Raw genomic sequence first — 144,179 nt, 5'->3', positions numbered from 1 at the left:
ATTTGTTGGGTTAGAGAGTTCCAGAGTAAGGGAGATGCACGGGACAAATCTTGTATGTGATTATGGGAAGAGCAAATAACAGGGGAGTAGAGAAGGAGATCTGGTGAGAATTGGAGGCTGCGTGCAGGTAAGTACCTGGAGGTTAGGTCACAGATGTATAGAGGAGACAGGTTTTGGATGGCTTTGTATGCCAAAGTTAGGGTTTTGATCTGGAGTCTCTGGGCAATGGGGAGCCAGTGCAGGGATTGACAGAGGGGAGAAGCCGTTGAATAGCGGGTTGACAGGTGGATTAGTCGGCCAGCACAGTTTAGGATAGATTGGAGGGGTGCGAGAGTGGTAGAAGGGAGGCCACAGAGCAGGAGGTTGCAGTAGTCAAGGCAGAAGATGATGAGGGCGTGCACTGGTGTTTTTGCAGATTCATGGTTGACGAATGTCCAGGAGATATTTTCGAGCTGGAGTTGGCAGGAAGGGGAAAGGGCTTGGATCTTAGGTTTGAAGGAGAGATCAGAGTCAAGTTTGCGGGACTGGAGAGAGTGGACAGCCATTGACTTTGATGGATAGGTCAGTTCAGGGGGTTGAATGAGATGGTGGAAAGATGATGAATTTGGTTTTATCCATGCTAAGTTTTAGAAATCTAGCAAAGAAGAAAGATGAAATCGCGGACAGACATTGTAGGATTCTGGTTTGTAAGGAGGTAATATCAGGTCCAGAAAGGTAGATCTGTGTGTCATCAGAGGTGATACTGAAAGCCATGAGACTCTATGAACTGTCCCAGGCCGAAGGTGTAGGTGGAGAAGAGAAGGGATCCTAGAAATGAACCTTGGGGGACACTGACATATAGGGGGCTAGATGAGGAGGGGGTGTGTGAGTAGGAGACACTGAATGTCCGGTCTGTTAGGTATGAGGATATCCAATATAGGGCCAGGTCTGTGATGCCAAGAGATGAGAGATTCTGTAGTAAGAGGGAATGGTCCACTGTGTCGTAGGCAGATGACAGGTCCTCCAGGAGGGGGACAAAGTAGTGTGGCTGCGATTTGGCGGTTAGTAGGTCATTTGTGACTTTATTTGGGGCAGTTTCAGTGGAATGGTGCGGAAGCCAGATTGTAAGTGGTCAAAGAGGGAACAGGAGGAGAGGTGGGAGGACAGTTCAAAATGGATGTGTTGTTCCAGTACTTTTGAGGCATAGGGGAGAAGTGATATGGGTCGATAGCTAGACACAAAGGATGGGTCAAGGAAGGGCTTTTTGAGGATGGGTGTGATCGAGATATATTTGAAACATGAGGGGAAGACACCAGTTATTAGTGACAGGTTGAAGAGGTGGGTTTGGGTTGGGAGGAAGACTGTGGTAAGGTTTGGAATGAGGTGGGATGGGATTGGGTCAAGTTCACATGTGGTGAGATGTGATTTGGAGAGTAAAGAGGAAAGTGGATGTTTTGTGATAGTGGAGAAGCCGGTTTTGGAGGAGGAGAGTTGAGTAGTAGTTATGAGAGAGCATGCTTGTCACTGCTCGGTACTCGCCCGAGCATCTCACTGTTCGAGATGCTCGGCACTCCTCAAGTATTTCCGGGATGCTCAAGTCCCCTCCCCGCATGTTTGCCTGCCACTCACTGTAATGCCGTAGCCATGTTGGTTGTGGCATTACAGTGATTGGCTGGCCGCACAGCGTCATCGGGTCTATATAAGACCTGGTGACCATATGCTCGTCACAGTCTACCCTGGAAACAGGCAGAGTAGGGAGAGCTGCTTTTGAATGAGGGAGAGATTTGCTTGTTTATTAGTTAGTATAGAGGGAATGTTTCTCCTTGTGGAGAGAGTGACATACCAGCACTGGCTTGTCAAGGTAAGGAGGCTTATTCGCCGTGCAATGCTGCTCTGGGAAATTTAATATGCAAATTGCCTCTTCAGAGTCCTCAGTCCAGAGCCGGCTGTCCCTTGGTACTCGGTCCCCAGCCACCACTATTTCTCCTGGTGTGCCGTCCCCGCATTACACAAGCATGTGTCCCAAAACATTAGCCATGCCCTCAACAACGCAGTTACTGGGAAGGTCCATGTAATCAGGGACATGTGGACAAGTGCTTGTGGGCAGGGATGGTAGATCTCGCTGACGGCACACTGGGTTAATATAGTGGAAGCCGAGACCCAGTCGGACCTTGGGACGGAACACGTCCTCCTGACGCCGAGGATTGCGGGCCCTGGGTCAATCAAGGTGGCCCCCACATTCTACAGCTCCTGCACCTCCTCCTCCTCAGCCTCCTCAGCCTCCATCTTCGAAATGACCACATCAGTCGCAAGCTGGAAGCACTGCAGCACTTCCTCGGCCAAGTGGCAACAGGCACTGCTGAAGCTAATATGCTTAGGAGACAAACCACACAATGCTGAAGAGTTGTTGACAGCTGTAACAGAGCAGGCTGATCTGTGGCTGTCACCGCTGAACCTACAACCAGGCATGGTCGTGTGTGACAATGGCCGGAACCTGGTGGCGGCTCTGAAGCTAGGCAACCTCACACACGTACCATGCCTGGCCCATGTGCTCAACCTAGTGGTTCAGCGGTTTCTCAAAACCTACCCGGATCTGCCTGATCTGCTTGTAAAAGTACGCCGTGTGTGTGTCCATTTTAGAAAGTCACCTACAGCTTCCACTGCCCTCGCCGTGCTTCAGCAGCGTTTGCATCTTCCAGCTCACCAACTGGTGTGCGATGTCACCACGCGTTAGAACTCAACCTTGCAGATGTTGGGAAGGATTTGTGAGCAGAAGAGGGCAGTTGTTGAGTACCAGCTTCAACACGCCCGTCGGCATTCAGGTCAGCCTCCACACATAAGAACTGAGGAGTGGGCATGGATGTCACCCATCTGTGTCATCCTCCAAAACTTTGAGGACTCCACCAAGATGGTGAGAGGCGATGACGCCATAATTAGCATCACCATCCCGCTTCTCTGTCTTCTGAAACACTCGCTGCTCACAATTAAAGAGGAGGCATTGCAGGTGCAGCACGATGAGATGGAGCAAGGAACCATACAGGGTGATGCCACACAGCCTAGCTTCATCTCATCCCAACGCAGATTGGGTGCTAATGGGGAGGAGGAGGAAGAGGATGAGGAGGAATAGGAGTTGGTTTCCTGCGCTACAGACTGTACTACCCACACCACATTCATACCGTCTGTTCAGCGTGAATGGCCTGAGAAAAGGGAGAATGAGGAGGAGGAGGAGGAGGAGGAGAGCATGGACAGTCGTCCTCTTGTTCAGGACAGGGAAGACTTGGCTTGTGGCAGTCTGGCCCACATGGCTGACTATGTTCCGTTGCCTTTCCCGTGATCCTCGCGCTGTGCACATTTTGGCCGACAGTTATTACTGGTTGCTCACACTTCAAGACTCACACTACAAAGAGAACTTTCTATCTCTCATTCCAGTGACAGGTGAGGGAGACACAAATACGACGCAGCAGATGCAGGGGAACACTGTCAAAGGTGTGGGACAGTTTTCCCAGACCCTCCCAGTGCCCAGGCCCTGATGCGTGGGGTATTCTGACAAAGAGGGAAAAGTTTAGGAAGATGCTGAAGGACTACCTTGCTGACCGTACCAACGTCCTCTGTGATTTCTCTGTACCTTATAATTATTGGGTATCAAAGCTGGACACGTAACAAGAACTGGCTCTCTACGCCTTGGAGGTCCTGGCCTGCCCTGCCGCTAGCGTTTTGTCAGAGCGGGTTTTTAGTGCCGCCGGTGGCATTATAACTGATAGGCACACCCGCCTGTCAACTGAAATTGCTGACAGGCTAACTCTGGCTGGATTGGGCCAGACTTCTCAACACCACTGGATAATAGCAGCGGAACATAAAGTCAAATCCAGTGGCTTTTTTGGGAGGTCTATTCCCATGCACCTCTTCAAACCCAGACATGGGTATACGCTTCCTGATTTTGGCTATTTTCTCTTGTCCTCCTTCTTCTCCTCATCCTCCACCTCCATATCACCAGGGTGACCGTGATGCAACACCCACATAATTTTTTTGTAATGGTGCTTATGACGCCCATAGGAAATTTTTTTTAGAGGCCTACCTCTAACATTCTGTATGTTATACAGTATGTTCTATTCAGGTATACCCACCAGGGGTAAATGTTTTTCAGCCCATGCTCTTAGTGCATGGCCATTACCAGTATAGGAGAACCATTCCTTAACAATGGTAACAATTTTTTTAATGTCGACCTCTTCTACGTCTCTTCACAGGGGTAATGGAGTGCGTCCAATTTTTTGGCAGGCCTTGCAGTCACTGCATACGCAATAACAGTATAGGAGACCCGCTCCTTAATAATGGGAACATTTTTTTTACTGAGGCCCTTCTCTGTGTCTCTTCAAAGGGGTATTGGAGTGCGTCCTAATTTTTGGCAGCCCTTGCAGTCACTGCATACGCAATAACTGTATAGCAAAATCTCTCCTTTATAATGGTAACATTTTTTTACTGAGGCCCTATTCTATGTGTCTTCAAATTGGTATTGGGATTTTTCCAAAATTTAAGCAGTCATTGCAGTAACTGAATACCCAATAACAATATAGCAGAACCGCTCCTTTATAATGGTAACATTTTTTAACTGAGGCTCTCCTTTATGTGTCTTCAAATTGGTAATGGAGTTGTTCCAAAATTTAGGCAGCCGTTGAAGTCACTGCATACGCAATAACTATACAGCAGAACCGCTCCTTTATAATGGGAACATTTTTTTAACTGAGGCCCTCCTCTCTGTGTCTTCAAATTGGTATTGGGGTTTTTCCAAAATTTGTGCAGCCCTTTCAGTCACTGCATATGCAATAACTGTATAGCAGAACCGCTCCTTAATAATGGGAAATTATTTTTTTAAATTAGACCCGCTATGTCTCCTCAAAGGGGTATTGGGATTTTTCCAAATTTTGGGCAGGCCTTTAAGTCACTGCATACGCTATAACAGTATAGGAGACCTGCTACTTAATAATGGGAACAACAAAGATCATGGCCCTCTAACAATAGTGAGGGCCGACTGCTGGCCCTTTAACAATAGTAAGGGCCGCCTGATGGCCCTATAAAAATAGTCTTTTTGACTTTCAGAGTCCCTCCTTCATAAATGAAACAGGATGTGTCTGATCATGTCTCACACACCACATGGCCAGTTAAGGCAGTAAAATGTTAAAATTACATTTACTGGTAAATGTATTTTTCACAGTTGAAAGCAATGCAAAAGTGCAAACACGCATCAAAAATGCTACATGTGAACATTGCCCAAGGTGTCAAGGAGCATTTTTGCTTCTGGTTTGCCTTATTTAGAAGTCATTACCCTTGAAACGATGTTCCTTAACATTTTTCCCAGGAAAATCCATTTTGGTTTAATTTTTGTATGTTTTATTGTGAGCCCGTAAAAGTGGCGTAATACTCTGACAGCATTGTTCACAGCAGTGACCTGGGAGTCAGAGATGCTTCCAGGGGTCTTCCCCATGCTGTTCCCATGTCATTTGAGCACCGTTCCCATCGATTTGGGCAATTTTTAGGCCCCCTGCAGACCTCCGGAGGGGACCGCTGGTAAAATGCTCGAGTTTCCCATAGACTTACATTGGGCTCATTGCTCGGATAGAGCACCCGACTATTGAGTAGTTATGAGGAGGGGTGCTCCAATGGATGGCAAGCGCTGCATCAAGTGGCCTCTCCTCCTCTTCCTCCACCTTAACATCAGTTAAGTCATCAGAGGTGGTACCCAAATTACCCTTGTTTCCCCCCACGCCACAACTGTCTAACCTCCCAACTGACTGTGGGGAACCACAGATGGGCAAGTCTGCAGATCTATTCACACATTCTATTCCATGGGCATCAGAGGTCTGCTCCAAAGATTCACAGACTCAAGAGGAGGAAAGCATCTGCATCGATGCCCAAAATTTTTTCCGTTTGATCCGGGGCCGGACGAAGTAGGGTCCCAGCAGAATCCAGACTTTAACCCCCGGGGGTGGAGGTCACACTGATGAGACTCAGATACCTGAGGCGAACCCAGACTGTTCTGTGTAGTCAGGGCAGGATGAGGAAGAGAGTGACTCTCAGGCCAGGAGTGGGAGAACAGAGAGGATGACGATGAGGTTGTAGATCCCACTTGGTGTGAACCCAGGTTTGCCTAGCCTGGGCCTTTTTTGAGACCGCAAAGGATGACACAACTCACATTATCTACCAAATTTATAAAAAATGACTCAGTAGAGGCAGAAAATGCAATAATTTGACTAGTACATGCATGAACTGGCACATGCGCGATCAACATGCGCTAGTCTGGGAATCTCACTGCACTAAAATGTGGCGTAGCGGGCCTCGCCAACCACCGGCCGCCCGATCAACTGCATCTGCTGCTTCTTCCTCCTCCGTCATTGTGGAAAGTGTTCTCACACAGGTCTCCGGCCGCAGAACCTCCACTTGTTTACCCACTACAGTCGGGGTGAGTGAGAGCCCGTCAGCTGTTACAGAAGTGGATATGCCTGCTGTTTTTGTCCAATCTCAGACACCGAGCACACCACATCTTTCTCAATCCACCATAACATCTCTCACAGTCCAGCAGTTTGTTGTGTTCACCCTACTCCACCCTCTCTCAGCACTGCAGCCAGCCCTCGGTCCCACAGTTGTGGTCACGTAAAAGAATGCTTCCTCCTATACATGCCAAAACTAAGCGGTTGAACTTCACCATCTCCAATCTGTTGGCCACGGAAATGCTGGTTTCTGAAAGCTGATGGCCGTTGCAGTCGCCCAGTACCAGTTGCCCAGTCACCATTACTTCTCTAAGAAAGATGTGCCTGTGCTACCCCAGCATGTTGCAGACAACATCACCCATTCCTTGAAAAAATCTATGTGTGACAGGTTGCATTTCACCACTGACACCTGGACGAGCAAGCATGGCCAGGGGCATTACATCTCTCTGACTTGGCACAGGGTGACTCTGGTAGCTGTGGGAGCAGGCGGGAAAGGGTGTGCTCAGCAAATCTGGAAATTGCTCGGGGATGGATAACTAAACCACTACACACCAGAAGATGGAGAACTAAACTACTAGACAACAGGGGTTGGAGAACTAAACTACTAAACATCTAGGGTTGCAGAATTAAACCACTACACACCAGAAGATGGAAAAATAAACTACTAAACAACAGGGGTTGGAGAACTAAACTACTAAACACCTGGGGTTGGAGAACTAAACTACCAAGAAAAATTGCAGTTAGCAGTCGCCATCTTGTTGAATCCGCACAGAAGCAAATTACAAAACTATGTATTTTGACAAAATCAGATTTTTGTAAAATTCAATTCCCGTTGAATTTTTTCGCTCATCTCTATTCGCCTGTACTATTGATTCTCCAGAATCTCTGAAAATATTGACAATATTATGTACTGCAGATGGTGGGATATTCAAAGTATTTGCAATTTTATATTGCGGAATATTTTTCTGAAATTATTCCACAACCTTTAGGCACAGTTGTTTACAGATGGGTGAACCCCTGACTAGCTCTGCTTCTGAGCAACTACATGCCTGGCAGTTCTTAGCCCCATGAGAAAAAAATAAAATACTCAGGCATAACTCCTTTAACTTTGCTCCAACTTTTTCGACGTGTGTTGCTGCCATCAGCTTCTAAATGAAATAATTTTTTCAAATGAAATGGGAAAATGCCTAACTTTCAACTACTGATCTGTTTTATGTTCTGCTGTGAATGAATTAAATATGACTTTAAGAGATTTCCAAATCATTGCATTCTTGTATTCTTTACATTTTACACAGCTTAAACTTTTTTGGAATTAGGGTTATATGTAATCAATAAATTCCTAAATGTTGTCATCTTTTTGCACGTATTTTATTATTAGTTAAATACATGTAACATAAAAAGCAGCAGCTTTGCAAATACCTGCCATTTTCATCGGCACGCGATGTTAGGATTCACAAGTCCGCAGTCACATAGAGTGACTGCAGACTTGTAGCCTAAGGTGGGACATCCCCTTTAATATTGTGAAGGAAGCTGTTCATCAATGGCTGAGACAGACTATAATGTGAACGATATGCTACCTTTATTATTTATAACTGCTAGTATTTTAGTCTTGTAATATATTCTAAGAACTTTATATCAAATGCAATCATGGACTTTGTTTTGAGGGTGTTTTTTCTTTTTTATAGCCATGGACTGTGCTGTATAAATAGTATGCAAACTACAGTTTATTCAATATGCTTATATGGATACAAAATGTATAATATTTTTTATGTTTAGTACTTTTGCAAAAATATGTTTTTGAAAAACTTATTTTGGGGGCATTGTCCCTCACACATTCACACACCTCCACCCTACCACCTCAGACCAGCAGAGGGAGCCCTGATAGGGATATACAGTATATAGGGAGGGTGGAGTTAGGCAGGTAGTTAGTTCAGTTCCTGCTCAGACACAGAGAGGGATAGAGCTCAGAGTGAGCTGAGAGCGTGCTGACGCTCAGAGAGCAGCAAAGAGCAGCACGCTGCTGCGGTGCTTAGGCGAGCCAAGGCCTACAGCACAAGGTGAAGCCTAGTGAGGGCCTTGAGTGAGCCGAAGGCGAGGGGAGAAGGAAGAAGTAGCAAGGGGGGCAGAGGAGCATACCAGGCAAACCCCGAGATACATACCAGACACCGGGTCCGCGCCTACAGGGACTCTTTACACCCAGTAGGGACTACCGGAACCCCTGGAGGACTACAGACAGGTCCCAGGTTTGCCAAACGCTGACTACAGTACCAGGGCTAGGAGTCACGGAGGCCCCAGCGTCCAGGGACAGTGATCTCCAAAGAGAAGGCCCTACCACCAGGTCAGCAGGTGCAAAGGAGAGAGAGACAGTAACCAAGCTAGGCCTAGTTCCAGGCAGGCCAGAAGCTTAGCGAGAAAAGCCACGGATGAGGAGGCCCTATACCCGCTCACTGGGGAGAGTCCAAAAGTGCACCCTTCGAACGGAGTACCCTGGACCGTGCCTGCACCATCACCAGTAAAGGTACTGAAGCTTACCCCCGTGTGAGTGTCCGTCTTTCCTCCGGGACCGTGCTGCAGTCTCTCCCCAGCATCCTCCATTACACCCAACGCTGCCCTGGAGCTAGCTCTACCTGTGGAGAGCCACACCATCCCTGCTGCCGTAACACCAGCTCCAGAGGACTGCTCCGCACCGCCGGCACCCCTTTTGCTGTATTCCACAGGTGGCGTCACGAACTTTCCAAATCCCCTATAAATTCCCCTTTTTACTGACCGCCCTGGGTCACGGACTGGGCCAGCCACCGTGATATCACCCACCGGCATACGCAGATGCCCGGCTGCCGAGTACTCCCACGGCCCAGGGGGCGCGTCAGCCTTGGCGTCACGAACAGGATTCCGTGCCCATTGCCACCGGGTACTGTGCGCCTTAAAAGACTGTGATACTCACTGTGGTGAAGGTTTCCCGCCATTCCCGAGATTTCCCACCATTGTCCGCCATTTTCCTGTTGCCGCGCGGGAAGAAGAGGGGCGTAACCGCGGGAATCGGAGAGGCGTAACCGCTGGAAGCACGCGAAGCCCAGCACACGCCCCGCCCCTGACGTCGAACCAGGAAGCGTCAGGTCCTGGAAGGAGCCCAGAGGACGCTCTGACGTCAGGCGCGAGCGAAGCAAGGTCCTGGAAGAAGGCCATCGCCCGCGGACTGCGGCCTACCGGATGAGAAGTGAAGAAGGTAGGCTCCGGTTCACTAGGGGGGGCGCAACCATGGCCGACAACCAGCAAGCCGCCGGAGCACCGGTTAATGCTCCTGTTGCCTAATTTGCGCCCGGCGCTGCATAGGCCGGAGTGGCCGCTTCACCAGCAGGGGTTGTGACCCCGTTGATACCCATGGCCCTGCCGTATATCCCTGGAGCGAAATGGCTCCCCCAGTATAACGGCAAACCAGACACCCTGTCCGGATTCAAGAGAAAAATATGCGGTGTGCTGGATATGTACTCTATGACTGGCAAACAGAGAGCCGCTGCTGTACTAGGACAATTGACTGGTGCCGCAGAGCGGGAAGTTGAAACCTGGCCAGCCGCAGACCAGGAATCAGTATCCATCATCTTTAAGAGACAGCAAACGGTGTTTGAAAACCGCACTAAGACAGATCTCCGGATGAGGTGCTACCACTGTGTCCAGAAACCTGAGGACAGTGTCCGGGACAATGCCTGGCGCGTACAGGAAGCCATGCGGGCCCTGAAACAGGTTTGTCCAGCCAGCATACAAAACGAAAATAAAATGCTGACGGAACAGTTCATCCGGGGGTTGAGGTTCCAGGAGGAGAGCAAGACTGTACGGTGGTGGCCCTTAGACCATACAGATGACACCTTTGACACCCTTAAGGACATGGCTATAAAGGGTCTGCAACCCCTGGAAACAACAGATACTGCTATCCAGCATTACCAGGGTGGGGCCACCCCAGTGCCCGCAGCACCCATTGCTCCTTCATTGACGGCTGAAACAAAGATGCAAGCAGTGCCCCCTAGTGAGCTGGACAGTCTGCGCTCTGAAGTGCGCCAGTTAAGTAAAACCCTGGCCACTGTCCTGAGCACCCTGCAGCTACAGACGGAGCCTGAGCCGGAAGGAAGGATCCTACTGGCCGACAGCCCTGAGGACGTCCCCTGGATGAGGACAACGCCACCCCGGAGGATGACAACGCCACCCCGTGGGAAGACCAACGACCAATGTCGCCCTCCAGGAGAATTCATCTGCTACCGCTGCCAGAAGGCAGGCCACACAGTGCGGAACTGTCCTTTAAACGAGCAAACCCTGGGGCCGAGGGCCGACACCCAGGAGTAGATCAAGCAGGCCCATCAGGCTGGTACCATCAGTTCGTGGGAGGAAGACCTTACCTGTCCATTGTGCTGGATGGCGTCACGAACTTTCCAAATCCCCTATAAATTCCCCCTTTTACTGACCGCCCTGGGTCACGGACCGGGCCAGCCACCGTGATATCCCCCACCGGCATACGCAGAGGCCCGGCTGCCGAGTACTCCCATGGCCCAAGGGGCGCATCAGCATCACTTTATGAGAACCATAACTTTTTAAAGGGTTGCGGAGAGTCCCCTCTCTCTGTCGAGCTCTTTGGATTCCGTGGCCACTATTAACCATGGCAGCTAAAAATATAACTGAGTTGACCATCTCCATCAGTCGTTCTCACTGAGTTGACTTCCAAGCAGAGTGAGCTGCAGAGAACAAAGGAAGTTAATCAAACAAAGGGAGCATCAATGGAAAGCAGGAAGTTCTCAACAACTGAGGACGATATCTTGCTATCCTTATTTAATACAGCTAGCATTTTAGACTGGAAATACCTCAAAGAACTTGGGGTCAGACGTAGGCATTGGCCGACTGAATAATTATTTTTGTCTGGGTGCGTGGATACGGCCCCCTCTGCAAATGTTTCACTGATTTTGATGATATCATCCCTGCGGCTTCTTTTCTTTATTCTTCACATCCATAGAAGCATGTTTGCAGAATAGTTTGGATCAAATAATATGGTGATAATTAACTTGATATTTATACTAATTAAATATATTAAGTAAAAGCAAAAAGAATTAAAATGCGGACTATGTGCTAATTGATCCCAGCTCATGTGGACCATAATTGTTAGGTCTTCCAAAGATCTAATTAATTTAGATACAACAATTCAGGTACATAGAATCTTAATGTCCTTGAGTTGGTAAATAAATTCTTTTAATTCTTTGTGGTCTAATTTAAGGTTTCTGTATTAATTAGGAAATAGGAGATATTGTAGTTGAATATGTCCTTGTCTGAGTTGGCTTTTTGTTCAAAAGCTATATATATCCAACAACTAGGATTCTCTAAATGAGCTGCACAACCAAGGAAAATGGGCAGGTTGTCATCCAGTAACATTATGCTCTTTTCTCTCTGTAGTTTTTCCATTCTCTTTGCTTTTTCTGTCTGTTCTGAAGAGACAACAGCATCAAATCTGGAAAGTCAAGAGAAATATGAGGACTTTTTTACGGTAAGCTTTTCATGTTCCACTATGATGTCTACTAGTTTATTTAGGACAGCTGACGAAGTTGGCAAAGCTAGTTCGGCTGGGTTCACATCTCCGTCAGGGAACAACTCTTTGTTCTGTTCTAACAGAAACCCAAGAAAAAAATCAAATTGAGCATATACCCTATAATAAGTGAATAAAAACAGATTAATGAGCTTAGTTAACTAAGTACCCTGTGTTATTTACACATACTATTACTGTTTTCTTATTTATTTACTATAAGGTGTATGCTGAATTTGTTTTTTTCTTGAGTTTGCGATGGTCACAGTGTGAATATGTTCTTACACATTCCACATATACCAACTTATGCTCCAGCTCATTTCTTTGTTTTTGCTGTATTTTTGTACAAACAGGGGCATAGCCCCACTTTCTGAGCTAGCCATTTATATATATAGCTTCCCATGGACAGGTGGCTGAATAGTTGGGGCTCTGCCTTTATTCACATTGAGGTCGGCTGACACAAGGTAATGTTTTAATACTAGAGAGGTGTTAGGACCGTTCCCGACTGGATACACCTGTTGTGGTGGGATGGATTTTATGACTTTTTATCAAAATAGCGTTAACTAAGTACCCTATGTTATTTACATGTATTCTTATTTAGTTACTATATGATATATGCTCAATTTATTTTTTCTTTGGTTTCTATCTATAAGATGGCCACAGTGTGAATGTGCTCTTACAGTGCGCATATACCAACTCATGCCCCAGTTCATTTCTTTGGTTTTGCTGTTTTAGGAACAGATAAAGTAATTCCTTACGAAATTGTATCACTTGCATAACTGATGCAAATAGAAGTGGAGGGGCCAAATTATCTATGATGGTTTTTCTGGGCTGTTTAAAGAGATATTCTTTTTAGACTGGGAAAAAAATAGCATGCTGTGTTTTTTGCTAGTGAAAAGCACTTTGGAAATAGAAACATTGCTGGTGTATATGAACAGATGAGAAATACATTATATATGCATCAATTTGTGCATTAAAAAGAGCATATGGACACATGAGAGTTTATGAGATTAGAAAAAAGGAGGTCTCCTTTCTCCAGTAAATAATAACACTTGTCCTCTGTGTGTTATTGAAGCTCAACCTATTCAAATAGATGAGACTTAATTGAAATACTGCACTCCGTCCACGTATGGGAGGACCGCTGTTTCTGAAAAAAAAAACATACATTTTCTAATCTTGAAGAACCTCCTTAAAACAAAAGAAAATATGAAATAATATACAGGTTATTTAGAGGTGCTATAATAAAATGTTTACAATATGAACTACTTTGTGAATTGAAATATATCATTATTTTAGGGCACCTGACAGTATAATATTCTCTATATTATTTTACACCTCCATCACAGGACACGCTCTTGTAGTTTGCAGCACTGTGACTCCACTATAGCAGAAGTGATAAGGACAAAGAAGAGGTCTTCAGTTATTGGATGCAAGCAAACATTCTGTAAAGCTTTCCATACACATTAGATTAGATGCTAGGGGAAGAAACAAAGATTGGGCATGTCGAAATTCAACATGCTCAGTCCTTGTCCTGCTAGGGAATAAGCTACTGGGTTGTCTTTCTCTCTCTATTGAAGTAAGAATGCTCAGGTAAAGAGAGCATGTGTTCTGTATGCTAATGAGGTATCTAAGAGTCCTACTGTACTCTTTCTTTGACCTTAGGAGTCCAGAGATTGCATTACAATGCAGAACATGAGCTGCTTGCGGGTTTAGTGTAAGGGAGCCATATTGATGGAATCCATGTTGGAATATCCATTATTTATAGTAGTGCAGGGCAGCTGATCATTAGGGGTCTTGGTCCAGAGACCTATTATCAATCAAACCACAGGGCAAAAGTGCTCAGCTCATGCAGTTTTTTGCCCCAAAGATTTTCCATAGAGCTTGCTCATGCATAAGCTGAGTGCTTCTGTCCCATAGTTTGAACAGTCAGTCAGAGTCTCAGGACAAGGACTCAAACTGATCAACAGGGGCTACAACATATCAAAAAAAGTTTAACTTTTCAAGTTCTTCTCCTCTATACACATTTACAGAACTCCTATAGCTCTGAACAAAACTTTTGTAAACTTTTTAAAATGTTTTCTTTTTGTGCACAGTCCAGACAAGATCTCCAAAACCGGAGAAATAAGAATTCTAATGAGTATCAATATTTGGGACCAAAAAGATTAAGTGAAATGACTCCTCCAGTCATGAGCAAGTATAGTAGCTTTCCAATACTGGAGAGGGAATTCCTTGAGGAGAGAGACCTGAAGCCTGCTGCAAACCTCCCACTCAGATTTGGAAGAGCATCTGATGACAAAGTTGGAAAGAGCATCCCAAACTTACCTCTTAGGTTTGGGCGATACATACCAGGAAAGATCCAGTCGGCAGCTAATTTGCCCCAGAGGTTTGGAAGATCACAATCTGGTGGCCATTTCGTGCAGTCGTTTGCTTCACTACCTCTTCGTTTTGGAAGAACACCTAATTTTCAAAGATTACAACATGATAAGAGCTACCACGTTCCAGAAGTTAAACATCCTGATGAAAACAATGAAGGGTATGATGAATGACTGTACAATACTAGTATGACACTGTGCTATGTATTATATAAGGGGAGGTATTGCTGCTGAAAGATAAAAAGTAATATCTAATGCAATGAAATTACTTATTTTTATTTTTAAGGGGTTGTAAAAAATTATTAAAAATGCTTCTGATTTTTAACCAGGACAAACAATTATCTATATCTTTAGTTTATGGTCCAGAGGTCATTTACTGCAGATGTCAAGCAAATGTATTTATTTTACTCGTTCATTTAGCTCCATTAAAGGGGTATTCCCATCGCCAAGATCCTATCCCAATATATAGTAGGTGTAATATTAATAATATTAGCAAATACCTCAAATTAGAACTTTAGTATAGTTCCTCAGATTCGCTATGTTACTTACCTCATATCCAGGCATTGCAGGACCTTAGGTATCCATGGTTATGACCACTAAGAGCTGTCTAACTAACTGTCACTATATGAGTGGTCATAACCATGGATACCTAATGTCCTGCAATGCCTGGATATGAGGTAAGTAACATAGCGAATCTGAAGAACTATACTAAAGTTCTAATTGAAGGTATTTGATAATATTATTAATATTACACCTACTATATATTGGGATAAGATCTTGGCGATGGGAATACCCCTTTAAGTCCATAGTGCTTTACAGACATTATCGGCACTGTCCCCATTGGGGCTCGCAATCTACATTCCCTATCAGTATGTCTTTGGAGTGTGGGAGGAAAACCACGCAAACACAGGGAGAACATACAAACTCCTTGCAGATGTTGTCCTTTTTGGAATTTGAACCCAGGACCCCAGTGCTGCACGGATGCAGTGCTAACCACTGAGCCACTGTGCTGCACCAATCATATTCTGACTTCCAATATTTGTATAACTGAAATTGTATCGTTAATATAAAGTTTGTCTTTTTTATGAGGATGCTGTTTTATCAGTTTATATGGTTTCCTAATTAAGTACTCTCTAATCAATGGCACTACAGCTGTTGTAAGGCTACAAACTCCAGCATGCCCTAAATACCCCACAATAAGGCAGCACGGTGGCTCAGTGGTTAGCACTGTAGCCCTGAGTTCAAATCCCACCAAGGACAACATCAGCAAGGAGTTTGTATGTTCTCCCCATGGGTTTCCTCCAGGTTCTCTGGTTTCCTCCCACACTCCAAAGACATCCTGATAGGGAATCTAGATTGTGAGCCCAATGGGGACAGTGATGATGATGTCTGTGCAGCGCTGTGGAATTAATGGCGCTATATTAGCAAGCATAATAAATTACTTAAGTTGTAGTGTCATGGAATGAACACCAATGTCCTATGCTGTCACTTAGTAAAAATCCTTTTTCTTATTTCAGGAGCCAGATAATGACGTATGACTATGAGCGCAGTCTTCAAATGTAGCACCGGGAAATTTGCAGTTCATTCATATCTCGGGGCTGTTGACGTTTTACTCCTTACCATTAAGTATTTGACGATCTTGAAGGGACTATGTGTTCGGATGACTTGAATCTCACTCTTTGTACACAGTTGTGAAATCGGGTTCTTGTTGGAGACAACTATCAATCCTGAATAACAGCAATGACTGCACAAAGTGTCGACAATGGCTAAGCATGTTTAATCTAGCAAAGTATGAAGCCAAATTGTATTATTACCACATCGTACCGTAAATTAAATGAATACTGAATATAAAATACCATTGTCTTTTCTTTTTCTCAGCTTCAGTCCTGAGCAATAAATTTCATGAATTACAGGTGACTCTACCTAGAAAGGAGCTTAGAAAGTGGCATGTATTAAATGCGAGTCTGCCAGCAAAAAATGACTGTTCAAACCAAGCACATGGGTTTGTGCCTTGTCGTAGCCTAACATTTCAATGCATCTTCCCATCTACTTGTCTTCCATCTATCTCTCAAATGTTCTGGCTCCTGTAAAGGCAGAGATGTCAATCAAGGAAGACATGGAAAACAAGCACTAAGAGGCACGCCAAGGGTGCACTGAGCGCATGAGTTTGCTTTGAACAATCATTTTGTGCTGACAGATTCTCTTTAAAGGGAACCTGTCATGTCAAAAACACTATTAACCTGCAGATATGGGGTCAATCTTCAGGTTAATAGCGTTCTAAAGCCATGTAGCCGCCACACTGAAAGCCCGGCAACCGAGAGGAAAAGAACTTTATTCCTTCCGGCAGCCACTGGCTTTCAGTCATAGAGTCACTGCTCAGTACATAGTGAGCGACAGCTATGACCGAGCCCTGGCACTGACTGACAGGAGGAAAAAAGTTCATTTCCTCCCGGTATCCGCACTTTCAGTGCTTAGAAAGCCATCACCCTGCAGATTTACTCCATATCTGCAGGTTAATAGCTTTCTTTACATGACTGGGTCCCTTTAAGATATTTGTCCATCTAAACATCTAGCTATTTTTCAGAAAATAATAGCACATGATGTATAAAATGACACTTTTCCTTTATAATGTGAGCTCTATTTGTGTTTGGCTAAAGTGGGGGAATATTGTTGTGGCCCTGAAAGGGTTAAGGAATCCACAACCAAGATAAATGTTACTCCTGCATATGGACATATGTGCACACACCACTGATTGCACAGAAAGCCTACAAGGGATGTCATCCCGAAGGGCGCTCGCTATGTTAGCTCACAGTGAAATGTCTTAAATCATAAAACACAATGCATCAAATAAGTCATACAGACTTAGGCTATGTTCACACGTTGAGTTTTTGCTGCTTTCTTTATGCAAATTAAAAGCTGTGTTTTACAGTACCAGAAAAAGTTATGAGATTTTTTCCTGACTAAATTGGAAAACTGCAGCATGTCACTTCTTTTAGCGTTTTTGCAGCGTTTTTTCACCAATGAGTAAGCACAAAAACGCAGGTATTGAGTTTTGCTGCTTTTTTTTGGTGCAGAAAGCTCAGGAACAACAAGCACTAAACTGTATCAGCATGCACAAGAGACAAATAAGAACAAAACGCAGCAAAAACGCAATGTGTGAACATAGCTTAATATGCCCTTTCACATCCTACAGCTCTGCACATTTAAATTGCTTCAAGTAACTTTTGGTTTAAAATATATGAAGATGTCACTTTATTTTCTATCCTCTCCTGTTATTTTTCTATATTTTCAATATGGCTCCAGGAGAACCCTTTCATTGCTGTAAGGGACCACAGTAATAGATAATATAAGGTCCACTAGAGGGCAGCCTACTCCTTATGACAGTTTAGGCTAAGCTCACATTTAATGTAAGGTCCACTAGAGGGCAGCGTACTCCCTACTACAGTTTAGGATAAGCTCACATTTGTATGTCTACTGACATATGATGAATGCTTTCGATGTATATGTTAAAAACAAACCGTACATCTGCATATATTTCGACATATACATTTAATGTATGTAATATGTCTATCAATGTCTGTACATGTTTTTGCGGGGGGGGGGGGGTACGAAAAAAAAATATTTCAGCTAGTTTTTACTTGTTTTTTAAAGCCCGTGCATTTGGATTTTGTGATATGTCTAGTAGAGTAAATCTTTTTCCCCACCAAAATTCATTAAAAACAACCTTCTAGACATTGAAAGGCAATGATCTACACTTTAATATGTCTTCCATCGAAAATAATGGAGAAAAACATGAGTACATTTTTTTCTCCCCCATCTTTTTTGGGGGAGAAAAAAAACCTGGGCTCTCCAAAAAATAGTATGTAATCCTACGTTGTGAATGCCACCATATACGTCTTTGTATAGCTGTTTGCAAGTCAGACATATCAGACATATTCAGACATCCAGTACAATGCACTGTGACTGCATTAATGTGAACCTCGCCTTAGTTTAATTAGTCAGTCAGGTATATTTGGCCCATTTACAAGAACAAACTTTTTTCTTTAGCTAAAAAAGGGTGAACAAGTCTTTCAACTTTCTTTATTGGTTAATAGAGGGAGATTCTTTCTATGTTCTATAAACCCAGGGGCGGACATGTTTGCGATCAGTGCATCTACATAGGCCCCAGTAGGTTAGGGGGTCAACGTCATCTTCAAAGTAGCTTCCTACATCTATTAGATTGGATGTGAGTAACTGAGCTAGAAGATTTTACGGGTCATAATTACATAAAGGGAAGCCCCGTAATGAGGAGTTGGAGCGCAAACTGTGTCTGTACCGGCATATCCCCTAAATCTATGATTCTTGGCTCCAGTCCTCATGTATAACAGGTGATGGGAATATCTTATGAAGAAGGCACTTGTGGTCATTTCTGAGGCACTGACCATAATTACGTCACCTATGCAATAAGTAATGAAATCTTGAAAATATGACCTGTTAAGGAACAAACTTAAATTAACTTACACGAATGCCCACTGAGAAGAAAGTGCAGGATTATTTCAAGGACCTTTTCTACCAGGGAAACAAAAGATCGGGCATATTAAAATTCAGCATGGCCGATATTCTTTTTCCTGACATCTGCCATGGGGTTGGTAGGGAAACATATGTAATCATTAGCCAACTGTGCGCCAATTAAATCACTTTTAAAACAAGCATGTTATCATCCTAAAACATGGGACCAGAATGGTAGTGCCAATTGCACTTACCAGGCACTGATGTCTGTTCTTCAAACTAGTCGGTATAACCAGACTTGGTTTCACTAGTCTATTTCTAAATCATTTGAAACCTACTGTCCTCAATATAGTTCCCTTTGTATTCACCCAATCTTCTCTGCACCTACTGTATATCTGTCCTCGGTATTTAATGGGATCAGTAGCTTAGCTAGCGGAGGGCAGAAGGATTGCTGCCCAAGGCCGACTGATATGGTTGGACCCAGCTGGATCCCTAAAAGATCTCCACTTTTTACTTTATCGGTGTGTACAGGACACCAATGCAATTAAAAACTGTGGCCCTACCGCTCTATATCTTGTAAATGGCAAACTGCTCTAGGGCCACACACAGGATACCAGTGTTCGGATGTAGGCGGCTCGATGACTCCAGTACATTGCACTGCCTGCTCTTAGCTGCTAATGCTGCATTAAAGGACTTTGCTGGTAGACTTCTTGGGGTTAGGTAAAGATAAAGAGGGCACTATTACTCAAAGGGGACACTATTACACATAGAGGATCACTATTATCCAGTGACACTCAGGGGCCATTATTAAAGGGATACTCAAGGGAAAGTTTTGCTGTATGGGGACAAAAAATGACACTTTCTACAGTACACAAAAGGGCATTATTACTTTATAAGGACTCATTATTACCGTTTTGGGGCACTCATAAGATCACTACTACTGTGTAGTGCACAAAAGAAGACACTTTTACTGTTTTCTGCACTATAGCCACCTGGAGCACAATATATGACACTGTGTGGCACTTTTACATTTTGGTGCACTATCTACCTGACACGCTTGCTTTTAGATGTTATCTGTTTCTCACAAAATTTTATATGTAATTATAGTAGTGACAGCATTATTCCTAAAGGACAGTATTTGGGGCACTGTGCCACATAGCAGATGCAGTAGTAGGGGCTAATGGGTTAGAACTGAGGTGTTACAGCAGGAAGAGTTATTTGTGTGTGTTGGTAATAGGTCAGGATTTTGCTTGATATATGAGAAGTGAAATGTCTTGCCATCATTGGAAGAAGCTTTCATGGCGATCTGGGCCAGATTGAAAAGACAGGAAAAGTGAACGACTCCAATCCACTAGTCACTATTTACTACTGAACTGAAATCTACCATTATATGGCTTCTGTATGGTGGTAACATTGGCCTTGACACAATATACCTATTCAGGGGGCACCTCAACAGTTGTAAAGATATGTTACCTGGATTGGGAGGCCACTCAGATGTGTTCTGCCCACACTGTGCTGAACCCCTAGCTAAGCCTCTGAATGGGATAAATGATGCACTCCTCTACTCCTCCACATCTCACCTCTTTTCTTACCCATCTTTCTCCTTTTCTCTAATTGTAGGCAACACTCAGTGTGGCCTTCACATGCAGCTTCGCCCAGGAGATCTGTTGGGCGTTCATATTTTATCCATTTGCTATTTACTAATATTTCTTATCTGGGCACAAGCTTATATGAATACTCCTCAATGATATCCACTGTGTCTGGACTGTCTTATATTTTTTTCCATTTGCTTGGCTCCGGTAGGCACTTCTATTCTATAAGAATAGAGGAAATATACCGTATTTTGCGGATTATAAGACGCACCGGACTATAAGACACACCCCAAATTTTGGGAAGAAAAATGGGAAAAAACTTGAATAAAATTGTGGTGCGTCTTATTGTCAGTGCGTCTTATTGCTTATCGGGGGTGCGGTGGAGCAAGGTCCCAGGGTGACTGCTGCAGGAAGCAGGGCATGGCAGGAGTGGGGACCTGCTGTGGGCCTCAAGCTAGGTGGAGGGGGTGTTCGGAGGTGCAAGGGGATTTTGCGAGTGTTTGGCGGTGTGGGGGCTCCGCCGAAATTTTGTGAAAGCCCGGAGCCTCCGCATTTACATGGTATACAATGTGGTGGTCTTCGGGAAAATAGCCTCTGTGGGCAGCGCAAATGCGCAGATTGAGATCTCAGCACCGAGATCTCGTCTCCAGAGGTCTCGGCACTGAAATCTCGTCTCCAGAGATCTCAATCTATGCATGCACCGCCCATGGCAGCTATTTTCCCGGAGTCCACCGCATTGTATACCATGTAAGTGCGGGGGCTGCAAGCTTTCTCAAAATGTCGGCGGAGCTGCAGCACTGAAGAACACCCACAGTGTTGCACATCCAAACACCCCCTCCTCCCAGTGTACGTTCCGCAGCAGCGCCCCACTCCTGCCGCCGCCCCCAGCAGTGAGCCTGGGACCCCGCTCCACCACAGCCAGTAAGGTATATTCACATTATAAGACGCACCCCTATTTTCCCCCAAATCTGAGGGGGGGAAAATGTGTCATATAAAGCGAAAAATACGGTAACTAACTTACTGGCCATGCTGCTGGGATCCAAAAGGAAACATATCTCTTTTTGGAGAGCACTAAACCAGAGTAAAGAGACGTATAGGCCTTGCAATGCTCCTCTCGGAGTTTAAATATGTAAATACCCTCTTCAGAGAGCAAGAGGACTGGAACTCTAGTGGCACCTATTGGGGGTGGCAATTCTAAAAGTCAGTATTGACTCTCTAAAGAGCATTGCAACGTGACTTAGGATAAAAAGAGACAAACCAGACACTCCATTTGCAGATTCCTGTTTATGGGTAGCTCATCATCAATATAAAGCAGGGGGTCTGATTTGGCTAGTCGATAGGCGTTGAGAAGGTCTAAGGAGGAACGTTTCTCCTTGTGGAGAGTGCCAAGCCGAAGTAAGGAGACTTATAGACCATGCAACGCTCTTCTGGAAATTTAAATATGCAAATGGCCTCATCATAGAGGATTAGTTTTTTTTATCCTAAGTCATTTCCTTTATCCCATTATTAAATCAGGTTTTTGTGCTTTGAATTGTTTTGTCCTCTGAATGTTATGATGTTGTTAGCCCATACGTGGTTTGGGCACAAACAGATGATGTTTGGAGATTGATTATAATATATTATCTTAAAACCTAATAGCACAGGTGTTATTTGATGGTTGCAGGGCGAAATAACTGATATATCATGGTTGCAGAGTGCCAACTTACCACACACTGAAATATTAAAATATAGGAATTTGCCCGTGTGGATTGGATGGGTGAGAATTTCATGTAAATAGCACCTTTAGAGATGTATTTACCGTACTGGGATGTATGCTTCTGGGATGTATTAACAGAAGCATACAGTCTAGATCACATGAAGTCATTATCGCACTTTACTCCTCTTTGGTCAGACCTCATCTGGAATACTGCGTCCAGTTTTGGGCACCACATTTTAAAAAAGACATCGACAAACTGGAGCAAGTTCAGAGAAGAGCTACCGGGATGGTGACCGGTCTGCAAACCATGTCCTATGAGGAATGGTTACAGGATTTGGGAATGTTTAGCTTGCAAAAAAGAAGACTGAGAGGAGACTTAATAGCTGTCTACAAATATCTCAAGGGCTGTCACATTGTAGAAGGATCATCTTTATTCTCATTTGCACAAGGAAAGACTAGAAGCAATGGGATGAAACTGAATGGGAGGAGACACAGATTAGATATTAGAAAAAACTTTTTGACAGTTAGGGTGATCAATGAGTGGAACAGGCGGCCACGAGAGGAGGTGAGTTCCCCTTCAATGGATGTCTTCAAACAGAGGCTGGACAGACATCTGTCTGTGATGGTTTAGTGAATCCTGCATTGAATCATAGAATCATAGAATGGTAGAGTTGGAAGGGACTTCCTGGGTCATCTGGTCCAACCCCCTGCTCAAAGCAGGATTCACTAGATCATCTCAGACAGATGTCTGTCCAGCCTCTGTTTGAAGACGTCCATTGAAGGGGAACTCACCACCTCTCGTGGCAGCCTGTTCCACTCATTAATCACCCTAACTGTCAAAAAGTTTTTTCTAATATCTAATCTGTGTCTCCTCCCATTTAGTTTCATCCCATTGCTTCTAGTCTTTCCTTGTGCAAATGAGAATAAAGATGATCCTTCTACAATGTGACAGCCCTTGACATATTTGTAGACAGCTATTAAGTCTCCTCTCAGTCTTCTTATTTGCAAGCTAAACATTCCCAAATCCTGCAACCGTTCCTCATAGGACATGGTTTGCAGACCAGTCACCATTCTGGTCGCTCTTCTCTGAACTTGCTCCAGTTTGTCTATGTCTTTTTTAAAATGTGGTGCCCAAAACTGTACACAGTATTCCAGATGAGGTCTGACCAAAGAGGAGTAAAGACCGATAATGACTTCACGTGATCTAGACTGTATGCTTCTGTTAATACATCCCAGAATTCTATTTGCCTTTTTTGCTGCTGCATCACACTGTTGACTCATGTTCAGTCTATGATCTATTAGTATACCTAAGTCTTTTTCACATGTACTGTTGCTTAGCTCTATTCCTCCCATTCTGTATATGCTTTTTTCATTTTTATTGCCCAGATGTAGTACTTTGCATTTTTCCCTGTTAAAAACCATTCTGTTGGTTGCTGCCCACTGCTCCAGTTTATTTAGGTCTTTTTGAATCCTCTCTCTCTCTTCTCTAGTATTAGCTATCCCTCCTAGCTTTGTGTCATCAGCAAATTTAATCAGTTTACCCTCAATTCCTTCATCTAAATCATTGATAAAGATGTTGAACAATACAGGTCCCAGGACGGAGCCCTGTGGTACCCCACTTGAGACATTCATCCAGCTGGATGTGAAGCCATTTACAACCACCCTTTGAGTCCGATCACTAAGCCAGTTATGAATCCACCTAACAGTTGCCTGGTCCATTGCATACTTGGTCATTTTTTCAATAAGGATGGTGTGAGATACTTTGTCAAATGCTTTGCTGAAGTCAAGATATACTATATCTACAGCATTTCCCTGATCCACCCAGTCAGTGATTCTGTCATAGAAGGAAATTAAGTTAGTCTGACATGACTTGTTAGTTACAAACCCATGCTGACTCTGGTTAATCACTTCATTCTTATCCATGTACTTACATACATGTTGTTTAATAATTTGTTCAAAGATCTTTCCTGGTATAGAAGTCAGACTCACCGGCCTATAGTTCCCTGGGTCCACCTTCTTCCCCTTTTTGAAGATAGGAACAACATTTGCTCTTCTCCAGTCTTCTGGGACTTCTCCTGTTCTCCAAGAATTTTCAAAGATTATGGAGAGTGGTTCTAAAATTTCTTCTACGATCTCCTTCAGTACTCTGGGGTGTAATTCATCTGGACCTGGAGACTTGAACTCATTTATGTTAGCTAAATATTCCCTCACAATCTTTCTGTTTACAGATAACTTGGATTCCTCTATTCCTTTAAAAGGACAGTGAAGATCAGTTGATGTTACATTTTCTTTCTGAGAGAAAACAGATGCAAAATAGGAATTAAAAAGTTCGGCCTTCTCAACATCCTCTCTTACCATTTCTCCATTTTCATCCTGTAAAAATCCTATAGCATCTTTGACTTTTCTTTTACTTTTGACATACCCCCAAAATCCTTTTTTATTGCTTTTGACATCTCTTGCAAGCCTTAATTCATTGTCAGCTTTAGCTAACCTGATACGTGCCCTACAGGATCTGCAGACTGCATTATAATCTTCTTTAGATATGCCTCCCTCTTTCCATTTAATAAACATTTCTTTCTTTCTTTTTAGCATGTGTTTAAGTTCTGTGTTCATCCATCCTGGTTTCCTTAAATGCTTCCCATTCTTCCTACTTTTCGGGATTGTTAACGATTGTGCTTTGAGAATCTAATTTTTAAAAATTTCCCATCCTTCCTGGACATTTTTGTCCTTAAGGACATCCAGCCATTGGATCCCTCCTATTCTCTTTCTGAGTCTCTTAAAATCTGCCTTTCTAAAATCTAACCTTGAAGTTTGAGTCTTCACATGTCTTCCTCCTCTAGTTATCCAAAATTCTATAATAGCATGATCGCTGCCTCCTAGGGTCCCAGCCACCTTTACCTCCTCAACCATTTCCTCCTTGTTTATAAGGATTAGATCCAAAGTAGCAGATCCCCTTGTTTTCTCCCCTACCTTTTGGAAGATAAAGTTGTCAGCAAGAGAGGATAAGAATTTGCTTGACCTGTTAGTTTTACTTGAGAGAGATTCCCAACAAATGTCTGGATAGTTGAAATCTCCCATGACCACTACGTCAGCAGGGGGTTGGACCAGATGACCCAGGAGGTCCCTTCCAACTCAACCATTCTATGATTCTATGATTCTACTTAGAAAATTGGTGACGTGCTCAATACTTATTTCAACTGCTATATGCTGTAAATGTACGTCTACCAAATGTTTATTTCTTTTACTTCAATGCTATTATAATGAATAAACTATGTTAAGTGTCTACTATTCAAATGTAGCAAATAACAAGTAAAACTTTCCAAGTCAAGGAACAATAAGTTCACACACAGTAAAAAAGCTTTATGAAATCTTAAAAGCAATTTGTTAATCCAACTACAGAACCTTATTGACTTGTGGTACCTTCATTCATATGACACAATGCAGGCTGCTCCTAGAGATCACTGAGCAGACACCATTATAATTGAAAAGTAATGTTAGGTTTGAACAGGCTTTGGTTATTTCTATGTCCTGGGAAACAGTATCTATGCCTATGTGTATCAGGTTACAGAACCCTAAGGAAACAGTTCCCTGGACTACACACTCATCATATCGGCACAGAAATGTCAGAGGGAGGGCATCTCATTCACTTGTATGTGAGAGTGAACATCATTATTGAGATTCTGCAGGACATTTAACCACTTCGCACCAGAGCCTGTTTTTGCCTTCGTGACCGGGCCAATTTTTTCAATTCTGACCACTGTCACTTTATGAAGCAATTACTCTGGAACGCTTCAACGGATTCCCCTGATTCTGAGATTGTTTTTTCGTGACATATTGTACTTCATGACAGTGGTAAAATTTCTTTGATATCACATGCGTTTATTTGTGAAAAAATCGGAAATTTGGCGAAAATTTTGAAAATTTAGCAATTTTCAAACTTTGAATTTTCATGCCCTTAAATCAGAGAGATATGTCACACAAAATAGTTAATAAATAACATTTCCCACATGTCTACTTTACATCAGCACAATTTTAGAACCAAAATTTTTTTTTGTTAGGGAGCTATAAGGGTTAAAAGTTGACCAGCGATTTCTCATTTTTCCAACAAAATTTACAAAAACATTTTTTTAGGGACCACATCATATTTGAAGTCACTTTGAGGGGTCTTTATGACAGAAAATACCCAAAAGGGACACCGTTCTAAAAACTGCACCCCTCAAGGTGCTCAAAACCACATTCAAGAACTTTATTAACCCTTCAGGTGCTTCACAGGAATTTTTGGAATGTGGAAGAAAAAAATTAACATTTAACTTTTTTCACAAAAATGTTACTTTAGACCCAATTTTTTTTATTTTCACAGGGGTAACAGGAAAAAATGGACCCCAAATTTTTTTGTGCAATTTCTCTTGAGCACGCTGATACCCCATATGTGAGGGAAAACCACTGTTTGGGTGCACTGCAGGGTTCGGAAGGGAAGGAGCGCCATTAGACTTTTTGAATGTAAAATTTGTCTGAATAATTAGCGAACGTCATGTTGCATTTGGGGAGCCCCTGATGTGCCTAAACAGTGGAAACCCCCCACAAGTGACACCATTTTGGAAACTAGACCCCTTAGGGAACTTATCTAGATGTGTGGTGAGCACCTTGCACCCCCAGCTGCTTCACAGAAGTTTATAATATTGAGCCATAAAAATAAAATTTTCACATTTTTCCCACAAAAAATGTTTTTCATTCCCTAATTTTGCATTATCATAAGGGTAACAGGAGAAATTGCACCGTGAAATTTGTTGTTCAATTTCTCCTGAACACGCCGATACCCCATATGTGGGGGAAAACCACTGCTTTGGTGTACGGCAGGGTTCGGAAGAGAAAGGAGCGCTATGTTGGCTGGGATAGGCAGCAGACACCATGTCACATTTGAAGAGTCGCTGACATGCCGAAACAGCAGAAACCCCCACAAGTGACCCCATTTTGTAAACTACACCTCTCAAGGAATTCATCTAGGGAAGTAGTGAGTATTTTTTAATTTTTAAATTTATACCATTGGGCAGTGAAAAAAGCATAATTATATTTTTACCACAAAAAAATGTTTTACCCTCAGATTTTACATTTTCACACAGGGCAATGGGTAAAAATGGTGCCGAAATGTGTCACACAATTTCTTCTAAAAGTGGCAATACCCCATATGTGGCTGTATCGTACCACTCAGCCATACGGCGAGATCTGGGGGGGACGGAGTGCTATTTGACAATTGGAGAACAAATTATTGTAGAATAGAATTTGGGAGCACAAAATTTTCTGAATTTCTTTTGAGGGGCAAGGGCCATTTCGCTTTTCCAGAGCCTTTCTGCTACCAGTAACTTGGAAGTCCCTTATATTTTTAACAGATGACGGACCTGAGTGGGGACTAGCTTTTTTTGAGGACTGAGTTGAAGCTTTTATTGGGAACATTTTACGTGACATTTATCCGGCGCTCTAGGCTGAGCACTTACATCGGGGTTTCCATCTAAATTTCCAAGTGATATAATTCAAATGAAACCCCTGCGGGATCCATTCACTGTAATGAGGCAGCAGAGTTACTCTGGATTCCGTCTGGCCTCTGTTTAGCGGTGTCCTTTTTTTCAGAAGTGCACAAAACTGTAGCCAACCGCACTTTTATGCACGCCTAAAACAAATGACACCGTGGGATCACAGGCTAGACGGCATCCACAGTGGCCTATATCTGCCTCATTACAGGGAATCTTCCGTCATGGGTTCCGGCTGAATCATGTATTTCAGAGATTTACACGGAAACTCTGGTGTAAGTGCTCAGCGCAGAGTGCAGGATAAATGTGTGCCGAGTCATACTGCGATCTTTGGGAGACATAATAAACAAATCAGTAGCAGGTGAAGAATTGGTTTTATTTATTTTTTTACGCCGTTCCTAGTGTGATATAACTGATTAGATTACTTTATTCTTCTGGTCGGTGCGATTACAGAGATACCAGATTTATATCGGGTTTTTATGACTGACAGCTCTCACACACTAAGAGACGCTTTATTTTTGCCATATCTAGTTTTTGCATCGCCATATTTTGAGAGCTATATTTTTTTCATATTTCAGCCGACAGAGTTATGTGATGGCTTGTTTTTTGCGGGACGAGTTGACATTTTTATTGGTACCATTTTTGGGTACATGACATTTTTTGATCGCTTTCTATTCCGTTTTTTGGGAGGTAAAATTAACAAAAACCAACAATTCAGGAATTGTTTTTTGAGGTTTTTTTTTATGCCGTTCTTCGTGTGGTAAAAGTGATCAGGCAGCGTTATTCTTCGGGTCAGTACGTTTACAGCGATACTACACTTACTGTATATTTTTTTTATGTTTTGGCACTTTTACACAATAAAACAATTTTATAGAAAAAATATTTATTTTGCATTGCTTTATTCTGAGCGCTATAACATTTTTATTTTTTGGCTGATGGAGCTGTATGGCGGCTTGTTTTTTGCGGAACAAGATGACGTTTTCAGCGGTACCATTTTTATTTCCATTTTGCTTTTTGATCGCATTTTTTTCCACTTTTTGTTTGGCGATATGAGGAAAAAGCATAGTTTTTTGCTCCGTTTTTTATTTATTTTTATTACGGTGTGCACAGAAGGAGTTAATTAGTGTGACAGTTTTATAGCTCGGGTTGTTTCGGACGCGGCAATACCAAATATGTGTACTTTTTTTATTTTTGCATAAATATATGGATTTATCGGTTTAATATTTTATTTATTCATTTTTATTTATTTTGTATTTTTTTTTTAACAGTTTCAAAACATTTCTTTTTACTTTTTTTTACATTTTTACTTAGTCCCTGTATGGGACATTAATTTTTATTTTTCTGATCCCTGATCTCATGTAATGTAATAGACATGTATTACATTATATGAGATCTTCACTGACTGTTTCACAGTCTCCTGCCTGGCATCAGCTTGCAGGCTGAGCCAGACCGGACACCATATATGGCAGAGCTGGAGGCGGTCATGTGACCTCCAGCTGCCATAGCAACGCCAGGTCCTGAAAACAATCAAGGGGTCGTCGGAGAGGTAAGTGGACGACCCCCTCTCCTCCTGCTGTCTTCTATATGCCGCGATCACTATAGATCGCGGTATATAGAAGACAGCAAAGGGTTAACATCACTGGGACCTGATCCAATCAGGTCCCTATGATGTTCCCTGTCAGAGCTATCGCTCTGCACAGCTCCCGCAGCGCTTGCAGGACTCTGGGGGTCCTGAGCGCTGCGGGACCACCCACCGTTTTTAAACGTCCGCGCTGCACAGAGCCCAGGCAGCGCGGACTTTTATCTACAGTGGGCGGTCGGGAAGCGGTTAAAGCGATCTTTAAATGGGGCTGTCCACTCTCAGGAAAGTGGGCCCCAAATCAAGTAGAGTACATAAAATAACAAACTCAGAATGTTCTCACCTTCCCTGGGTTCAGCACCATCTCCCCACCGTTGCTCATGTCCTTATGTTTTGACGTCACATCAACGGTGCACATCACCGCTCTAGCCAGGCACTAAGCTCAACGTTGTGTGTGAACAACCTCAGTGCATGAGGCCTGAGTGCACAGACTAGCTGGAGCGGTGATGCATGCTGTTGGGGTGACACCACCAGGACTGGGACAGCAAACGATATTAAAGTCCAAGCTTCTTCACCTTTTTTGGGCCACCATTCCAGACTTGTGTAAAGTGCATCACACAATGCTTGTATGGACATCTGTGATCTCACTATTACAAGCATGTGAGCCACCTCCACTGCTGTGTTTTTCGAGCCAGAACTGACAGACCTTGTGATGAGCCGACTTGTTGACTCCTATATTTTACCTAGGCGTTCATCTCTTGGCTTTTGAATAGATGGATGGACTTAATTTCATAGTCTTCCAACTGTCATGGCCCTCACATGATTCAGTTTGGCAATTTTCTTGGCCGAGAGATCGCTATGGATGAGCTGGATGATTCTGTTTCTCTTTTCTTGGGAAATCTTCTTCATGGCTGCTCCTCTATTCGAACAAGTGACCTTTCGCTTGGGAATCCTCCTAATAACACACTGAGCTATTAGGGAATGTGAGAACAGGTTGTAATTTGCAAAATACAGGAAGAAAAAGATTTTTCCAACACCAAGAGCAAAACAGTAACAATGCAGTGACATAACAATAAACTGCATAACTAATCCTATGCTAAATAGTTGGAAGTCACATTTATGTATGAGATAGCCAAGATGATTGTCTGTAAAATGATGGTAGGCTAACGTTCGAAGCAGTAGTGGATGGTGAGATATGGAGCCTGAAAGTCAAAAGTTCAGAACATTGTTACGCTTTACCTTGTCAGTGTATACTGTCCTAAATTGTATCTCCTCATGACCCTAATTTTATATAAGGGGGCAATTCTAATCACGTTTGCTTGACTTTTACGTTGCACAAAAATAAAGTTATGCATTTTGGCACATCCCATATTTATGCTTTAATGTGTGATTTTGCTCACCTGAGAAAAGTGGGCAGGTTAGTTGGGAGGCTATGAGGCCAACTTTATTCCAACCAATTTATTCATTTTAAGGCTGGATTCACCACACTATGGCCTACAAATCACGCAGCCCTGTGCTGTTTCCCTACAACGTTAAGTAACTGGGACTGGATCAGTGGAGAGACCGCAGCAGCGGAGGTGGAACCATAATTTCTTTTGCAACAGTGCAACGGCATCATGACCCAAAATACAATTATAGGCAATGTAAGGGCTATGTGACCAGGAAGGTGAGGGATATTGTGATCCTTCAGATGATATGGCCTCCACAATCACCCTACCGCAACTCAATTGAGATGGCTTGGGATGAGTTGGACCCCAGAGTGAAGGCAAAGAAGTCAATAAGTGCCCAGCACCTCTGGGAATTCGTTTAAGACTGTTGGAAGCCATTTCAGGTGATGACCTGATGAAGCTACTTGAGAGACATGCCAAGGGGTGAGGGTGTAAAGATGTGTGACTGGTAGACACTGTATAGATGTTCCTAAGCATCCAGCATCTAAAGGGGCTAACAGGTTGCAGATAGGGGGAGTGGTCAGGCCTACCCAAGTTAGACTGGGTAGAGTCAGTGCTGAGCTGGAGAGCAACCTTGAAGGATGCAGACCTCTTCACCAGGCTGATGAGGGTCCTGAACTTCTCTTACTGCGAGTTCCTGCTAGTTACTAGGATTAACTACACCGAAAGGAAGTTGAAGCGGGAGTTCACTGTTTTTAAGCAGAAGAAAAGGATTGAACACCACATCTAAAGACTGGACTCATCCTTCTGTTCTATCCCCCCATACCTCACTGCAAAGAAGGTAAAGTATGGCACTGTGGACAGGGACTGCTGGTGGGCCCTACGAACTGTGTTAAGAGACTGTTGCTGTTTAAGGAAAGCCTGTTGCACACTGTGCATCTGTGAAGAAACTGTTGCTGTTTATGGTAAGCCTGTTGCTTCAAAGAACTGATGTTATGTGCTGGCCATGCATCTGCATTAAATATTATTGTTGAACTGTTCCTAAAGACTCTGTCAGCGTGTCTCTGCCAGAAAGTCTATGTATCTTATGACTAAAAAAGCTACAATCATTGAGTAACCGTTCCCCAGGATTCCAAGAATTCATGGAACCTGTATAGTCCCTAGCTAAACCTAGCGGCGTATGTGTAACATTGGTGGCCCGTACGGGAAATCCTGTGTGGAAATTAGCATGTAGAGAAAGAAGAGGCAAAGTGATCGGAAAATACAGCAGCACAGCACCTCAATTAAACTCTGCTACACCAGTGAAAAGGGAGAAACAAGAATTAGGAAGAAAATCCCAGCAGAGCCACGCACCTGTAAAATGCAGTTTGACAAAGATTGTGAAGGCCAGATGGCGACTGTATTTATTAAGATGGCGTCCTACATCACAGTGGGGAAGAAGAAGGACATCTCATCCTGTGCTGAAAGCATGTGAAGCAGAGCCAAACCCCTTGTAGAGGAGCAGTCTGGAAAAGGCTGTCCTCCAGGAAGAGTAATTCCACTCACCCAAGTGCAGGACCAATGGCCAGTGGGATAACGTCCCAGAGGGGAAGGAGTAATGGGGAACAGGAGCTCTCCATGTGGGAAGAACGCTCCCTATCAGTGTTTATGATGGCGGATCACACAGCATGCATGATGGCCTATGAACCTCCTGCAAGGGGAGAAATATGGGAGGACGCAGGCTTGCGTCCTCTCTCCTTCAGGGGTAATGTACCAGGATCCTCCCAGCCGGTCCTGGATGTGGCCACCCGTTACCACCGGGATCCTGAGGCTTCCACGTTGCAGGTATCTGGACCCACAGATACAGCGCCTGCAGCTGTACCCCTCCCATCATCCTTCCACGGACTGGAGGAGTCGTCCCTGGCCACCGGAGCGCAGACCATCCCAGCACCACCCACCACAACCGGACCCCTCCCCCCAATATCGCACGTACCGCAGGAGCCCGCCGGTACACCGACCGGTGAGACATCATCCATCACAGCGTCGTGTCCGCTCCAGCGAGGACCTCGCACCAGAGTAGGGGCTTGTCCATGCCTTGGAGCAGTCATCTCGGCCGGAGCATCTGTCCCGGCCTCCGCTATCGCCAGAGGGGCAGGGCTTCCAACCCATGGAGTACTGCACAATCAAGATGGCGGCACCCAGCACCCAGGTTGGTGGATCGCTAGTCCCAGCCCTTGCAGCCTCACCCCAACTGCTGCATGTCTGAGGACCGCAGCATCACCACCACAAGGGTCATAGAAACCATCCGCTCTGCCACTACCGCCCATTTCAGCTGCCACCTGTTTTGGACCCACCGCAGGATCAGTGCTGGGCCATGAGGAGCCGGCCTGTTCGCCGCTGTCATCGCTCTCTGAGATGTGAGATGAAAATACAGGGGGGGGGGGGGCAGGGGATGGATAAGGGAGATCTACAATGCCAGCGTCCATTGGGTTCCCCCTATAGATAAAACCCCCGGAGCCACCCCAGGACCCGGAAGTGATGTCTAGCAAGTCGTCACCGGTTCTGCCCACTGCCCTACCTGCTGCTGTCGTTGCTCAGCCTGGCCAGGCTGCAGCTATACCCCAAATAAGTTTGGAACTGCCGGAAAAGGGGACAGGAGAGCCCCGGTCAGGAATGACTTATGAAGAAAGGTATGAACTGTGGCGAACTGGGATAATTCAACAGAAGATCGCTGACCGCTCACAGGCATCACGTGATCCCCTGCTGCAGCCTCCTCTGGCATCCGTTGATGTCACGTCAAGTTGGACGTGACCCAGTGACGCGCTCCCCGCTGATTGATGAGCGGACTTTCCCCGCATGTCACAGCCTAGCATCCACCATGCGCGTTTTCTCTCCTGCATTCATTGCGAAAGCACGCGGTGGATTCTGGGCTGTGATGTGCAGGGAAACCCTACCCACAGCCCATCAATCAGCGGGGAGCGTGTCACTGGGTCACGCCCGACTTGACGTGACATTAACGGATGCCAGAGGAGGCTGCAGCCGGGGGTCACGTGATACCTGTGAGCGGTCAGCAATAGCGCCGCTCACAGGCAATATTGACAGTGCAAGGTATTTGCTAAAAGTCTTATTTCCACCATTTACATCAATGGGGGACATGTTCTATAGTAGTGGACAACTTCTTTAAATATTGTTGTTGAACTGTCTGTGCCAGAAAGTCTGTGCATCTTATAACTGAGAAAGCTACAATCAATAGTCACCCTGAGTAACAGTTCCCCCAAGATTCCAAGAATTCATGGAACCTGTATAGTCCCTATCTAAACCTAGCGGCGTACGTGTACAATGCATGGACGTGTGTCCAAACTTTTGACTAACATAGGATACAACGAGTCTGCTGTATATATCACATTGGGATACATTGAGACATTGCTGTATGTATAACATAGGATACACTGAGAATGTGCTGTATACGTCACAAAGGCTACTCTGAGGCTCTGCTACAGTTAGGTCCATATATATTTGGACAGAGACAACATTTTTCTAATTTTGGTTCTAGACATTACCACAATGAATTTTAAACAAAACAATTCATATGCAGTTGAAGTTCAGACTTTCAGTTTTCATTTGAGGGTATCCAATTAAAATTGGATGAAGGGTTTAGGAGTTTCAGCTCCTTAACATGTGCCACCCTGTTTTTAAAGGGACTAAAAGTAATTGGACAGATTAAATAATTGTAAATAAAATGTTCATTTCTAGTACTTGGGCAGGAGGTCACGGCAAGTGACCGGGGCAGTCTCTGGATGAACGGGCAGGAGGTCACGGCAAGTGACCGGGGCAGTCTCTGGATGAACGGGCAGGAGGTCACGGCAAGTGACCGGGGCAGTCTCTGGGTAAAGGATTGGTACGACCTGTGGCGGCAGATGATAGACGTGAGCTCCCAGGTGAGCAGGCGAGAGTCTCTGGATAATCGGGTGGTCACAGCATGTGACGGCGGAGCCTCCAGGAAGACCAACAGACAGGTAGCAGATGAGCGCTCCCAGGTGAGCGGGCAGGAGTCTCTGGACAGGCGGGTGGTCACAGCACGTGACGGCAGAGCCTCCTGGTAGGCTAGCAGACAGGCAGCAGATGAGCGCTCCCAGCGCTCCCAGGTGAGCGGGCAAGCTGGTCCTTAGACAGACTGACAGGAGTTGGAAGGCAGACCGTCGGACCTCAGGCAAGCAGGCAGGTAGAAGATGTGCGCTCCCAGGTGAGCGGGCAAGCTGGTCCTTAGACAGACTGACAGAAGTTGGAAGGCAGACCGTCGGACCTCAGGCTAGCAGGCAGGTAGCAGGATATCAGGCAGGAATTAGACAGCAGACTGGCAGGAATCTGGCAGGTATCTGGCAGGTAACTGGCAACGGGACCTGAGGGCTGAAGCAGAGTAGTGAACAGTGCTACAACATTGCTCGGGCACCTCCATTTTGGAGGAGGTGCCTTTTATATGGGAGGTCCTCCGGCAATTGGCCGGGGACTCCTTAGGACGGCGCGCGCGGTCCCTTTAAGAGAGGGGGAGCGCGCGCGCGCGCGCCCTAAGCACACTGCCGGGGAAGGAGCGCGTGCCGGAAGCAGCGGGGAGAGCAGCGCTGGAGGACGCCGCGCCAGGAGCGGGGAGGTGAGAGGGACGGCGTCTCTGCCTAGAACGGGGCAGAGACGCCGATGCTACACGTTACTTATGGTATTGACTGAAACCAATGTCCCCACTGCCATGAGATCTTCCCGGAGCTCCTTCCTTGTTGTCCTTGGGTTAGCCTTGACTCTTCGGACAAGCCTGGCCTCGGCACGGGAGGACACTTTCAAAGGCTGTCCAGGCCGTGGAAGGCTAACAGTAGTTCCATAAGCCTTCCACTTACGAATGATGCTCCCAACAGTGGAGACAGGTAGGCCCAACTCCTTGGAAAGGGTTTTGTACCCCTTGCCAGCCTTGTGACCCTCCACGATCTTGTCTCTGATGGCCTTGGAAAGCTCCTTTGTCTTTCCCATGTTGACCATGTCTGAGTGCTGTTCACAAGTTTGGGGAGGGTCTTAAATAGTCAGAAAAGGCTGGCAAAAGAGATCTTTAATCCACACATGTGAAGCTCATTATTCTTGGTGCCTGAACTACTTCTTAATACTTTAGGGGGACCAAACAGAATTCTTGTGGTTTGAGGGGTTGAATAATAATTGACACGCTGAATTAACTTTTAACGTTTTAAAAAAAAAAAAAAAATTGCTGCAGTGCATTTCCCACTTCCAGGCTGATCTACAGTACAAATGTCACAATGCCAAGTTAATTCCGCATGTGTCAACCAGCTAAATCTGCAGGGGGTTGAATACTACTTGTAGGCACTGTATATAGGAGACATTGAAACTGCTGTATACATCTCAGAGATACACAGAGACAACTGGATATATCACATAGGATACACTAAGACTTAGCTGCATACATAACATAGGATATACAGACAGGCTTATAACAGGGAAAGATTTCATTTTCTAGTTTAAATACAGATTCAAATGCACAATATTTATTAAGGGATGTGTGACTATTGGTCTATATTAAGAACCTGCAAGAACTCCTGTACTGTTGATTAGAAAAAATACATAATGCTTGTACTAGAACGCCATTCTTTGTTCTGAGCGTGATGCACAAACAGGAGTAGTGGATTTCAATTGTGCTGATGATTCCAAGATTTGAAGAAAAAGTAATTAAAATGGAAAGTAGTTTATTGTCAATGCGCTTCAAAGTCAATAACGACTCCTTCCTGAGGACAACCACCTGTGAAATGACCCTATTACGCTTTTGCAGATTTTTTGTTTTCTTTGTTAAAAGAAATAGCTGCCACCTTTGGCATCCCAAGTGTAGATCCTTGTGGTTCAGACCATGCATCTAATATATATAATCGTCTTATCCCGTCTGTCGGTCTGTCCGTCTGTCCAGGAAATCCCGCGTCGCTGATTGGTCCGGCCGCGGCCAATCAGCGACGTGGGATTTCAGAAAAGATGGCGGGCGTTAGCAGCTCATCTGCCGAACGGAGGTCAGCGGCAATGCAGCCGGGAGATGAGCGGCGCTAGACGCTCATCTCCCGGCTGCTGGCAGCACAAGTACCCCGACAGGCGGCGCCGCTGACCTCCATGCGGCTACCGTCGGGAGATCAGCGGCTTGGCCCGCTGATCTCCCGACGGCAAGTGTGAAGGGAGGGACGGCGCCGCTACCCGGTACTCAGTAATAAGGTTCGCTGATTGGTCGCGGCCTGCGGCTGCGACCAATGGGCAAGATTGGCGCCAAGTTTAAACACCGCTCTGCTGATTGGTCGCGGCCGCGACCAATCAGCGAGATTGGCGCCAAGTGTACCGCTCCGCACAGAGGTCAGCGGCGATGTTCAGCTAGCACTGCTCCGGGGAGCTCCTTTACGGCCCCGCTGACCGTGAGAAATTCCCATGGTACAGCAGGGCCGTAAAGGAGGCTACCAGAGCTGCGCTAATGCACTCCGGTGACCTCATTCTGCGGCCATGCACAGCTGTCACATCTCCGGATGTGACAGCTGTGCACAGGAGATCAGCGCTGGAACGTGGACAGGTAATTATTTTTTTTTAGTAAATTAGGAATTAATTAAAATGGTGTGTTTTATTTCAAATAAATATTTTTTTTCTGGGTGTTTGTGTGTTTATGTATTTTTTTATTTTTTAACTCTTTGTAGATTAGTAATGGGGGTGTCCAGGCCACACGACAGACGGGATATCTTTTATATGTGGAGAGCCATGGTGTTGGAACACAACAGCCCTTCGCCTCAACTACCACCCTGTTCCCCTCACCGGTGCATGAAGAATAACATAATTTCTATTATATTACATGACATGATGACATGAATCTGAAATTTTTCACACGTATCCCTTCAAAGGCTTTATCCCTAATTTTCAATCCTCTTTCTTACTTGCGGGTGGAGATTTCATTCTATGATGTAGCACACAGACAGAAGCTACAGCAGAGAAGACAATACACAGTAGTATTGAGCTGTATAGCTGTGAATCCAGCACTATACTGAGGTAAAATATTAGCTTGAGCTGCAGCACAATTCTGTGTGTATCTCACTGTGCTGAGTGCTCCTGTAACCAGATATCTCACAGTGCTGGCAGTACATTTTGCTTTGACTAACATATATTTTAACTGTTTTTCCGAGTAGATGATGAGTTCAGGAGAATGCGGGTAGAGGAATAAATGGTGTATAAGTTGAGAATGAAGCAATTTTTTCTAATAAGGTATATTACAAAGTTTCTTTTATTTGCGGTAACCTCTGGTGGTGTATGGCAGAGGGAGGGTTTGTGCTCCTGGCGGTCTATAATCTGCGTCACCTTGGCCAAGCTTTCTGTAACAATGAGACTCTTCCCCTTTCTAATTACACACAAAGCTTCCCCAATAAGAATATTTTCTTAAAAATGTAACAATGGGAAATAGTTTGTCGCGATGCCACGTGGATATCGGACAGTTGGAGATGGGACTCAGGGCTAATTACGAATCCCAAATCTGTGCACAACAGCGAGGGCAATGAGGTGAATGATGATTTGCACTATAGCTTCCTCTTTAGAGTATGATAGTGGTGGTAACTGTTTGTGTAGCTAATCTCCAATCCTGGAAAGGCAGTCTTAAGGCCCTGTCACACTTAGCGATGCTGCAACGATCCCGACAACGATACGACCTGTCAGGGATCGTTGCTGCGTCGCTATGTGGTCGCTGGTGAGCTGTCAAACAGGCAGGCTCACCAACGATCAGGGGAGCAGCGACATCGTGGAAAGAATCTTTCCACGATGTCCTGCTCCTGGTTACCACTCTGCTATGGTGAGCGGGAGGTTATCGCTCACTTTAGCAGGCTCGTAACCATGATAAACAGCGGGTTACTAAGTGCGCGTGCGCCCCTAGTAACCCGCTGTTTATCATGGTTACCAGCCTGATCGCTGCTCCCGCTGGTCACACACAGCGATGTGTGCTGACCAGCGGGAGGGCAATGACCAAAAAAAGGTCCAGGACATTCTGCAGTGATCAGCGACCTCACAGCAGAGGCCTGATCGCTGCAAAGTGTCACACATAGCGACATCGCTGGTGAGGTCGCTGTTGCGTCACCAAAACCGTGACACAGCAGCGATCTCGCTAGCGATCTCGCTATGTGAGACGGGGGCTTTAACTTGAAAAGAACAGTCTCTTTACTAATGATAACTGGGTAAATAACTATATTCAAATTGTAGGTAATTGGTGGTCAGATTTACACTCACAGTTGAAGGTTTACTTATACATGCAGACAGGTAGATCTCTGTGGGATACTTGTCTTATTCTTGTCTTATCAATTCAATTCCCTTGTTCTCAAGGTTGTTCCTCTGATAATCCTCACTCAATATTCCTTACTTAGGGCTGAGCTGTGCTTCTACTCGGAGGCGTTTTTTTTCTCCGGGAGGTGCAATAGGCATCTTTCCACTCTGAAGACTGATAGCTCCCCTGGAGGTGCAATAGGCATCCTTCCACTCTGAAGACTGTTAGCTCCCCTCCTTTTTTTTCGGTCCCTTTCAGACCCAGCATCAGGGGCAGAGCAACATCTCCTCCTTGCAGTCTGCCTTCCTCTACTGACTTATGTCCCATCTGACTCTTTTCAGCTGCACTCATTGGCTGACTGCAAGAGGAGCCTGTTCCAGCTTTTTCCAAAAGCTTCTGAATACCAAGCAGAGCTGAGTCATGTAAACAAGCCCCTGAGACAGAACATTAACCCTTTGAGTGCAGCCTGTCTCACAATATGTTACAACATACAGTTTACACAGAAATCACAGTATATGCATGGAACACACTATACATCCAGTATCCAATGGACATGGCCACTTTGTGGGATACCACATATTCACTTGTACTATTTAATTATTTACCTTGATTCATGCAAGGTTGGTTGAAGCAACAGTGACTGTTTAACGACAAAAAAAGTTTTCACCAAACTTCGGATTGAAAAAAAGTCTCCTCCACGCCCGCCATTGATACATGGTCTCCCATTCACTCTGCAATTTATGGGATAAGACAGCAACACAGAGGTAAGCAAAGCAGGTGCTGTAGGGTTGGAGGGTTGTTTTTTTAACACAAGAATTTGAAAACTCCGTCTATTGAATGAGAGGACTAAATAAGTGAGTAAAATAAATAATAAATTAAATTAACTATTTAATTAATTAAACATAAATAAAGTACAACCTATAGAACCTATTTAACTTCTTCCCATTGTGGCTAAATTTTGTCTTTGTGCTTTCATTTCTCATCCCTTTCTTCCAAGAATCACAATTTATTTTTTGTTTTGCTGTTGATATAGCTGTATAAGGGCTCGTTTTTATGAGACAAGTTGAACTTTTGCATAACACAACTCATTTTACCATAAAAATTATAAAGCCCTGCTATGTGTAACACAGGCGATCAGATGATTGCAGCTTCTAGTCTCCCAGGGAGACTAGTGAAGCAAGTAAAAATTGAAAAAATAAATGTTTTTAAAAATATTAAAAAATTATATAAAAGGTAAAATCACCCCCCTTTTGCCCCATTCAAAAAAAAATCAAATCTACACAAATTTGGTATTTTACAGTACATGACATGGTAAAACCAATGGGGTTGTTCAAAAGTACAACTCGTCCCGCAAAAAACAAGCCCTCTCATGGCCATATTGACGGAAAATAAAAAAGTTATGGCTCTTGGAAGAAGAGGAGCAAAAAACGAAAATGCAAAATCGGAAAAACTCAAGGTGGTGAAGGGTTTAATGTCTGATTTGCATAGGAATGAAAATGCTAAGTTCTTGGGAGTGCAGCAACAGACAGAAAATATGAAGGTGTCAGTTTGAAGATCTGCATGCCCATATGTATTGAAGGATGATTTTACTGACATATTTTCTTTAAGGACAGAAATAGACAAAAAAATTCTATCTGGGCCTCTGTATGACACATTCAAGGCATGTGCAGACGATCCGGAGCCGACTGCGGCCCCGAGGCTGCGGAGAAGCCACCTCCCGCTTCCGCTCATTATGTAAATGAGCGGCGGACGTTTGTTTTTTTTTCTCACAGGTGGGCTTTCCCCATAGAGATTAGGTCTATGGGGAAAGCCCGCATGCGGACCCGCAGGAGGAAATAGACATGCTGCGGTCTGGAAAGACGCGCCGCATGTCAGTTTCCGCGGGTGATCCACAGAGACGCATAGTGGACATGGGATTTGTATAAATCCCATCCACTATGCTGTAACATCTGGCCGCTGCGGATTGCACACAGCGCAAGTGTGCTGCGTCCAATCCGCAGCGAACACTGATCGTTTGCATATACCCTTAGAGGTGCAGCATGAGCCTGTAGATTTCTATGGGTGCCATATTACAGCTCTGTACCACCACCGAGTCATATATGTAGCAGTAAAGGGAAAACTTTTTGATATCATAGAAACAAGAGCCAACTAAAAATTTTCATTGACAGATTTGAATTCAGGTCGAAATCATTAAGAAATGGCTGATTTCATAAATGAACCTGACAACTTTGGAAAATATGTAGAAGTGTGTGATAGTAGCATGCATGATCCCTGATGTATTTGCTGTAAATATTTTAACTCATTGCTTCCATTCATGCATTTTCCTGTCTTCTACCTCCTGAATGTACCTGCTCAGCAGCTCTCCATGCCGGTGGCTGGATGACATTGTAATGCTATAATTGTTAAAGTATCAGTAAGTGACAAATCAGAATAGTGTAGGCGGATCGTGCTGTAACCTGGAAGCCTCTGCTGCTCAGTTGGTGTATGTTGTAGAACTGTTCCCAGCCTGGAAACATATCTAATTACAATGTCCTTGTGATAGAGGATCAGGCTAAAACATGAAGGATGGCAGTGCAGTGCGACCTGTCCTACTACTACAGGCAAAATGAGGGAGCACAGGAGCTTTCTCCAACCCTACAATCATCTGAACTGCTGACCCCTCAACAGGTTCCCCAGCGCCCCACCACATCCCCAGGAAGGTAAGAATTTCAATATGGGATGTGGGAATTTTCTTCCATTAACTTGAAAACTTTTGGAACTTTTAGAACTTTTTACTGATGTTATATAATTAATCATCAAGAAATTATAATATCACATTTTGTATAGATTTTATGTCTTTTTTGATTCAATGGTATCTAAATCTCATAGCTAAAAAGTTCAATTTAGATTTTTTTTACGTAAACTTGTGACTGCATTTAGATTTAATATACAGTGTAGATTAGATGAGCCTCATGAGAGCACAGAAATTACATTTCATAAAGCGGTTCCTTCCAGCACAGTGAACAGAAGACAAGTGCCACTGACAACACATACAATCTGTCATAAGGGAAAGATATGAGAACAACGATCATAAAATCCCCTCCTCACTGACAGGTGCTTTAAATGGTGCTGATATTTTACTGTTCTATAAAGAAGAGCAGGTGCTTTGCTGCGCTACAATATCCACCTTGCTCATAACCATTCTGGGACACTGAGATTACTGTACTGTGCCTGTTGCAAAGAAAACACCTCCCAGAGTACCAAACATAAGAGAAAGAACTGTGCAGACTATGAAGAAGTATGGAAAGCCATACTGGCAAACTTTTGAAATGGTTGTGTAACAGATTATGTAATTTGACACCCACTTTTACAGAACAGACCCCTTCTATGACCCTGTTTCCCACCCCCTGAATATGTGTCTGGATGCTGAGGATCCGTCCGATGATGCGGCATCACAGTAAGCCTCTGGAAGCGCTGCTTTCTGTGAAGTTTACCAACATTTCTGGGGGTCAGTGAGGTCTCCTCTTCTGGGATTTTCTCATATATTCTAAAAAAGTTGTCAAGTTTGGTGGATGCAGCTCCGGATAACAATACACTGTAAGACATGTTGTAATTCAAGAAAAACAAAGTATTACTTTTCTTATGAATGCGTTGGCAATGTGGCAGTTTGTGGTGCTTCCGTAAGGCACCATATACTCCAGCAAAGCACTTCTATAAGAAAATATCCTTGTAATATGACTTGTAATAGAGCATGTCTTCCTATTACAAATTCTGAGTAAATTCTGGAATCCGCTGGCATTTTTGCTTAATACTTATGGATGGAAAATCCTCTGAACACCAGTGTGGTTGCAGCCTGGAATCTGCAATGTCTTTCTCCATTTGTTTGCTTTTTCCATATCTATTACTGTATGTTCACAATACAGTTTAAAGGGGTTGTCTAGTCCAAATCGATAAGTCTGCAGTCACTCTGTGTGACTGCAGACTTATGAATCCCCCCAGCGCACGCTGTCCACGCGGGGATTTGTCGCTTTCTTACCCAGGACCGGAGAGTATGTATGAGTTATACATACTCCTGGTCAGTGGCATTGCCTCATACACTTGTATGGAGCAAGGTCACACCCTTTAGTCGGCCACGCCCACTGCACTTCTATCACTAGATGCCACGCCCACTGGACGGACCCTGGCCTGGAGTATGCATAACGCATACATACCCTCTGGTCCTGTCTCAGAAACCAGTGAATCCTTGCATCGCACAGTGCGTGCGCTGGGGGGATTCATAAGTCTGCACACAGAGTGTGATCTGGACCGGACAACCCCTTTAAGCCTCACATGGAAATATCTAATCCAAGGATTGATATCAGAATATTTTGAGCAAATTAAAATAATGTAACCAAATGAATTATTATACGGCTGACTATTGTTATTATGGTGGCGTATTTGGGGGGATTAATCACCTTTGAACCTATGAGTTCTAAAACACTTGCTGTTACTGAGGGATTACTCAGGAGTTTAGCACAATGCTGGTGCCTGTCACTGTGAATGATTTATAAGTAAAGCCCGGAGGCTCAGTTGTCACCCAACAATCCTGTGATTTGATACCACAGGAAAATGTATTAGGCGTAGATGAAGCATAAAGGCCAGTAACCACACCACTATGTACAACAGACTTTCATACTGTGGTGTTCTGCAATGCAGAAGCTCCTGAATTCTTATTCACACATTGCATGTCCGCTGAGCTTTTAGTTTTATTCTCTTTGTGGTTGAATTCAATATAACAAAATATTTTAAAGGGGTTTACCTGGGCGCAGTTTGATTTAAAAAAAAACTGCTACTGTGCTTTACTCACCTTCCTTGGGTCCAGAGAAAAGTTTCTGCAGCTGCACTCGGTGTCTGTTATGGTGTGCCGTGCTGATATCACATCTACAGTGTTGCAGTCAATATACTGTATGAACCTCTGCCTGAGTACACAGCATAAGCCGCTCAGAGACGCTGAGTTAACTGATTGGCTGCAGAGCTGGCGACGTGACGTCAGCGCTGCAGACACCGGAAACAGCAGCGGAGTCTCAGCGCTGGAGCGGTGGAAGGTGAGTAAAGCACAGTTTGGGGTTTTATTACAAATATGCTGCAACAAATCTGTTGCATGTGAATATAACTGAAGACATTAGGGCGGATTCATGAAAGTGATCACACCAATACAGAACACTGGCATAAAACACTTTGAAAAGTGGCAAAATTTGGAGTTGGCGTTATTACTCCAGATTCAGGAAAATTAACAATGCTGCAGAGGATCCAGGGTGGGATCAGCCATGGGTATGCCCACTAGTGAAATTCATCTATAGTGTCAGCGTTTTTAAAGCCAGGAATGTTACTCCAGTCTTTGACTGGAGTAACATTTCCGGCACAACATACAGAGGCGCATGACACTGATAAGACGCACCAAATTCATTAAGTGGCGTTTATCTCTTAATGAATTCAGCCCATTTGTTCCTTATTAAGACTGGTGTACCAAATGTTAGTCTTAATGAATTAGGATCTTTGTATTTCCAGATTCCATTAGTGCAATCCCGACCTGAGAAATGGCTGAGATATTTTTTTTAATAAAGATACCAATAAAACTAATTTTAAGGACAAAAAGAGCCCCATTGAGAGTGTCAATGGCTCCAATCTACATTCTTGTATCTGAGTTATATTACTTCACACTTACAGGATGATTTTTAATAAAGGACCCATACTGTATGAGCTGGATAAATGAAACTGAGGGCAGAGCGTTGATTTACGACTCTGTGTTTTAATTACATGGTTGGTACTAAGTACATAGATTTCCAAAAGAAAATAAAAATCTTGTTCATTTGTGTTTGCAAATTACATTTGAATTTCTAATGTCAACGCTGGCTTCCCTAAGGAAATGTACAAAATAATTGCTTCCTTAGAGACTGCTCATCAAACCAATAATCCAGCAATTTAAAAAATATGATGATTCTCAGACTGATTGCCAATTATTAATCTGAATATCATATATCCATCTTTAGAGCATAACATAGAACATATTAACAATACTTAACAGCTTAAAGGGAGCCCATCAGCACATTTTTTCAAATGGAAGTAATGGTATGGCTCTGTAAGTGGTTCTCCTCCAATAAAAATTATACCATTATTGTAGAGGAGATACTTCTTTGTTATTTCTGCTATTAACTGCATCCCTGCTGGAAGATATCAGATTCCTGTTGATCAACGGTTCCCATGTGATCTAATATTCATGTGTGTCACACCTGCCCCTGCTTCATCTGGTGCTTCTTGATACACGCACGCCGCTAGGTTCAGATAGGACGAGACGAGTTTCATGAATTCTTTGGAATCCTGTGGGAACCGTTACTCAGGTCGACCATAGGCTGCAGCTTCTCTCAGGCACACGATAGATTCAATTGCTGACCAGACACATCTGACAAGAGTCTTTTTCAACAGTTTAACAGTGGCATTTAATCTGAAGCACGGCCAGTGCAATTCAGGGATATTACAGCAACAATCTTCATTACAGTACAGTCTGAGTTTCTTGAGCAACCGGCTCCAGTAACAATACAGTAGTTTCTTCACAAGGCACAGTATTACAGTCTCTTCAGTAACATAATTCAGCATAGATTAGATCTCTTAGCAGCACACTTCTATGCATACACAACCACAGGCTTTTCCTTCACAAGGACACAATAGTACACAGCATTCTTTATCCTGCATGGAGATGGAGAGGGGGGTTGATGAGCGAGATGATCCCTGTGACACAATTCTTTCCAGTCCTTATCTTCCTGCCTGATAATACTCTGCACTGTTAGGCCAGGGAGTTTATCTGACCTGTGTTTAGTTTCTCTCCTGATCTGAATCCTGTTCAGTTGCCTTCTGTCAGATCCAGATAACACACTACCTTTCTCTTCGGCTTCATCTAGATTACAATAACAAGTTCCCCACAATCCCCTTGGGGCCCTGCTAAAACACTCCCTGTCTCCTGTGACTGTGTTAACCCCTCTAGTTGCTGGATGCTTCTGAAGCACAACACGTCCTGTCTCCTGTGCTTGTGTTATTTGTAACAGATGCTGGATGCCTTTGAAGCAACAGCACTACTTCTGCATGTCACATTCTTACTCTGCCTTGTTTGTTTGCCATCATGCATATCCCACTGTCCTGATCCTCAATAAACCACATGCCATCTGCCAACACGTTCAGCTTCTCCATCGCCTCCAGTCCCTGCTGGTTACCCTGACCTACGGCTTGGAGACTCAATTTCACCAGGTGAGCCCATAAAAGAATACTCAAATAAAGGATTTCAAAGGTGCAGTGGCATCAACACCGTTATTGTTGGATATGGAGGACTTATCTTCACTGGTTTTGCAACATGCTGTAAGTTAAAGGGAGGTTGTACAGGATGCTTGTGACCTCTCAGCCCGCATGGAGCACTGGCTAAAATTCTTGGTGTTATACCTCCAGCTCCTCAACACGTGTCCCCAAAAGTGGCATATATTTGTCTTATATCTTTGTTATCTGGAGAAGCTTTGGCTTGGACCAAACCATTATAAGAATGTGACGATCCAATGATGCATTCTCTACCATCCTTCCTGATTGCCTTCCTTAGAGTATTTAGCATTGACTCTATATGCAGACATAGCCAAGGGAGTAACTCAACGGGACATTACGACATCCAGTTCTGGACTCTGCTTGCTAAATAGGACAGGAACAATGATGCCCTCCTTGCTATTATATACATCACCTATTCAGTTGGATCAAGGATGAAAGTACTTGTAGGGGTTTGCCATTTTCCCTTGACGATATAAATTTTTTTTGCCACCGAGTGGACTTACGATTGATAGAGGGATCAAGGAAGAGAGTTCAAGATTCCAGTGTCCCACATTCTTCAAAATCTCATCCCAGAGAGGCCGTACAAGAATCAAAGATAATTGGCAGGAAGAAATTGTCGTCATCTGACTATGTCTATATTGTGGTTAAAAGTATCACTCTCTCAAAGACTGTTCCAAACCGAAGGCCAAACAGTGAAACTTCAGACCCTATGTTAAAAGTAGGGGACCTTTTTTCTAAATAGGTCCATTTGGATATTTATAACATCATTCGGGGGCCGTACAAAACTATCAACTTAAAAATTAGAATGCTATATTTGGTCAAACTTAATTAGCTCACTTCTAATTTTTTGGCTGGAACTGCTTCTCTTTGGTGAGCTGGTATTAATGATGTTGTTACTCGCAACTGCTTTTTCAGGTTTTCATCAGTCAGTCAGGAGCACAGTCGACTCTTTTCGATGGTGGTTTTAAAAAGAATTGCTCGCAACAGTAAGTTTCTCTGAACTCAAATGCATATTGCAATGCATGTCTTCTCAAAGTAAGAAATTCAGTATTGCTCACGTAGCATTTATAGACCTCAAGCAGTGGGAGGTCTGCTGTATACATCATGTAGGAGACATTGAGACTCAACTGTGTTCACTTAAGATAGGATACACTGAGACTCTGCTGTATAACCACACATAAGAATCACTGCGATTGCTATATACATCACATAGAAAACACTGAGACTCTGCTACATTCATTACATAAGCGACACTGAGACTGATGTATGCTTCATTTAGGATATACTGAGGCTCTTCTTTATACATCATAGGATAAACTAAGACAGCTGTATACATCACATAGGATACACTGAGGCCTCTGTATTCATCACACAGAACACACCTAGACTTCTGCATACATCACCAACAGCAGGAGACAGTGAGACCGTGCTGTATAAATCACATAATATACAATGAAACTCTGCTACATACATCACGTAAGATACACAGAGTCTATGCTTACTACGACTGCTTTGTACATCTCACAGGATAGTCTGAGACTCTGCTGCTGTATATATACGTCACATAGGAGACACTAAAACCTCTGTATATACACCACATAGAGACACTGAGACTCTTGTATATACATCATATAGGACACTGAGACTGCTGTATACATCACATAGGAGACAGAGACTCCTGTATACATCACATGGAAGACACTGCGACTCTACTGTATGCATCACATAGGATACACTGAGACTTCTGCATATATCACATAGGAGACAATGCAACTGCTGAATATATCACATAGGATACACTGAGACTTTTCTATATGCCCCACATAGGATACATTGAGACTTCTCTATATACCTCACATAGGATACACTGAGACTACTATGTACATCACAGAGGAGGTACTGCAACTACTGTGTATGCATCACATAGGAGACACTGAGACTGCTGTGTATACATCACAAAAGAGATGCTGAGAATGCTATATATATATACACAGTGCATTGTGAAAGTATTTGGCCCCCTTGAACTTTTCTACCTTTTGCCACATTTCTGGCTTCAAACATAAAGATATACAATTCTAATTTTTTGGGAAGAATCAACAACAAGTGGGACAAAATCGTGAAGTGGAACAAAATTTATTGGATATTTTAAACTTTTTTAACAAAATAAAAACTGAAAAGTGGGGCATGCAATATTATTCGGCCCCTTTACTTTCAGTGCAGCAAAATCACTCCAGAAGTTAGGTGAGTATCTCTGAATGATCCAATGTTGTCCTAAATGACTGGTAATGATAAATAGACTCCACCTGTGTGTAATCAAATCTCCGTATAAATGCACCTGCTCTGTGATAGTCTCAGGGTTCTGTTTCAACTGCAGAGAGCATCATGAAAACCAAGGAACACACCAGGCTGGTCTGAGATACTGTTGTGGCAAAGTTTAATTTGGATACAAAAAGATTTCCCAAGTTTTAAACATCTCAAGGAGCACTGTGCAAGCTATCATTTTGAAATGGAAGGAGTATCAGACCACTGCAAATCTACCAAGACAGAACCGGCCGTCCCTCTAAACTTTCATCTCGAACAAGGAGAAGACTAATCAGAGATGCAGCCAAAAGGCCCATGATCACTCTGGATGAACTGCAGAGATCTACAGCTGAGGTGGGAGAGTCTGTCCATAGGACAACAATCAGTCGTACACTACACAAATCTGACCTTTATGGAAGAGTGGCAAGAAGAAAGCCATTTCTCAAAGATATCCATGAAAAGTCTCGTTTGAAGTTTGCCACAAGCCACCTGGGAGACACACCAAACATGTGGAATAAGGTGCTCTGGTCAGATGAAACCAAAATCAAACTTTTTGGCCACAATGCAAAACGATATGTTTGGCGTAAAAGCAACACAGCTCATCACCCTCAAAACACCGTCCCCACTGTCAAACATGGTGATGGCAGCATCATGGTTTGGGCCTGCTTTTCTTCAGCAGGGACAGGGAAGATGGTTAAAATTGATGGGAAGATGGACGGAGCCAAATACAGGACCATTCTGGAAAAAAACCTGTTGGAGTTTGCAAAAGACCTGAGACTGGGAAGGAGATTTATCTTCCAACAAGACAATGATCCCAAACATAAAGCAAAATCTACAATGGAATGGTTCAAAAATAAACGTATCCAGGTGTTAGAATGGCCAAGTCAAAGTCCAGACCTTAATCCAATCGAGAATCTGTGGAAAGAGCTGAAACCTGCTGTTCACAAGCGCCCTCCATCCAACCTCACTGAGCTCGAGCTGTTTTGCAAGGAGGAATGGGCAAGAATTTCAGTCTCTCGATGTGCAAAACTGATAGAGACATACCCCAAGCGACTTGCAGCTGTAATCGCAGCAAAAGGTGGCGCTACAAAGTATTAACTCAAGGGGGCCGAATAATATTGCACGCCCCACTTTTCAGTTTTTAATTTGTTAAAAAAGTTTAAAATATCCAATAAATTTCGTTCCACTTCACAATTGTGTCCCGCTTGTTGTTGATTCTTCCCAAAAAAAATTGAATTTTATATCTTTATGTTTGAAGCCAGAAATGTGGCAAAAGGTAGAAAAGTTCAAGCGGGCCAAATACTTTCACAATGCACTGTATATATATCACATAGTATACACTGCGGCTCTGCTGCATACATCACATAGGCAGGAGTGCAGAATGTGCTAACTCCATCAACAAAGCACTGGCTTCCGTCAGACGTTATCCAGCGCTGTGGTGGCATTTAGTACTGAACATTGCATGCACGTATTCTACAGGAGGATTAATGGATCAGTACCCATAGCACCAGGAAGTTGCTCGATGCCTGGACCAAATGAGATCACGGACCGGTCCACACCCCTGCCCTAGGTGAAGGAGGAGAAATCGCCATGGGGCTGAAATTATACTACTCTAAAGAAAAAATCGTTATGCCATTGTATTCTCTTCAGTTCTTCTTTAGAGGACAAGTGTCCATTAACCCTCCGTCACATACAATATCGGTTCTAACGAGTTCACATACAATGTGACTGTCAGGCGCAGGCTAGAAAAATACCTATAATATCTAATGTTTGCAATTTCAGTGCTCTAAAAGTGATCAGTGACCTTCATAGGGATGTAATAAAAGAGACTACACATAATCAGGTGCAAAAAAAAAAACATTTACTTAACATAAAACTAATAACTCTGAAATACAAACATTTCAAAACTCCCGCCAAATAGTCCCCAGTTTGACTCTGTCCAAAAACTCTACAAAGAAAATTTATGGAAACAAACTTAATTTTAAGGTTCCTTAAGTACTATTAAACACATATTCAATCAGAATTAGATCCTGAAGTTTCCCCAGAAAAATTACACTTGCAGAGCAAAGAGCAAGAATTACACATCATTTTTGCATGTGTCAGGCAGATTGCATTATGACATTTGTGACATTCATAATTAGAAAGCCTTCTGATTCCGCTTTCCGTGGTGCAGGTGGTGCATCTCCTTCTTTTGGGAGGTGGTGCAGGTGGTGAATTTTCACTATCATCTTCTGGGCGGAATCTTTTGAGCTGAACTTGAAGGCGAGAGGGGATACCGATTGTTTTCATACTTCTCCTGCGTAGCTCTCCAAGCACTAGTTCATGGGCCAATTTTTTCAGATAGAATCGTCTATGGAGTGGTTCAAGCTTGCTTTCAAGGTAAATGACTTGTGAATTTATACCACCCAAATTCAACATAGCAAAAAATATGACCATTGGCCAGCGTTTGGTGTTTCTGCTGACGTTGAAAGTTGAGCACATCTGATCAGCTGTATCAACACCCCCTTTGGTTGCATTATAAAATGTAATTATCTCTGGGTTTTTTTGTGCCTCAGTCCCAGGATCGATGGCATCATCATCATGAAGTGTTGATAGAAGAACTACAAGTTTTTTTGCTTGTGGTACATAGGAAACCAAAACCTTTCCATTATGGAATGCAAACATACTGCTGTACTGTTGTCTCCCTTTCACACTTACAAGCTGTGTAGGCAATTCTTTTTTATTTTTTCTTACAGTTCCGACATATGAAAGCGTCTGCATTTTCAGATAATCAATCAGATCACAATTTGAAAACCAATTGTCAGCTGTTATATTGCGACCCGATCCAAATAAGGGCTCAGCCAGTCTTTTTACAACATTACTGGGTTTGTTGCTGACACAGTAAGGACCTTCTGGTTGTTTTCCTGCATAAACTTCCAGGTTGTAAGTGTAGGTCTTACTGGCATCAACAAGGGCATACATTTTTATTCCATATTTGGTAGGCTTTGATGGAATATATTGACGAAAGGCACATCTACCATGAAAACCAGGGAGCATTTCGTCAATAGTGAGATTCTCCCCAGGGCAATAGCTTTTTTCACAGTTTTCAACAAATTTTTGGAATATATCACGAATTGGAGCAAGTCGGTCATGTGTTTTACGTTCGGTTCGGGTAGTTCTGTCGTCAAACCGAAGGCAACGAATTAGAAGCTTGAATCTGTTTATGGACATAACAAGGCCAAATTTTTCAACTCCATCCCCATCTTTACTCCAAAGTTCCTCCAAACTTTGTCTATTTGCCCTATAAGCTCCTGCAAGGTATAATAATCAAAAAAAAGCACGCAGTTCTATTTCATCTGTGGCCTTGATGGTTCTGTTGCAGATGAACTTGTCCTTTATAATGTATATATATTGGTTGGTATATGTGACAATAGAGTCCAGAATGTCATCTGTGAATAAACTATTCCAGCATTCAACTGCAGTTTTTGCATTACTTGCAGTTCCTATAACTGCAGGAAGGTGAGTAATAATGTTTTGAGGTTCCCTACGTTTTTTCTGGAGTGGCTTCTTGTTCCATTGGTTTTTTTTATCTTTTCCCATATAATAAGATTCTACATCTTCATCCTCATCACTGTCACCATCTTGCTCTGTTTCAGAATCCACTTCACATACTTCCACCTCATCATGAGAATCAATCTCACTTTCCTCTCCTAAATCCTCATTCAGTGTGGGGTCTGCATCATCTAACAGCATGTTCTTTACTTCCTCAACATCAAGGTTTTTGATAAATTATACATTTTCCTCTCCATTTCAGCAGATAATCTGAAGCAAGAGAAGGAATATGTGTTAGGGAACTACTGTATATGCCTGAGCAGCACACTTTCTTTTTTAATCTGCCTTATTTCTATGAAATATCCTCACACTTTGTGCTATACATTCATAAAACAAGCTAAATAAACAATTGTGATGAATAAAAACATAAAATACCAACCTTATTGAGTGTGACGTGTTCACATACAATGAGCCTGAGAGATTAGCGCAGTTATATCTGTCCTCCTGAAGCTCTGCAATCCAACTGTGGTATGAGGTTTCACATAGCTGCTAGAGACAGGAGACTACCTGGAGGGAGGGGATTTCCTCACAATCTGGTGAGGAAGGAGAAATGAAAGTAAAAGAGATGTGCCTGTCAGGCCTATTGTATGTGACGGAGGGTTAATTCCAGACAGGTATAGAATTTTATTTACCTCTCGCAAAAAAGGATGCTGAAAAATCCTTTTTTTTTTTGTGTACACCTTTCAAAATTAATCTCCATGAATAGCTAAGCAAATCCTTGTGGTCATATCCAATTATGGTCTGAGAAGATGTCTGTCCAGGTTGGAGCCTTACACGTTGAGGACATTTTTTTTTTTAATTTTGCCACTTTCTGATGCACTGTTGCTTTTGGGACTTCCATGACCAAGGTTATATGCACATGCCATTGATTGGTACTCTGATCAGATTGCTCAGTTGGGATCATCTTGCTTTCAAAATTGCCTCAAAGCTCAAAATCGATCACCCTTTTTGCAACTCTACTCTCCCTACATTACTTTTAATTTGCTCCTTACCTAGACTTCACAAATGACTTTGCTAAGCAAAAGGGAATAGCCTTTCTTTTTCAGGTACAGAACCAGCCATGGCAAGAGTTTACCCTTTATTTCTCCCTGAGACTGAACCAATGTCTGCCTACATTAAAAAGAGCAGCTGATAAAGACTTCTTCTTAGTAAAAAATAAAAGAGAATCTCTTGACCATGCACAGACTATCGGGCTCTGAATAAAATCACTCTGAAAGACTTAATATTGGAATAAAGGTGCTGCCATCTTCACTGAATTAGATCAGCATGGTGTCACGCAAGGTGTAGGAAAGACTAAGTGACACAAAGGGAATGGGGGAAGGGGACCCAGACTCTAGGGAAAGGGGGGAGTGGAGACCTCCTAGGCTGACCTGATATCTCCCTGACTCCCCTAAATGTCCCTATATTGGTTCCGCACCAATCGCCGCTCTGGAACCTAGCCCTGTCTTTCCCTGGCGTTTGGACCTTGCTAGGGAAGGGGGGGGTGAGAACTAGTCGATCCCCGCTAGCAACTAAAAACAAGAGGGAACAAACAAGGGAAAACAGCTTAGCTTTAGTCGACTTCAGAGAGATGCGCACACGTCTGACGCGCCCCCAGGGCAATGGGGTACTCGGCAGCCGGGCCTATGGATGCTGGGGAGGGTATGTCACAGTGGCTGGCCCGGTCCGTGGCCCAGGGCGGTCAACCAAAAAGGGGGATTGTAACTTGGATAGGAAAAATAAAATAAATAGTTTGTGACGCCACCTGTGGTACCTGGTAAGGTTTACCAGCGCAGCTGCAGACCTCTGGGGGGTGATGGGATGGCAGCTGAGGTGTTTCTGCTCCCCACAGGTGGAGCGGGCCCCCGGGGCAGTGTGGAGTTTGGTGGGTGGTGATGCTGGGACTTGTAGTGCAGGTGGGATGGCGCAGCAGGAGTAACTGATAGAGACAGGGGATTCGCTTCAATACATTTACTGGTGCGGATGTCAGGTACGGTCCAGGGTACTCAGTAGGGTACTCCCCAGTGAGCGGGTATAAGGCCTCCTGGTCCGTGTCTGCCTCTCTGTATGCTCCTGACCAGCCTGCAACTGGGCCTAGCTTACGTGTCGTGCTGTTCCTTCACCTGTCGCTCGGTAGTAGGACCTTCTGCTGGCAACCACTATCCCTGGTAAGGCTAGGGCCTTCGTGGTTCCTGGTCTAGCTTCAGGTCTGCCAGGGACTTGTAGTCCTCCTGGAATGCCGGTGATCCCTACTGGGTATAAAGGACCCTGTAGGCGCGGACCCGGTGTCCGGTTTGTATATCGGGGTGAGCCTATGATGCTCCTCTGTCCCCTCAACTCCTCTCTCCTTTCTCCTCTTGCCTTCGGCCACACTCGTGGCCCTCAGAACTCAGCAGCAGACGCGCTGCATCTTCGCTGCTCTCAGCGCCAGCACGCTCTCAGACTCTCTCTCAGTCTGACTGATCAACTAACTGAACTGCCTGGCTCCACCCTCCATATATATATCCCTAACGGGCTCCCTCTGGTGGTGTGAGGTGGAAGGGTGGAGGTGTTTGTATGTAATGAGGGCCTCTTGTGGAGAAGTCCATCCATGCACCCTGGGTCCTGTGGTACCTGTGCACAGCAGGGTGCCACACGTCCTCTTAGCACCACAGAGGAAGAAGTACTGCTCTTGCTCAAGCCTTGACGAGTGGTCATGTGAATGTCGCCTGCACCTCCCTCTAGCAAACAGTAGGTATTTAAACACCCAAGCCTGGTAGTCAATCAGCAGGACGAAGGTAGCCGCTGGGTCCTAGCAAGTGATAGATCTAGGAAGATGTCTGCAATGCCAAACGAGATCTCCTGCAACCAACTGCAGGGCGACTGTCTGTCACATCTGACACACCCGTGACACATGGAGCCTACAGCCTAATCTGCATTAAAGAAAGCAACAAATAGAAGACAGCATTCAACATCTGTGATGGTCAGTATAAATATTTTGTTAAGCATTTCGGTTTAAGCAATGTACTGACTGTGTTCCAGCATTTTGTCAATGTAATCTTCTCTGACATTTTGTATCAGTATGTATTAGTCAACCTGGATGACATCTTTATCGTCTCCAGAGACCTGGACTCACAATCATCTTCATATCCGCTCTGTTTTGAAGAGTCTCCATCAGAATCATCTCTATACCAGTCTTCTCATTGGCTCCCTGTGCCATAGTTATCTGCCAATATTCCTTTGTCAAATCCAAGGTGGTTATGTACCTTGCTGGCCCAAGTCTCTCGATCAGCTCATCGACGCGTGGCATGGGATATGCATCGAACTTGGAGACCTCATTCAACTTCCGATAGTCATTGCAGAACCTCCATTTACCATCGGGCTTTGGGACTAGGACAATCGGGCTCGACCAACTGCTCTTGGATTCCTCAATGACCCCGAGTTTCAACATACGCTCCATCTCCTTGGAAATCAGTTCTCGTCGGGCCTCCGGAATTTGATAGGGCTTCACTTTTACGCACAGATGTGACTCCATAAGAACTTCGTTGTCTATGACCTTTGTGCACCCCGGCAATTTCGAGAATAGGTTTCTGTTCTTCTGGAGCAACTCCCAGCACTGCTGTTTTTGAGCATCTCCACTATGGCGACACCTCCAACCTCGCCTTCTGGCTTGCCCAGCAAGCATGGAGTTTCAGCCAGCTCTCTGTCTTGCCATGGCTTGATGAGGTTGACATGGTAGATCTGATATAGTTTCCGTCTTCCTGGTTGATGAATCTTATAGTTCACATCACCAAGCTTCTCCACCACATCATACGGCCCTTGCCATTTGGCCAAGAATTTGCTCTCCACAGTAGGAATTAGCTCAAGGAATCAGTCTCCCAGATTGAACTGCCTCACTCTGGCTGAACGGTTGTAGACCCTGATCTGAGCTTCTTGTGTCTGGAGGAGATGTCCTCTTACAATAGGCATTACCTTCACAATCCTATGCTGCAGGGCCGCCATCAGGGCATTACTGCCCTTACTGCTGTATGGGGCCCCGCGAGCAGCAGTACAGAGTGGGGGCCCGGGCCCAGTTGGGGCCCCCCTCTTGTGCTTCTGCTCATGGGGCCCCATGCTGTAATAAAGTGCCGAGCGCCAGGGCATGTGCCGCATTAGGCGACGCACATCTCGGCACAGGGTTCCTTACCGGAGCTGCGCAGCTGCAGCAGCTCTTTCATGCTTCTCCTGAATTCCGGTCATATGACGGAACATACGCGTCATCACATGACCAGAAGTTAAGAGAACCCGGCGGAAGCGACATTGAGTTCCAGGATTCTGCAAGGATCGCATGAGGAGTAAGTTCGACAACTTTATTTTATTGAATACAATTAATTAAATGGGAGTGGGGGGGGGTGAGCTGCACAAGGGGAATTGGGGGGGCATAATGAGCTGCACATGGGGAATGGGGGGGAAATGAGCTGCACATGGGGAATTGGGAGTGGGGGGGGGGAATGAGCTTCACATGGGGAATTGGGAGTGGGGGGAGAATGAGCTGCACATGGGGAATTGGAAGTGAGGGGGGAGATTGAGCTGCACATGGGGAATTGGGAGTGGGGGGTGAGCTGCACATGGGGAATTGGAAGTGGGGGGGAGAATGAGCTGCACATGGGTAATTGGTAGTGGGGGGAGAATGAGCTGCACATGGGGAATTGGTAGTGGGGGGGAATGAGCTGCACATGGGGAATTGGGAGTAGGGGGGGATGAGCTGCACATGGGGAATTGGAAGTGAGGGGGGAGAATGAGCTGCACATGGGGAATTGGAAGTGAGGGGGGAGAATGAGCTGCACATAGGGACGAGCATGAACATGGCATGATGAATTGGGGCAGAGGGTGCATGTAAATATAATGAATCGGGGAAGCAGGAGGTACAGAGTGGGGGGGCATGGAGGATGCAGGAGTATGACTGGTAATAAATTGGGGACAAGAGTACAGGTTCTAATTAATTTATATATTTATTAGGTTGTGGAAGTGGCTATTTACAGTTAGTGGGGGCACAGTGGTGGATTACAATTTATATTTGGAATGGTGGGTTGCATAATGACTAATTATATATTAATGGTGGGTGCACATCTGTATTCAGCTGTGTAATGAAGAAGTTTGGGAATGTGCTCTAGATAACTGTGTGTTATTTTATGCAGAGACGAGTCCTGGCTGGAAGAAGTGATGTCGGTCTGTGCTGGATGAAGGAGAACAGCGAAGATGAAGGACTTCACCTAGAGACGTCACTGGTGAGTCAGTGTATTACATGTACACTGACACTATAAACTACATACTGTGTACAGGGCTCCTGTGTATAATGTCACTGCTGATCACTGTATTACCGGTACACTATATACAGAGCTCCTGTGTATAATGCCACTGGTGATACCTGTACACTATATACAGAGCTCCCGTGTATAATGTCACTGGTGATCACTAGATTACCTGTACACTTACATTATACACCGTACAGTGGTGGCCAAAAGTATTGGCACCCCTGCAATTCTGTCATATAATACTCAGTTTCTTCCTGAAAATGATTGCAATCACAAATTCTTTGGTATTATTATCTTCATTTAATTTGCTTGCAAGGAAAAAACACAAAAGAGAATGAAGCAAAAATCAAATCATTGATCATTTCACACAAAACTGCAAAAATGGGCCAGACAAAAGTATTGGCACCCTCAGCCTAATATGTGGTTGCACAACCTTTAGTCAAAATAACTGCGAACAACCGCTTCCGGTAACCACCAATGAGTTTCTTACAATGCTCTGCTGGAATTGTAGACCAATCTTCTTTGGCAAACTGCTCCAGGTCCCTGATATTTGAAGGGTGCCTTCTCCAAACTGCAATTTTAAGATCTCTCCACAGGTGTTCTATGGGATTCAGGTCTGGACTCATTGCTGGCCACCTTAGAAGTCTCCAGTGCTTTCTCTCAAACCATTTTATAGTGCTTTTGGAAGTGTGTTTTGGGTCATTGTCCTGCTGGAAGACCCATGACCTCTGAGGGAGACCCAGCTTTCTCACACTGGGCCCTACATTATGCTGCAAAATTTGTCGGTAGTCTTCAGACTTCATAATGCCATGCACACGGTCAAGCAGTCCAGTGCCAGGGGCAGCAAAGCAACCCCAAAACATCAGGGAACCTCCGCCATGTTTGACTGTAGGGACCGTGTTCTTTTCTTTGAATGCCTCTTTTTTTTCCTGTACACTCTATGTTGATGCTTTTTCCCAAAAAGCTCTACTTTTGTCTCATCTGACCAGAGAACATTCTTCCAAAACGTTTTAGGCTTTCTCAGGTAAGTTTTGGCCAACTCCTGCCTGGCTTTTTTATGTCTCGGGGTAAGAAGTGGGGTCTTCCTGGGTATCCTACCATACAGTCCCTTGTCATTCAGACGCCAACGGATAGTACGGGTTGACACTGTTGTACCCTCGGACTGCAGAGCAGCTTGAACTTGTTTGAATGTTAGTCGAGGTTCTTTATCCACCATCCGCACAATCGTGCATTGAAATCTCTCGTCAATTTTTCTTTTCCGTCCACATCTAGGGAGGTTAGCCACAGTGCCATGGGCTTTAAACTTCTTGATGACACTGCGCACGGAAGACACAGGAGCATTCAGGTCTTTGGAGATGGACTTGTAGCCTTGAGATTGCTCATGCTTCCTCACAATTTGGTTTCTCAAGTCCTCAGACTGTTCTTTGGTCTTCTTTCTTTTCTCCATGCTCAATGTGGTACACACAAGGACACAGGACAGAGGTTGAGTAAACTTTAATCCATATTAACTGGCTGCCAGTGTGATTTAGTTATTGCCAACACCTGTTAGGTGCCACAGGTAAGTTACAGGTGCTGTTAATTACACGAATTAGAGAAGCATCACATGATTTTTCAAACACTGCCAATACTTTTGTCCACCCCCTTTTTTAGGTTTGGTGTGGAATTATATCCAATTTGGCTTTAGGACAATTCTTTTTGTGTTTTTTCATTGAAGACAAATTAAATGAAGATAATAATACCAAAGAATTTGTGATTGCAATCATTTTCAGGAAGAAACTGAGTATTATCTGACAGAATTGCAGGGGTGTCAATACTTTTGGCCACCACTGTATACCATGTACAGAGATCCTGTGTATAATGGCACTTATGGTAATATTAGAATTGTGTTCTTTTATTAATGATCAGAATTGTAGTATTCGGTGACAATGTGGTGGTAATTTGTGGTCTGGTCATTGTGTGGCGGTTTTTGTCCCATCTGTGTGGTATTATTCGGTCACTATGTGGTGGTAATATGTGGTATGGTCATAGTGTGGTGGTATTCCTTGTATGTGGTATTATTGGTCATTTTAACCCCTTTACAACCTAAGGTGGTTTGCACATTAATGACCAGGCCAATTTTTACAATTCTGACCACTGTCACTTTATGAAGTAATTACTCTGGAACGCTTCAACGGATCCCCCTGATTCTGAGATCAACGGATCAACGGATCCCCCCTGTTTTTTCGTGACATATTGTACTTCACGATAGTGGTAAAATTTCTACGACATCACTTGCGTTTATTTGTGAAAAAAAAAAAAGGAAATTTGGCGAAAATTTTGATACATTTTGCAATTTTAAAAATTTAAATTTTTATGCCCTTAAATGAGAGAGATATGACACACAAAATAGTTAATAACATTTCCCACATGTCTACTTTACATCAGCACAATTTTGGAACCAAAATTTTTTTTCATTAGGGAGCTATAAGGGTTAAAAGTTGACCAGCAATTTCTCATTTTTCCAACAGAATTTACAAAACCATTTTTTTAGGGACCACATCACATTTGAAGTCACTTTGAGGGGTCTTTATGACAGAAAATACCCCAAAGTGACACCATTCTGAAAACTGCACCCCTAAAGGAGCTCAAAACCACATTCAAGAACTTTATTAACCCTTCAGGTGCGCCACAGAAATTTTGGGAATGTGGAAGAAAAAAATTAACATTTCACTTTTTTCACAAAAATGTTACTTTAGACCCAATTTTTTTTATTTTCGCAGGGGTAACATGAAAAAATGGACCCCAAAATTTGTTGTGAAATTTCCCCTGGGCACGCAGATGCCCCATATGTGGGAGAAAACCACTGTTTGGGCGCACGGCAGGGTTCGGAAGGGAAGGAGCGCCATTTGACTTTTTGATTGTAAAATTTGCTTGAATAATTAGCGGACGACATGTTGCGTTTGGAGAGCCCCTGATGTGCCTAAACAGTGGAAACCCCCCACAAGTGACACCATTTTGGAAACTAGACCCCCTCAGGGAACTTATCTAAATGTGTGGTGAGCACCTTGAACCCCCAAGTGCTTCACAGAAGTTTCTAACATTGAGCAGTAAAAATAAAATTTTCACATTTTTCCCACAAAAAATGTTTTTCAGCTCCCAATTTTGCATTTTCACCATTTTGGAAACTAGACCCCTCAAGGATCTTATCAAGGGGTATAGTGAACATTTTGAACCCAGAGGTATGACACAGAATTTGATAACATTAGGTCATCATATTGAATAAGTTGTCATTAGTGTTGAGCGCAAGTGCTCGCCACTTGAGTTTTCATCGGGTACTCAAGTATGCACCATGTATCGCGGGTGCTCGAGTGACATGCTCAAGTCCCCGCCCACATGTTTCACGATTATTAGACACCCAACAAAAAGCATGCGGGGAACGCTCGTGCATGGCAGGCAATCCCCGCAAGGTTTTTTTGGCCGCGAAGCATAGGGGGCGGAGACTCGAGCATGTCACTTGAGCACCCGCGATACTCAGTGCATAGCCGAGCACCCGATGCAAACTCAAGTAGCGAGCACTTGTGCTCAACACTAGTCACCATATCGTCATCTTTTTTTTTTTACTTTTGAAAAAAATCCCAACCCTAACCCTAGCCCAACCCTAGCCCTAGCCCAACCCTAACCCTAGACCAACCCTAACCCTAGCACAATCCTATCCCTATAGTTTATTTTTATGCTGTTCCTCGTGTGGTATAAGTGATTAGACGACCTTATTCTTCGGGTCGGTGTGATTACAGCGATACCAGAATCATATCGGGTTTTTATGACTGACAGCTGTCACACACTAAAAGAAACATTTTTTGTAAAATCTAGTTTTTGCATCGCCATGTTTTGAGAGCTATAATTTTTCCATATTTTGGCCGACAGAGTCATGTAATGGCTTGTTTTTTGCGGGATGAGTTGACGTTTTTATTGGTGCCATTTTCAGGCACGTGACTTTTTTTATCGCTTTCTATTCTGATTTTTGGGAGGCAGAATAAACAAAAAACAACAATTCAGGAATTGTTTTTTTTTTTTACATTTTTTATGCTGTTCCGCGTGTGGTAAAATTGATAAGGCAGCTTTATTCTTCGGGTCAGTTTGTTTACAGCGGTACCACATTTATATCATTTTTCTATGTTTTGCCGCTTTTACACAATAACTATTTTATAGAAAAAATTATTTTTTGCATCGCTTTATTCTGAGAGCTATAAGTTTTTTATTTTTTGGCTCATGGAGCTGTATGGCAGCTTGTTTTTTGCGGGACAAGATGACGTTTTCAGCGGTACCATTTTTATTTATATTCGTGTTTTTGATTGCGTGTTATTCCATTTTTTGTTTGGCGGTATGATGATAAAGCATTGTTTTTTGCTTCGTTTTTTATTTATTTTCTTACCGTGTTCACTAAAGGGGTTAACTAGTGGGACAGTTTTATAGGTCCGGTCGTTCCGGACGCGGCGATACCAAATATGTGTATTTTGATTGTTTTGCTTGTTTTTTTTCATAATAATATTTATTGATGGGTACACTATATTTTTATTTTTGGTGGATTATTTTTTTTATTTTATTTTTTTATTTTTACAATATTTTTATTTTTTTTCACTTTCTGACAGTTTTTTTACTTTTATACTTTGTCCCACTATGGACTTTCACTTTTTTTATTCTGATCGCCTGTATAGCACAGGGATGGAGGACCATCCCTGTGCTATGCATGCTGTCATCGCTGCAGATGCAGAATATACTTTGGTCATGCGCTGCAGATGCAGAATATACTTTGGTCATGCACTGCGCATGACCAAAATATCTTCCTGCTGTCTGGTGACTCGGATGTTGTCATGACGACATCGGGTCATCATGGCAACATCAGGGAAGCCGCGGCAGACAGCGCTGGAGGCTGGGAGAGGAGTATTGAGTATTGCGATCACCTCCCCTTGCCCCGGCAATGCTGCGATCGACTTCGGCATGTGTGCTGGCGCAATCGCAAAGACGTACTAATACGTATCAGGCTCTTAAAGCCCAGGGCGCAGAGACGTATTAGTACTTCTTGGGCTTTAAAGGGGTTAAAAAATGTATATGACACATTCCCTTAAAGAAAAATAAATAAAAATATACATAAAAAGAGTATTGGATATTTTAAGAAAATTTAACAGGTAAAAGTAGGGCCCAGCCAGAAGAGTCTACCTTATCGTGGTGGCGGCTTTAAAAATCTATTGGCCAAAACAAAAGCTGCTGGCTATGTATGTGATCTGGTGTTCACTGGGAACTGGTAATGTGTGATTGGTGAGGACGGGGTGCAGAAGTGGAGTTTTTCCAAGTGTGGGCGGGGTATTGCTTCAGGATAGCGTGTGGCATAGTCTAGGATGACCAATATATACTGATGCCCACGAGCCGATTTAACCAGGGGACCGACCAAATCCATGGCAATTCCCTCGAATGGCACTTCAATAATGGGTAATGATGGCACAAGGGGACTTCGAAGGTGAGAGGTGGGGGCGGTTAACTGACATGTAGGGCAAGACCTGCAATATTTTAATATTTCCCGGTGGCACCCGGGCCAATAGAACCTCTGCATGATCCGTTCCTGCGTTTTTTCCACCACTAAATGTCCTTTCAAGATATGTGAATGGGCCATGTCCAATACCTTCCGTCTATAGGGATACAGCACTATTAACTGTGACTGACGCCCTATGCAGGCTCCAACGGTGTGCATGTATGGTACTGCGCAGCCGCCTCCTCCATGGGTTGGTGGGTTAGTAGGTGGCTGTCTGTATCAGTATTTTGCACATTTGCTTCCCCCGCCTTTATCATGGAGGCTTGCTGCATCCTGTAGTGCATTAGTAATCTGACCTGGTGTTGGTAAGGCATTATCTTTTACTGTGATATTGTTTGAAATTATGTCCAATGTTCACCATTTTTAATGTTAATTTAATTTAGTGTTAGGACTCGCAAGTATGAGGACCCTTGACGTTTGGGTTGCGAGCTTGTGTATTTTGGCCAAAATATCGACCAATACCTCATGTGGTGTATTTATCTTATACACTATTTTTCATCTTCTTTGCACATTTTTTTGCAGGATGCGGAAAAGCCTCTTTAGTGTTGGCTGGGTGTATTGGGGCGTCTGTCCTGTGGGGGTGCCTGTATATAGTGCTGGACACCCCATCTGATCTAATAGTATGGGCGTCATCAATAGGCTGCAAGCCAGACACTGTGCATCACACATATCTGTGAGACTCCATCAGTGTGCATGTATGGTACTGCGCAGCCTCCCCCTCCATGGGTTGGTGGGTTAGTGGGTGGCTGTCTACATCAGTATTTTGCACATGTGCTCCCCCCCACCTTTATCATGGAGGCTTGCTGCATCCTGCAGTGCATTGGTAATCTGACCTGGTTTTGGTAAGGCATTATCTTTTACTGTGATATTTTTTTAAATTATGTCCAATGTTCACCACTATTAACTGTTCCACCAGCATCTCCCTCACTTTCGTGACCCGGTACAACAATTCCCCACTTATCATAAAATAGGGAAACCTTGTGTAGCCCCCGATTCCTGTGCCACCCCATTTATGACCGTGACATTATTGAAGAATTCCTTCAGAGTTAGGTCCTTATGTTGGGCAGACCCAAAATTCTTACTGGTCACCCCTAACTCAGGAATGTCAGATTCGGGGGACACTACCTCCTCATCCCCCACAAGAACACAAAAGGGAAACCGTCTAACTCTGGGTGTGGTGATACCTCTTCAGGGGTACCTGGCTTCTTAACTGCGCCAGCGAACTCTGAACAGATCCCAAAATAAATAAAAGTCCCGGCCTATAATGATGGGGTGCAACAAGTCCTGAACGACGCCGACCTCGTGGAACTCAGTACCATGGACCGTTTCAGTGTCCACTCTGGCCATGGGATAGTCCTTACCATCACCATGAATGCACTGTACGCCAACTTTTTTCCCCGGGATCAGTTAGAGAGGAAGTGTGGCCCACACCAGGGTCACCAGACTCCCGGAGTCTAGTAGTGCTGTTACTTGCCAACCATTCACCTTTACGGGACATGCTTTTGGCCCCTCGTTGGGTGGACAGTTCACACTGCAGGCTGGATACGCATAATACGAAAAGCGGCGTCCTATGCTGCAGTCCATCTGCTAGGGGGTCAGGGCACAACGGGTGGCAATATGGTCAGGGCACAACGGGCGGCAATATGACATGGGCCGTGGCACCTTCAGCAAATAACATCACCGGTAGGGACCTTGGACACCACCTCCCCCGCCCCTTTGGACGTTGGATGCCCCACCCCCTTTTGGGCCTCCGACCCCTGTTGGGACCCCCAATATGGAGCGGGTTGCCTTCCCAAGGAACCTTCAATCCCCTGGCAGCTCTCGACCAGTCCGATCAGTTCATCGGCATTCCGGGGATCGCTCTGGGCAACCCAAGTCTGTATTGGCCTCGGCAGGTAGTGCACAAACAGGTTCATCACCACCCGCTCTACTATCTACACAGGCGTAGAGGACTCCGGCTGCAGCCACTTCTGGACCAGGTACAACAGGTCAAACATTTGGGAGCGAGGTGGTTTGTCACGGGGATACGCTCAGCCATGGACCCGCTGCGCCCTGACGATCGTTGTCACCCCCAAGCGCGCCAAAATCTCACTTTTTAGCTTGCCATACTCTTTGGCGTCCTGCAAAGCTAAATCATACTATGTCTTCCGGGGCTCCCCTGTCAGGTATGGCGCCAGCACCTCTGCCCACTGCTCTGGCGGACGTTTCTCCATCTCAGTCACCCTTTCAAATACAGTCAGAAAAGCTTCCACATCATCCCCAGGGGTAATCTTCTGCAAAGCCAATCTTACCGCCTTCCAGACATGGGAGTCATCAGCCGGACCTGGGGTTGGGGTGCTCGTCATGCCCTGGATGGCGGTTGCCAGAAGCTGCATCTGCTGCCCCTGCTTCTGCTGGTGCTGCCGGATTTGCTGTATCAACAGCCTGTTGGTCTTCTGCTGCTGCTGCGACTGAACCAGGTGTTTCAGCAGGTCCTCCATCTTGTCTGGCGATGCTTCCTGGCTTGCGACAGACTTGAACCAGAGCATGCAGTACTTTCTGTAGCAATCACACGTCTCTGCTGGGAGCGCTGCCCGCACGTCTAACACCAACTGTAGGGGTTTTACTCACTTGGGTGCGACGGTAGGGAAACAGGAGGCTTGTTCCTTTAAAAGTTCGTGTGGGTTTATTACATCATAAACTCAGAAGCCAAACAGAAAAGCAAACAGCCTTTAGATCAGGCAAACAAAGAAAAATGTCCTTGGCAGGTCTCTGCTCAATCAGGCCTGCGTGGCACACAGGCTGGGGTAGCCTCCAGTATCCTTGCTCAGTCCGGAGACAAACATACACAGGAGGCCTTCTTCCTCCAAACACACAGACCATGTGCCAAACAATAGCCTCCATTAAATAGGCTGTTATCCACACCTAGAGGTGAGGTATGTGGGTAGCAAGACCCGCCCATCTCTCAAACTACCCGTAATCCGGTCCCAGGTGCACCAATTAGTCCTCTTAGCGCATGTGTGCACTAGAGAAAATACTCTGAGTTGCATCACAAAGACCAGCCATCTTTGTGATACATACCTCCTATCGACTATGCGACCATTAGCCACCTTACAACATATACATATATATATATTTATATAAGTTGAAACCAGAAGTTTACATACACTATATAAAAAGACACATTTGCATGTTTTTCTCAATATCTGACATGAAATCAGAATAAACCTTTCCCGTTTTAGGTCAATTAGGATTACCATAATTTTTAATATTTGCCCAATGCCAGAATAATGAGAGAGAATATTTTAAGGCATTTTTATTACTTACTGCAAAGTCAAAAGTTTACATACACTAAGATTACTATGCCTTTAACAATTCTGGACTGCCCATATGTTGCTTCTGATAGGTTTTTTGGCAACATCTGAGTTAATTAGGGACACACCTGTGGATGTATTTTAATGCACACCTGAAACAGACTGCTTCTTTGTGTAGCATCATGGGAAAGTTTAAAGAAATCAGTCAAGATATCAGGAAGAGAATTGTGGACTTGCACAAGTCTGGCTCATCCTTGGGTACAATTTCAAGATACCTGAAGGTGCCTCGTTCATCTGTACAAATAATTATACGCAAGTACAAACAAGATGGGAATGTCCAGCCATCATACCGCTCAGGAAGGAGATGGGCTCTGTGTAGCAGAGATGAACGTGCTTTGGTCTGACATGTGCATATCAACCCAAGGACAAAAGCAAAAGACCTTGTGAAGATGATGGCGGAAGCTGGTAAGATTGTGTCAGTATCCACAGTTAAACGAGTACTGTATCTACATGTGCTGAAAGGCCACTCTGCCAGGAAGAAGCCATTACTCCAAAAGAAACATAAAAAAGACAGATTAATATTTGCAAATGCACACAGGAAAAGAGACCTTAATTTTTGGTGACTGTGGTCTGATGAAACTAAAATGTAACTTTTTAGGCATAATGACCATCGTTACGTTTGGAGGTAAAAGGGAGAAGCTTGGAAGCCTAAGAACACCATCCCAACGGTGAAACACGGGGGTGACAGCATCATGTTGTGGGGTTGTTTTGCTGCAGGAGGGACTGGTGCACTTCTCATGGCATCATGAGAAAAGAAGATTATGTGGAAATACTGAAGCAACATCTCAAGACATCAGCCAGGAAGTTAACCCCTTTCCGACGTGGTGCGTATTAGTACGCATCACGTCGGCACCCCTGGTTCAGCGCGGGCTCTAGCGCTGAGCCTGCACTGAACCAGGCACATGTCAGCAGATTTATACAGCTGACATGTGCCCACAACAGCCGCGGGTGGAATCGCGATCCACCCACGGCTGTTAAACAGTTAAATGCCGCTGTCAATCTCTGACAGCGTCATTTAACTTGTGCTTCCAGGAAGCGCATCACTGACTCTGCCCATCAGTCACACCGTCAGCAGACCCCTGTGGTTGTCATGTCTTGATTGGTATGAGCGCCGACCACATAGCAAGTGAGCACATTTGCTGCATACAGGCGATCTGCTCATCGCCAGTATGTAGCAGAGGGGATCAGATAGCTGCTGCTTCTAGTCTCCCATGGAGACTATTGAAGCAAACAGAAAGTGTAAAAAAAATGTTTTAAAAATATTAAAAAATATATAAAAGTTGAAATCTCCCCCTTCAAAATAAAACAATAAAAAAAAAAAACCACATACACATATTTGGTATCGCCACGTTCAGAATCGCCCGATCTATCAATATAAAAAAATAAGCCCCCACCAAGCCCCAGATCACAAAAAATGGAGACGCTACAGGTCTCGGAAAATGGCAACTTTTTTTTTTTTTTTTTTTAGCAAACTTTGGATTTTTTTTTCACCACTTAAATTAAAAAGAAGAAAAGGGCAATGGTACCAGATACTAATGTAATGTATGTAAACTTTTGACTTTGCAGTAAGTAATAAAAATGCCTTAAAACATTCTCTCTCTCTCATTATTCTGGCATTTGGCAAATATTAAAAATGATGGTAATCCTAATTGACATAAAACGGGAAAGGTTTATTCTGATTTCATGTCAGATATTTAGAAAAACATGGATATGTGTCTTTTTATATAGTGTATGTAAACTTCTGGTTTCAACTGTATATGCATACTGGATTTATTTAGTCCCTGACTCCCCCTTTAATAAATACATTCCTTCATGCTTTTCTGCATGCTGGAATGCTACTCCTATATGTTGGAGAATCATGTTTGCATATCTGTTGCTAGCACATTCGTGACTCATAGAAGCCGCAAACATATTGATCAACTCATGACTGCTCAAGGCTATAAGTGTAAGAAAACTGGATGCAAATAGGATGAGTCACTTAAAGAGAGAACTATGGCAAACATACATCTATAGATTGTTTTATTTTGGTTTTGGTTTCCCAAATATCGTCTTATTATTTCACAGCATTTTTAATTTTTCAGTACCAATTAATATAATCTTTTGAAATCAATTAAATTATTTGGAATGTGAACATGATCCATGATTCTAACTATCATGCAGATATAATGAGTATCGTTCGTCAACACCCGTTATACCAAGGCTTCCATGGGGCAGGGAAAGAGAATATGGAGGAATTGGAGCTGTGGCTCTTCCAGAGGATCGGCGACCAAAGACAGAACCCCCATCACAAGAGACAAAAGGGCATAAGCACTATGGGTATGGAGGAGATCCCTGGCCCAGGTATGCTGTCGAGACTTACCTAGTTAAAAAACTATTTTTAATTTTTAATATTATATTTTGGACATGTATAAGTCATATTCTTGGGCAATTGCAAAGTGACCCTAAATTGCTGGCCAATACCAGGTTATGACATTTTCTAACTGAACAGTATCTGTCTTCATATTTTCTATACTGGCTGCAATTATTGCCCTGGATGTTTTATTTTTATCTGATGAATCATATAAAATAAAAATCCAAGTAAAATGTCAGATATTACATTTTATTAAAATGAAGTTTGTAATGTTACTCACATGTGGAAATTATGGTGACACTTACAGTATATTAGGTCTTTCTAGCAAGTCATCCATTTATTGGGATAGTGTATCCTGCGGCACTTTTTTTATATACTTGAAAATGTTATAGCATGTTAGTTTCTGTAACAGACAAAGCCTGAGGCAGAAACCTAAGTTATCTCAACTATCTGCATTTTTTTCTGCTCAGCCAGTGAAGAAGGTATCACGTAACTACAATTCTAGTCGGTAAATAAGAACTTTCAATATGACCACTAGAGGTCAGGATTACTCATTTTAAGTCACTTCATTTACTGTAGAACTCAATTACACCTGTTATTTTCATATTCTACCACTAGATGTCACCTCATAATACATACTATACATTGCCAGGTACCAAGAACAGTAAAATTCCGCTAATGGAACACCTAATAATAATAATAATCTTTTTATTTTATATAGCGCCAACATATTCCGCAGCGCTTTACAATTCAGACAATTTCCAGACATTATCGGCACTGTCCCCATTAGGGCTCACAATCTACATTTCCCTATCAGTATGTCTTTGGACATAATTTATATCAACCGTAACAAATGAATCGCTACTCCTTAAAAAAAAGAACAAAACCTATAGACAAGTGAGTGAGACTATTCCACATTATTATACAAAATCAATTATTTTTATCATACACTGATTCACAGAAGGAAAAAAATCATAAAAAGATTAAAAAACTTAGACAAGCGATACAAAGCATCATATAGCAAAAAGAGAAGACAGGCCAAATTGTATTTACCAGGATTTGTAATGCACAACCAGGATCACGTTTCGCCAGAGCTTCTTCAAAGGCGCACACACACTGGAAAAAGTGAGTCCGGATTATCATTACATTACTAAAGTTGAATCCTTAAAGGATTTATTCCCTATTTGGATAACCCCTTCTCAATCCGTATGTTTCCTCCTTTTAAAAGAACACTTACACTTACCCCGGTGCCGGAGCTGTTCCAGCGGTGTCGGCACTGTCTCTCCAGGTGATTGCGTAACATTGTAACATCACATGAAACCTGTGGCCAATCAGGGGCCACTTCACTCTCCCCGCAATCAGACAAATCACTTTTATCCAGAGAAGTGAGCGCTGCTGCTTTCTCTCTTCGTTCGGATGCATGTGATACTTCCGAAGGAGGGGAGAGTGAAGGAGACGCTGACTGGCGGCAGGGTTCGCGTGACGTCACACTGTACATGACTGTGGTAACACCGCTGGGACGGCTTCAGCACCAAAGGTCAGTATAAGTGTTGTTATGTCAAAAGGGAGAAACATAGGGATTGAGAAGGGGTTGTCGAGTAGTGGAGAAGCCCTTTCATTTTCCCAAGTATTTTATTAATCAGTAGTCTAGCAGCAAGGTAAAATGTATTTTGCATCCATCTTACAGAACAAACAATGTACAAGTTTTATTATCCTTCTATCTTTGAATAAATTTCAATACAAATGATTTACCTCCTGAAGACCCTGCCACCCCAGCACCGCCTCTCATTTGCTCTCCTATGGGTGGTCTTATTTTAAAAGGTATCAAAAGACTGACCATCACATCCAAACAGAAAACTGGTGTGTACAGGTGCTTACTAAGAGTAGCCATCTCTATATATAACTAACAAATAAAGTTACACTCTATAGCGCTATAGCATGTAAACATGAAATATACATTAAATTTGAATTGCATTACTGCTCTAGAAAATAGGAAAAAATGAAGATACTTAGCACATAATTTGGAGATGGCTACTCTTAGTTTGCACCTGTACACACCTGTTTTCGGTTTGGAAGTGGCGGTCAGTCTTTTAACATTTATACATAAGCTCTGTGACCGAGCACTCCACCCATCAGCCTATGGTGGTTTTAATCACAGCAGGATCCTACCTACCCATATAAATGTAGGTCCATGAGAGGAGTCACATTAGATTAGGTTCCCAGCAAAGAAGGTTACCCTGCCGTAGCTGCTGGGCATGCATGAATTGCCCAAATTATATGCCAAGTATCTTCATTTTTTCCTGTTTTCTAGACAAGTAATGCTATTAAAATTTAATGTATATTTCATGTTTACATGCTATAGCGCTACAGAGTGCAACTTTATTTGTTAGTTATTTTAGGTGGCAGCTGTAGTGTAAGTTCTATAAGACAAAACCAGTGCAGCCAATCATTAGGCTTAGCGGTCTTGTGCCATCTAACTTGACATCACAGCTGAGTTCAGTTCAAGCAGCGTGTTGAAATTTTTGTCCAGCAATCTACTAGGCCACATCTCTGGCAGATGCTTATGACAGACATGGGGGTTATTATTAGGCTCCCAGATTGCATAGAAATCCCCCCTTTGTCTTTGATCAGTGCTTGGTGCCTTAGGTCATTGGTGTCCAACCTTTGTTACCTTGAGAGCGACATTCTGCTCTGAGAGAGAGTCTCGACTTGAGCCACATTGTCACGGGTGTGTCAGAGGTGACAGACATTTGGTAAAATGCAAGAGCGCAATAGGGTCTTATCCAATTAATAAATGTTACATAAAAGTATTAAAAACTGCTCACCTAGTAGGGTTGTGTGGGACACAATACCTACAGTATAAAGCCTGGACTCCAAATGCTGCAGCTTCCTATGGATATGTCAGAGATACGTATGGTTGTCCTGAGGAAGGAGTCAGTGGACTCTGAAACGCGTAGACAATAAACCTACATTTTTATCCATCATACTAATGGTTTGTCGTGACTCCAGAGAGCGCAGAAACAACTTCCTTTCCCAGCATCTATCTCAGAGGTGACAGACAGTCGCCCTGCAGTTGGTTGCAAGAGATCTCTACGTTTGGCATTACAGACATCTTCTTAGAGGCTGGCTGTCTCTAGGACCCAGCGGCTACCTCCCTCTGGTAATTATCTCCCTGACCTGAGTGTATAAATACCTGGTGTGTCTGAGAGGGAGGTGCCGGTGATATTCATTACTACTTTTGAGGCTTTAGCAAGAGCAGTACTTTGTCCTCTCTGGAGCTTGAGGCCGTGTGCGAATTTGGTTGGAGTCATCTAAAGCTAAGCAATCCCCCCTGTTTGTCTACCCTTGTTGTCTATAGAGTTTAGTGGAGATCGACTAGTGCTCATCTCCTCCCTTCCCTAGCCTTAGCCATACGCCAGGGAAAGTCAGGACGAGGCACATGTGCGGCGATTGGTGAAGAGCCAATATAGGGATGGTAATGGAGACAGGGTGACACTAGACCAGACTAGGAGGTCTCCACTCCCCCCTCTTCCTTAGTGTCTGGGCTCCCTTTCCATCTTCCCTCTGTGTTGCACTACTTCTTTCCCACACCCTGCATGATAGACATCCAGAGCCCCTCGATTAGTGATATCTAGCTCCTGCCTCCTCACACACAGAGCCCCCAATACCAGTATAATGACAGTCAAAAATTCACCATAAAATTCACATTGAGGCAAAATACTAACATCCAGGGGTTTCCGCCTTACCCTTATTCGATATTCTCCCATCAAGCACACCCACCATGCTATTGCACCAAGCTTCAAGCACCTCCTCTGACTGGCAGTATCATCCTATCTCCAGCCTTCCATATTTATCTCCACCCTTACTCTCCACCAGTATATGCTCCGCCAGATCAGCTCTTCTGTGTGGATCTACACAAAAAAGTCACCATTTGTAGAGCTACTCTTGACAGCTGTTTGCTAGACCTTGTGCTAATGCACCAAGCTGTCAGACAGCCGCGAGCCACACATCACGAGCCTGCGAGCCACATGTGACTCCTAAGCCTCAGATTGGGGAGACCCCTAAATTAGGTTATCCGCCACAGCTTGGGTATCAGGACTTTACACCATACAGCACGGTAATCCTCTTCAGTACCCTCATCGGCAGCACTAAAAACACTTTACTGTGGTGGTTAAGGGGTTTATTATTAGCAGCACGACATTAAGCTCTGGTCTCCAGCGCTGCCAGATAACCAGAATCCCAGAAAAAAACCTAAATAACATCAGCATATATTATGTTACTGTGATTGATTGCATTTGGGCAGCGTGCTAACTTTCATAGTCACCATTTCTTCTAATGAACACTGCGTTCTGATGCTAGAACCAAACATTACCTTGTTGTACTGCTAACAAAATGTTTATGTTGTCCAGGGGGTTACCGATCGAGCAATACTATGACCTGACTAAGCTGAAAAAGAGTGCTGTCCGAGCGAGCGATGACCTGTAAGTAACTTGGGCTTAAAAGGGTTGTCTGATGAAAACAGGTTACCACCTATGCACATGACAGGTGATAGTTCGTAGATCGGTGGGCGTCCGATCACTGGGACCGACACGAACAGGCACAATAGGGACCTTCCATTCCCGTTAGCACGGAGCGGCAGTGCACATGCTCAACATCACTGTATTCATTCCCTGAAGGGCTGCAGAGAGCGGAGCTTGGCTTTTTCGGCAGCTTCATAGAGAATGAATGGAGCGGCTGTCGGATATGCGACCTGCCACCCAATTTGGATAATTAAAGTTTCTTATCGGGGGTAGAAAGTAGGCAAAGAGATTTTGTGGATATATTTTTATCAGCTGAGCACAGAATAGCTTTATGCCTGGTTTCCCTATTATATTTTACTGCATTTTTGTATTTTTACTTATATTTTATGTACTCCTTTTTTGCAGCATTGGGATTTTGTGGTGTTTTTTTCACAATGACATTATAAAAGTTATCGAGCACTGCCAAATTGATGGCTTATCTTTTAGGCCTCATTCAGACGTCTGTGCTTCACTTACGTATTCTCTCCGTGATTTTCACAGATGGAACACGTATCCATTATAGTCTATGGAGCTGTACATATGTCCATGTTTTTTTGCAGACCATGTGTCCATACAAAACTCGCAGAGACATGTCCATTTTTTACCAATATCACATGAAAAATAACAATACAATTCCATGGGTCTGTGAACTCACGGATGGCATCACTGTGCTGTCAGTATTGTCAGTATATAACATTGCATCCATACGAAAATCACTGATGGTAAAAATTGACACACGGACCAAACTGATCCAAAACTCTGATGACACTCAGACCATTTTTTTGCACAAGTGAACAAACACGGACATCTGAATGAGGCCTAAGAGTGGAATGAAATATTGGATTGCTGGGGATTGTACTCTGGGCCTCTGAAATATATAGGATTGGGCTGTAATAAACGGCAAACAATGAAGCCTGGTAAACACAGCAGGGAACGAAGTGCTCCGTGGCTCTTCAATCAGCTGACTGTCATGTGTACAGGACCCTCACATTTTGGTATAATGATGACCTATTCTAAGTATAGGCCATCAATTTTGTAGTCCACAATAACCCCTTTATTTCATATTGTTACTTGCTTACTAAATGCAAAGTTAATCAAGTTTCTAAATAGATTTTATTAAAAATGTGCTTTAATTTTGCTGCTGCATCGTGTCTGTAATTCTTTTATCTAGCTGAGTGTTTTTTAAAAAATCTCACGTAACAAGAATGAATAGTGCAGCACTCACCACTGATGCAGAAACGTCTTTTGACATACCACATAAGATGTAACAATTCGGTAACAGCAGTTTTGCCATAATGGCCGAACTGTTACATGTTATAACCAAGCAATTCAATTAATTAAGAGAGGTCTTTACAGCAGTGGTGAGTGCCGCATTGTCCTTTTTTATTGTGTGGAAGTCCAGCTTTTACTTGTCCTGTGCTGATACTGCTGGACAATAAAAAGAGTAAGATTAGTTGGGAGCAAGGAGTCTATGATTTTGCTGAGTGAGAGAGCAGAGCAGTGCCAGACTTTCTGATTTCTTTTGTGGTCATTGGCTTTTACAAAACTTTTACAAATCTGTCAAAGTTTCTCCTATTGATTTGGACATCTCTCTCTGCTCCTCCACCCTTCTCTCAGTGTTAGAGATAGCAAGAGAGACCGGGAGGGTGTTGCACTCAAATCTCAATAGTGGAGAGGGGAGAAAGTATGTTAAGATGAATAGATAAAACAGTGGAGGAAAGCACATGCAGAGAAAGTAAGTACATGGTTGGGGCTGTGCTGATAAATAAACACAGAAGACAGCATTATCTGGAATACACACAGAGCTCACATCCAGCCTATATTACTGGGAGAGACATTCCCATGAGAGAATATCTGAACCTTGAATCAGGCTGCAAATCACATATCAGGGCGACTGAAAATGAATGAAGGAATCAAGATTGCGGACTGAAACTTAGTGCAATTTTATTAATTAAATGTAAGCATTAGAGATGAGCGAATAAATTTGAGTAGCATTGAATTATACCAAAAAATTTTGTAACTCACTGCTGCATGGATTCAGCAAAATGGCAGTTGCTGGCTATCATTTTTCTGAACGTAAAAGACAAATAAAATGTTAAAAAAAAAAAATTTACACTTACCTCTCCGGCCCCTCTGCATCACCCATCTGGACCTTGCTGCATTTTCAGATTAACTCCATTCGTGCTGAAATCACCAGGCCTCTCACGGTATGCTGGGACTTCCAGCTTTGATAAGGGCCCGGGAGGGTTCTGCTCAAGCATGCAAAAGGTCACAGTGTGCGCCGTGACTCTGCACGTATATATTCAGAACCTTTCTGGGCCTCATCTGATCTGAAAGTCCTGGCCTAGTGTAAGAGGCCCTAGGACTTCAAGAGCGGAGGCCATCTGAAGATGCAATGAGAATCGGAGGGATGACGGTGAGCAGAAGAGGGGCCATTGAGGTAAGTGATCAGGTGAGTGTAAATATTTTATTTTTTACATATATGATGTTTATTATGTTCTGGGGTCTGGAGACACCCCAGAGAATAATAAGGGACATTACATTTATGGAGAATGACTTCTCCATGAATCGAATTTCCCAGGAACATCTGTGCAAACAGGCGAGTTTGAATTTTGTCAGATCCGCTCATCTCTAGTAACCACTAACATATGTAAAAAAAAATTGTTTCCATGTCATAGATGTCCATGGCCTTTAAGTCTGCAATGTGACATGTGCATAAAAACAGCTCCAGTAGTTATAAAAAAAAACACCTGACAACTACATCCATTACAGTCAATTATAAAACTTTACAGAGAGCAGAAATTTATATTACATCATAAAATCATTATAATTAGAGCCAGTTGTCTCCATGAATTATTATGGCAGTGGTATGTTGTGTAATATGTTATAATAACATAGTAACATATAACAGGAATCTAGGTACAAAGTAAGAACATCCAAAATGAACCTCTTTTATATCTCTAGGTATCCAAAACCACCAGCTGCTTCTGTAAGGTAAGTAAAAAATACAATATACCATAACAGGAGGCTGAAATGCTGGAAAATCACAGAATAACTGAAGTGTGTGATCTTATAACATAGTGACAAACAAATCTGTGAGGGCTTTCCAGCAGAACATCCATATCATTCTCACATTTCCAAGTACGCGGTTTTCCCCAACTACACATCCTCGGAAGAAGCTTCACGTTGTTCTACTCCACTGCGACCACAAACACCAGCAAGTGGTTATCCCACCATCGTCCTACGTAAAACTAAAGGTATGTATTACCAATGCTCTGTAAACAGGACCTCATGTATGAGAGCTCAAGCAGACCAGAACTGGAGCAGTTGGCCATAAATAGGAGCCTGAGCACTGGTGTCGTTTTTAGGTTTACTTTATCAAAAATAAAAGCTGAATCTTGACATTCTGCTATGGTAAATTTTTGGCTGCACTACTTTTTATGCATTAGGACCAGTGTCTCTTTTGTCCTGAAAATGTTCACAGATTTATATTCCAAGTCATTTAAATTGAGGACATTTTTACTTCAGTTGTCTATCTGCATAACTTTTTTTTTAGGTTCAATGGCCACATTGCTGGATTGTGCCACTGTCAGGGGCTTCATCACATTTTAGGCATATGTCACCAGTATAAACAATAAATATCTGATGAGATGGGGTTTAATTGCTAGACACTCCACTTTTCTGTAGAATGGGAGATCCCTGCTCCCCTATTTGGCACTTCAGAGAAAGGAGTCAAGAGGTCCACGGATGAGTGTCCCTATTTCCACTGCAGTTAAGAGAGATACCGAAACATACAAGTTTTTCACATCCTCTATAAATCACGATGGAAAAAGTGATATTCATGCACAACTACTCAATTCCCCTCTGGAGTGCTTAACAGAGAGCCTCTGAGACTCACAAATACGAGGGTTCTAGGAATGGTTAGGGGGCACATGTGGCCTATGGGCTGAAGGTTGTGCAAGACTGTTACAGATGGATAAAAAGGAAAAGCACAAAAAATATGGTCTTCATTACAAGAACAATATACTTACCAGCAGGCTTGGACTGGCCCATTGGGGAAGCAGTGAATCCCCAGGTGGGCCTCTCTACAGGAGATGGTTCCTTACTCCCCTCTATGAGCACTGGTTGGCACAATACACCTGATTCACTGTATAATGTTCTATGCACAGATGAAGGCAACATCTCAAAATTCATTAAGTAAACGACCCAGTTTATTATTATTATTACTATTATTATTATTATTATATTGAAGCCTTGGTAAATTTGTGAATGAGGGTGACTCAATATTTGCATGGAGCTTAACAGTGGCCTCCCAGAGTCAATGCTACTGGCGGGCCCTTGTTACCAGAGTCTGACACTGCTTACCAGCTACATGCTCACATTTTAAGCCCCATATGAGCATTCTATCAGCAGCTATTTGGATGCTTTTTCATCTTCCTAAACCATATTCTGTCTTCTTAGGATCATTCTCATGAGACAAGTACCCACTATCAAACACCAGAGAATTATGGTGTTGCTGGGAAAATACTGGAACTTCTGAGGCCAATTCTTGTATGAATGATAGAAAACATGTTTGTGTAACTGTAATTCACAGAAGGGCCCCTTGCATAAAATCCTATTCATGATAATTAAAAGATAAAAAAGTGGTCCTATAAAAATATTTGCATGTGTCATAAGTCAAAATCACAGAACAGTATTCTGGATCAGACTTGTCCATTAAAAGTTAATGGGTGAGTAAAAAAATAAATCATGTATGTGTTACCATCCATTTGATATAAAGATAGGAAACTGTATTTGTCCTTTATTATTTGTTAAATTGTTCCTGCAAATAATAGATGCCGCACAGAAGGACAAAATGGATATATAAATGTACACAGATGTAAAAAATGGATACATACAGTGGGGAAAATAAGTATTTGATACACTGCTGATTTTGCAAGTTTTCCCACCTATAAAGAGTGGAGAGGTCTGTAATTTTTTTCGTAGGTACGTTTCAACTGTGAGAGACAGAATCTAAAAATAAAAAACAGAAAATCACATTGTATGATTTTTACATAATTAAATTGCATGAAATAAGTATTTGATCACTTACCAACCAGCAAGAATTCTGTCTCTCACAGACCTGTTAACTTTTCTTTAAGAAGCCCTCCTACTCTGCACTCATTACCTGTATCAATTGCAACTGTTTGAACTCGTTACCTGCATAAAAGACAACTGTCCACACACTCAATCAATCACACTCCAACCTCTCCACCATGGCCAAGACCAAAGAGCTGTCTAAGGACACCAGGGACAAAATTGTAGACCTGCACAAGGCTGGGATGAGATACAGGACAATAGGCAAGCAGCTTGGTGAGAAGGCAACAACTGTTGGCACAATTATAAGAAAATGGAAGAAACACAAGATGACTGTCAATCTTCCTTGGTCTGGGGTTCTATGCAGGATCTCGCCTCGTGGGGTAAGGATGATTCTGAGAAAGGTCAGGAATTAGCCCAGAACTACATGGGATGACCTGGTCAATGAACTGAAGAGAGCTGGGACCACTGTCTCAAACATTACTGTTAGCAACACACTACGCCATCATGGATTAAAGTCCTGCAGGGCATGCAAGGTCCCCCTGATCAAGCCAGCACATGTCCAGGCCTGTTTAAAGTTCGGCAATGACCTCTGGATGATCCAGAGGAGGCATGGGAGAAGGTAATATGGTCAGATGAGACCAAAATAGAACTTTTTGATATGAACTCCACTCGCCGTGTTTGGAGGAAGAATAAGGATGAGTACAACCCCAAGAACACCGTCCCAACTGTGAAGCATGGTGGAGGAAACATACTTTGGGGGTGCTTTTCCTCAACGAGGACAGGAGTACTGCACCGTATTGAAGGGAGGATGGATGGGGTCATGTATCGCGAGGTTTTGGCCAACAACCTCTTTCCCTCAGTAAGAGCATTGAAGATGAGTCATGGCTAGGTCTTCCAGCATGACAATGATCCAAAACACACAGCCAGGGCAACTAAGGGCTCCGTAAGAAGCATTTTAAGGTTATGGAGTGGCCTAGCCAGTTTCCAGACCTGAACCCAATAGAAAATCTTTGGAGGGAGCTGAAAGTCAATGTTGCCCAACGACAGCCCCAAAACCCAATTCTGGTATGCATGGCCCCTTCGTCCCTAATCCCGGTATGCATGGCCCCATCATCCCCAACCCTGGTATGCATGGCCCCTTCATCCCCAATCCTGGTATGAATGGTCCCCTCATCCCCAATCCTGGTATACATGGTCCCCTCATCCCCAATCCTGGTATGCATGATCCCCTCATCCCCAATCCTGGTGTGCATGACCTCATCATCCCTAATCCTGGTATGCATGGTCCCCTCATCCCCAATCCTAGTATGCATGGTCCCCTCATCCCCAATCCTGGTATGTATAGGACCTCTCATCCCCCTATCCTGGTATGCATGGTCCTGTCATCTCCCAATCCTGGTATGTATAGGACCCCTCATCCCCCAATCCTAGTATGTATGGCCCCATCACCGCCCACATAAAAAATAAACACTTATACTCACCTTCCTTCCTCACCTCTGTTCCAGCGCTGCGTCCTGTCTGCAGCAGCTCATGTCGGCATCTGAGGCGCAGCGCGTGCTCTCAGACACTGATGTGAGCTGCTGCTGCCGGCATATTCACTCCTCCGCACACCGGGACTATGTGCGTGGAGAGGAGCGAATATGCATTCTCTTTAGTAGCGAGCACTGTCAGCAGGAGCTGCGGCTCAGTGCTCCTCCGTGCCCGCTACTAAATAGAATGAATATTCCCTCTTCTCCATGCCCATGGGCGTGGAGAAGAGGGAATGTTCATTTCCCTTTAGCAGCGGGCACATGTGGAGCTGCAGCAGCGGCTACTGCGTGAGCCCCACGCCTCCGCCGTCACAAACCCCCCCACTATCCACCAACGGAAATTCTATATACTCAGGTATATACCCGAGTATAAGCCGAGAGGGGCTTTTTCAGCACAAAAAATGTGCTGAAAAACTCGGCTTATACTCGAGTATATACGGTATGTAAAAATCATACAATGTGATTTTCTGAAATTTTTTTTTAAGATTCTGTTTCTTACAGTTGAAGTGTACCTATGATAAAAATTACAGACCTCTCCATTCTTTGTAGGTGGGAAAACTTGCAAAATCAGCAGTGTATCAAATACTTATATTCTGCAGCTGTAGCTGAATAAAAAATTGTCAATTTTTTCTGGGTGTAAAACGGATGACTTTGCACACACTCGTGTGAACCTGGCCTATGAGAGCATGTCTTCAGTGTCTACGTGGCATTACAAAGAAAGCTCCGATTTCCCACACGGTGGATGTTCTGCTATCTGTGACTTCAAGCCCAGTGTCCAATTTCAGGATGCCATAAAATGTAGGACACAGGCTGTAGATGGAGAAGGGAGAGCAGAAGATTTGGACTTATTTCTGCTCACAGGTCTGCCCTTGCTCAGCACTTTCATCTGCATACATTTGATGTTTATAGTGCGGAGCATGTTCTATATATGATATCCATGGTGTGGATAATGTCTTCGGTTTATATTATTTTATAGGTAATCCATACAGGCATGAGATAGTCACCAATACTTCTGAGGCTGAAAAGTTCCCACTGACATGGCCCGGACAGCATGGATACTATCATGTAGGTCCATCATAATATTTATATACTATGTATTCCTTATATAGCACCAACATATTCCACAGTGCTGTACAGATAGAGGAATTTCTAACTGACCCAGATGATTTCTGAAATATTTATTAAAATGAAAACATATTATAGTGATTGCAAGTGATGACAGATGAGATCTTCTTGAATGTAGACCTGGGACATTACTTGTAATCACAACTGGATTCAGTCTCTATATCCATACTTTTGTCTACTCCGTATACACTGTATTAAGGGTACATTCAGATTTAGCAGATCCCTATCTGCAATTAAAATCTGCAAAAAAAAAATACAGATTCACCAATTTTTTGCAAATGTTTGCAGGATTTGCAAATGTTTTGTGATGTGGTAAATGGCTGCACGTTTGTTACAGGTGACTTATGTGCTATAGGTAAGTACAGCACTCCAAGGTCCGTAGGGTGCTCGGATAGGGTCCAACCCTGTAGTATATGCAGCAAAGAATCCGGCACTCTAAAATCAAAGAAAATCTTGAATGTATTGTGTGCAATCCAAACAACCCAGTATTGTGCAATACAATCCTTGTGTAAAGGCTGATATTTATTACAGCGCAGGATAGGAGTGCTGGTAATGAATGAGATGAGAACAGGGCAGTGGAGCCAGCACCGCTAATCATAGTACTATACCATCTGGAGGTGCCTTAGCAGTGCAGTGCCTTTGAAAACACACAGAACAGAGCACTGCATAAAACACTGCTATCATGTAAAGGGAATCTGTCACCAGGTATTTTCCACCTAATCTGAGAGCAGCATAATGTAGAGACAGAGACCCTAATTGCAGTGATGTGTCACATACTAGGCTTCTTCCTGTAACTTTGATAAAGTCCCAATTTTATCAGCAGGAGATTATCACTAGAGGACTTGTAAACCTGCTGCTAGGTAGTCCTCCATGTTCATGAACTCGGTATAACCCAACCCACACCACTGATTGGCAGCTTTATGTCTATTATAATAATAATAATCTTTATTTATATAGCGCCAACATATTCTGCAGCGCTTTGCAATTCAGAGGTTCATATACAACAGTCATAAGTAACATAGCTAAAAATAATACAATAATTAAAGCAAAAATAATGACGACCCTGCTCGTAAGAGCTTACAATCTAAAATGAGGTGGTGACACAAAGTACAGGGGCTTATTTACAATGAAGTTCCAGCCATCTTGAGGGGATGAGGGATAGAAAAAGGCTGCATGAGCTCATCACCAGCCAGTATTTGTAGTGCTTTTGGGTGCGGTGGAGTTTGGTGGAGACTTCTGTTTTGGAGGAATTATGAATGGGCTATAAAAATATAAAAGGACCTCAATTAGGGAACATGAAACGCCACCCTAAACAGGTGTGTTTTTAGGGAGCGCCTAAAACTGTAAGTTGTGGTTCGTCCTAATTTCTTGGGGTAGAGCATTCCAAAGTATAGGTGCAGCTTAGGAGAAGTCTTGGAGCCGGGAGTAGGAGGTACGGATTAGTGCGGATGTTAGTCGAAAGTCGCTTGTGTAGCGTAGAGAACGAGTAAGCCGATAAACAGAAATGAGGGAGGAGATGTAGGGGGGTGCCGCACTGTGGAGAGCTTTGTGGGTGAGAACAAGCAATTTAAATTGGATCCTATAATGTATAGGCAGCCAGTGCAATGACTGGCATAGAGCGAAAGCGGAAGCGTCCGAGTAACGATTAGCCAGATAGATGACCCTGGCGGCAGCATTAACCCCTTTACCCCCGAGGGTGGTTTGCACGTTAATGACCGGGCCAATTTTTACAATTCTGACCACTGTCACTTTATGAGGTAATTACTCTGGAACGCTTCAACGGATCCCCCTGATTCTGAGATTGTTTTTTCGTGACATATTGTACTTCATGATAGTGGTAAAATTTCTTCGATATCACTTGCGTTTATTTGTAAAAAAAAAAACGGAAATTTGGCGAAAATTTTGAAAATTTTGCAATTTTCAAAATTTGAATTTTTATGCCCTTAAATCAGAGAGATATGTCACACAAAAAAGGTAATAAATAACATTTCCCACATGTCTACTTTACATCAGCACAATTTTGGAACCAAAATTTTTTTTTGCTAAGAAGCTATAAGGGTTAAAAGTTGATCAGCGATTTCTCATTTTTCCAACAAAATTTACAAAACCATTTTTTTAGTGACCACATCACATTTGAAGTAACTTTGAGGGGTCTTTATGACAGAAAATACCCAAAAGTGACACCATTCTAAAAACTGCACCCCTCAAGGTGCTCAAAACCACATTCAAGAACTTTATTAACCCTTCAGGTGCTTCACAGGAATTTTTGGAATGTGTAAGAAAAAAATGAACATTTAACTTTTTTCATAGAAATGTTACTTTAGACCCAAATTTTTTTATTTTCGCAGGGGTAACAGGAAAAAATGGACCCCAAAATTTGTTGTGCAATTTACCCTGGGCACGCAGATACCCCATATGTGGGGAAAAACCACTGTTTGGGCGCACAGCAGGGCTCGGAAGGGAAGGAGCACCATTTGACTTTTTGATTGTAAAATTTGCTTGAATAATTAGCGGACGTCATGTTGTGTTTGGAGAGCCCCTGATATGCCTAAACAGTGGAAACCCCCCACAAGTGACCCCATTTTGGAAACTAGACCCCCCTGGGAACTTATCTAGATGGGTGGTGAGAATTTTGAACCCCCAGGTGCTTCACAAATTAATCCGTAAAAATGAAAAAGTGTTTTTTTTTTTCACTTTTTCATTTTTACGAATCAATTTGTGACGCACCTGGGGGTTCCAAGTGCTCACTATGCATCTAGATAGGTGCCTTGGGGGGTCTAGTTTCCAAAATAGGGTCACTTGTGGGGGAGCTCCAATGTTTAGGCACACAGAGGCTCTCCAAACGTAACATGGTGTCCGCTAACAAATTGAATGGAAAATCCGCTCAAATTGTTAGCGGACACCATGTTGCATTTGGAGAGCCCCTGTGTGCCTAAACATTGGAGCTCCCCCACAAGTGACCCCATTTTGGAAACTAGACCCCCCAATGCACCTATCTAGAGGCATAGTGAGCACTTGGAACCCCCAGGTGCTTCACAAATTGATTCGTAAAAATGAAAAAGTGGAAAAAATAATAATTTTTCATTTTTACGAATCAATTTGTGAAGCACCTGGGGGTTCCAAGTGCTCACTATGCATCTAGATAGGTGCCTTGGGGGGTCTAGTTTCCAAAATGGGGTCACTTGTGGGGGAGCTCCAATGTTTAGACACACAGAGGCTCTCCAAACGCAACATGGTGTCCGCTAACAAATTGAATGGAAAATCCGCTCAAATTGTTAGCGGACACCATGTTGCGTTTGGAGAGCCCCTGTGTGCCTAAACATTGGAACTCCCCCACAAGTGACCCCATTTTGGAAACTAGACCCCTCAAGGATTTTATCAAGAGGTATAGTGAACATTTTAAACCCAGAGGTACGACACAGAATTTGATAACATTAGGTCATCATATTGAATAAGTTGTCATTAGTCTTGAGCGCAAGTACTCGCTACTTGAGTTTGCATTGGGTACTTGGGTATGCACCATGTACTGCGTGTGCTCGAATGACATGCTTGAGTCCCCGCCCCGCATGTTTCACGGTTATTAGACACCCAAAAAAAAACATGCGGGGGATCGCTCGTGCATGGCAGGCAATCCCCGCAAAGTTTTTTTGGCTGCAAAGCATATGGGGCGGAGACTCGAGCATGTCACTCAAATACCCACGATACTCAATGCATACCAGAGCACCCGATGCAAACTCAAGTAGCGAGCACTTGCGCTCAACACTAGTCGCCATATCGCCATCTTTTTTTCTTACTTTTGAAAAAAATCCCAACCCCATGACAACCCTAACCCCAACCCCAGCCCAACCTTAACCCTAGAGTTTATTTTTTACGCCGTTCCTCGTGCGATATAAGTGATTACACGACTTTATTCTTCGGGTTGGTGCGATTACAGCGATACCAGAATCATATGGGATTTTTATGATTGACAGCTGTCACACACTAAAAGACGCATTTTTTTGTAAAATCTAGTTTTTTCATCGCCATATTTTGAGAGCTATAATTTTTCCAGATTTTGGCAGACAGTCATGTGATAGCTTGTTTTTTTGCGGGATGAGTTGATGTTTTTATTGGTGCCATTTTCAGGCACGTGACATTTTTTGATCGCTTTTTATTCCGATTTTTGGGAGGCAGAATAAACAAAAACCAACAATTCAGGAACTGTTTTTTTTTTTATTTTTTTATTCTGTTCCGCGTGTGGTAAAATTGATAAGGCAGCTTTATTCTTTGGGTCAGTACGTTTACAGCGGTACCACATTTATATAGTTTTTCTATGTTTTGCCGCTTTTACACAATAAAAGCTATTTTATAGAAAAAATTATTTTTTAGCATCGCTTTATTCTGAGAGCTATAACTTTTATTTTTCGGCTGATGGAGCAGTATGGCGGCTTGTTTTTTGCGGGACGAGATGACGTTTTCAGCGGTAGTATTTTTATTTATATTTGTCTTTTTGATCACGTCTTATTCCATTTTTTGTTTGGCAGTATGGTGATAAAGCATTGTTTTTGCTTCGTTTTTTATTTATTTTTTTTACCGTGTTCACTGAAGGGGTTAACTAGTGGGACAGTTTTATAGGTCAGGTCGTTCCGGACGCGGCGATACCAAATATGTGTACTTTTATTGTTTTTTTGTTTGTTTTTTTTTCATAATACTTATTGATGGGTACATTATATTTTTATTTTTGGTGGATTCTTTTTTTTATTTTTTTTTAAATATTTTTACAATTTTTTTTTTATTTTTTTTTCACTTTCTGACAGTTTTTTAACTTGATTACTTTGTCCCACTCTGGGACTTTAACTTTTTTTTCTCTGATCGCCTGCATGGCACAGGAATGAAGCACCATCCCTGTGCCGTGCAGGCTGTCAGCGCTGGACAGGGAGAAGATAATTTGGAAATGCACTGCGCATGTCCAAAAAATCTTCCTGCTGTCTGGTGACCCGGATGTTGTCATGACGACATCGGGTCGTCATGGCAACATCCTGGAAGCCGCGGCAGACAGCGCTGGAGGCCGGAAGAGGAGGTGAGTATACCGATCACCTCCCCTTAGCCACCGCAATGCTGCGATCGACTTCAATCGCAGCATTGCGGGGGTTAATGTGCCGGGAGTGGTGCGGGACCGCTCCCTGCACATAGCACCGGGTGTCAGCTGTGACAATAAGCTGACACCCGGCGGCGATCGCGCCCGCACAGCCTGTGTGCGGGCGCGATCGCGATGACGTACTAATATGGCACAGGCTTTTAAAGCCCAGTGCACAAACGCGTATTAGTACGTCATAGGTTGTAAAGGGGTTAAGGATGGACTGTAGAAGGGGAAGTCGAGTGAGGGGGAGGCCAATTAATAGAGTTACAGTAGTCAAGGCGAGAGTGGATCAGGGCAACAGTGAGGGTTTTTGTTGTTACCAAGGTGAGAAAGGGGCGGATTCTAGAGATGTTCTTCAGGTGCAAGCAACAAGAGCGGGCAAGAGATTGTATGTGGGAGGTGAAGGAAAGATTGGTGTCAAACACAACGCCCAAACAGCGCGCCTGCTGGCCTGGTGTTATTGTGGTGCCACACACGGAGAGGGAGATGTCAGATTTAGGGAGCTGAGTAGTCGGCGGGAGCAGAAGAAGTTCAGTTTTGGAAAGGCTGAGTTTCAGATAGAGAGCGGACATGATGTTGGAAACTGCGGCCAGAGAGTCACTGGTGTTCTGTAGTACAGTGGGGGTAAGGTCAGGGGATGAAGTGTATAGTTGTGTGTCATCAGCATAAAGATGGTACTGAAAGCCAAATTTGCTGATGGTCTGTCCAATTGGGGCCGTGTAGAGAGAGAAGAGAAGAGGGCCAAGGACTGAACCCTGAGGAACCCCAGTAGTGAGAGGAAGGGGGGGAAGAAGTGGAGCCAACGAACGATACACTGAAAGAGCAGTCAGGTAGAAGGAGAACAAGGAGAGAGCAGTGTCCTTTATGTCAATTGAGTGGAGCATAGAGAGTAGGAGGTGGTGGTCAATGGTGTCAAAAGCAGCAGAGAGGTCAAGAAGAATGAGCAGAGAGTAGTCACCATTACGTTTTGCAGTCAGAAGGTCATTGGTTACTCTGATGAGTGCAGTTTCTGTAGAATGTAGGGGGCGGAAGCCGGACTGTGATGGGTACAGAAGAGAGTGAATGGAGAGGTATCGGGTAAGGCGGGAGTAGACTAGGCGCTCCAAGATTTTAGAGATGAAGGGGAGATTGGAGATTGGTCTGTAGTTATTTGTGCAGGAAGGGTCAAGAGAGGGCTTTTTTAATAATGGAGTAATGATGAAGTGTTTGAAGGAGGAGGGGAAGATACCAGAAGAGAGGGAGAGATTGAAGATTTTAGTTAGGTGAGTAGTGATGACTGAAGAGAGTGACTGGAGTAGGTATGAGGGAATGGGGTCAGTGGCGCACGTAGTGGGATGAGAAGAAGAGAGGAGCCTGGAGACTTCTTCTTCTGTGACTGGGTCAAATGTGGAGAGTGATCCAGAGGAGATGTGGGGAGGGATGGGAGTCATGGCACTTGGTGGCTGGGAGCTGATTTCCTGACGGATGTTCTCTATGAAGTAGGAGGCCAAGTCCTCAGCACAAATGTTCATGATAGGGGCCTGTGCTTTAGGACTGAGGAGGGAATGAAAGGTGTTGAAGAGTTTTTTTGGGATAGTGAGGAGATCAGGGTGGTGAAGTAGGTCTGTTTGGCGAGGTGAAGGGCAGTTATCACAGTGTACACAGAAAGCTGCCAATCAGTGGTGTAGGTGGGGTTATACAGAGCTCAGCATTCAGAGAAATGGTAAATCGGAAGCAGATAAAATAGGGATTTTATCAAAACTGCTGCACCAAGTAAAGTAAGTGACACAACGCTGGAATCAGGATTTCTGCCCCTGCATCATGCTGCTCTCAGATGAAGTAGCAAATACCCGGTAATAGATTCCCTTTAATATATAAGTCTTTATTGCAACAGTTGACTACGTGGTATATCACAATGCAATGTCAACACTAGAAAAAAAATGTAGAAATGCAGGATAAATATACTTATCCAAAAGTATAAAAACACGTTATATTCAAATATAAGCTAAAAATTACAAAAGAATCCATGAGTACATCAGCAACAGAAAACACATGGGTAGGTAAGAGGTGTACAAAATATAAATAGGATTCAGCAATAAAGTCACATATAAATAGGTAGGCACCCGGACAGAGAATATATATACTGTATATCTATTTGATAATCAGAAAAGTCAATCAATAATGCAAAAGATCATAGATGAATACCACAAGATGCCGTAAGGAATAAAACCTTGAAAGACTAAATAGTCAAAGCAAATAGAAAAAGTATACTCACCCAAGCAGAGCAAACCCGAGCGCTTCGCAAATGCTTCATCTATGATCATTTTGCATTCCGTATTGACTTTTCTAATTATCAAATAGATGTATAAATATTCTCTGTCCGGGTGCCTTCCTTATTTATTATATGGGACTTTTTTGCAGAACCCTAGTGATACTTTGTATTTGTGCTGAGACAAAGAGATCATGAGCATGATTGTAGAAAGATACTGTTCTGTAAGTGGTTTAAATTAAGGCTTTCGCTACCCCATCTGATAGCAGAATGATGTAGAGGCAGAGACCCAGATTCCAGTAATGCATCACTTACTGGGCTACATGCTGCAGCTTCGATAAAATCACTGTATTATATGCTGCGGATCAAGCAGTTCTCTGAACTCTGAATAACCCATCTACATCACTCACAAGTAGAGATGAGCGTACCCGTGGAAGTTTGGGTTCGGGTACCTGACCTGAACTTTAGACAAAGTTTGGTTCGGGTTCCAGAACTGTACCCGAGCTTGAACCAGAACCCGAACCCCATTGAAAACAATGCAGAACCGAACTTTGGATCTGGAAAAAAATTCTCTCTCTCTTTGTTAGCATGTGTGTAAATACTAATCAATACTGCTTTATTTTTATAATTGAGAAATTAAATGTCGCATGGTTCATTTCACACACCACTGATTGACAGCTTTGTGTACGCTGTGCATAGGCAGAAAGTGGTGGGGGCGGGGTTATACAGAGCTCATGAATATGTAGGACTACATGGCTGAGCAGCAAGCAGCCCAGTAAGTGACACGTCACTGGAATCAGGGTCTCTGCCCCTACATTATGCTGCTCTCAGATTAGGTGGCAAAACCCTGGTGACGGATTCCCTTTAATAATAATTAATCAAAAAAACAGCACTGAGTTTAGTAAGTGTATATTGTACCCACTGGGGTTGTACACTCATCAGTCCCATGTGATTGGCGAGGGATGACCAAGTGTGCGATTATGAGATTCTCATATTTTCTAAATAGTGATTAGTCATATCCTACAAAACAAATGAAGGAGATATGAACCACACGTGTGTGCACTATATGTCGTCTCGTCGTGTCTTCTATTTAAATAATAAAAGTTACGTTTTATGGGTATTCAATCCCATTCGGTGAATTTTTGATCTCCGAGATTTATAGACAGTACAGATGAATATCAGTGATTGTTTTACCCTTGGGGTTTTAGCTTCAAAAACTGCAACTGATCAAAACCTGCACATGTAGCTTTGAGACATATGTGGCATGCCGCATTGTAACAGTTTCTACATATTTCACTTTGTCTCTATGAGTAAATCGTAACTTCTTCACTGAAATGACACGGCTATAATCTTCTCGCTTGTAATGTACAGATATTGTCTGTACTAGTTGTAATACATAAGGCCTACTGTTCTCATGTAGCTACAAGCCATCTGACCTTAGTATATAGGACAGAACTTGTCGAGCAGTATCATGTAGGATTGTCTTTAGCTACAAAGTACATGCAGCTGATAGTAAGTCCCTAAGAGCCATATAATTAGAAAAGCAGAACGCTTACCCTTCCTTCCGGATTCCTGTTACTATGGAGATCACACGTTAGCCATAGATTTTATGGTCCCGGTGTCATGTTTCTTCATAGCCCAGTCATGGAGATCTTACAGTAAGATTCTTTAGTTTCCTCCATTCTCTGCCCTGTAAATAGATCCTTCAAACGCGCATGGACAAGGCCAAATACAAATAGTAGGAAAGTTACATCGTGAGTAGGGTCCGACTGGGTCAAAAAAGCAGCCCTGCACACAAACCCCACCAGCCCAGATACTAGAAGGGTATGTGCACATGGTCGGTATTGGCAGCGCTTTGAACACAGGATACTTTATGCTGCATCCAAAGCGCTGCACGCAGGTGAATCCGCATGTGTTCATTGAGCCATTCACCGCATCCTATACATTACACTGACAGAATTTCTCTTGCGGAGACTAGCGGCTCCGCAAGAGAAATTGACATGCTGCGGTCAGGAAAGACGCGCCACATATCTGTGTCTGCTGGTGATTCACAGGAGCACAGAGACGCATAGTGGGCATGGGATTTCTACAAATCCCATCCACTTTGCTGTAACATCTGGCGCAGCAATCTGCAGCCATTACTGATCGTGTGCATGTACCCTAACACTCATTACCCCCGATCAGTGAATTTTGCTTTACTTTGTGTCCCACACTCTCCTAAAAGGAGTTATTTGAAGAGCCGCATGTGAATGGCGTATGATCGGCCACAGCTCCATTTACATGGTGCTCTACAGAGCTCCGATTCTCGGGATCATGGGGGTCCCAGCAGCTGGATCTCCAGCGATTGGACAGTTATCCCCTATCCAGAGGAGAGGGGATTACTTATGATAATCAATTTAAACAGGTTTTCCAAAATTTATTTTTATTTGGCCATAGTAATATTGAAAATACTAAACCAATATTGAGGCCTCTCCGACAACAGGACTGGAGAAGTGGTACTGTGCAGGATATATATACAGAACAGGAGGAATGGTACTGTGCAGTATATATATACAGGCCAGTAGAAGTGGTACTGTGCAGTGTATATATACAGAACAGGAGGAATGGTACTGTGCAGTATATATATACAGGCCAGTAGAAGTGGTACTGTGCAGTGTATATATACAGAACAGGAGGAATGGTACTGTGCAGTATATATATACAGGCCAGTAGAAGTGGTACTGTGCAGTGTATATATACAGAACAGGAGGAATGGTACTGTGCAGTATATATATACAGGCCAGTAGAAGTGGTACTGTGCAGTGTATATATACAGAACAGGAGGAATGGTACTGTGCAGTATATATATACAGGCCAGTAGAAGTGGTACTGTGCAGTGTATATATACAGAACAGGAGGAATGGTACTGTGCAGTATATATATACAGGCCAGTAGAAGTGGTACTGTGCAGTGTATATATACAGAACAGGAGGAATGGTACTGTGCAGTATATATATACAGGCCAGTAGAAGTGGTACTGTGCAGTGTATATATACAGGACAGGAGGAGTGGTACTGTGCAGTGTATATATACAGAACAGGAGGAATGGTACTGTGCAGTATATATATACAGGCCAGTAGAAGTGGTACTGTGCAGTGTATATATACAGAACAGGAGGAATGGTACTGTGCAGTATATATATACAGGCCAGTAGAAGTGGTACTGTGCAGTGTATATATACAGGACAGGAGGAGTGGTACTGTGCAGTGTATATATACAGAACAGGAGGAATGGTACTGTGCAATATATATATACAGGCCAGTAGAAGTGGTACTGTGCAGTGTATATATACAGGACAGGAGGAATGGTACTGTGCAGTGTATATATACAGGACAGGAGGAATGGTACTGTGCAGTATATATATACAGGCCAGTAGAAGTGGTACTGTGCAGTGTATATATACAGAACAGGAGGAGTGGTGCTGAGAGTAGCAGCTGTCTGTGGAGCTCAAGCACTTCCAGGAGGAGGGTTGTCGTCTGCCTCTCTTCTCCCCAGGGAGAGGCAGGCTTACTGGGAGGCCGGCATGGCTTCCCAGCCTCCTATCCCCCGGTCTATGCCGGCGGGGGAGAAGGAGCCTCAACAACCGGCCCAGGAGGGAGTGAGGAGATCGGGAAGGGTGAGGAAGAATACATCCACCTGCTCCAACCCCGAGACTGTTCACCGCCAGCCCAGAGAGGGAGACCGGGGCACCCCAGGCCCCAGGAACAAGAGCCCAGCAAGATCCTGGGGGGAGATGAGCTCCAGCGAGTCCACAAGTTCCTTCTCCTCCCGAGTGGTCGCCACGTTGCGAGAGTACGAGGACGCCGGCAAAGCACTAACCCAGCTGAAAGAGGAGCTGAGGGAGGCCCGGGTCCTGAACACCCGGGCGTCCAACAAGGAGAGACCCGCGACCTCCCAGAGGGTTAAAGCCCTCAGAGACGAGGTGGTCAGGTTAGTGCTCCTCCGGGAGGGGATTGAGAAAAGCGCAGGTCCCTTCCTGGAGAGGTTTAAGAACCAGCGGCGGTTCTCAGAAATGAAGGGGTTAAACACCTCAGGAGAACCGCCAGCCGGCGTCCTTAGTGAAGAGGAGGAGGAGGATGAAGAGGTGACTGGAGTCTCAGTTGCTGGAGCCAGTGAGGGGCAGAGCCGGAGCTCAAGTGGTCTCCCTGCAGGGCAGAGGACTCCCACAGCAGAGGCTGGAGTGTCGGGGGAGGAGGAGGAAGGAGGACTGCTGAGGGAGATCCGACTGCTGGAGTCTCCAGTGGACCTGACGCGGTTTTCCTTCGGTGAGGACAAACCAGTGGAGGAGACAGGGAAGAGGAAGAAGAAGAAGACCGGAGGAGCTGCACAGGAGGTGGTGAGTTATAAGTATGTACCAATGACTGATGTTGCGCCTGCCACCTTCTGTTTAAACCCCACCAAACCTAAAGGCACGGGCTCTGCAGTGGGCTCGAGGCAGAGGCAAGGTGGGGAGAGGAGGAGGACGTCCGGCGATGCTGCCATCTGTGCGGGGAACAGTGCAGGGGGCGAGGCTGTGGAGGTACTCACAGCGCCGGACATAGGGAGTTCTGTGGAGTTTCCCACCCTGCCCTCTGCGGCTAAGCCGGTTATCACAGGGGCTGGGGGGGCAGGGAAGGATGTGAAAAACACATCAGCAAAGAACACTGGGCACACTGCTGCGACAGGGGGGCAGTGTGCCCCAGCGCCCAAAAAGGACACTAAGACCCCAAAGTCTGTGGGTGCAGGGCGGGCAGAGGTGCCGAGAAAACAGTCTGGCCAGAACAAGGACCAAAATGCTGCAGTAGGGGGGCGGGGCGCTCCAGCAGACGACCTGCAGAAAGCCAGCAGCAACCAAAGGGAAACGGGTGTGGTGCTGCAGGGAAAGGAGTCTCTGGAAGTGCTCCCCTCCCCCGGCCCAGCAGGTGTGAGTGCAGAGACACCAGACACAAGGGAGGAAGGAATGGAGGTGACTGTGGAAGGTGCAGAGAACAGCAGAGGTAATGGGGTGACAAGTAAAGGGAATAGAAATAGTGGTGTAGTGAATGATGGGAGTAATGGTGGAGCAGATGGTGAGAGTAATGGTGGAGCAGATGATGAGAGTAGTAGGAATGGTGGAATTAGTGGTACAGTGAATGATGATGCAGCAAATGGTGGGGGTAGTGGTGCAGTGAATGATGATGTAGCAAATGGTGGGGTTAGTGGTGGAATGAATGCTGGGAGTTGTGGGAATGGTGGGAGTTGTGGTGTAGCAAATGTTGGGGGTAGTGGTGTAATGAATGGTGGGAGTAATGGTCCTGCGAATGGTGTGAGTAGTAGTGGAGTGAACGATGGGAGTAATGGTCCTGCGAATGGTGTGAATAGTACTGGAGTGAATGGTGGGAGCAGCACTGGTGTTGGTGGGGGGGAAGTAGGTGCTGGTCCCGCTGCCCCCCCAGCATTGGCGGGGGCTTCAGCCCAAAGCTATTCAGAAGCTGTCAGTGCTGGGGGTAGTAGTGCGCCCTCGTCTGGTGGCCCTGGGGATGGTGACTTGCAACAGCAGCTCCTGGACGCCCTGAGGAGAGGGGAGAGCTCCATCACTGTAGAGGGGAGGGAGGTTGATCTGTCTTTCTGGATAGAGAGACATGGTCTTTCAGCCTTCCGAGATAGAGGGGCAGAGACTGTCTGGTCTCTGCCGACAACGGGGCAGAGGAGTAACCGTAGGAACGTGGTCCGTCTCCAGTGGGTAAGCAAGGATGCCTGTCCTGATAGGTCGAAGGTGGTTGAGCTCCTGCTGGGGATGGGCTTTGCGGCATATGACATCTTTGCCTTGATCCATCCCTACGGGACCTCCTACTTCGATGTCAGCTTCGTGAGACCGGAGGGCCTTGAGCTTTTCTGGTCTCGCCATGAGCTGGCTCGGAGTCGCCCCGAATGGCATGGTCTCTTTCCCCTGGCAATAACTCGCCAAGATTCAGTCAGGAAAGTGACCGTTCTGACTAGTAACGAGTCGCTTTCCTGTATGGACATTACCACCTGGGTGAGTAGATGGTCACCAATATTCCCGAAAAGAATCTGGATGACCATGGTATCTGGTCAGGGGCCTGGACCTTCATGGTGAGATTGAAGGTTTCGGGAAACACTGTTACCCATATCCCCTCCTCAACCTTTTTGGGGAGGGATAGGATCTTGATTTTCTACCGGGGGCAGCCTAAGGTCTGTCACAGGTGCGGTAGCCCCACACACTTCAGTGCGCAGTGTACCACCCAGAAATGCGCACTGTGTGGGGACCTCGGTCATCTTGCTGCTGCCTGTCGCAGGATTAGGTGTAACTTGTGTGGTGACCTCGGTCACCCGTTCAGTCGCTGTCCGCGTTCCTTCGCCAATGCGGTCCTGAAAGCGGCAAGTGTGGGACAGGCGCAAGCCGGGACTAATCTTGCCGGTGAAGGGACCAGTAGGGGCGGGGGAGGCAGGGATCCGGTGAGGAGCAAGCTGCCGCCATCCACCATCAGGCGGCAGGAGAAGCGCCGTGGGGACAGGGGGCAGGGAGTAATGTCCCTAAACTCTGACCCAGGTACTTCACTTGCAGCTGAGGATCCTAAAGGCAGTGAATTGAGCGAGGAAGTCAAGAGACTTGAAAGGGAAGAGCGAGAGGACGCCACGTCTTCCCAGGAACCCTCTTCTGGTGACAGTCTAGATGAGGGAGAGGGGGAGTGGTCACAGAAAAAGAAAAAGGGTAACAGGAAAACGGCCAGAGGTAGGAGGGGGACCAGGTCTCGAGCTGCCTCTTTGGAGTGCGACCCCTCTGACTCTCTGGCCATGATCCAAGCGCCATTGGAGGGTTCAGCCGTCCCCCCTCTGGTGGATCTCTCCAACCGGTTCGGGGCTCTCCAGGACCTCCCTCTGGAGGGGGGAAGTGGGGACCCGGGGCCGGAGGTTGCGGACAAGGTGGTTGGGGCTCAGGAGATGGCTGGGTCTTCCTCTCGGGGGGCAAATACAAAGCCCTCTGGGGGGATGACTAACCCAGGACCACCAGACGAGGGCAAGAATCTATGTAAGGAGAGAATGGATGAATCTGTTTGTCTTAAGCGCACTAAAAACCCGTCATTATCAGAGGAAGAGGTTGGGACTGTCAGTGGTGGGAAGAAAAAGGCTATCTAATTCAATCAATCATGATGGCGGCACCCACCCCGTTGACGCTGGCAACTATTAATGTTTGCAGCATAAAGTCAGATGCGGCAAGGTACACGGCCTTTCATTTTCTCGGCCAACTTGACGCCGACATTTTGTTTTTGCAGGAGACCAGGTTGACCGATATATCAACCTTGCATAAAGCAAGGCGGGAGTGGAGGCATGGGCCCTCCTACTGGTCTCTTGCGGCCGAGCCGTATAGCGGGGTGGCGGTCCTTTTTAAGACCGCAGCGGTTGAATGCAGACGAGTGATCGAATTAGAAATGGGGAGATGCTTGATCCTAGATGTCTCCATGGGGGGACAAGAGCTTCGGCTCATTAACATCTATGGTTCCCAGTCCAAGTGGGACCGCAAATGTCTCTTCCTGAAGATCAAACCTTTTTTATTTTCGAGTCGGCAGGTGGTCTTCGGAGGGGATTTCAACAATGTCACGAGATCCTGTGATAGAGGAGGTTCCGGAGACCGGCTGGCTTATGACTGCGTCGCGTTAAACAGGATAGTGAGTGAGGCTCGCCTGGTGGATGTCCACATCCGGCACAACCCGGGCGACACGGGATTCACCTTTTTTAGAGGTAGTCAGTGCAGGTCTAGGCTAGATAGGTTTTATTTGAAGGAGGAGGCCGTCTCTTCGCCGTTGTCGGTTGTGGAGGTGGAGTTCTCCGATCACTGTTTGATTATGTTTTCTCTCAACGTTACAGAGACTCCTCGGATGGGAAGAGGCTATTGGAAGCTGAATTCATCACTCCTTGAGGAAGAAGCTGTAAGACGGTCTTTTGAGGAATTCTTTCAGAGCCAGGTACCATTGCTGGGCCTAAGTAACACTAAGTCGGAGTGGTGGGAGATGTTCAAACATCGGGTGGCGAGATTCTTCCGGCAGCTCTCGAACCTCAGAAGCCTGAACAGGGATCGCCTGTATCAGAGCCTGAGGAGGAAACTCGAGCATCTTGTCTCGACTGGAGGTAGCCGCGAGGAGATCTCCAGAGTGAAGTCCTTGCTGAAGAGGTGTCAGTACGATAGGCACGCATCTTTGGTTTTCGAGAGGGACTACGGGAAGTACTGCTCGCCCGACCCTTACAGAAACTGTAAGATGTCAGTGAATAGTAAGATAGTGACGGGGCTGGTGGACAGTACGGGGTCCCTGAGAAGGTCCAGATCAGGGATCTTGGAGGTTGTCAGTTCCTACTACTCGCACCTCTTGGGAAGGAGGGAGCTTGATCGTGACGGGATGTCGGCTTTCCTGGCTGAATCTGTTCCTGAGCCAGGGGCTGACCTCTCGCTGGGCGATTTGGCAGAAGCGATCAAAGAAGAGGAAGTGAGGCTGGCGATCGATGGGCTTAGGCCCAAAAAGTCGCCAGGTCCGGATGGCTTAACATCCGAGTTCTTTAGGACCTTTAGGGACTCTTTGGTCCCCCTCTTGACTCAGGTGTTTAACGAGTGTCTCTCCTCGGGCACTCTGCCGAGATCATTAAGGAGGTCAGCTTTGATCATTTTGTCAAAGGGTAAGGATCCGTCACGCATTGAGAACTGGCGTCCCATAGCACTTCTCAATGTGGACAGGAAGATTTTGGCTAAGATACTTTTCAACAGGCTGGTGAAGTTTGCACCCCGGCTCCTTTCGGAGGTTCAGCACTGTTGCGTTCCTGGCTGTAGCACTTTTAGTGCTGTTCTAGGTGTCCGAGAGGCCGTGGAGCAGGGCAGGGCGGGCCTCTGGAAGGGGTTCTTGCTGACCCTGGATCAGGCAAAAGCCTTTGATCGGGTTAACCACGAGTACCTCTGGTCCACTCTTTTGAGGTATGGTCTGCCTGGAGGGTTTGTGGACTGGCTTAAGACCTTGTATGCAGGGGCTGAGACTTTCCCTCTGGTGAATGGGTGGATTGGACGACCTTTTGGGGTAGGATCCGGTGTCCGTCAGGGCTGTCCTCTTAGCCCTTTGCTTTACGCGTTTGCGATCGATCCCTTCCTCAGAAGGATCGATTGTAGACCGTTGGCGGGGGTGCGGATGGGCGGGGCGGCGCCGGAGACTATCCTGAGGGTGGTGGCCTACCCGGACGATGTCACCGTCTTTGTTTCTTCGCAAGAGGAGGCAGCAGCGGTGATGTCAGAAGTGGAGTGCTACTCGGAGGCATCCGGGTCCAAGGTCAGCCAGGATAAGTGTGAGAGTCTCTGGCTGGGAGGCGGAGATCCCGGGTTTGATCTTCCGGACACCCTCCCCGAACCCCAAGAACATGCCAAAGTCCTGGGCATCGAATTCGGCCAGGGTGATTACCCCACGAAAAACTGGGAAGGCAGAATCAAAGGTGTCGCCCAAAGAGTGGACCAATGGAGGGGTTGGTCTTTGACCCTGAGGGAAAGGGTTGGCCTGTGCAAAGCTTTCCTGCTCCCCTTGCTAATCTACCTGGGCAGCGTCTGTGTCTTGCCAGAGCCTCTCTGGACACGGGTCTACAGTCTGTTCTTCCAGATGTTATGGGGGAACAGACTGAACCTAGTCAAGCGGGAGGTCACTTACCGCACGAGGAGACTAGGGGGTTTGAATATGGTGAACCCCGTGGTGTTCCTAGTGAACACTTTCTTGAAGGTGAACGTGGCAAACCTCTGGAAAGAGAGGGCTCCTCCGTGGGTATTCTCCTGCAAGGGATGGTTTCAGCCTTTCTTCCAGGAATGGGAGACAGGGGGAAGAGTGAAGGATCTCCGCACACCACACGGGCATCTCCCGGCTTATGTTACCCCGGTTCTGAAAATGATCCGCCGGTGGGGTCTGGGAATGTGGGAGGTGAGGTCCCTCCCGAGGAAACTCCTCGATATGAGGGTCTTGCTTTCACATTTTCAGAGTCCATTGGCCCTCAAAGACTGCCCAAGTCGGGATCTGGAGGTTGGGTTGAGTTTGTTAAATTCTACCAGGATCCCCGAGAAGTACTGGGACTTGACTTGGCGCTGCTTCCATGGTAAGCTGTATGTGAGGGACAATTTGAAGTACAGGAGCTCCGAGGACAGGAATTGCCCCCGTGAGGCTTGTGCTAACGTGCTGGAAAGCATGGAGCACTTCCTGCTTCATTGTCCCTTTAATACAGAGGTGTACAACAGGGTGGGGGCTTCCATTGGTTGGCCGCGGCTGGCTACTCTGTCCTACGCCGGGTGGGCCTATGGAGCGTTCGGAGACCTTGGGAGAAGGGACCGAGACACTTTATTCATAGTCAGCGCAGTGGTGAGGTATTTCACGTGGAACGCACGAGTTTTAGTCTCGACGCAGAGTAAAATCCTCCATGTAGATGAAGTCTGTAGGAACATCCTAGGTGACCTGGTGAAGGTACGTTCTCTGGAGTATGAAAGACTGGGTGCCTGGAGGGCGGCCCGTCTCTGGAGGGGCTTTTCCTTCAGGGTATGTGCACACGATGCAGAAATGAAGCAGAAAATTTCTGCATCATTTCTGCATCTCCCTGGCAGAAAAAACGCATGCAGATTGTGCATGCGTTTTTCCTGCAGAATACATGCGGATCCACATGCAGATTCACATGCGTTTCCGCATGCAGATTGACAAGCGCTTTCCAGGCGATTTTAGCATCACCTGGAAAGTGCTTGATAACTAGGTCACACTATATAAATCCATGCAAACAGCATGGATTTATACAGTGTGAACCGAGAGAGTGTATATACTTACCTCTGATGGCCCGCGCTGTCCTGCTCACTCCGTTCTCCCGGCTGCCGGCAACTTTGAATTGAAAGACCTGCCGACGTCAGCGTCACGTGACCCGTCACATGACTCTGACGTCACCGCAGGTCCTACAACTCACTGCAAGTGCCGGGAACCAAGCGGGAGCGCTGCACGGGCCGACAGAAGGTAAGAATACATTTATTTTTTATTTTATTCTTCTTTTTACAGCTTTTTTAATGGTACCTGGGTGTGGATGAGACTCTCCTCTCCTCCACACCCGGGTACCATCCGCACATTAGAACGCACCAATTACGCAAGTACAAATGCTGTCTTGCGGAATTGGCGCGTTCTAATGCAAGTCAATGGCGGCGAAATCGCCGCGTTTCCGCAAAATTAATTGACATGCTGCGGATTTTTGACCGCAGCGTTAACGCTGCGGAAAAATCCGCATCATGGGCACAGCACATGCGGATTTCCATTGGGGAACATTGCTGCCCTTCTACCATGCGTTTTTCATGCGTTTCCGCGGCGTTTACGCAACTGCAAAAACGCCGCGGAAACGCATGAAATACGCATCGTGTGAACACAGCCTCAGGGTGCCTTAGTCCGGTAGTACTCCTATATCCTGGTGGTGGGCCGATGTCTTTTCACCCTAGATTTTTGTTTTGTATTTCTGTCTCCTGAATAGAAGGTTTGCCGGCATCGAACTTGAGCCTTGGATGGTGAGTGTGTAGGTTGTGTTCTGTATATATTGTATATAATGTATAATAGGGGGTTTTAGTTAGGTTGGGTGGGGGATTTGGGGGGGTTTTCATCGGCGGTGATAAGAGGACTGATCTGGCCTGGTCCAGGCCCCGCCTGGGGAAAAACTTTGGGGCCTGATCCTAGCTCGGAGTAATCCTGAACTTTGTGGCCAGAGCTAGATCAGGGGTGGCGGGATAGTTAGTGTAGGTCTGTGTTTTATGTATATATATTAAAAATTACAAAAAAATATATAAAATATAAAAAAAAAAAAAAAAAAATTGTTCATGTCACTATTGTATATATTGTTATTTTTGTTTTTCTGTGGTGTGAATGAGGTGCGGTAAGGGGGTGACTAAGGTCAGGCAGTGGGACCATAAGGTTAGTGTTAGTTCCCGGTTGTATATACGTTATATTAGGTTTAGTGTTTTATTGTATATAATCTTGTATATAGGACGGTGTTTTATGTGTATATAGGACGGTGTGAGCGTTGTGTGGGATTGTATATAGTAGTATGAATGAAGCTGGGCCGGGGGTTTTATAGGTTTTATAATATTTATTTCCTGTATATATATATATATATTCCTGCCGTGATTTATTTTGTTTCTATTTTCTGTGATTTGTCGTCTTGTTTTGTTCTTATGTTCGGTGTCCTGTAATGTATTATTGTTCTGTCATGTACTGTACTTATTCTATCAATAAAAAAAAGACCTGCAGTGTATATATACAGGACAGGAGGAGTGGTACTGTGCAGTGTATATATACAGAACAGGAGGAATGGTACTGTGCAGTGTATATATACAGAACAGGAGGAGTGGTACTGTGCAGTATATATATACAGGCCAGTAGAAGTGGTACTGTGCAGTGTATATATACAGAACAGGAGGAATGGTACTGTGCAGTATATATATATACAGGCCAGTAGAAGTGGTACTGTGCAGTGTATATATACAGAACAGGAGGAATGGTACTGTGCAGTGTATATATACAGGACAGGAGGAGTGGTACTGTGCAGTGTATATATACAGGACAGGAGGAGTGGTACTGTGCAGTGTATATATACAGGACAGGAGGAGTGGTACTGTGCAGTGTATATATACAGGAGGAGTGGTACTGTACAGTGTATATATACAGGACAGCAGAAGTGGTACTGTGCAGTGTATATATACAGGACAGGAGAAGTGGTACTGTGCAGTGTATATATATATAGGACACGAGGAGTGGTACTGTGCAGTGTATATACAGGACAGGAGGAGTGGTACTTTGTAGTTTATATATGCAGGACAGGAGGAGTGGTACGGTGCAGTGTATATACACAGGACAGGAGGAGTGGTACGGTGCAGTGTATATACACAGGACAGGAGGAGTGGTACTGTGCAGTGTATATATACAGGACAGGAGGAGTGGTACTTTGCTGTGTATATATACAGGAGGAGTGGTACTGTACAGTGTATATATACAGGACAGCAGAAGTGGTACTGTGCAGTGTATATATACAGGACAGGAGAAGTGGTACTGTGCAGTGTATATATATAGGACACGAGGAGTGGTACTGTACAGTATATATACAGAACAGGAGAAGTGGTACTGTGCAGTGTATATATACAGGACAGGAGAAGTGGTACTGTGCAGTGTATATATATAGGACACGAGGAGTGGTACTGTGCAGTGTATATACAGAACAGGAGAAGTGGTACTGTGCAGTGTATATATACAGAACAGGAGGAGTGGTACTGTGCAGTGTTTATATACAGGGCAGGAGAAGTGGTACTGTGCAGTGTATATACAGGACAGGAGGAGTGGTACTTTGTAGTTTATATATGCAGGACAGGAGGAGTGGTACGGTGCAGTGTATATACACAGGACAGGAGAAGTGGTACTGTGCAGTGTATATATACAGAACAGGAGGAGTGGTACTGTGCAGTGTATATATACAGGACAGGAGAAATGATACTATGCAGTGTATATATACAGGACAGGAGGAGTGGTACTGTGCAGTGTATATATACAGGACAGGAGAAGTGGTACTGTGCAGTGTATATATACAGGGCAGGAGAAGTGGTACTGTGCAGTGTATACAGGGCCGGCTCCAGGTTTTTGTGGGCCCCGGGCGAAAGAGTCTCAGTGGGCCCCTTTAGCACATACCACGATTCATGATGCACAGATACGACGGAGAAATATAGGTATACAACACAGGGTCCAGCCTGCCACCTCATCCTTCACATATGCAAACATGCACGTACACACACAGTACGCAGACATGCACACACACACAGTACGCAGACATGCACGCATACACACACACAGTACGCAGACACGCACGCACACACACACACAGTGCGCAGACATGCATGCGCACACACACAGTACGCAAACACGCACGAGCACACACACACAGTACGCAGACATGCACGCATACACACACAGTACGCAGACACGCACGCACACACACACAGTGCGCAGACATGCATGCGCACACACACAGTACGCAAACACGCACGAGTACACACACACAGTACGCAGGCATACACACACACTCAGTACGCAGACACGCACGCACACACACACAGTAGGCGGACATGCATGCACACACACACAGTACGCAGACACGCACGAGCACACACACACAGTACGCAGGCATGCACACACACACAATACGCAGACACGCAAACACACACAGTACGCAGACACGCACGCACACACACACAGTACGCACGCACACACACAGTACGCACGCACACACAATACGCAGACACGCACAATGCGCAGACACGCGCACACACACAATACGCAGACATGCACACACACACAATACGAAGACACGAACACAATAGGCAGACACGCACACAAAATACGCAGACACGCACACAATACGCAGACACGCACACAATACGCAAACACGCACACACAATACGCAGACACGCACACAATACGCAGACACGCGTACAATACGCAGACACGCACACACAATACGCAGACACGCACACAATACGCAGACACGCATACAATACGCAGACACGCACACACAATACGCACACAATACGCAGGCACGCACACAATACGCAGACATGCACACACAGTGCATAGACATGCGCATGCACACGGCACGCAGGCATGCACACACATACACACATGAACATGGTACACAGATATACACACACAATACGCCCACACGCACAGATACATACACATACATATTTGAACACATTCTTAAAAACACATATAAAACAGACATACATATATATACACAGTCATACACACTGACATACACAGACATTCACATCATACATGCACACACACATAAGAAATATTTTTTATATGGGGATTGGGAAAGCTCGCTCACCTGCCCCCTGGCCTGTGTCCCGCCCAGCTCATCAGTCATGTGGCAGTGCAGGGCCTCAGGTGTGTCACATGGCCCTGGACCATCAGGGGGGCCCACTCGCCGTCAGGGCCCGGGCCGCTTGCCCGGCATCTGTGCAGGGCCTCCGGTGCTGTTCAAGCCCTGCTCTGCTTCATGCAGCAGCAGCAGTGTGCGGTCAGTGTGCTGCTGCTCCACCAATCAGGCCCAGTACTGTCACTTTCCAGACATGGCCGCGCACTGTGCGCTGTGCTGCTGTGTCTGGTAGTAATGACGCGGCAGGTGCGACACACAAGCACAATTAAAGGCGCAGTGTCGCCCTTGCGTGTCATTACTACCAGACACAGCCGCACAGTGCGCGGCCATGTCTGGAAAGTGACAGCACTGGGCCTGATTGGTGGAGCAGCAGCACGCTGACCGCACACTGCTGCTGTTGCATGAAGCAGAGCAGGTCTTGAACAGCACCAGCGGCCCTGCACAGATGTAGGGGAAGCGGCCCGGGCCCGATAACGAGTGGGCCCCCCTGATTGTCCAGGGCACCGGCACTTGACCTGGTACACCGGGTGCTGAAGTGTATATATACAGGGCAGGAGAAGTGGTACTGTGCAGTGTAAATATACAGGGCAGGAGAAGTGGTACTGTGCAGGGTATATATACAGGAGAGGAGAAGTGGTACTGTGCAGTGTATATATACAGGACAGGAGAAGTGGTACTTTACAGGGTATATATACAGGACAGGAGAAGTGGTACTGTGCAGTGTATGTATATACAGACACTTAAGATTTGCACAGTCTCAGCCCGGCACCTTGTCACTTCTGGAACCCTTGCCACCTTAACATAGCCCAGCTCTGCTTCATGAACACTGTCATTTTGTAACCACATTAGTATTTTCCCAGTGAATACTGGATGAATGGTACCTGTGTGAATGACAATGTTCTGACAATGACAAACTCTTCAGAGCAAACTCTGCAGTTTAGAGGCATTAGAAGCTATTAATTAGTGCACAATATACAAGACCATCTTTTCAAAGTCAAATCTGTGTCTGGATTGCCCATCCTAAACTCTTAGAACTCTGAGTTGTCCAGTCATTTGTTTATTTACCTATCATAAAGATAAACAGATAAGCAGATAACCTCAGACTCCACACAGAATGCATGACTCACTGGTACACTGACAACAGTAGCCAGGCAGCCTATTTTATGACCTAACAGACCAGCCCACCGGGCATCTGCCCAATAAGGCAGTTTAGCAGTCCGGGACTGATCATGACTGAGCTCCATTGGGGACAGTGATGCTGATGTCTGTAAACCACTGTGAAATGATGGCGCTATATAAGTGAGTAAAATAAATAAAGTACAGATCTATCTTGCAAAAAAACATAACAAGGATGCGATTGAGGTTAATGGCTTTTACTGTACCCCATATACCTCTGATTTCAAACAAATCAATGAAAATTGTAAGATTCTGACAATGGAGAAACTTGTGTGCTTGAACTTAAGTACAGATTTATGTACTCTCAGTTGATCTGATGAGCTGTCATGTGTTCCTAACAGCCGCGGGTGGGGCTGTTAACATGTTAAATACCGCTGTCAATCCCCAACAGCAGCATTTAACATGGCCGTGCCGGAAGCGTGTCATAAGACTCGTCCATCGGCGCGACCGTCACATGATCGCGGGGCGCTGATGGGTTGACTTGATAACCCAGGGTCTGCAGGCAACCACTGTGGTTGTCATAGCCGATCTGCACACAGCAGTTGGCGCTCATAGCAGATGAGCACTTTTGTAACATATAGCAGGGCTCAGCCCTGCTATCTGTAACACAGGCGGTAAGATGATCACAGCTTCTAGTCTCCAATAGAGACCATTGAAGCAAGTAAAAGATGTTAAAAAACATTTAAAAAAATTAAAAAATATAAAAGATCAAACCACACCCTTTTCTCCCCATTCAAAATAACATTAAAAAAAGTCAAGTATACACATATTTGGTATCGCCGAGTTCAGAATCACCGGATCTATCAATATATAAAACTAATTAATCTGATCGGTAAACGCTGTAACGAGAAAAAGAATCAAAACTCCAGAATTGAGTTTTTTTGATAGCCGCAACATTGCAATAAAATAATGCAATAATGGGTGATCAAAACATTGTGTCTACACCAAAATGGTATGAATAAAAACGTCAGCTCAGCGTGCAAAAAATAAGCCCTCACCCAAGCCCAGATCACAAAAAATGGGAATGCTACGGGTCTCGGAAAATGGCGCCATTTTTTTTTTTTTTTACAAACTTTGGAATTTTTTTTCACCACTCAAATAAAAAAGAATCTATACATGTTTGCTATGTACAAACTTGTAATGACCTGGAGAATCATAATGGCAGATCAATTTTAGCATTTAGTGATCTTGGTAAAAAAAAAACAATTGTGAAATTACACTTTTTTTGCAATTTTTGCAATTTCACAGCACTTGGAATTTTTTTCCCCGTTTTCCAGTACACTATAATCAATGGTGTCTTTCAAAATTACAACTTGTCCCGCAAGAACAAGCCCTAACACGGCCATATTGACTGAAAAGTATAAAAGTTATGGCTCTGGGAAGAAGGGGAGCAAAAAACAAAAGCGCAAAAATGGAAAATGGCCCGGGGGTGAAGATGTTAAATAAAACAAAGTAAAAAAAAATAGCCCCAAAGATGTACAACGCTGTAATGTGTACAAGCTCAAGTAATTCCTTTCCAACTCTGTTTTTAGCTTCCTAAATCCCATATTGAAAATGTCCAGATCTTCTATCCAATTCCCCCCAAGACTGTGGCTCCCAATTCCCTGCAGAAACCCTATGAAGAATCGCTCTCTGAGAGGACACTGAACTTACAAAGAAATCTGATAAAGTCCCAATGGCTAACATCTTATAATCGTAGCTTTACAGGTGAGTAAGGGGTTCTTACAAAGAAGAGTTGGTTTCAATAGTGGTGAAATAAAGGGGTTATAAGCTCTGGACAATCTTTTTTTTATTGGGTCCTGCTGCTAGGACCCAAATAGATCAACCATAATCTGCAAAGGTACCTTTAAGGTTTCAATTTTCTGATGCAAATCATACAGAATTTTTACTAGCTGATACAACACAGAAAGTGCTGGAATGGGAAGATTCTACACTGTGTGCAGAATTATTAGGCAAGTTGTATTTTAGAGGATTATTTTTATTATTGATGAACAACTATGTTCTCAATCAACCCAAAAGACTCATAAATATCCAAGCTTAATATTTTTGGAAGTTGGAGTGGGTTTTTTTTTAGATTTGGCTATCTTAGGAGGATATCTGTTTGTGCAGGTAACTATTACTGTGCAGAATTATTAGGCAACTTAATAAAAACCAAATATAATCCCATCTCACTGGTTTCTTTTCACCAGGTAAACCAATATCAGTGCACAAAATTTAGAAATAAACATTTCTGACATGAAAAAACAAAAAAATTAGTGATCAATATAGCCACCTTTCTTTATGATGACACTCAACAGCCTTCCATCCATAGATTCTGTCAGTTGCTTGATCTGTTTTCGATCAACATTGCGTGCAGCAGCCACCACAGCCTCCCAGACACTGTTCCGAGAGGTGTACTGTTTTCCCTCCCTGTAGATCTCACATTTTATGATGGACCACAGGTTCTCTATGGGGTTCAGATCAGGTGAACAAGGGTGCCATGTCATTACTTTTTCTTCTTTTAGACCTTTACTGGCCAGCCACGCTGTGGAGTAGTTGGATGCATGTGATGGAGCATTGTCCTGCATGAAAATCATGTTTTTCTTGAACGATACCGACTTCTTCCTGTACCACTGCTTGAAGAAGTTGTCTTCCAGAAACTGGCAGTAGGTCTGGGAGTTGAGCTTCACTCCATCCTCAACCCGAAAAGGTCCCACAAGTTCATCTTTGATGATACCAGCCCATACCAGTACCCCACCTCCACCTTGCTGGCGTCTGAGTCAGAGTGGAGCTCTCTGCCCTTTACTGATCCAGCCTCTGGCCCATCCATCTGGCCCATCAAAAGTCACTCTCATTTCCTCAGTCCATAAAACCTTTGAAAAATCAGTCTTAAGATATTTCTTGGCCCATTCTTGATGTTTTATCTTATGTTTCTTGTCCAAAGGTGGTCGTTTTTCAGCCTTCCTTACCTTGGCCATGTCCCTGAGTATCGCACACCTTGTGCTTTTTGATACTCCAGTAACGTTGCAGCTCTGAAATATGGCAAAACTGGTGGCAAATGACATCTTGGCAACTTCACGCTTGATTTTCCTCAATTCATGGGCAGTTATTTTGCGACCCTGTTGGCTATTTGCCATGAAACGCTTGATTGTTCGGTGATCACACTTCAAAAGTTTGGAAATTTCAAGACTGCTGCATCCCTCTGCAAGACATCTCACAATTTTGGACTTTTCAGAGCCAGTCAAATCTCTCTTCTGACCCATTTTGCCAAAGGAATATATTATATTATATAGGGTGTTGATGTCATTAGTCAATACCCCTCCTCATTACAGAGATGCACATCACCAGATTTACTTAATTGGTAGTTGCCTCTCAAGCCTATGCAGCTTGGTGTAGGACAACATATATAAAAAGTATCATGTGATCAAAATACTTATTTGCCTAATAATTCTGCACACAGTGTATCTATTTAGTTGTGTTTGATCCTTGGATACTCTATAGGCCATCTCTTACCATGCCTCCCTGTTTTCCACGGCTTCTTTCAATTGCTTAAAGGGATTGTCCAGCCTTAGAGTACAAGTCTGCAGTCACTGTATGTGACTGTAGACTTGTGAATCCTCACACCGTGCACACTGCTCGCTGTGAGGATTTTCTTGTGCCAGTGCAGGAAGCATTAGACTCATGGCCACAAGTATGTGACTTGCATACATGTGTTCACGTGCCAACTAGTTGGATGTGGCCTAGTTCAATGCAAGTATACTGAGCGAGGCCGGAGACATCTAGTCGGAATGTACCCGGAAGTATGAAAATCACATAATTGCGGTCACAGGACCACCCGCTCCTGGCATCAGCACTAGAGAATCTTCTCAGCGAGCAGTGCGCATGGTGTGAGGACTCACAAGTCTGCAGTCAAATAGAGTGACAGCAGACTTGTAGTTTAAGACCGTACAACCCCTTTAAGGGTCATTCCCATGTAAAATTTGGTCAATTTCTGTCTGGTGATCTTACCCTCCCATCCTATAGCCGACACAAAATGTGCCAGGAGGGTAGTAAGATATGACATACCAACATGCGGTCGTGTGGCTAAGTGCTATGGGTTGGAGAAAGACCTGGTGACCTACTCCATAAAACCTCCGCCATGAAACTCTATGGATCAGAATCAAAATAAACAGATATAAAACTTACTAATATACTTATTACGGGTGCCCCAATCTTTAGCTGTCATCCCCTCTAGCTGATCTACTCGTTTCAATAGCCAAGCCAGTTGTATGATGCCAAAAAAGAAAAAAATTACTGCAATTACGTTATTTCTCATTGTGTTTACTTGTGTCGATTAATTAACAGGTAATGGTGAAATGAATCCATTGCAACTTGATGATTTTCATGACAGGGTTATCGGCAACATAACCGGCAGAACAGATGAAAATACAGAAATGGTAAGCTAATAACAAAGCAGCATGCTTCACGTATTTTCAGATCTGTGCTTGCATTTCTGTTTTTGTGTTCCATTATAGGAGTCTAAAAAATAAAATAACAGAAATGCCAATTGTGTTACATGGGTCCATTTGGTTTGCATCAAGGTGTCTGAATTTTTTTTTAAAAAAAGAGCGTAGTTTGCTGCATTATTCTCTGGCTTTTTTTTGTGGCAATTTGCTACGAGGCTTCTGGCTGAACTCCTAGTGAAAAATAAAAGGTTCTTCATAGGAATCACTTGTAAGGGGGTTAAACACAGATGTGGAAAGGTAGATCCTTATCAGGGTGTACCTAAAATCCAAGTGGGAGACAGTCCCAGAATTGCTTCTAGGAAATCCACGAGTGGAGAAAAAATGTACCTTCTTTCATTTGTAACTAAAAGTGTAAGAAGCAATTTAGGAGATGTGGTCGCTCATTCATCAGATACTACAATAAGTGTCATATGCACCATGTATTGTGCCATACGTAGTGTTAAAGCACCACTCCAGTGTTTTTTTATTGCAGCTCTAGAGTAGTGCTACCAATCTAAGTTCCCTGTCCCATGTTACACGCACACCGCTAGGTTCAGATAGGGCGAGGCGGGTTTCATGAATTTGTTGGAATCCTGGGAGAACCGTTACTCAGGGCGACCATAGGCTGCAGCTTCTCTCAGGCACACGATAGATTCAATTGCTGACCAGACACATCTGACAAGAGTCTTTTTAAACAGTTGAACAGTCAAATTTATTATCACAGCACAGCCAGTGCAATGTAAGGCTTTTGAGCAACAAGTTCCAATAATAACACTCTTTTCTTCAAGGCACAGTAACAACAATCTCTCTCTCTTTAGCCCAGTCCAACACAAACCTATTCTCTTCCGCAGCACCTTTCTCTGCACCCATGATCCATCTCTCTTGATCCCACTAAACAGTGTTCCTACCGCAGTCCCTGGTCCACAGTGTCACAGGCTTTACCTTCTAGTGAAGTGAGGTTCGAGGGGGGGTTAGAACAGAAGGATGAGTCCAGTTCTCAGATGTGGTGTTCTCTCCTTGTTCCTGCTAAATAACAGTTCACTCCTTTCTTCACTACTTCCTCCTGTAGTAACCACTAACAACCGGACGGCAGTGGCGGTGAGAGAGTGTCCCAGGACACTAATCAGCCTGGTGAAGAGGTCTGCATCTTTGCAGCCAGCTCCCCAACTCAGGACTGACACTACTCAGTCTCTCTGAGGCAGGCCTGGCCACTTTCCCCTAGCTACACCCTGTTAACCCCCCCTAGTTGCTGGATGCTAAACAACATCTTATGTGGTATCTACACGTCACACTTGTCTCATACTTACCAGCCGTCGTCTTCATCTTCATCTTTTATCAGCGCTGATCCAGTCATTCTCCAGCAGCTTGTGACCTGCTGGATCACTCCAGTGTTTGCTGGAGCGACCCGGAAGTCACAACTCAATGTAAGTCTCAGAACCAGAACAACGCCAGAACAAGGGTCTCAAGCTGCAGTCACCAGATGGCCCTGTGGGACTGGAGCGGTGCTGGGAACAGCTGAAGACAGCAGCTGGTCAGTATAAGTCTAGGCAGAGGGAACTTAGATTACTAGCACCACTTCAGCGCTGAAATAAAGAAAAAACGCTGGCGTGGTACTTTATTTATCGTATATTGCATTGGTACAAACATTGGACTTGTTCATAACATAAAGAACTTTTGTAATCATTAGCAGGAACATTTCACTGCAGCACAAAAATCCCTGAGCTTTGCACCTTGAGTGTAGCTTAAGACAGATATGTACAAGATATGTCAAAATACACAGAGCAGTATGGGATGAAAATGGTTTACGTAGAGAACTGACATGTGGGAGGAAGCCAAGGGTAATTCCAAAAAGACCCTGACTTGTAGGCTCTGTATTTGGCCATATATTAGCATCTGGGTGCTATTAGGGCCCAGAAGAAATAGGTTATTTTTTGGAATCGCTACACACACTTATGGACCTATTGGTTCAGAGTTTTTATTTTCACCTAAAGCTATCCTTTAAGAAATCCAACAAGTTGCCATTTCTTGTTCTTTTTGTTTCAGAAGCCGACTTTTGTATCCACGGTTCTCCATGCACGACCACTAGAAGGGCGCATTGCACGTTTACGAGATGGTAGACGTCCCCTTGTGAGGGAGGAAAGATATATTGATCTAGAAAGTGAAATTACAGCTTGTGCAGAACATTCAGACAAAAAAAGTGTTACTGACTCGCCGTCACCATGTATCCATGATGTATATTCTAACTTGGATGCATGCAACACAATAGAAAAGAAGCAGTCCCATCCACAGTACGCAAAGAGTCAACATAAGGAACCAGATATGCACAAAATTACCGATACTGAACGGTCAGAGGCTTTGTACAGAAGGCAGCTGACGCCAGTGCCCTGCTTTCTGGAATCCAAGCCAGTCTACAATGACAGTTGTCAACCAGTTGGACAAGATCAATATATGGAAAGTCCATACAGTCTTAGTAAATATGCACAGCAAAATGATTGCACAAGTAAGACAACTGGTTTTGGAAAAGTACAAAATAATAAAAGTCTGAGCTATTGTATCGAGCAAAAGACATTACAAACACAGCGTACAACAAATAACCATGGGAGGACATTACCTCGTCCATCTCTTCAAGAACTTCAGGACTCGTTCTCTAGATCTCAAGCACATAAAGCTTTACATATGCACTTTCCAGAAAATGCAAAAGATCTGAGAGAGAATTACAATTCTGGGAAAAAGCAAAAGTTTTATGGCTTCCATTCTTTCTATTTCCATAACTAAAATGGGACATTATTAGCTAAAAGGAACCTGACAGCTGATACATGCTGCACAAAGCACAGGCAGCATAGGTCAGACACTAACTGATTTCAGCCATGTATCCTTGACTCATTAAATACTTTAAATGCTGACGGTGACCAAGCCGCAAGAAAGAAAGACCAGTCTCCGGCAGCTTCCCCCGCCTGTTGCCAATGACTGTCGGTCTGTCCCTGTACACACACACAGGAAAAGACCCATTGCTCAAGGGGAGACCACCTTGGACCCCAGCAGCTTTTAAGGCATTACTACTAACATACATGGCTGAAATCACACAGCCTGTGTCTGATACATGCTGCCTGTGGATTGGCAGCATATATCAGCTGTCCTTTTTCATTTCAAGGGTTTAGGGGGTTTACCAGGGCACAAATGTTAATGGCCTGTCATCACTTAAGACTGTTATTGGTTGCAGGTCAGATTCACAATTATTAAATCATTGATGACACTAAGGATCAGTCATCAAAGTTTTTGTGCCGAAAAACCCCTTTAAAGAGTATTTCCACCAATGAATCAAAGTTATATGTACAATAAATCTACTTAAAAAGTTAAATAACTGATAGCCATCCTGAGTTCTTGCTTATTTTTGGGTACAGAGCTGCATTTATAGTTGTTTTGGTATTAGAGATGAACTCGATGGGCCCAATTAATTATTGCATTTGGGCCTGTTTTTTGTCTACTTTTTGGTGTTTTATTCTTCTTTTTCTTGCCGTTTTTTTAAACTCCATTTTATGTACCTACTTTTTCTTACGTTCACAATTGTTGACCAAGTTTGGGGTTTTCCAGATGTTTTTGGCTGATTCATCAATTATGGCTTCTTGAAAAGTTTAAAAATTTGTTACAAACGTACTGGGTTGAACTTGTATACGCTAGATATTTTGGCCCAAATTTTGCACCATTGCAAGTTAAAAAGTCACATAAAAGATCAACGACAAAAATAAGGACCTTTTTCGATTTGGAGCAAAATTCATGGACTACTTGTGCCATATTCAAGAATTTGGCACTAAAAACTGCAACGAATACCACAAGAAAAAAAAAAAAGTGACTTAATAAACCCACTAATGTTATATGTAGTGATCTGTCAACACAACTAAGGTCACTACCGTGACTGGAGCAATCACGTCATGTCGACCACTGGAGCCGAGTGAACAGAGATGGACGAGGGTAGTGTAGACAAGGGATTTGTTAAGGTATTACTCCTTTTGATTATTTTCTAGCATGGTGAGATGTCTCCAACAGCGACAAAACAGAACTGTGATTGCAGCTCTGCAGTCTCGTGCTACTAGAGCTACTGCCACATCGTTACAATGACCCTCAACCCACCACTGTCTTGTGTAACGGGTCTGGGAGGCGGAACCTCTGAGCAACTATACAAGGGGGCGGCACTTGTAAGGAAGCGGGTGGCTCCCAGGGGAGACGGGCAGGTAATCACAGCAAGTGACAGGGACAGTCTCTGGGAAAACGGGCAGGTGGTCACGGCAAGTGACCGGGACAGTCTCTGGGTAAACGGGCAGGTGGTCACGGCAAGTGACCGGGACAGTCTCTGGGTAAACGGGCAGGTGGTCACGGCAAGTGACCGGGACAGTCTCTGGGTAAACGGGCAGGTGGTCACGGCAAGTGACCGGGGCAGTCTCTGGGTAAACGGGTGGTCACGGCAAGTGACGGCAGAGCCTCCAGGTAGGCAAGCAGGCTGGTAGCAGGTGGACGCTCCCAGGTGAGCGGGCAAGAGTCTCTGGACAGGCAGGTGGTCACAGCATGTGACGGCGGAGCCTCCAGGTAGGCTAGCAGACAGGTAGAAGGTGAGCGCTCCCAGGTGAGCGGGCAAGAGTCTCTGGACAGGCAGGTGGTCACAGCACGTGACGGCGGAGCCTCCAGGTAGGCTAGCAGACAGGTAGAAGGTGAGCGCTCCCAGGTGAGCGGGCAGACGGATCCATAGACAGACTGGCAGGGCTGGTAGGCAGACTGTCGGACCGCAGGAATAGTAGCAGGTTGACACAAGACAGGCAGGTATCAGACAGGAAACTGGCAGGAAACTGGCAGGCAACTGGCAGGTAACTGGAAACGGGACCTGAGGGCTGAAGCAGAGTGATGAACTGTGCTACAACATTGCTCGGGCACCTCCATTTTGGAGGAGGTGCCTTATATATGGTGAAGTCCTCCGGCCATTGGCCGGGGACTCCTTAGGACGGCGCGCGCGGCCCCTTTAAGAGAGGGGGAGCGCGCGAGCGCCCTAAGCACCGTGGCCGGGAAGGAGCGCGCGCTGCTAGCAGAGCGGGAGGAAGACGCCGGGCATGGAGCGGAGAGGTGAGGGGAACAGCGTCCCTGCCTAGCAGGAGGCAGGGACGCCGACGCTACAGTACCCCCACCTTTAGGCCCCCCCTTTTTTAGGCCAGACAGAAATTTAGCAAGGATGAGCGGGACATGGATGTTCTCCCGGGGCTCCCACGTTCTCTCCTCAAGACCAAACCCCTTCCAATCTACCAGAAAAAAGGTCTTTCCTCTTACCCTTTTGGTGGCCAGAATGTTCTCTACCTCAAACTCGTCTTCAGCAGAAACCGGAGCAGGAGGCGTACCTGTAGACCTGGAAAAAGAGTTAAGTACCACGGGTTTGAGGAGAGATACATGGAAGGAGTTAGGGATCCGCAAGTTGGCCGGGAGTTTCAATTTATAGGCCACCGGGTTGATCTGTTTGATAACCTCCAGTGGGCCGATGAACCGAGGCCCTAACTTGTAGGAGGGAATCTTGAGCCGGACATACTTGGACGAGAGCCAGACTTTATCTCCAGGACGGAATTGTGGAGGATCCAGGCGTTTTTTGTCAGCGTGTCTTTTCATCCGCTCGGACGACTGAAGGAGTGCGGATCGGGTACTCTCCCAAATGGAGGAAAATTCGCTAACGAGAGATTCCGCAGCCGGATTATCCACCGAGGTGGAGACGGGAAATGGGATCCGAGGATTCTGACCGAAGACTACAAAAAACGGGGATTTGGAGGAAGATTCGCTCTCGTGATTGTTGTAAGAAAATTCGGCCCATGGCAGGAGATCCACCCAGTCTGAATGGTGGGCATTAACGAAGTGCCGGAGGTAACTGGTCAGGATCTGATTGATCCGCTCCACTTGACCATTGGACTGTGGATGGTAAGCGGAGGAGAAGTCCAAGGTGACGTCTAGCAGTTTACATGTGGCTCTCCAGAAGCGTGAGGTGAACTGAACCCCACGATCCGACACGATGTGGAGAGTCAGGCCATGAAGACGGAAGATGTGGCGGATAAAGTCTTTAGCCAGCTCGGGTGCAGACGGGAGGCCTGGCAGGGGAATGAAATGGGCCATTTTGGAAAAGCGGTCAGCGACCACCCAAATGACTGTACAACCGGCAGAGACAGGGAGGTCTGTTATGAAGTCCATAGCTATATGCTGCCAGGGGGCAGCAGGTACAGGAAGCGGAAGGAGGCGACCGGCTGGCAGGTGTCTCGGAACCTTGTTGCGGGCGCAGGACACACAGGCAGAAACAAAGTCTATTACATACTTGTGCAGGGTAGGCCACCAGTAGTGCCGGGTAATAAGCTGGAGGGTCTTTTTCTGACCGGCGTGGCCAGCAAGTTTAGACGAGTGACCCCAGTGTAGGATCTTCTCCCGATCAGGTACAGTGACGAACGTCTTACCAGGAGGGAGACGATTTAGACTCACGGGAGCCACCTGCATTACTCTGGCGGGATCGATGATATGTTTAGGTTCCTCCTCGAGATCAGACACCAGAAAGGATCGGGACAAGGCGTCCGCTTTGATGTTTTTGTCAGCCGGGCGAAAATGAAGAACAAAATCAAAGCGAGCAAAAAACAAGGACCACCGGGCTTGGCGCGGGTTAAGTCTCTGGGCACTCTGGAGGTAAGCCAAGTTCTTGTGGTCAGTGTAAATTATTACCGGGTGAAGAGCCCCCTCGAGCAGGTAACGCCACTGCTCCAAAGCCAGCTTAATGGCCAATAACTCTCGGTCTCCAATAGAATAGTTGCGCTCAGAAGAGGAGAAGAGTTTGGAGAAGAAGCCGCAAGTTACCATTCTCCCGGAAGACGATTTTTGGGTAAGTACCGCTCCGGCTCCAGAGGAGGAGGCGTCAACTTCCAGGAAGAACTGCTTGTTGCCGTCCGGGCGATGCAGCACCAGGGCGGAAGAGAAAGCCTGTTTTAAGGAAAGAAAGGCTTCCTCTGCTGCGGGCGGCCATTCTCTGGGATTAGTGCCCTTACGGGTGAGCGCGGAAATTGGGGCAGTCCGGGAAGAGAAGTGCGGTATAAAGAGGCGGTAATAGTTGGCGAATCCCAGGAACCGCTGAATAGCCTTCAACCCCTCTGGTCGAGGCCACTTCTCGATGGCAGGCAGCTTCTCAGGATCCATTCGTAGGCCGGTCTGGGAAATTATGTAGCCTAAAAACGGAAGCGAGGTCTGCTCAAAGAGGCACTTCTCATATTTAGCGTAGAGGTGGTTCTGCCTGAGCCTGAGCAGGACCTGACGAACATCCCTCCGGTGAGTCTGGAGATCCGGAGAGAAGACCAAGATGTCGTCCAGGTACACCACTACGCAGGAGTAGAGAAGGTCCCGGAAGATGTCATTGACCAACTCTTGAAAGACGGCGGGAGCGTTACAGAGACCAAAGGGCATTACCAGATATTCATAGTGGCCGTCCCGGGTGTTGAATGCCGTCTTCCATTCATCCCCCTGACGGATACGGACCAGGTTATACGCCCCACGGAGGTCCAGTTTGGTGAAGATTCTAGCCCCCCTCAGGCGGTCAAATAATTCAGGAATGAGCGGGAGGGGGTATTTATTCTTCACTGTAATCTGGTTAAGGCCTCTGTAATCTATACATGGACGGAGTGAGCCGTCCTTCTTTTTGACGAAGAAGAAGTCTGCTCCCGCCGGGGAGGTAGATTTCCGGATAAATCCCCGGACCAGATTCTCCTCAATATATTCAGACATGGACCGGGTCTCTGCTGCGGACAAAGGGTAGATACGCCCACGGGGAGGAGTAGAGCCGGGTATCAGGTCGATTGGACAGTCATATGGTCTATGAGGGGATAATGTCTCTGCTTCTTTTTTATTGAAGACATCCGCATAAGACCAATAGGGAGCCGGTAGACCGGGTAGATTGACTGGGGTAGGAGAAGGACGAGCAGGATGAACGGGAACTAGACAAGTCTTATGGCAGTCCTGTCCCCAGCGAAGGACCTCTCCGGTCTGCCAGTCAAGCACGGGTGCATGTTTCTGGAGCCAAGGTAGACCCAGCAAGAGTGCGTGAGACAGTCCAGGTAGAACATGAAAGGAGATGCTCTCAGAATGCAGCATTCCCACCTGCAGAGTTATGGATTCTGTGATGAGTTGGATAGGATGTGGTAAGAGGGCCCCATCCACGGCGGCAACAGATAAAGGTACGGCCAGAGGTTTGGTAGGAATGCGGTACCTCTCTACCAGGGATTGAGAGATGAGATTACCAGCAGCTCCTGAGTCAAGTTGAGCCAGTTCGAAATAGCGGTTCTCTCCGCAGGTGATAGAGACTGACAGCATCAGGGATGGAGAGGGTTTACTTTTGTCTAGGGCGACCTCTCTGAGCGACCCTAGACACAGGCGTTTCCCGATCTCTCAGGGCAGGAACGGATCCGGTGCTCCTTACTGCCACAGTAGAAGCAGCTCCCCTCGGCACGGCGTGAGTCTTGACGGGTTTTGACCATCTTGGTCTGGTCGACCTGCATAGGCTCAGGTGAGTGTGCCTGGGGAGTAACGGAGGGAGTGACGGGTTTCTGGAAAGTAGGGGCTAGACGTGGAAACCTCCTCTCACGGGTGACCTCTTTGGCGCGCTCCTGGAACCGGATGTCAATCCGGGTGGCAAGTGTTATCAAGTCGTCGAGAGTGGTAGGAATGTCCCGACCGGCGAGTTCATCTTTAATACGGCCGGACAGACCCTCCCAGAAGACAGACACCAGAGCGTCGTTATCCCAGGCCAGCTCCGAAGCAAGGGTACGGAACCGTATGGCATATTGGCCCACGGTGAGATCTCCTTGACGGAGGCGTAGCAGAGACGATGCGGATGAGGTCTTCCGTCCGGGTTCGTCGAAGACTTTCCGGAAAGCCGTGAGAAAGGCTGGCAGGTCGGACACCAGGAGGTCTCCTCTCTCCCATAGAGGATTTAGCCAAGCCAGTGCCTCCCCCGAGAGATGAGACATGATGAAGGCAACTTTGGCCCGGTCGGAGATAAACTGGTGGGACAGGAGTTCAAAGTGCAGGGTGCACTGGTTTATGAAGCCCCGAGCTTGAGCGGGGTCGCCTCCGAAGCGAGGAGGTGCAGAAAGCCGGGGTCCGGGGCAGGATACCACGGTATTGGTGGGCAGCGGCGCTGCCGGGTTGCGGGTCGTGACGCTAGCGGTGGTTGCTGGTGGAGCAGTCAGAGTGTCCAGGCGAGAGTTGACATTCCGCAGGTGACCCAGGATGGACTCCTGTTGGGACCTCTGACGGGACAGTTCATGACATAGGTCCGAGAGCGAGGGAGCATGGGTGCCACCGGGTTCCATGGCCCGAGCAAACTGTAACGGGTCTGGGAGGCGGAACCTCTGAGCAACTATACAAGGGGGCGGCCCTTGTAAGGAAGCGGGTGGCGCCCAGGGGAGACGGGCAGGTAGTCACAGCAAGTGACAGGGACAGTCTCTGGGAAAACGGGCAGGTGGTCACGGCAAGTGACCGGGACAGTCTCTGGGTAAACGGGCAGGTGGTCACGGCAAGTGACGGGACAGTCTCTGGGTAAACGGGCAGGTGGTCACGGCAAGTGACCGGGACAGTCTCTGGGTAAATGGGCAGGTGGTCACGGCAAGTGACCGGAGCAGTCTCTGGGTAAACGGGTGGTCACGGCAAGTGACGGCAGAGCCTCCAGGTAGGCAAGCAGGCTGGTAGCAGGTGGACGCTCCCAGGTGAGCGGGCAAGAGTCTCTGGACAGGCAGGTGGTCACAGCACGTGACGGCGGAGCCTCCAGGTAGGCTAGCAGACAGGTAGAAGGTGAGCACTCCCAGGTGAGCGGGCAAGAGTCTCTGGACAGGCAGGTGGTCACAGCACGTGACGGCGGAGCCTCCAGGTAGGCTAGCAGACAGGTAGAAGGTGAGCGCTCCCAGGTGAGCGGGCAAGAGTCTCTGGACAGGCTGGTGGTCACAGCACGTGACGGCGGAGCCTCCAGGTAGGCTAGCAGGCAGGTAGCAGATGTGCGCTCCCAGGTGAGCGGGCAGACGGATCCATAGACAGACTGGCAGGGCTGGTAGGCAGACTGTCGGACCGCAGGAATAGTAGCAGGTTGACACGAGACAGGCAGGTATCAGACAGGAAACTGGCAGGCAACTGGCAGGTAACTGGAAACGGGACCTGAGGGCTGAAGCAGAGTGATGAACTGTGCTACAACATTGCTCGGGCACCTCCATTTTGGAGGAGGTGCCTTATATATGGTGAAGTCCTCCGGCCATTGGCCGGGGACTCCTTAGGACGGCGCGCGCGGCCCCTTTAAGAGAGGGGGAGCGCGCGCGCGCCCTAAGCACCGTGGCCGGGAAGGAGCGCGCGCTGCTAGCAGAGCGGGAGGAAGACGCCGGGCACGGAGCGGAGAGGTGAGGGGAACAGCGTCCCTGCCTAGCAGGAGGCAGGGACGCCGACGCTACATCTTGGATCTCCTGTGCAATATGGTATCCAGTATTTACATCACACTGATACCCAAACAGGTGAACACTACTGAAATAAATTAACCATAAGTAAACTGTAGTAGAGTTGATTCGCTTCATTATCACATTCCATGGTCAATGTAAGTCGATTCGGAGTTGCTATAATAGATGAAACACCTTCTGTATTTTCGGCTCTCTGCAGTGTTTTACACTGTTGCTTCTTTTCACATTGAACAGCTTGACGCCGTAGCTGTATTGTATTTTTCAGGTGAGAGCTCACCTCTTACCTATATATTTGTTGTGATGATGCAAACTTTTGTAATGTTCCAAAAACTGCAGCTGTAATTCAGGTTTTTACAGTACGGCTATGATGTGTAAGACATGCTGACTCACCGTAATTGTTTTGCATTCTCCATAGCTATAAGTAACCTTGTTGCTATTAAACACCACTGAAATCATGATCGCCAAAGTATTTCAGATTACTCTTGATAATCAACTATTTTTAAAAAAAAATATGTCTAATACCTATGTGTTAGGCATGGATGAAAAGAGATATTTGCTGTTATTAGACAGTTATAATAGAACCATGGACAGGTGATGGCTTATGAGCTTAATCTCAACCTCCTCAATAGCACCATGCTTCCAAGACTTGCACTTTGCTCCTGGTACTACTGGTATGGTCTTGTCCCTGATTCTTGTTCACTCTTGGGTGAATCGTTCTGTAAGCCCTAGAACAGGAATAAAGGAACAGAGGCATGATGATGGCATCTTGAAAGCTGTGATCCACAATTTTCAGACATTTTCTTAATGTTCTCAGGTTGGGGAGAACGAAAAAAAGGATACTTGCGTACTGCACTGGCACAGCTCCACCATACTCGGTGCGGTGTCCCTGGCTGGTCTCCTGAAATCAATATCTGGCCAGTGAAATATCGTGACAGCTGCAGCCAATCAGCAACAATGATCAGCTGCAGCATTCATGATCAATCCAAGCTGAAGTCTTCTGCACAGTGCTTAATGTGGAGGAGCAGCTTCGCCGTGATAGCCGAGTTTTCTTTGTCTTATTTTGTCCTGGATAAGAAAAAAGAAAATGTTCAAAAGCGGTGGACAACTCTTTTAAATAAATTGTCTTCCTTTATTAAATTGGCAAAATTGCAAAGTGTTTATTAAAACAGGCATCAATGCAATTTACCTCTTAGTAAAAATCCTCTCTAATCTCAAGAGCACACTCATTTTTAATTAAAAAAAAATCCTCATATAGACAGCAAAGTGGATTTCCCATTGAAATAAATTGTAACAGTTTACCATGAAGCAGTTTTTGAGGAGGATTTTGGATCAAATCTGCTGTACAAAATACTTCAGAAACTCCATATAAACCCTCAGCCCCAGATTATTTTTTATTGTGTAGTAATACACAATATGCTGCTACAGAGTCACTGGTGTTATATGTGAGGGGACATATGTTTCACTATGGCTACTAGCCTTAGTGAACTGAACCTACAACTTTTCTCCAGCAAGTTATATGTTGAGGAGTTAAATCACTATTGTGAAGGGAGTGGTTTTGTGTGAATGACCATTGTGAAGGGCGGGAGGTCATTCACCATATCTCCACCTCAGGGTGTGGCTGAGCAAGGTTAAATGCTCAGTCACTGTTTTTTTTCTGTGTTGTGAGTTTGAAGAGACAAGTCTCCAGATGGTGGAACTTCAGCTCAGGAGGAGCTGAAGTGTGATGCAAATTGATGCAGGCGAACCCGTACTCTTTTGGACTGTGTTATCATTTGTCTATTGTTTTAACTTTAGGCCAGCAAGTTTATTTTGCTGAAGTCTGTAGTGCTTTATGCTAATGTAATAAACCTGCAGACGAAAGAGTTCCTGTGTCTACTTCCGACTGCAGCCGAGCAAGTCGTCCTGTCACAATGTGCAGTAATAAACCAAATATGTGCAGTAATAAAACAAATTACAGCCTGAAAATTACATTACACGGAGGGAGGAGGTATTAGGAGAACTACAATTCCCGGCATGTCCAGGCTATGTGACAGTGATATTAGAGAGAGGTGTCTCACAGCATTCCCAAGGTTCAGACAGAAAGCACTAACCACATGAGAAGATGGTCTGTTTCATTTTCTTTCCCAGTCTCTGCACACAAGCTCCCCCTGCTCAGGTCACTTGACGGTGACATTATCCCAGGTCCTTCTCCACTCACCTCCACTCCACTGACCAATGTGACCATCTCCCGTGCCAGGATGGAGTTTACAAGCTGCACAGGCACTCGGCCATGCAGCTTAAAAAGGCAGGTCTGATCAGGGAGTACTAGTAGCACACTATGGGTGTACTTACTTCTTGGAGGAGATTCTAGCTAGAGTACAGTATGTCAGCCATACCGATTTGTGTGCACTATTAAAAATTGCTTAAAAAAACCTCTGCTCAGCCCTATGATTATGATTTTAAACCGCTCCATCTCCCCTCTGCTTCTACATGTGATTTCTACTGACTAAACTGCTTGTTAAAACACAATTTTTTAGAAGAAATGGTTATTTTAATTAATGAATGAGGACATACAGTACAGACCAAAAGTATGGACACACCTTCTCATTTTAAGATTTTTCTGTATTTTCATGACTTTGAAAATTGTACATTCACACTGAAGGCATCAAAACTATGAATTAACACATGTGGAATTATATACTTAACAAAAAAGTGTGAAACAACTGAAAATATGTCTTATATTCTAGGTTCTTCAAAGTAGCCACCTTTTGCTTTGATGACTACTTTGCACACTCTTGGCATTCTCTTGATGAGCTTCAAGAGGTAGTCACCGGAAATGGTTTTCACTTCACAGGTGTGCCCTGTCAGGTTTAATAAGTGGGATTTCTTGCCTTATAAATGGGGTTGGGACCATCAGTTGTGTTGTGCAGAAGTCATGTGGATACACAGCTGATGGTCCTACTGAATAGACTGTTAGAATTTGTATTATGGCAAGAAAAAAGCAGCTAAGTAAAGAAAAACGAGTGGCCATCATTACTTTAAGAAATGAAGATCAGTCAGTCCGAAAAATTGGGCAAACTTTGAATGTGTCCCCAAGTGCAGTTGCAAAAACCATCAAGCGCTACAAAGAAACTGGCTCACATGAGGACCGCCCCAGGAAAGGAAGACCAAGAGTCACCTCTGCTTCTGAGGATAAGTTTATCCGAGTCACCAGCCTCAGAAATCGCAGGTTAACAGCAGCTCAGATTAGAGACCATGTCAATGCCACACAGAGTTCTAGCAGCAGACACATCTCTACAACAACTGTTAAGAGGAGACTTTGTGCAGCAGGCCTTCATGGTAAAATAGCTGCTAGGAAACCACTGCTAAGGACAGGCAACAAGCAGAAGAGACTTGTTTGGGCTAAAGAACCCAAGGAATGGACATTAGACCAGTAGAAATCTGTGCTTTGGTCTGATGAGCCAAATTTGAGATCTTTGGTTCCAACCACCGTGTCTTTGTGCGACGCAGAAAAGGTGAACGGATGGGCTCTACATGCCTGGTTACCACCATGAAGCATGGAGGAGGAGGTGTGATGGTGTGTGGGGGCTTTGCTGGTGACACTGTTGGGGGTTTATTCAAAATTGAAGGCATACTGAACCAGCATGGCTACCACAGCATCTTGCAGCGGCATGCTATTCCATCCGGTTTGCGTTTAGTTGGACCATCATTTATTTTTCAACAGGACAATGACCCCAAACACACCTCCAGGCTGTGTAAGGGCTATTTGACCAAGAAGGTGAGTGATGGGCTGCTACGCCAGATGACCTGGCCTCCACAGTCACCAGACCTGAACCCAATCGAGATGGTTTGGGGTGAGCTGGACCGCAGAGTGAAGGCAAAAGGGCCAACAAGTGCTAAGCATCTCTGGGAACACCTTCAATATTGTTGGAAGACCATTTCCGGTGACTACCTCTTGAAGCTCATCAAGAGAATGCCAAGAGTGTGCAAAGCAGTCATCAAAGCAAAAGGTGGCTACTTTGAAGAACCTAGAATATAAGACATATTTTCAGCTGTTTCACACTTTTTTGTTAAGTATATAATTCCACATGTGTTAATTCATAGTTTTGATGCTTTCAGTGTGAATGTACAATTTTCAAAGTCATGAAAATACAGAAAAATCTTTAAATGAGGAGGTGTGTCCAAACTTTTGGTCTGTACTGTAGATGTAATTCAGATCCATGTCACATAGATTTCCCCAAACTGGCAAATGGATCTTCCACTACCTCCAACGTCTGATTTTACAGAGAGGTTTTTCTTTAGGATTCCATTTATAAAAAGAAAAAAATTGTTATATGGTCCAGGATCTTCTGTCTAAGGTGCTCAGAAATAGCAGATGAGGCTGTAATACGGTAGTGTATTACAGCCCCAAAGAGCAGTGTAAATAGCTGTGTGCACAAAAGTTTTATGGGAAGTTATTACCTATCAAATGGACAGCTATCAAATAAATTGGTGAAAACTGTTAGACTGATGTGGGTTCCATCTATCGCCAGATTACTGAAGTCAGGAAGAGTTCAATAGAGTGGTAGGTCACCGTTCCCGTCATGCTGGGTATGGGGAGAACCCAGCGTATAATGACAGGAAAGGGAAAGGGTGCCCTACAAGTGGGGAAAGGGGAGTGGAGACCCCTAAACAGCTCAAACGACAAACCCTGACTCCCCTATGGACACTATATAGGTTCTGCACCTGTCGCTGAGCAGGAAACCTGACCCTAACTGACCCTAAACCTAGGCCCTAGGTAGGGAGGGGTGAGCACTAGTCAGCTTCACAGCAAACTAAAGTACACACAAGGGAAACAGACAAGGGAATACACTTAGCTTAAAGATGACACCAGGGAAAACAAGGCAACAATCCACGAAGAAACGCCAAGAAAATTCTAGCAGACTACTAGAATTCCAAGCCTGAATAGAAAAGAACACTCTATCACCAGCAACTCTCTGGAGAAACTGAGTGTATTTATGGATACAGCAAGGGCATGGTAATTAGCAGAAGAAGCTGAGGATCATCGCTGGGTCCTAGAGAGAGAGAGATCATGAAAGGATCAAGTAGATGTTTGCAAGGCCAAACACAGCGACCTTCTACAGCCGGACCCTGTAAGACTATCTGTCAAACCTGACACATCCGTGACAGTTCCATTCAAGTTTATGGCACTGAAGATACCGGAGGATAGCCGAGGGCTGTGAACATATATTTTTGTCAGTGTCATATATGCACGGCAGGGTACACACAGGTCTACTACTCGATTCAATCCTCCTGGATGGGGTCTTGTGGCCAGATCAGCATTTAGATTCAATAGTTATCACCTATCTATTATTTAGGAAAACTCATGAAACATCTAATGTTTAGGCAAAAACACATAGGGGTCCCTCTCTATGCCAAAGCATGTTACCAGCCTGAACCAGAAGAACATGGCCTAATAATGTACCAAATAATGAGAAGCTACTTCTATGAAATGAGGACATTCAGACCTGACCTTCATGTGTGCTACATCTCTATGTGTGAATATTTGTACTGTGAATATTAGTTTCAATAAATCATCAGAATTTCATTTACACAAAGCATTTCAGTTCTTTCAATCAGCCAGGCAAAGAACAGGACTAATCACAACAGACGTACATCAGAAGACCTGAAGCATCATACAGAAGATTTATTATATACATGTCAGTTATCTCTCCAGTACAGGCCATATTGATCGGAGGAGTGTTGTGTCTGTCCAGCATTAGTCACCGTGTCCAGGTCTCCAGCCATAAGGGTCCGTGCCCACGTAACATTTTACAAGCGTATATGCTGCGGAATTTCCGCAGCGTAAACGCTTGTGAAACGCTTTGTAATCCGCATCCCATGGTCCCCAATGAGAATCCGCAATTTCAATGCCCATGCTGCGGATTTTTCCGCAGCGTTTTTGATGCGCTCAAAAATCCGCAGCATGTCCATTAATTTTGCGTTTACGCATGCGGAATTGCCTTGTCAATGCAATAAAAAACGCAAGGCAATTCCGCATGTCCAAAACGCTTCTAAAACGCGCAAAAAACGCTTGCCAAATTCCGCCAGCGTTTTTCCGGGAAAGGACATCCAGAAACGAAGCAGAAATTTTCTGCTTCATTTCCGCATCGTTGGCACATAGCCTTAGAGTGATGCAATGTAGGATCCAGCAAAAAATAATATCAGGGAGAGGATGAAAATGCACTTTCTGAACCTTTAACCCTTTAACCTCCTCAGTTTGATAAAGCCATGGCTGAAGGTAAAGAAAGCACGTTGTGACTGCACATAATAATGACAATGGGGCTCAATCAATCAAATGAATGTTGGGTTTTCATTGGATATAAATGCACTTCAATGTAGAAGTCAGACAAATATCCGGCCTCTGTACCAGACATAATTGCTTTGTATTTGTCTTTCTTAGGATCCGGTCAGATATGAAGGTTTTTGTACATTTTTTAACATGTCACACAATGTAGTAAAAAAGCCTCAATGTACAAGTCTTATTCCTTGCAATCAAACAGTCGTCAGATAAGGAGAACCCACCTTTCTAAGGCCATATTCACATACTGCAGATTGGGTAGGTATTTTGCATTAGCATTTTAAAGCCAAAATCAGAAATAATAAATACATTTACCCTGTTTAGGATCCTAATTGAGATCTACAATACTAAGGCAAAATACTAACCAAATCTGCAATGTACAGTTAGGCTAGATTCACCCTGAGCTTTAAAAATATATATTTAAAGAAGAATCCATGTCAGGAAACGCTGTTCTTTTTTATTTTGTTCTTTTTTTTGACAAGCATTTTTTCCCTTATGTTTCCTGAAGTGGTTTTGCAGAGTTTCCTTTTCCACACTGTGTTTTGCGGCTTTCAGACATGACAGTGTCACCTGTGAGGTAATCGCTAGAGATGAGCCAGCGTGCTCAGTTATTATCAGAGTATCTCGGGTGTGCACGATTAACATGTTCGCGATGCTACGGCTGCATGTCTGGTGGCTGTTTGACAGCTGCAACACACGTGGGTATTGCCTAAAAAACAGGCAATCCCCGCATGTGTTGTGGTTGTCGAACAGCCGCGAAACATGCAGCCGCGGGGACTCGAACATAGCATTCGAGCATGCCTGGGATACTCTGATAACACCAGAGCATGCTCGAATAACACGATATCCGAGCACACTCGCTCATCACTAGTAACCGCCTCAAGGGTGTCACTTTTTTTTCCCAGGCAAGGGTTTTAAAATCTCATTTGAAAAAAGTCTCCCAAAAACACGCAGTATGAACAACAAAGCGGATTTTCTGTTGAACTTTATAGGAAAAGTATTCAAATAGTAGTTGATGTGACTTCATAAATCCTCCTTAAAAAACTCTACATGAACCTAACTCTGGGGCAAATTATCCAGAAGGTAACATAAGGGACTACCATCAGCAGCTCACTGTCCACATTTGGTAAAGACATATCAGAAGATGGCATCTGTAGTGGTTTAGGCCCTGTGACTCTCACCAATAGCTACAACGAAGCACTGCAGCCTCTTTGTTCCATTCATTTCACTAGGAGCGGAACGGCAAATCCCATGAACAGCCACTATGTGGTGCATGGAGCTGAGCTGTGCCGACTCTGTACACTGTGCACCTGCAGGAGCTGATAACAGCTGGTCACGGAGGGTGTATGACCTCCTCTGATCAGATGTTAATGATCTATCCTTGAATTAGTCATCAACGTCGTACTCCTGGAAAAACCTTTAAAGAGAACCTGTCACCAGAACAAAATGCAGACATGGGGTTAATCTGCAGGTTAATGGCGTTACTAACCTGCCCGGCGCCCGCACGTAGCTGAACGCTGCGGGGAGAAAATGATCTTTATTATCCCCAGCAGCATTCACGGGTTCAGTCACCATTTTGAGTATACAGTCCAGCAGCCGTACCTGCGCCCCCGGTCCTTACTAACACTCCCTCTGCATTTCGGTCGGCGGTCAGTCAGTGCTGGGGCGCGGTTACAGCCGCCAGTCTGTATACTCAGAATGGTGACTGCACCGGAACCGCCCCCGTGACTGAAACCGAATGCTGCCGGAGAGAATAGAGTTCATTTTCTCCTCCCAGCGTTCGGCTACATGCAGATGTCAGGCAGGTTAGTAACGCTATTAACCTGAAGATTAACCCCACATCTGCAGGTTGATAGCGTTTTTTTCTGGTGACAGGTTCCCTTTAAATTCCTAGAAGTGAATGGAGCTCGCTGAACATGTCACCACTAGGGTTGAGCGAGTATGTTCTGTCCGAGTATGCTCGGGCCGAGCTCCGAGTATTTATAGCTTCTCGGTGATATGGTTGAATCGCTCCCGTGTGCATGATTTGCAACTGTTTGACAGCTTTATTACATGTGAGGAATGTGTAAGAAATAGACATTCCTCACATGTAATAAAACTGTCAAACAGTTGCAAATCATGCACACGGGAGCGATTTAACCATATCACCGAGCAGCTATAAATACTCGGAGCTCGGCCCGAGCATACTCGGCGAAAGGGTTAATAGAACTTACTTGCTCAACACTAGTCACCACCTGTTCCCAACTTCACATCACAGGGTCGGTTCCTGAGACGGATGCGGGTTCCAGAAGTGGGAGCCGCTTCTATCAGATATTTATGGCATATTCCGTGGATATGACGTGTCAGATAAGAGACTGCCCCCTTAACAGCCTTTCAGGACTTAGTTATAAAAATCATTTATTAATCACCTCTATACAGGGGTTTTCCAATAATGTAATAAAATGGTTCCCATCAAGTAATTCACACAGCAACCCGTCCTAGTCACTGGTCAGGATGGGCAGCAGTTTGAAGAAACGCAGCTCCCGAGACCTGTGTCTCAACTGACAGAGGAGCTGTAGTGTAAGCACAAGTACCATAGAGGAGGGCTGTGACAGGAGAAGAAATAAATCTCCTCAGGGGAGTGTCACTGTGCAACAGGAGCTGTCATTCTTCAGCCTGCAGCCCATCCTAACCTGTGACTGGTTGTGCTGATTGAATTACTTGATGGTGGCCATTCTATTACATTCCTAGAGAACCCCTTCAAGGGATCCGCTCTCATCAAGTAAGACAATCACAGCCAGGGTTACTGACTCCCACAGGCCGTGTTCCCCCATGGCGTAGACAGTTTTCCTGCTGGTATGTGTTTGTATGTACATATGTGTATTTCTCTACATATATACTTAGGCTGCGTGCCCACTATGCGTTTTTCAAGCATTTTTGCCACGGAATTTCCGCAGCGAAAACGCTTAAAAAACGATGGGTAATACGTGCCCCATGGTCCCCAATGATAATCCGCATGTGCTGTGCACATGCTGCAGAAATTTCCGCTGCGGATTATCATTGCGGAAAAATACGCAGCATGTCCATTAATTTTGCGGACACGCAGCGTAATCGCCGCCATTGACTTGCATTGGACCGCGTGACATCTGCATCACTGCATCTGCACAAGAGGATATCACACGGTTCAATGTGCGGATGGTACCCAGGTCTGGAGGAGAGGAGACTCATCCAGACCTGGGTACCATAGAAACTGTAAAAGAATTTAAAATAAAAAAATAAAGATTATACTTACCTTCCGATGTCCTCCCGGTGTTTTCTTCCCCCCATCTGGTCTGCTGTATGGGTCGCGGTGTTGTGAAGGACCTGCCATGACGTCATTGAGTCATGTGACCTGTCACATGACTCAATGACGTTACCACAGGTCCTTCACAACACCGCTAGCAGTGCAAGAGACCAGACGGGGGGGAGAAAACACCGGGAGGACATCGGAAGGTAAGTATAATCTTTATTTTTTACCATTCTTATTCTTTTTTTTTAACTAACTTGGTCACACTACTATAAATCCATGCTGGTTGCATGGATTTATATAGTGTGACCAAGTTGTCAAGCACTTTTCAAGTGATGCTAAAATCGCTTGGCAAAGCGCTTATCAACCCGCATGCAAAGACGCTTGACAAACGCTTCTACCTGGTGGGAAAAAAGCATGTAAAATCCGCATCCTGCCAGGGAGAAGCGTAAAAAATATGCAGCATTTCTGCATCGTGGGCACATAGCCTATGCTTCACATACATAGTACACAGCTCTAAGTGTAAATCAGTAGGCTGCCATCGCGCACATGCGCAGTGCACACCTCCACAGGACATTCTCAGCCATTCCCGTCACCACTTCCTCGGAAAGCGCACGTGACCCTCCTCCCTGCCCTTGCTGACGTCACTAGAAGCCGGCTTTGCTTTCGTAACTCCACACAAGTGGGCTGGGCTTTTTGACTCTCCTTCAGACACGTCCTGCTCTACCTACCCTGCTACACAGACGCTGCCTACCATCAGCCAAATCCTTCACGTTGATTGGACTGGGAGAGCACGTTATGGGCGGAGCTTTCTGCAACGTCACACGTAACACGTAAGCTGCGTTGCGCGCACACCGGTTACATAGGGCTGGTGCGGCGTGTCCTTGGTGTAGAGCGCTTAGTGTGAGTTGTGGTGCGGATTTGTGGGAGGATAGCGACCCGGCGGGACGGTAAGAGGCGCCGCTGCTGTCATGTCGCCGCCTGCTCCCCAGTGCGCCCCTCGGTTATTGGTCGTTCTCAGTCTGGGCTTTTTGCTGTGACCTTGGGTTTTGTAGGAGAAGGATCTGGGGCTTTTAGTTCTGATAGCCGGGACGTATAATAACGTCATTGTGCGGTGATTCCAGGCTGGCTGCACCGAGGCAGATTAGCAGTTATTTGTCCTGTGGATTTATCTTATGTCTGTTGAGTCCTATGTGGTATGTGGAGCAGTAATTATTCCTTGTGCCCTTCCTGCTCTTCTCTGTGGACCCACGGGAAGGTCAAGGTCACCAGATCTGTCCCTTATCATGGGGCACCTGCCTCTGGGGAGGGAGGACGTTTCTTCTCGCTCATTGCAGGCCTTTGTGCTCTGGGGTCTCGTCTAACCCTATTGTGTGTTGTGTTTTGTTTTTTCCCCCCTTTTAGATTTAACAATGGGAGACGTTGAAAAGGGAAAGAAGGTCTTTGTCCTGAAATGTTCTCAGTGCCACACATGTGAGAAGGGCGGCAAGCACAAGGTTGGCCCCAACCTGTACGGTCTGTTCGGCCGCAAGACTGGTCAAGCCGAGGGTTTCAGTTACACTGATGCAAACAAGAATAAGGGTAAGCGCTCTTGTGGGTATAGGGAGCTGCTCCTCCTGGGTCTTTGTGGCCAAGATGAGCTGTGCAGACTATCACTCAAACTCTGTAATTATCTAAAATGCTTTTATTATGGGAGGTATAGGCCAATACAGTGAGACATATTGGATTCGTATATCAGAAAATACTCGGTGACCTGAGATTAAATTGTGTCTTCTGGTTTTGGTCTAAACCCCTGCAGATGGGAAAATGGGCAAATCCATTATGTACACTGCCAGGATTCCTCCCTCAATTGATTGAGCAGGTGGTCACATTCTCATCTGCTTCCCTTTTAATCCTTTGACAGAAGCAGATAGGAATATAGTCAGCAAGTGGCAATCTGGCACTTGGTGGACACTATAAGGATACACTGGGCTGCAGAAATGTTGGCTCCAGCCTGCAAATCACCTTTTTATGACTTAATTACAGCATTTGAATAAACCCATAGTTAGGTTATGTGCCCACAATGCAGAAATGCTGCATATTTTTCCGCTTCTCCCTGGCAGGAAAAACGCATGCGGTTTTTACATGCATTTTTTCCCGCCAGGTAGAAGCGTTTGTCAAGCCTTTTTGCATGCATTTCTCCATGCGGGTTATCAAGTGCTTTTCCAAGCGATTTTAGCATCACTTGGAAAAGTGGTTGACAACTTGTTCACACTATATAAATCCATGCAACCGGCATGGCTTTATAGTAGTGTGACCAAGTTAGTTAAAAAAAAAAAAAGAAAGATTATACTTGCCTTCCGATGTCCTCCCGGTGTTTTTGCTGCTGCGTCTGGTGTCTTGGGCGGTCACATGACTCAATGACTTCATGGCAGGTCCTTCACCACACCGCGACCCATACAGCAGAACAGACGGAGGGGAGAAAACTCCGGGAGGACATCGGAAGGTGAGTATAATCTTTTTATTTTTTTTATTTTATTTTTTTTTTTTTACAGTTTATGGTACCCAGGTCTGGATGAGTCTTCTCTCCTCCAGACCTGGGTACCATCCGCACATTGAACCGTGTGATATCCTCTTGTGCAGATGCAGTGATGCGGATGTCACGCGGTCCAATGCAAGTCAATGGCGGCGATTACGCTGCGTGTCCGCAAAATTAATGGACATGCTGCGTATTTTTCCGCAATGATAATCCGCAGCGGAAATTTCCGCAGCATGTGCACAGCACATGCGGATTATCATTGGGGACCATGGGGCACGTATTACCAAGCGTTTTCGCTGTGGAAACTCCGCCCCAAAAAATGCTTGAAAAACGCATAGTGGGCACGCAGCCTTATAAATCGGGATGAGCGATCCCAAACTGTAAAGTTCGGGGCTCGTACTGGACACCTAGTGTTCAGTACCGAACACTGACTTCTTACTGTACATCCGTGATACTGTTAAGGTTCATCAGCCTAATAAAGCTGGTTGACTGGCTGCAGCCTTTCAATCAACAGGCTTTCAGGCTGTGATCATTTCCAGCCCCTTCACAGCCATGCCAAATAATGGCATGGCTGTGATAGGCCAGGTCGTGTGGTGCACTGGCCAAACAGTGTAAAACAAATAAAAAAAAAAAAAAGTGCGGTCTCCCCCCCCCCCCCCCCCCCTCCTACTAGTTTTATAACCAGCTAAGTCAAAGCAGACAGCTGGGAAGGTCCTTGGATATTGTCCTCTTCCCATCCTAATAATACCAGCCATCAGCTGCCCCAGAGATGGTGCATCAATTAGATGTTAGTAAAGGAGAGGTATCTATCTGACACCCCCCATTACTAACGCTGTAGTCAAAAGAAATAAACAAGTCCTTTATTTGAAGAAAAAAATCACTCGCTGCCAATTTTTACCCAATTGCCAAAAAAAAAAAATCCAGTGTTCTGACTAAGGCCATATGGCGGTCACATGACAATCCCAGTGTATGATGCTCGATTCACTGGAGCAGCAGCCACTACCAGGTCTCGTGCTGTACCTGCAAGACCTGGTCACTGAGCTGAGGTGATGTCAGTTAAGTTACCTAAGTTCACAGGCACTGGTTCTCATGAGGGCAGTGGCAGGTTCGAAATGAGCGGTAACATCATGGGATGAGTGGCATGCACCTTGCCTCAAATCCTACTTCACTCCCTGCTGGTGTAATATTTGTGGTGTAGCGAACTCCGCCACTTGTATTGCCTCTGCCCACCTGGTCAAAGCTTGGCGAACATTATGTGAAGTTGCAAAATTTTAGTGCAGCCTCAAGTTGCACCAAAATTGTGACTTTTCAAACTTTGAATCGGGCGCTATGTGTCTTGAATCTAGAAATGTCTCCCAGAAAGATCGAAAGGGTTGTCTATCGGTATGTGTTCCAGATGACCTACTTGCAGACAAACTTTCATTAAAAATACACAAACCTATGTATCCTGGTGACAAGTCAGAAGACTTGATCAGTGGGGGGTGGGAGTTTTCTCTGCTCAGCACTTCTACTCATTTTTTGTTACATCACTTGTGGACTTCTAATGATCAAACATCTGATGTACCTTTGATGTCACAAGTCATTTGTCATTCATTACACCACAAATGTATGCTGGCCCTCTGGAGTAAAATTGTTTTTTTTTGCAAATGCACATAATTGAATAGTGTGTTAAATGCATTTAGAGGTGCACACGTCTTAAGGCTGTGCTGGAGTAAGTTGTGCTTAAGTCATTAAGATTGGTGTAAAGATCAAAACCCTGGGGTTATTTTTGTGTTTTAAATATATATTGGAAAGAGGCTGTTTTCTGCTAGAAAAATGAATGCTGTACCTGTCCAAAGGATGTGTGGCTCTAACGGCTCAGCATTCACTTCAATCCATGGACAGGTGTGGGGCTGTTCTTGTAATGTCTTCTAATCACTGATAGCCCCTTAAGGCTCTGCTGAAAGTGTAGTAATGATGCTGTTCTTCACAGGCATTGTCTGGAATGAGGACACTCTTCTGGAATATCTGGAAAACCCCAAAAAGTTCATTCCTGGCACAAAGATGATCTTTGCTGGAATCAAGAAGAAGGGAGAGAGACAAGACTTGATAGCATATCTGAAGAGTACAACCTCCTGTTAATTGCTGGATCTGCTGCCTTATTTATTTCAGGGAGGGGTTGCTTGTGATGAGATGCTTTACATTTTATATATTTTTTTATTTGTACTGTCCATACCTTTTAGATTGCATCTCATCAGCCAGCAAATGTAAAGTTCTTGGGAAATTCTTGAAATGAATTAGGCTCTCTAGTGGTTTTATGAATCAAATGATAACTCTGCTACTAAAATCCACTAATAAACCTGCTCATTCAACTCTTGTGTGTTTATAAAATGGTGTCTTTTCTTTGCGTCTAAGCCAAAGCTGAAAATTACAAATCTAAATCTAAGGACTTTCTGACAATGAGCTACGCTTATTCATATGCTGCTGTTTCCCACGGAGTAAACTGGGTTGTGGGGATTTCAAACCTTTTGATCCATGCTGCTGTTTGTAATTTACTGTTAAGTGGAAGGAGCAAAATACTTATTTTGTGTATTGTTTTTTTTTCTGAAGAGGGGGGGGGGGGGCAAGATGTATATCTAGAATTGTAATGTCCATGAATGACAAACAGATGGTAACTGGTGATGAGCGAGCATGCTCCTTTTAACGAGCATGCTTGGGTGCTTGCCGAGTATCTTCGGCATTCTCGTATATTATGTTATAGTTTACAGCTATTAGACAGCCTCAACACATGCAGTGATTGCCTTTTAGGGAATCCTCACCTGTGTTGAGGATGTCTTACAGCTGTAAATCATGCAGATGCAGGGACTATAACATAATATACGAGAATGCCGAAGATACTCGGCAAGCACCCAAGCATGCTCGGTGAAACATGGTGGTTCAGTGTCCTTATGTGGGGCTGCATGAGAGCTGCTGGTGTCAGGGAGCCACATTTTATTGATGGTTTCAATACAGAAGTAGTACATCTGTGAATTCATGAAAGAGAAGATGCTACCATCACTCCCTGGTAGATGTGCACTTCTTCCCTTCACCCATTATAGCACACCTGAGTGGAATCCACCCACCAATGATAGGAAACCTACTGAAATAAAAAGGCGGCACCTCTCCCTGTATCAGTTGGTTTCCTGTCCTTGCTGGGAATCGGGGGTGGAGAGGAAAACCAAGTGGGGTTTTTTTTTTTTTTTTCCTTTTTTTCTTCTCCCTGATCCAGCTCTGTATTGGTGTCAGGAAGAGAAGGCTCTGTGCCTGTGCCGCGACCTTCAGCGAACTGGAAGTGCCGTTATCAAGTCCACAATATCAGCACTTATGCTCAAAGCTCACCTCTGTCATGGAGGAGCAGCAGCAATCACCTCCAGCTCTCTATCAGCATGGTCATGGTAAAGGGGGCAAGCCATTCAAGTAGCAGGAGCAGCTGCCGTCCTAGCCAGAGGAGTGGAAGGTCACAGGACTCCTCGGTGGCCAGACGTGATGTCATACGGATCCGAGAACAGCCTCCGAATCCGGTACCCTTAAAGTGACAGCGCGTGGTGAGAGAGCTTCATGAATGTCACCATTTTTTTTTTTTTTTTTTTTTTTTTTTCCAATAGGGCCCTTGTTCTGTGTTTATATCACTAGGAGCCTTAAAAAAGCTAGTGCTAACAAGAGGAATAGTGTGCCCTATGTAAGACCCTGCTAGTAGTGGGCTGGCAGAAGAATCTTGGCTCAGACTACGTCTATTAAACAATCCTAGAAGAGACCCCAGACTTTACTGCGTGCCTTAGATCCGATCCAATGTCAGGGCTGAGGTGCAAGGCTCCTTAAAAACCATATTTAAAAAAAATATATATATATATATCTAGGGAAGTCTCCACTAATTCTGATGATTCCCCACTATCCGAGAGAATACCATAGTGAGACCTCATCCTCCTCGAACAGTGATAGGGGGGGGGCAGACCATGCTTTCCCGCGGACGAGACGGATAGGCTGGTGAAAGCCATAAGGTCTACAATGGGCCTTAAAGATGAAAAAGCATCTAGATCCCTTGAGGCTGTGATGTTCGGTGGGTTGGAGGAGAGGAAAAAGTGCACCTTTCCGGTTAATAATATAAACCAAGCACTCATTAATAGAGTGGAAAAAACGGAAAGAATTGGTGTCTTGCCCTCATCCTTAAAAAGCAGATATTCTTTTGAGGAAAAGGACTCAGAAATGTGGGATAATGTCCCTAGAATTGATGGGGCGGTAGCTAAATCGTCAGAGGTTGGCTCTATCCTTTGAGGATTCTGGGGTGCTTAGTGATCCGCTAGATAAGAAAGCAGATGGTTATCTAAAGCACACCTGGGAGGCAGCAGCAGGGAGTCTGAAGCTGGCGATTGCTGGAACCTGTATCGCCCGCTCTCTTATTATCTGACTTCAACAAATGGAGAAACAGGTCAAGGACAAAACCCCACGGGATAAAATTTTAGCCAACATGCCCCTGTTACATTCCTGGCAGACACATCTGTAGTCTCAGTGAGGCTAGCGGCCAGGTCTACGAGGGGTTATCAAACACTGCAAGACGAGCTTTGTGGCTTAAGGGCTGTCCGGGAGATTTGCTGTCAAAAGATAGACTATATTCTAGGCCATAATAATGGCCAATTTTTATTCTGGAAAAAACTGGAAGACATCTTGGAAAGTCGGTGACAAAAGAAGGGCTTTCCCGAGTTCACAAGTGACACGAGAAAGACTTCCTTTCGGTGTAAAAATTTAATAGGGGACATCCTCTTGGGGAAAGAAGGAAGTGGGAGTTTAAAGGTAGAAAAGAGACCGGATTTATGTTCGGTGGTCCCTCTTCAACTTCCACAAAGTCCTCACAATGAAGCCGGACTACCAGTAGGGGGAAGGCTTTCCCTCTTTATTCAGGCATGGAAGAACATCTACCCCAGTCGCTGGGTTCTGGATATAGTAAGGGAAGGTCTGAAAATAGAATTTTACAATCTGATGTGCCAAACCTTCATAGTAACACCCCACAAGAAGTCATCGGAAGAACAACTAGCCCTAGAGATAGAGATCTTGGTCCTGTTTAAAAAAAGCAGGTTTTAGACGAGATCCCAGAGGTAGAAAAGGGAAGGGGATTTTATTCCCCCCTCTATTTAATAAAAAAAACGGATGGTTCTTTCAGAATCATAATCAATCTAAACAACCTCAACCGGTGGGTAAAAAAATCACTCCTTCAAGATGGAATTGGTGAACACAACCATAAAACTGCTATATCACAACTGCTTCATGTGAGTCATCGATTTAAAGGATGCTTATTACCACATACCAATTCATCCAGACCATCAAAGGTACCTAAGAGTAGCCCTGTACGTTCAGGAGAAAAAATCAAACATTATCAGTTCAGGGCCCTTCCATTCGGGTTGTCGGTGGCTCCAAGGATCTTCACCAAGGTAATATCGGAGATGACGGTCTACCTTTGCACTCAGAACACCGTTATTGTCCCTTACCTGGACGACTTCCTCATAGTGGGAAGATCAGAAGACCACTGCTCATCACAGCTGAAAGATATGAGAGTCGTCCTAGAAGATCTTGACTGGATGGTGAACACTCTCAAGTCAAGACTAACACCAGTGAGGATACAGTCTTTCTTAGGCCTGGTCCTAAATTCTGAACTCCAGACTTGTTTCTTACCCGAGGACAAAATAGTAAACCTTGCCTCAACAGCGATAAGTCTTCCAAAAATGACCCTAAGGAAGGCAATGTCCATGTTAGGATCCCTGACATCTTGCATTCCAGCGGTGAGATGGGTCCAACTCCACATGAGACAGCTTCAGAGGGAAATTCTGTCTGCACAGAGATTGCTAAAAGGACATTTAGAAGGGAAGGTAAAACCTACTTTAGATGTCAGAAACTCCCTCTCGTGGTGGGCAGACAGAGCAAACTTAACATGAGGGGTCCAGGGCACACCTGTGGAATCATACGATTCAGGGGGCCTGGTCAGCTCTCGAGAGAGATCAGGCATCAAATCTAAAAGAGCTGTGGGTTGTGGAAAGAGCTCTAAAAGGCTTTCTTCACTTCTTGGTCACCACGTTTGGGTCATGTCGGACAACCGGGCTCTGGTGGCGTATATCAATCATCAGGGCGAACAAGGTCCCACTCCCTAATGATGGCAGCAAGCAAACTCTTCCAGCTGGCAGAGCAACACATTTTGTCCCTTACAGCACTGCATATAAAGGGGGTAGAAAATACCAAGACAGACTTGCTGAGCCGCAACAGGCTGAAACAGGGGATATGGACTTTGAACGCTCCAGTCTTTCAGCAGATAGTTCTCGCATCAGGGTTACCGGAAATAGACCTATTTGCCGACAAGCAGAACAGAAAAGTAAAAAGGTTCTGTTCACTAAACCCCAGAGAGAATCCATACGCGGTAGATGCCCTTCAGATCCCTGGAACTTAAGGAATGCTTATGCCTTCCCTCCGATAGCAATGATTCCAACAGTCGTGAAAAATATTAGGGAGGATCAGGCGAGGGTGATTCTGAGTGCCCTATTCTGGCCAAAAGGACTATGGTTTTCCCGTTTAAGGGCAATGTCAGTGTCCGATCCATGGATCCTGCCGGAGACTCCGAACCTTCTTGATCAAGTCCCAGTATTCCACACTCAAGTGAAAGGCTTCCATCTAGCAGCGTGGAATTTGAAAGGGCTATACTGAGTCGGAAAGGTTTCTCACGAGGGTTAGTCTCCACCTTGTTAAAAAGTAGGAAGCCGATAACAAGGATTTACAGCAGGCCGTGGAAAAAATTTCTAGAATGTTCAGGTATCAGCCTTAGGCACGTTGTACAACTGTAATCTCGTGGCCAATAAGTGGGTGTCAAGATTCATAAAATCCTGTGGTAAGTCCAGGCCAGTCACAATCCCAAGAATTTCCCCATGGGATCTAAATCTGGTACCAGAAGCATTAACCAAGGACCCACTGGAACCTCTACAGGAATTGTCGACTAAGTTACTTACCCTTAAAACCATTATATTGGTGGCAGTAACGTCAGCCCGCAGGGTGAGTGATATACAGGCCCTGTCCATATGTCCTCCTTATACACAGATATTTGAGGATAGGGTTATACTGAGGCCTGATCTGGCCTACCTTCCTAAGGTAGCCTTAAAGTTCCATCGGAGCCAAGAAATCATCCTGCATTCCTTTTGTAATAACCCTAGGAATCCATGGGGAGGTAAGATTCTATAGGTTAGATGTTAGAAGAACATTGTTAGAGTATATGTCTATGACTAGTCAGTGGAGGAAAGCCCAGTCCCTATTTGTAGCCTTTCAGGGTAGCAGAAATGGATATGGGTGTCTAAAAGTACCATTGCTAGGTGGTTCAGGAAGGTTATTAGTTTGTCCTACTCTGCTAGTGGTGCTCCGGTTCCTGAGGGTATCAAGGCTCACCCCACCAGAGCTGTGGCGACCTCCTGGGCAGAGAAGGCGGAGGTATCGATTGATCAAATCTGTAAGGCCGCTACCTGGTCCTCACCATCTACCTTCTTTAGGCAACATAGACTGGATCTATCCTCCTCTACTGACCTGACCTTTCGTAGAAGGGTGCTGCAAGTGGGGGTCCCTCCCTAAGGTGCTTCAATTCTCCAAAAATCTCTCAGGTGTGCTGTCATGGGTGAAAGGAAAACACCTACATGACAATGATCCAAAACACACATCTGCTGAATTTCTGAAGAACAGGGTGAAAGTGATTTAGTGACCAAATATGCCTCCTAATCTGAACCCAATCGATCACCTATGGAGAATCCCGAAGAGACGACTTGTCATCACTCTCCACCCAGAATCCAAGCTCTAAAAGAGGTCGTTCTCGAAGAATGGAAAAAAAATAGATGTTTCATAGGTCACCAAGTTGTTCATTGCAGGCCTAGAAGACTTGGTGCTGTCATTAAAATCATGGAGGTCAGTCTTGTCAAAATGTTGGAAATTTTTCTTGTATTCAATGAGATATTGATTAAAATCTTACTTTTCAAACTGCTCCCATCAAATATATGTATGTTGTTCAATCAGATTATATAGAGGGGTGCTACATTTGCCCTGCAAAGAGTACTATGCAATGTAATGAAGAGAAAAAGACACAGCTAAATTAATGTTGTGCACACCTAAATATTTTTAAAAAATACCAAATTTTATTTTGCAAAAATAGAAAAGATAAGCAACAAGCAAGAAAATTGAAAAACATTTAAAAGTAGACAAAATACAAATGAAGAGGCCGGATCTGATAGCCCGACATTACAATCTCTTCAGCAGGTATATACTTTAATAATTAGTTCATGGTTCATGTAATGAGAAAAGATAAATTAAACTTTGATTAATGTGAAACAGTCACAGAGTATACCATAAAAATATATATAAATTTAGATGGCAAGAACATTATACGTCACTAAGTCCATAGATAAGGCCCTTCACAGATAGACACCAAGTGACGACAGTCAAGAGATGTTAAAAAGCAATCATGTCTTACCAGATGAACCTGAACAACATACCTGCAGCTGGATGGACCCAACGCGTGTCGCTGCTAAGGGCCGCTTCGTAAGGGGTCTCACCAGCATTGTCATGAGAACATATCAATAAAGATAAACAATTCGTGAACGTTGTCTTAGTTGGCCAGACTTGCAAACACTCAAATTCAGCTATTTCTTACATTCCCACTGACTTTACCTCTGTAAAATGACAGATTTCCTTTACCATGCAGAAGTATAACATGTTCTACTGACATCTAGTGGCCAATTTCATAACTGCTATATTTTATAATTAAGTCCTCATTTGGTAGATATGACAAAATAAAAACAGACATTCTGACTAGTGTTCTTATCTGCATCATCTTATCTTATGCATTAATCATCGAGTCATTGGACCCCTCCTACCATGACATCACTGTCAGTGTCTATAAGAGGACTGATAATTTGAGCCACCAATATAAACCAAAGTGTTATATTCTGAACTGTCTGGGACTGGTATATGCTTTAATTGACATGGGTTACAATTGATCCTTTTCTATTGGAGATGTAATCTGATTACTTAATGGGCTCTCCAATAATGTAATAAAATGTCCCCTGTCACATAATTCAATCGGCAGCCTGTCCTAGTTACATGTCAGGATGGGCGGGAGTCTAAATAACCACAGCTTATGAAACCTGTATCTTAACTGATAGAGGAGCTGTATCGTAAGCATACATACTGAAGCTGCGCAGAAGAGCCATGACAGGAAAATAAATCTCGGCTGACTGAGCACCAAGGATTTTTTCCTTCTCCTGTCACAGCCCTTCTCCAGCAGCTGGACAGTAAGTGTGCTTATGAACCTCATTAGGTAACTGTATTTTATTGCTATGCAAATGCCATTATTTTGCCATATCTATGCAATTATTTGCCATTTAATGACCTATTATATTTATTATACTTGTGCTGTATAGTGTCAGATTGTGGCTGCTAGGTAGTATTATACCATTACTAATGTTTACGTATGCTAATATGCTATGAATACTGTAACTTTGATTTTATGTTGCCAACTGTGACGCAACAGTTGGCAACGTGCATACGATACAACAAGTGACTGATATGAGTGAGCAGTAACATCAGAGCTTATGAGTATGTGGGAGATACACTTGATTCATGAAATGCCTTATGCAGGAGTGTTGCAATGTAGTGGTTATAGTGTCTGAAGTACCACTTGTAGGAGTGCCCTTGTGTGCACTGAGTTGCTGGTAATGTGTGTGTCACAGGTCGGAATAGGGTCAGAACTACCCACTGTAATGTCCGTAGGGCTCAGAAGCCAGGACTTTAATGGTAGAAGAGGTCAGACACAATCAGATGGTGCAGACAGGTAAAGGAGCAGAAGCTGTGTACCACAGAGGAAATGTTTGCGTTATAGCTATCTAGTTAGTGGGGGTAAGTAACACTTGTTATAATAATGCACTACTCCAGGAATTATTTATGCTACAGAGGAGTTTAAACCAGCTCCAGTTTAAGCCGCACTCAGACTATTTTTTTCACGTGAACTGGACCAGCAAAAAAATAAATGCCTGAGACCTCCTGGTTTTTCCCCATTCTACTTTGGCACCTTTAAAGTGTTGCTCTCCTACTTACATAAACTGTATAATGAATCTTTATATAAAACCTGTCACTATATTCATGCTGCCCGAACCAAAGGCATCATGAATCAGAGCCTGGCTGCACTATTGCAGCTATATGGAGCAACATACAGTTGAAACCAGAAATTTACATACACTATATAAAATGACACATATGCATGTTTTTCTCAATATCTGACATGAATAAATCTTTCTCGTTTTAGGCTAATTAGGATTACCATAATTTTTAATATTTGCCAAATGCCAGAATAATGAGAGAATGTTTTAAGGCATTTTTATTACTTACTGCAAAGTCAAAAGTTTACATACATTTCATTAGTATTTGGACAAATTGCCCTTAAACTGAATGACTTGGGTCAAACATTTGGGATATCCTTCCACAAGCTTCTCACAATAGTTGGTCGGAATTTGGGCCCATTCCTCCTGACAAAACTGGTGTAACTGATCCAGGTTTGTAGGTGGTCTTGCTCGCACCTGTCTTTTCAGCTTTGCCCATAAATTTTCAATAGGATTCAGATCAGGGCTTTGTGATGGCCACTCCAAAACATTGACTTTATCATTTTGGCAGTATGCTTCAAGTCATTGTCCATTTCGAAGACCCATTTCCACCCAAACTTTAACTTCCTGGCTGATGTCTTGAGATGTTGCTTCAGTATTGCCACACAATCTTCTTTTATCATGATGCCATCTATTTTGTTAAGTGCACCAGTCCCTCCTGCAGCAAAACATCCCCACAACATGATGCTGCCACCCCCGTGTTCCACAGTTGGGATGGGGTTCTTAGGCTTCCAAACTTCTCCCTTTTTCCTCCAAACGTAATGATGGTCATTATGCCCAAAAAGTTAAATTTTAGTTTCATCAGACCACAAAACATGTCTTCAAAAATTTGTTCCCGTGAGCATTTGCAAACATTAACCTGGCTTTTTTATGTTTCTTTTGGAGTAATGGCTTCTTCCTGGCAGAGTGGCCTTTCAGCCCATGTAGATACAGTACTCGTTTCACTGTGGTTATTGACACAATCTTACCAGCTTCCGCCATCATCTTCACAAGTCTTTTCCTTTTTCCTTGGGTTGATATGCACATGTCGGACCAAAGCACGTTCATCTCTGGGACATAGAACCCGTGTCCTTCCTGAGCGGTATGATGGCTGGACATTCCCATCTTCTTTGTACTTGCGTATAATTTTTTGTATAGATGAACGAGGCACCTTCAGGTATCTTGAAATTGTACCTAAGGATGAGCCAGACTTGTGCAAGTCCACAAGTGACTTCCTGATATCTTGACTGATTTCTTTAGACTTTCCCATGATGCTACACAAAGAAACAGTGTGTTTCAGGTGTGCATTAAAATATATCCACAGGTGTGTCTCTAATTACCTCAGATGTTGCCAAAAAAACTCAGAAGCTTCCAAACACATGACATCATCATATGGGCATTCCAGAATTGTTTAAAGGCATAGTAATCTTAGTGTATGTAAACTTTTGACTTTCCAGTAAGTAATACAAAATGCTTATAACATTCTCTCTCTCTCATTATTCTGGCATTTGGCAAATATTAAAAATTATGGTATTCCTAATTGACCTAAAACGGGAAAGGTTTATTCTGATTTCATGTCAGGTATTGAGAAAAACATGGATATGTGTCTTTTTAAATAATGTATGTAAACTTCTAGTTTCAACTGTAGTTAAAAGAGTGAGCCAGGGACCATGGGAAAAAAACAAAACTAGTCCGGTGCAGCTCCCAGCCAGCCAGCTTCCCCTGCATCACTCTAGTTGATTGACATGTCTCTACCTTATGTGTACATAGTGATAGATCTGTCAATCACCTGAATCGATACAGGGAGAAGCCTGCTGGGTTACGGCACTGGACTGGTTTCGTCTCTACATGTGGTCTGGACCAGATCTTTAAACCATGCTTTCTCTGAAACTCCCCAGCAATAACATATCTGGCTGGAATCATGCAGCCAAGCTTTGATTCATGCTGCCCATGGTTTAGCAAAAATTCAGTTTGCGCCCCTTCCTATACATCACGTGACCACTTACATGTAATTTGCATACTGTTAGTCATGTGCCGACTGGCTGCTCTTCCTGATTCTCTCAAGGGTCAGTGAAAAATCGACTCTTAGTGAGAGGCAGGAAGGGAAGTTAGTAGGAACGTGACTATAAGTATGAAAATCAAATATGAATGATCAATGATGACCACTGGAACCAGCAAGAAGTGCTGAATTCTGACAGTGAGTATATTACACACTACAAAAACAAAAAACTGACCAGCACCTCTGAACAGAATAAACCAAGTGTGAACAGGTGCAAGCTGCCATGACTGCATAATATACAAACAAGAGAATACAGCAGCCTCTGTAAACGCTAAGATTTTTGCAAGCATTGAATATATGAAATTTGAACTGCATTACTGCTATATAGAATATACTTATAAAAATGAAGGTACTTAGCGCATAAATTGGCCAATTCATGTGAGCCCATCAACCACGGCAGGGTGACCTTGTGCTGCCTT

The 144,179-nt window shown here is 44.6% G+C and overlaps 3 protein-coding genes across 4 annotated transcripts; all 3 read left to right on the top strand.

Moving 5' to 3' along the window:
- The first annotated feature begins 11,820 nt into the window (after positions 1–11,820).
- Positions 11,821–16,206, top strand: NPVF (neuropeptide VF precursor). The gene is made up of 3 exons (XM_073676556.1): positions 11,821–11,979; positions 14,109–14,548; positions 15,905–16,206. The coding sequence occupies exons 1-3, from the start codon at positions 11,842–11,844 to the stop codon at positions 15,948–15,950; spliced, it is 624 nt and encodes a 207-aa protein (XP_073532657.1). The 5' UTR covers positions 11,821–11,841; the 3' UTR covers positions 15,951–16,206.
- A 25,178-nt stretch (positions 16,207–41,384) lies between these two features.
- On the top strand, positions 41,385–119,364 carry SPMIP4 (sperm microtubule inner protein 4). The gene is made up of 9 exons (XM_073677878.1): positions 41,385–41,647; positions 68,492–68,671; positions 73,091–73,162; positions 76,205–76,234; positions 76,322–76,497; positions 80,825–80,913; positions 106,019–106,193; positions 108,810–108,901; positions 110,993–119,364. The coding sequence occupies exons 1-9, from the start codon at positions 41,514–41,516 to the stop codon at positions 111,722–111,724; spliced, it is 1,680 nt and encodes a 559-aa protein (XP_073533979.1). The 5' UTR covers positions 41,385–41,513; the 3' UTR covers positions 111,725–119,364.
- Positions 119,365–129,814: 10,450 nt separating this feature from the next.
- CYCS (cytochrome c, somatic) lies at positions 129,815–133,889 on the top strand. Of its 2 annotated transcripts, none has more exons than XM_073676554.1 (3): positions 129,815–129,970; positions 130,425–130,601; positions 133,511–133,889. In XM_073676554.1, exons 2-3 carry the CDS (start codon positions 130,433–130,435, stop codon positions 133,657–133,659), a joined length of 318 nt encoding a protein of 105 aa, XP_073532655.1. In that variant the 5' UTR covers positions 129,815–129,970; positions 130,425–130,432; the 3' UTR covers positions 133,660–133,889. The 2 variants fall into 2 exon arrangements, with proteins under 2 accessions (XP_073532655.1, XP_073532656.1); XM_073676555.1 differs by having other exon boundaries at positions 129,837–129,923.
- Positions 133,890–144,179: the final 10,290 nt, after the last annotated feature.

This window comes from Phyllobates terribilis, unplaced genomic scaffold (assembly GCF_046119375.1).
Source record: "Phyllobates terribilis strain yellow unplaced genomic scaffold, ASM4611937v1 Scaffold_4__5_contigs__length_816908805, whole genome shotgun sequence".
Classification (NCBI taxonomy): domain Eukaryota; kingdom Metazoa; phylum Chordata; class Amphibia; order Anura; family Dendrobatidae; genus Phyllobates; species Phyllobates terribilis.
This window is presented reverse-complemented; position numbering and strand designations above follow the sequence as displayed.

Excerpts from the sequence above, each read along its gene's own strand:
- SPMIP4 (XM_073677878.1), top strand. The coding sequence starts at position 41,514 with ATGGCAGTGCAGTGCGACCTGTCCTACTACTACAGGCAAAATGAGGGA. Across the intron at positions 106,194-108,809 it reads TTATAATCGTAGCTTTACAG|GTAATGGTGAAATGAATCCA; the intron begins GTGAGTAAGGGG and ends ATTAATTAACAG. Across the intron at positions 108,902-110,992 it reads CAGATGAAAATACAGAAATG|AAGCCGACTTTTGTATCCAC; the intron begins GTAAGCTAATAA and ends TTTTTGTTTCAG.
- NPVF (XM_073676556.1), top strand. The coding sequence starts at position 11,842 with ATGGGCAGGTTGTCATCCAGTAACATTATGCTCTTTTCTCTCTGTAGT. Across the intron at positions 11,980-14,108 it reads AATATGAGGACTTTTTTACG|TCCAGACAAGATCTCCAAAA; the intron begins GTAAGCTTTTCA and ends TTTTGTGCACAG. Across the intron at positions 14,549-15,904 it reads CCTGATGAAAACAATGAAGG|GAGCCAGATAATGACGTATG; the intron begins GTATGATGAATG and ends TTCTTATTTCAG.
- CYCS (XM_073676554.1), top strand. The coding sequence starts at position 130,433 with ATGGGAGACGTTGAAAAGGGAAAGAAGGTCTTTGTCCTGAAATGTTCT. Across the intron at positions 130,602-133,510 it reads TGATGCAAACAAGAATAAGG|GCATTGTCTGGAATGAGGAC; the intron begins GTAAGCGCTCTT and ends TGTTCTTCACAG.